Genomic DNA, 144,179 nt, shown 5'->3' on the forward strand with positions numbered 1-144,179 from the left:
ATGTAAATCACTTTATACATGTATTTTGTAAAAAGAAAAATGTCGAAGACTCCTAATGTCAATGGATTGCTGAAGAACTCCATGAACTATAAAAAGTAATTATTCATGCAATATTCATGCAATATTCATACAATATTCATATTCATTCATATTTATGACGTACCCCTAATGTCAATGGATTGCTGAAGAACTCTATAAACAATAAAAGGTTAATATCCATGCAAACCAAACAACTACATCTATTAAATTATCGATGACTTACCCAGCTGTTGATTAGGCTATTCTTCCTTCCTGTTTCACTCAAAGAATAATTGGCTGATAAACTAAAATAAAATGAGACATTTAACAATCACGTAACAACAAAATACTCGAAAACGCAGATAAAAATTCACAATATCCCTAGAATTTAAGTAGGAACCTGTCTCAAAATACAGTTCTGTGATATTTCCGTGTAAAGTTAAACAAATATACTAGCGTTTTTCACGGTAGCCGAGCACCAATTTGTTCATTATTCTGTTTCGGACCAAGCTCATTGTGAATTTTAAATTCTTGCAAAAGGAATATGAAAGTCAGGATAATTTAGTACCCAGAAATGAGTGCTATTTTGATTGAGGACTTCCATTGCATTTTTTTGCAAAAATTTATTTCATAGTGAGTTTTAAAAGCAAATAGTTTCTAACCATTTGAAGAAATTCAAATTTAGTCTAGCAAGAACAGTGCATAAAAGCTGCGGACTTTTGATTGGTTAACCATTAATAATTCGCGTACATCAAGGAAAAAGTTGACAATATGCCACTTAGTGCCGTCAGACGTTGTTACGTAAACGCCCACGGTTTTGCGCATGAGCTGTTTCCTCGTCACGAGACAACACTTCAGACCTTGCTTTCTGTCAAAACTAACCTTCTTAGACTATTTTTTATGGATAACATTTTAAATTTTGAACATTTTAGCCTTAAATTTTGTTTAGAATTCTCGTGTAAACTTTCCAATGGATCTCCAATATGGTTGCAGTATCCTCATTATAATTTTGCATTGTACATATAGATCTGAATTGGAATTGGTGTTCAACAGAGCTTCAAGCCGCTCAAGCTATTGTTTTAACAAAGGATCGTTTCGCTTTCTCTTTGGTAACAGAGCAGACTTTTATTCCTACTCCAAGTTTCCTCAGCATAAATTTCCTCGATCGATCCATCGATGCTTCGCGATCTTTTTAATTATAAGCTGCCTGTTTAATCTTTGAAATAACTAATTCTATAATTTTATGGCCACTAACGTAAGCAATCCAAATTCCGAGTAACAAAAACAGTTTAAAAAGCTGATGTCACCTAAAATTAGCTTTTCACTAAATTTACTAGTTATTACAACGATGATTAGTAAATTTTAAAACGTGAAATGTCCATTCGTGTTGCCGCCTTAATTCGCTTTTTCTTTCAATCGCCTTGGGTCAAAAATTCCACTTAGCCGATAGTTATTTGCAGTGAGCACAAAATAACAAGGAGATAAACATGTTAAAGATATCGACGAGTTCCACAAAATATATAAGCACGTTTAGCCAGGCAGACTCAGCAGTCCGGGATCGTTATCAGATTTGATAACCTCGACCAAAACAAACCATTAACCAATCGCTGCACAAGTTTTCGTTCACGTGACATTATTTGGTAGCAACAGTGTATAGTTCAATATGGCAGTCGACGGGGCGCTGCGATGAAAGGAGTTACTTTTTTCACAACATCACAATACAATTTCATTTAATTAATTGTATGTTTGCTTCACAATAGGTTACTGGATTATGGAATAGAAACAGAGATGTATGGAAGAAAACTGTCTTTGTCCAAAAGCTACTGCGAAAAGTTTCATTTTCAGATAGACACCGTATAATATTTGTTCCAAGTTAAAACACACGAAGGTAGACAACAGGTATTCTGTTCACAAAAGCGTTGTTTATTGATACTAATATGATAGCTTCTATTTTCACTCAGGCTTCATTTTCTTGGTAGTTGGTGAAGCTGGCTGTTCAACAGTCTGTATAAAATATAAACAAAACACTAACAGTAAATACATCTTGAGTTCACAAATTGACACTGAACAAGTTGCTTCTATATTCCAAGCGGAGAGCTGCAACTGAAGTTCGTTCAATTTGCATGAGCGAAGCGTGGTTAGGACCGAAACATCTCCTACTATGATTCATCACTAACAGTATCGAAACAGTTCGCGACCCTCCCTCTGTCGACTCTCTGTCCAGATGTCCTGAAGATAGAATAGCTTACCTCGATGGCCATATCCCATCCCTCGTCTAATTCCATTTCTGCGATTGCTAATTCAATCCCCTCCGCCGTGCTGTACATTTCGTTTCCATCTTTAATGCACCGGAGTTCTCTTTGTCGTTGTGGACTCGCCTGATATGGTTCTGGCACAACAACAAAAATATAGCAGGTATATTTACTTTAATTCGTAATACACCTCCGTTCAGTGGAATGGGTGGGTGCATGCAACACTTTATGTTGTGAGATGTGACAGTAAACTTGGAAGTCTTGGCATTTCCGGAAAAAAATTGTTTTAGTTGTAGATCAGTAGTCTATTGTTGTGCATTCGGTGATATGGAAAAACGCTTTTAATGACCGATTCATATAAAAGAAACTATGATTCAAGTAATATGTTTTCGTACCATAGTTCACTCGCTAAATCCAACAATAAGCTTCATTATATAACGACTGGTGTGCCAGAAAACTGACCTAGTTTAGCCGGCATTTCCGGAAAATATTTCAGGACCGCGAGTTGTTGAAATTGACTCTAAAATATAGGCAACTTACCCTTTAATGTGATTGCCGATTTTCCCGCAGTCCGAAAGGTGTCTTAGGTCCCTGTTTATGAAGTATTGCACCCGGCCTATCTGTCTTCCAGCAACTTCTCTCAAAGTGTAATTTTTCTTAGCGCTCTTGGATACCAGACTGTGGCACGTCTAGAAGTGTCTCGGGTATTTCTCTAATTTCTGGTAAAACACAACGAAGTGCGAATGGGTCTTTGTTTCCAATTTTCAGGAAGGACATGAAAAGGAGTTCCTTCTGGTCCCTTGATTTTGAACTCATGGTAACCCTTCAAAAGAAAATAAACAACTAATGTTAGATTCGCAAGTGGTTTCCCGACCACCTGGACTACCGTACCATGAATCGAGCGACTCACTAAGAGCTATAATTTGTTCTGAAGGGGCTTAGATGATTTATGTAAGTTACTTTTACGTACTCCTTGATTTTTCCACCAGTAATTCTTAAAGTTGAATGGTGCGTGTTTAAAAGGAACGAAAATTTTATGCTGCAAAACTCGACAACAATAAACCTACCCTACGTAATCACCAAGCTATATCCACAAAATCGACATAAATTTGCTATTTTGATTCTATGGGTACCAGCATCTGCCATCTCAATACCTAGGAACACATCAATTGCAGCTGTAAATATGGCCGCCGTTACGAACAACACATCGCAAATCAAAATACCCCCGTGCACTTTTTTCACAGATCGTGCACAACACTAAAAACACGTTAAATCCCAAGAATATGGCGTGAAGATTAACGACATATTTTTTGTGATTTCCGCAAAAATCTCCAAGTAACTTAAAGCTAATGACAAAATGAAAAACATACCTGGTTTGGATGCAAAATTGCAAGCGCTGTTTCACTTTACGAGTAGCATTTTACATTGTTTACGCTGGTCTTCAACCGCCATCTTCAAAACACGTGAGGCTCCTTCTTTTCTGGTAATTATCGAATAGAATTATGGGTAAATTACCTGAGTATAATCGAACAAATAACGAGCAAAGCGAAGTGAATACGAAAATTCCCGGTTTTTGAAATAGCCCCCATGTTGTGACGTCACATGGTTATCAAATCTGGTAACGATCCCGGACTACTCAGTGACCCGTTAATAACTGTGCCTTAAAAAGTACCAATACAAGATATAAGCTACAATATAAGCTTTTCTTAAGAGGAATTCGTCCATCATTTCTAAGTTTTAATTTAATGATTGGCGTATACTAAGGAAAAAGGTGACTACATGTCAATTGATGCCGTCAAACATTGTTAACTCCTTCGGCTTTGGGTATTAGCTGTATCCTCGACACGTTTGAAAATTGAAGGCATCGCACGATACAGTACTTACACCTTGCTTTCACATAACAAACGTTCTCAAAGTTGTAATTATTTTATTTTGTAATCTTTTTTTAATACTTTAGCGCTGTTAATTTTCACTTTCCCTACAAAACCCATACTTTTGTTCCAATTAAATTACCTTATAATTAGTTAAGTTAAAATTAACCTCTATCGATCGATCGGTCGATGCTGTGAATTATGTTTTACAATCAACTATCTGTTTAATGTTTGGAAAATTAATTATACAGATTTATTAAAGGGAACTATTTACACGCGTTTGAGATCACCCTCAGTTCTTTACAAACTTTTCGGTAAAACCACTATGGAGTATATGAATAACAAGCTTACTCATTCACTGTTTTAAGGAAATGAAACGAAGCAAAACATCCCAACCATCATTTGAAACCTTTACTTAAATGCAAGGGAAAAAAAAACAGTGCATGCTTCTGTGTTGATCACTGACTCGTCAAATTTGAGGAACATGACATAAGCATCGCAACGGATGACGCAACTTAGTCACGATTTATGGCAGTTATTGCAAAACTATTCTGAAAAATATTTTTCTTTCGCGTCTTTCAACCTAACAAGGTCACTCTTTTGTTTTGTTTTATTTTTGGAACGAAGAAACAAAACAACCGATCTTAAGCGTTTTAAGCTTTTCATAATGACGTTTGTCGCAAAAAAGTTAAAATGATGAAGTGGGGAAATAAGTAAGACTTTCATGGGCGCAATTTGAAGTCACGTACAGAAAAGAACCCTGCTGCTGCTGATTCTTTGTTCCTGTCACGTTTATCTGGCTGCGTTACAATCTACGCTCATTATTAGCGACCCAAATAATACAATTCTAACAAGCGATCAATAATATTTCGAATAACTATCAAGCCCAACATGCACGAATTGAGGACCTATCTTGAAGTCCCTGTGTCGTTTTCTTTTCGCATTAAGACCGTAGTGTCAACCTCATGTCCGTGTTGAAGCCGGTAAACATTGCAGTCATAACACGCTCGCAGACGTATTAAGTTGCACATGGGTGTCTATTAAGTCTTGACAAGTTGCGTCAGTGTAAAGTCAACTGAGACATGTCATGTGAAAGATTAGCCCACGGTGATTAGTCTTAAAACGGTAAAAAAACTACAAATTTGGTCATGATCTGTCACTCGCTCCTCTTTCTCATATATTGCGGTTTACAGAACTCCTGTTTTTCCCATCAAGTAACGATACGTTATTATCGGCAAAGTTTAATCGACGTTTCAATCGTTCAGTGAAGCTAAAATATGATGAGAACAGAAGCAGCTACAAATAGTTCAGAGAACGCCACTGGTTCATCAATAATTGTTCCTTCCAAGGCAGAGGGCATCGCATTGTGCGCCGCATTTATTTTGATATTTGTATTTATTGTTGTAGGAAACTTGCTCACCGTTGCTCTGTTTGCGGTAGACAGGAGACTTCGTAAGAGAAGTTTGTTTCTAGTCATCAATATGGCGTTTGCTGACCTGATGTTAGGAGTCCTGTCGCTACCTATCTACATTTACACTGTTGGGAGCAGGTTTCAACTTTGGAAAGGGGCTTCGCCGATGTCTTTGCCAATTTTCTACACGATCGTTGATATCTTTTTCTCGCAGGCGTCGTTAATTTCTGCAGCTTTCGTATCTGGCGAGAGATTTTACGCCATTTACTGGCCGTTTAAGCACCGAACACTGTCAATGCGAGCATACCGTATTATTGTTTTTACTGTGTGGGCACTGACTCTCTTTATCGCCGCCCTCTTCAGTGCAACACATCTCTTGTTTTCATTTAAACGTGCTATGCATTATTGGATGCCATACGTCATGATTATAACATTCATCATATGTGGCAGTAACATCGGCATTTGGAGAAAGTTTCGACGCGGAAATATCGCTTCACAACAGCAAAACAGAGACTCGCAAAACAAACGCGTAAGAGTGAATGCCTACAAAAATGGACCTAAATCGCCTATCAATGGCACAAGTCGAAAAATTGATTTCGCTTGTATTTTGTCCATAGATAGGACCTAGTAAGAATAGAAACGGACCATAGTTAGTTTCTGCTAATACAGCTTTCTTTGGTAGAAATACGCCATAAACGATTTCGACCCGATTGGGCTCAAAATCTACTTCCGGTTTTGCTGAATTTTCCGAATATTTGATTGCTTCGCGCTCCGCAGAACAGTTACTTGAGAATATTTCAATGGATTTTATATTCAGTTCAGGTCTTCGTGGTATGACTGAGCGAAAAATAAAATAAATCAAAGTTAGTTTTGAGCCCGAAAAGAGATCAAACTGACACGCAAAATTTCACAGTGTGTGGCAAGAGAATTATTGCTTAAAAACATCGCCATATTTTTCTATGGGCTATAACTTTAAATACCGTAAAAACACTTTCTACGGGTTAAATATACACCCAGCTGTTAGGCTATCAAAAAACATCTCTGGGCAAATGGTTTCAAGTCGCCCGTCTTGGCCTGTGTTTCTCATAGATTTTGCCCAAAATCCGCCGTTGGAATGTAAACAATTGCGTGACGCGGATAGCCAATCTCGAGTAAAATATTCGTTTCCAGCAATCCGATGAAAGCAATTTTTGAAACGTTGTGTGGATAAAATAATGGAAAATGTTTTTTTTTTGTTTAAGTTAGTATAAATATATATGTTTTTTCATTTGCATTGCAACACCCACGACATCCCTGATAAAGAACGTTGCTACAGTACTCCGGGAAATGATTTTAACACTTGTTTATTTTATTGCTTTCACCGATAACTTACAATATAGTGGCAGTTTTAGAGATACACTTAACCAATCCTCTATGGTTTATGGCAATTGAATCATTGACTGACAAATAAAGTCAAGTGGAGATACCATAATTTCTATAAACTACTAACTGCGTGATGGCATCTCAGCTCTTCTAGCTGTGTAGAAAATTTGTACCTACACAATATGCTCAAACTCAGCTAGAAAACCTGGAATTTCTTGAATTGAATTAGCCCAGGAAGAAATTGCGTTTAAGTTTCGATCATACTGGGAAGAACTCCATCTTTTCTACTTTGGTTGTTTGATCAATTAACTGAAATTTGCAGATCATAACACTGGTAGACAAATAAACATTACAGTGGTCGATCTAGGACTAGGTTTACACTAAAGGAGTTTTTTTTGGATTCTTAAAAGTTCCCGGATTCATCAATTTTAGAGTATTCGGATTAGTAGGGGTTTACAGTGAAAGGATATTCGGATTCTTAACCGTTTACACACGACGATAACTCCGGGCACATTCATGATGGAATGGTTAACAAGCAGTTTGTTGCCTCGACAACGAGAAACAAAATGCCTCCGAAAATAAGGCTAGGGGTAGGTTGAGACAGTCTGAAGTTTTCTTTCGACTCGCTGACCACGGTACTGTTGTCCATCATGTCAGGTCCCTCCAGGAAGTTATTCTGGTCTTTACTTAATATCTAGAACCGTCGAGGTTTTCGATCGTGCCATCGTCGTCATCTGCGCAGTATTATAAAAGTGATTATCTACACCTGAAACAGCACGAGGTAATCACCCAGCGACCGCCATCAAATGGCCATTAATGTGCCTACGACTCGACTACGTAGACGACTGGATCATGTAATCCGCCATTTTCGTTCCACCGCAAACTCAAAAGATCACAGGCGGAAAAATATGCGGATTCGAGAGAAAATTGTTTACACGACAAAACTCTCCAGATTCAAAAGTTTTCGGATTCAAAGTTCCCACTTTAAATTCCGGGGAGTTTTTTTTTCAGATTCGTCCACTTTTATGTAAACGGCAAAATCAATCCGGCACTGAAACGTTCCGAATTCATTACGAATCCGGAACAATTTCCTCTCGTGTTAACCTACAATCCTGGCCATAAGTTGTTGGGACACCTCCCCCTTTTACGCGCTAAAACCCTCGATTTCAACTACGTCCTTAAAGTTTTAGAACAAAAGATGAATAGAAGCAAGTACAATTGACCCCCCTCCCCCCTAGCAATGTTGCATGAAAACGAAGCTATTCTAAAGACTAGATCGGATGTGGGAAAAAAGGAAAAAGGGACAATAGAAAGTGGTTAGACAGTTGTGTTGGAACCAAACGCGATTGCTGAAAAATCGCTATTATTGGAATAAGACGTGAATATCTATCTTCTCGTCTCTTTAGTTCGAGAATACTGTTCTAGGAGGCGAACAATTCTTCAAACGTGGCTATTCTGAAGCTATTGTCAAGGATTTTTTTTCTTCAAGATTTTTATCAACATTGACAGGGGGAGGGGGGTAGGCGGGCTTGCGCGGTTTTGGTCTTAAGAGAGGCTGCCTGTGAAGTCATCTGCCGTAACTGTCCCAACACTTTTGACCAGGATTGTAGTCTTAAATGAACAGCGAACAGCCATCTTGTTTTGTTCGCGGAAGTCGGTCACGGAAGAGCGAATTTCAATGAAATATATATATATATATATATATAATTTGATTAAGCAATTAGCCAAAAATAGGTTGGCCACCAAAACAGTTTAGGGTTTAGCTTAACTCTAACCTTAAGTTTTAAGACTGAAGAAAAAAAGAAAAAAAGCATTGAGCATTTCAGTTGTTTGAAACAGAAACATTCGCGCACAATGAACTATATGTATAATACGTGCGTAACCTGGAAAGCAATCCGTCCAGCACAGTAATTGTTCAAATTAACAGCTTACCGAGACACTCGCAATGTCGATGCCTCTTATTTATGATTTAAACTTTTAGGATTTGTTTACTTTACTTTTTCCAACTTTTTAGAAGGAGAAAAGGCACTAAATGTGTTGGTACAAATAAAAAGGTTTAACTGACCGAAAATCGATCCGTCGAAATCAATCAACAAATACAAATTTAATCACTGTAGCGTTCCTTCAGATCACGTAAGGCTACAATACAAACCAACAATATCAACTTGTCATCACGCTTAACAAATGAACTTAGAACGATTTTCTTTCTAGAACTCGCTCTTGTAATTAAAATGATCAAAGAAAGAACGACAGCTTAAAACGACATAGCAGTAACACCCGAACTCCAAGTAAATTGCTTTTAATTGACGTTTTTAATTAACGAAATTTCCAAAGCGATGACTTTCAAAATATTAAAGTTAAAAGTGGTCCATTATGTGTTTCTTTTTTCACCTAAATGTTCTAATATAGCCATCTGCGGTTTGTTGGAAACGAATAATGTATTCACGGTGACCGCCCGCGTCACGCAATTGTTTACATTCTCACGGCGGTTCAGGTAAAAATCTATGAGAAGCACAGGCCAAGGCGGGCGACTTAAAACCATTTGCCCAGAGATATTTTTTGATTTTCAAACAGGTGGGTGTACAGTTAACCCGTAGAAAGTGTTTTTATGGCATTTAAAGTTATAGCCCATAGAAAAATATGGCGATTTTTTAGTGCTATAATTCGTTTGCAACACATCGTAATAGTTTGCGTTTCTGTTCGATCTCGTTTCGGGCTCAAAAGAAACCTCGATTTATTTTATTTTTCGCTCAGTCATACCATGAAGACCTGAGCTGAATGTAAAGACCATTGAAAGATTCTTAAGTAGCTGCTGTGCGACGCGCAAAGCAATCAAATTTTCAGAAAATTTAGTATAACAGGAAGTAGATTTTGAGCTCAATCGGGGCAAAATCGTTTTTCGCAAATTTCTCCCCAAAAAAGCTGCATTAGCAGAAACTAACTATGGTCCGTTTGTTTACTAGCTAGGGCCAATCTATGGGCCAAAAATGAGCAAAATCGATTTTTCGACTTGTGCCATTGTTTGGTCCATAGTTATGGGCACTGGCTCTTAACAAAGACCTTGCTATTTGTATCTATTCTTGCATTGCTGTGCTGGATCCCTTTAGTTATTTTGAACGGTTTAATTTTTGTGTATGATGTCCAAATACCGTGGAAATTTTATGACCTGGTGAACGTTATAAATTACTCCAATTCTTTTGCGAATCCAGTTGTGTACGCATTAAGAATACCTGAGCTTAGAGAAGCCCTGGTTTTGTGTTATTTAAGAAGACCAGCGGCGCCAAACATAGTAAATATTAATAGAAGAAGTAAGAAGACTCCGGCGACAGAGCTCAGAACTTTACGAACAGACAACAGTCTCCTACAGCTGAAGTTTAAACTGGAAGTTCTGGATACCAAAGTTTAGAAACTCTGAGTTGATGTTGTAGATTAGATGCTCTTGAATTGTAAAGCGAAACATATGTTCCGTGATCAGTGAAGCATTGCCAGTTGTGCATAAATTTGTTTACACGCATATTTTGTCTCTTAACTCCATTTGTGCACCGCCTCTAACCACAACTAAACTACAAGAAAATTTTAACTTGGTTCAGGATCATGTAACATATAAACTACTATTTAACAAATTTCCAACCAGTTTAGGACAATAATGCATGGCATGTTTAGTGTGCGATTTCTTAACCCATAATTATTCCACTGAATAATTTTAGACATCATTTTACGGTTGGTCAAAATTACATGTAAGTAAGACAATTTGGGCCGGAAACAAACATTGTGGTCTTCTGATGTCATCTTTCGGAAACATATGAATGACAATGCCTTACGTTTAAGTGGTGTTTTTACAGCTCATCAAACCAGGCCCTCCGATAAAGCAAACCTTCCCGGCATTCTTTCGCTGGTTTCTCTCAGCTGTCGTGATGGCTAAAAGGTTTTACACACATTATGACGTCAACGGTCCTTAATTTGCATATTTTGACCGCGCGCGGAATGTCGTACATTTTTTATTCGAATTGCCCAACTTCGAAGCAGAAAAAAAATTATTGTGCGCTTGTCCGAAGCCCAAAATCGAAATTTACGAATCAGAAAAAAAATAGACTTCAATATTTTGGGGTAAAAAAAAGTGGGCAAAAATCTCATTTCATAGGCACTTTAAGGACGTTCGCGCTAATTGTTTCTGCAAATCCTTACCACGCACGCAAATTCACAAGCCGCGTCATGCATCGAGTGCGCGCTCACTAATATCAAAGTGCTCTGTGAACAAACTCGTAAATTGAACAGATGAATTAAATTATTTTTTTTGGATTATCTGGTTAAGGGAATTTTGTGGTTGATTTTTATATTTAGAGTACGAGCAGTAGTTCAGTGTTCGCTGATATAGTACCAAAGAAACAAAGTAACATTTGGATAAGATGGTATTACAACAGACCTTTTTCGCTTGGGCAGTTTGTTGTCCCATTACAGACCACGTGATATTCTCTAGAGAATTGTTCTTTTATCCATCTAAAAATTATTTATTCATATGCACGCGACTATTTGAAAATTTGAAAGGAAGAATTCTCAAGAGTATCATCACATGGTCTGAAATGGGGCAACAAACCGCCCAGTCGAAAAAGGTCTATTGGCACGATCAAGTTATTACATGAAAAAATGAAGAAAATCTATCGATTAGAAGTTTGAATTTTTGCAAAATGCACCATCGAATTTCGTTTTTTTTTTTAGCTCTTCGTTTGTCTGTGCGGCAGTTCCAACTGCCTATTAAAGTGTTACGTTTTGTGAGAATTGTCAATGCAACGGATTCACTTGTACAAAATATTGCTAGGAAACTTTGTCTCCGTTGATTCATCTTTGATGTTTTAAGCTAAAAACCCTGGGGACCAGGCTGATTTACATGCGCCAATTTTTCAAAATCAGACTAGTTTTCCACATGCTTTATCTCTGAAACGAAGTCCGTGAACCCCAATGTTTCTTCATTTATGAAACAAGTAATTCATGATCTGTCCGCAGTAGAAGTTTGAAGAAAATCTTTCGAGTAGAACATTTTCGCGCGAACGTCCTTAATTTAGCGTTTAATGTTTCAGCATTTGGTTTTCGGATTTTGGAGGTAAGCAAAGCGTTCGTCCATTTCCTGGACCTCTTTATTTCACCTCGGTACTGATCCGTGCAAGTTTATGAGGTTTGTTATATAGATGCTTCAACCGAAAGCTGAAGGCTAGCTAGATTGGGCTTCAAACCTCTTCAGTTCGCTCTCTCAATAGCTAACTGTAAAGCGAACACGTTTTATTTGGGGGTTCGCGACTGGCTAATAACGGGGAAAACCGGGAATAATTGACTTGGGGGCTAGGAAGACAAACAGTCATTTGCTCTACATGAATTAGAAAACAAATTTTGATTTGCAGATTAGAATCATCTACTCTTTACCTCGAAGTGGAAGGAAATGTTAGTTTGCCTGCTCAAAACAATTAACAGGGTTTTGTTGAAGATAGGCATTTATAACCTTGAATTGCCTTTGTAGGGAAAAAAATCTCGCAGGCGAGAAGCATTAACACTAACCTAAAAAGGTATAGTAGGGCAATGATTTCAAATGAAAATGTCTTGATCCCTCAAAAAATGAAAAGTACACATCTTTCTTGCTGTATCAAGCTAACTGTATTCAAGTTTGTGAAATGTAGATTCGATCATTATGCTCGGCGGTTTGCTGGTTTTGAGTGACTTTTTTTTTAGCGGTTTTCAAGAAATTTTGAGAGGTTTCAGTCTGGTTTCTCGTAGGCCCAATGCCCCCTATATCGACGAGTTTTTTATTACTGAATTACACATGTCCGATTGTGTGTTACGTTTAATGCTAATTATAAAAGCACTCGTGCTAGTTAGGTATGAGATGGTTATAGCCAACTCAGATCCAAAACGCGCGCTGGTGAAAAAATTGTCTGATATAACACTAGGGTGATCTGCGACTAGACCTTGCATGAGTACATGTATTTTGACATCGTTTGTCTATATTTTCATTGAGTATTTGAATTTGTTTTCCTACATTTTGATTAGTTCGAAGAAGCGAATTTTTCATCAACAATTTTAGAAACCAGAAGAAACGTTTTGGCACAACCGTCGCTCAACTTTTTGTGGCGTGTTTTTAACCAGTCAAAAGGATCCTTTGTTTTGCATCGCCGTGCACTGTGAGAACTTTGTAGTCAATCAAAATAAAACATGTCTTAGTGCTCAAGTTGTTGTCGCTACGTTATAAATGAATTGGCTCATGCTTTTAGCTTTGCGAATATCGAGTTATGGATGCACTTTGGACGTTTGGAGAGCACTCAAGAAGCTACACTTCTCTCTTGCTCTCCAAACTTCCAAAGTGCATCCATAACTCGATATGCCCTGCACGCTAAGTATGAACCAATTCTTCAATACGTGGCAAAAAGTCTTTTTTTAACCAGACATGAAAACCGCAGAATTTAGCGTGGTCAATATGTAAGAAATAATTCATGATCTTAAAAAAAAAAGAAAGAAAAAGAAAAAAAAGAAAACCATCGCCTTTCGACGAGCAAATGTAAATTGGTAGAGACTCCTAGCATGAAGTCAACACACGCCATATCGCTGAATAGAAACAAACTTCCCTTTCAAAGTCTCGGCCTGTCTGAGCGAACGGAATTATGGTGTGCAAGTCTCCTACGACAATAAAAACAAACTCTAACCTACTAACGGAGCACAATGCAATGCCTTATGCCTTGAAAGGTACAATTCTTGATGAAACCGTTGCGTACTCGGAACTTTTGTTTGAAAGCCAATAATCTGAAGCATTTTGCATCTCAAATGGAACATATTGTTGAATTAATCAACGATGATTGTCCCAGAAAAAGCGAAAAACTACAAAGTCGACCGTGATGTGCCACTTGGTCACCCTTTAAATTTCTCCGGCTGCAATTGAACTTAGAAACCAATAAAAATTTAATCTTCGTAATTTATTCCTCCTCAAAGTTTCATTCCCCCGGCATGTCAAGTTATTTCATATCGCACGGTCCATTTCAAATACAATTATCAATCAAAAATGAAAAACACATTTACCGTTTTGTCAAGGTTGAACACACGTATACGTACATCTTGACAAAGTGCGTCAACTTTGAAAGTATGGTAGACCTAAAGCATAGCGTCTTAATGGAACATTATTCATTTAGTCCTCAGTGATCGGTCTTCAAAAATTGAAAAAGCTACACATTTAACACTTAATGACTGGTCCTGAGGGGAACAGTGCATTTTGTTTCCAGAGAATCTCAATGTGTCCCGAGACGAAGTCGAGGGAAACAAAATTCACTGTTCCCCAAGGGACCAGTCACTAAGTGATTTGTTGTATAGCAAAACCAAACAAAAGCAAATTTTGAAAAACGCGTTGAGATTCCAGCGACAATATCAGGCCACCTTCAACTGCACGCTCTGATCACGTGCAACAGAGGTCAACTTTTCGTGGGTAACAGTGAACTGTTTCTTGTTTGACGTCATCGTTTTTCTTGTTGCCCGCTCATGGCATTTGGCAGTAACCAGTTTCATTGTTAGATGTCATGTGACCATGAACTAGCCAATGAATGGGCGCGCTGTAGCAGGAAAAACGCCAGCTATATAACAACTGGCCTTGATGCCACTTGGTCTTCGATTCACTCGTATAAAGTGTGGATTATATAGCTCCTATTTCCTGGTCTCATCTACACGTAGTCATCGGCTAAGTTTATTCAGCGTTTCAATCGTTCTGTCAAAACTAAAAAAAAAAAAAAATTAATATTACAGCAGCAGCTAACACTTTCTCAGAGAACGCGACTGGTTCAACCAGAATTGTTCCTTCCGAAGGAATGGCATTGTGCACCGGTTTTATATTCGAGCTTGCCTTTATTATTGTGGGAAACTTGCTCACCATTGTTCTTTTTGCAGTAAACAGGAGACTTCGAAAGGGAAGTTTGTTTCTGGTAATCAATATGGCGTTTGCTGACCCGATGTTTACTTTAAATTGTCGGGGCTGTTTATCTGTTTTAGCCGACTGAATTCGAATGGATATCTTTGTATATTTTCTCCATAGTCGCTAATCCATTTTTTACATTTGCCTCGATAATTTCTGCGGCTTTTATTTCTGCCGAAAGACGTTACGCCACGTATCGGCCACTAAAACACCGAACACTGTCAACGCGAGCATACCACATTGTTATATTTATGATCTGGACACTTCGTGTCGTTTTTGCCGCTATCGGCACTGCTTTGAATCTCTTTATTTCAGCTAAACACTCTACATATCTTTGGACGCTATACATCCTGAGTCTAATATTCACCATGCGTGGCTCTAACATCGCCATTCGTAACACGTTTCAACAGAAAGCTGTAGCCACTCGATAGCCAAGAAGATCTTCATAAAACAAGCCCTTAACAAAGACCTTGCTGTTTGTATCTATTCTTGCTTTGCTGTCGTTTCTCACTGTAATTGTCATGCAATATATAATTATTGCCTACCAAGGCCAGATACCTTGGAAATTTTGCCTTGACGCCTGCGCTGCTCTCTTCCGCTCGTCCTGATCTCGAGCCAAATATCTCCCTATCCGGCCCTTCCACTCCGTCAATAAGCATTTTATCATATGACCATTTTGTGGCTTCTTCAATTGTGAGGAGTTTTGACTTTCCTTCTTCTCTCCAAGTAACGTGGCAACTGAAAACCTCCGTAGTTCTGCGTCGGACAGTTCTCCAGGACAGCATCGATTTTGCGGGGCGTACGTGTTCTACTAGGGCGTATGAGTTTTTCAGACCCTCTTACTTCGACGAGTACGGCCCTGACACGGGACCTTTCGTTATGGTTTTGCAAAGAAATAGCGTACGGGGCTGTACGGGTCATATGATAAAAACCTACCATTTAACATACGGTCGAACCTCCCGTAAGCGCTTACGGGAGGGAGTAGCTTACGAGGGAATATTGGGCGAAAATTTGGCCTCATTAACATATGGTAACTGCAGAAACTTACCCCATGTTTTAAATGTTTTTCAAAAGTCAATTTCGAGAAAAAAATACTCTACTTATCATTGAGAAATATCCGTCTCTTGTACTACCCAGTATTGCGCTAATGTTACAACAACTTATTATCCAATTTCTGCTCTATTATCTGTCAAGCTGTCGCTTACGGAAGGTCCAAAACAAAAGATAATTTCAAACTATTAGCTCTAAAAGTGGTCGCGGTCGCTTACGAGAGGTGGTCGCTTACAAGAGGTTCTAAATATAGTGATTTTTAAAAACTGTTGGTATTTTGGAAAACTGGTCGCTGAGGAGAGGTGGTCGCACGTTTGACTGTAATCCTAAAATGTTTCAAGGCAATAAGGCCTTCTTGGCATGTTTTCTAAGTTTTCGCAACAGAGACTTTTTTCTTTCCAGAAAAAAAAAAAAAAAACAAAAAACAGTAGCTTGAATAATGGGTGATTTCCAAAAACAGTAAAACTATAACTCGACACCTAAAACAAATATTCTGTAGTACGCTTTTAGTTTAATTGGAGGTAAGAGGTAATCCTAAGCTAAAAGGAATTTGAGAAAATTGCTTAGCAGCCACCTGCTTTTTCTAATACGCAAAATGACATTCATTATGTCGCGTGATGTTTAAAAGATATGTTATTACTGACATTAAGATTAGATGTTTTACGCACCATTTGTAAGCTTCTAACGTGAAACTAATTACATTTCGGTTCTATACGCTGAAAGAGAAACTTAAAAAGGTTTTGTTAAGAATGCCCTACATTTTCCGTGGCGGACCAAAGTCTTAACTGCGTTTTTGTTATCTTATGGCTGTGGGATTAGAGTTCATATTACAGCTCGTTTACTATGTTCTATGCAGGTTTGTGTCAGATGAATGCCTTTTAAAAGAGAAACACTCTGGAAATGCGGTTTGATATCAACCACCTGGAATAAACCGAGAATTAAGCCACGCATCGTTTAGCTTTACTGGAACACTTTGGCGATATCACGCTCTTCCGATTTTTCATTCAACCACAAAAAATCCTCATCATTTGATTTATAATGCTGAATTTAGAAAATTATTCATGCATTTTGATTACTTTTATCTATGGTCTATTAGAGGATAGACGCATAGATGACCTGATTGAATTTTTTTTTCGTTTCTTTGTTATATAAAAGAATTTAAAGAGACGATAGCGTCGTCATGTGATGTTCTTTTAAAAGATCAAATAACAGCGGCATCGAGAATCAGAATCCGATTTATGAACAATGGTCTAGTTGTACAATTCAATTTATATCCTTCAATGTAAATGCTACAGTTTGGTGTCCATCTCTTCCTGTTCAAACGACAATTGAAGGTGACTAGGATCTGTTCGCAATGTTCTTAGCTGTGTCTCCAAAGTCGAAGTGGGAGCCATCTTATTTCTTCTTTTAATGTCTCCGATGTTAACTGCTGCTTGCCTTGCAAAACAGCACGAAAGAAAGGCTTGTTTAAACTCAGGAATTTTAAATGCATACACAATTGGATTTACAAAAGAGTTCGAAAAATTTTGAATGTTGGCGATAGTAAAATATCTCAAAGGTATCGAGATAGTTAACGCGTGTAAACAGCTCAAAACAATTAACGGTGTCCATGACAGCAAAGCAAGAGTAGATACAAACATCAACGTCTTTGTTAAGCGTTTGTTTTGGAAGGCTTTGCTTTCCTGTTGCGAAGCAACCCTTCCATGTCGAAACTTTCTCCAGATGCCGATATGACAACCACATATGACAAGTATTAGAATCAAAGTGTATGGTGTCCAAACAAACACGGAATGTTTGAACGAAATTAAATTGAATAACGCGTTGAACACTGCGGAGATAAGGACGGCTAGTGCCCATACCATACCAAGAACAATGCGGTATTTTTGTACAGTTAGTGTTCGGTGCTTAAACGGCCAATATATAGCGTAAAATCTCTAGGCGGAGATGAAAACCGCAGAAATAAGCGCCACCTGTGAGAAAACGGTGTCGATGATTCTGTTGACAGTTAGAAACTCTGTACTAGCTTCTGTCCATAGTTGATAATCATTACCGATAACGAAAATGTAGCCTGGTAGAGAAAACGCTCCTAACATAAGGTCAGCAAACGCCATATTGATGACGAGAAATAAACTTTTCTTACGAAGATTCTTGTTCAGTACAAAGAGAACAATGGTGAGCAAGTTTCCTGCGACACTGAAGATGGATATCAAAATAAACGCGCTACACCATGCAATGCCTTCTGCTTTGGAAGGATCAAGCATTGATGAACTAGTCGCATTCTCCGGGCTCCTGTTAGCTGCCGATGTGCGGCTTATTTTTGGCGTTTTAGATGAACGATGAAAACGTTTCCATCTAGAAAAAGACCTGTGGCTTTACTAGTGAGGGTCTAAGGTCCCCTATTGAGTAGCCTGAAAGGCGACAGCTCGGAGTATTCTGTTTGTTCATTTTGGCCTGTATGGAGGCCGATCATCGGCAAATGTCCACAACGGAAACGTTTGGAGTTTCAATACTACATAGGGATAAGAAAACAGCTGTTCACTTGCGTTTTTCGCTCTTTCAAGGCCAATCATCGTGCCGGACTAATTCAACAATGATGCATCAGTGACACGCAATGCCGTAGTTGAATGTCTACCTTAATGTCGACGTTGATACAGTCTCTTAGGATATTAGCATACGCATCTACAACGTAAATAAAGCTGCAGGTCTAATGTCCAAACTTCTAAGAGTGGGCTGAAAGAATACATCCTGTTCGACCTACCCTTTTAAACTGTTTTTGCGTGGAAAACATTATTATAGACTAGAAAATGAGAAGAAAAATCAGGTAATCAATCTAAATAGGAAATAAAAGAAATGCCTACACTAACTATTTGTTTGTAATAAAACAACCCTGTAGTTATAGATAACAGTACGTGATATTTACATATAAAAATAAAAATATGGGAACAATCTACGATATTGAGTGTATCATGACAGGCAGAGGTCACCACGACCACTATTATTCTCTGACAGCATTCTTGAAGGATTTAAGGCTAGTGGGTTATTGCTTTACTTAATCCTTTATCCATACTTGTAGAACAGAAATGGCGTACAATAACTCCTGATAAAGTATTGTCCATTCTGTTCACCGTTTACTTTATGACAGTAAGTTTGGCTTTCATAATTTAAAAAAGGCTTTACACTTTCATTTAGCAATAATTGCGTTCGAGAGAACGCAGTTCTAATCGGGTAATGCGGAAAAATTCGAAATTTTGTGTATGTATCTTTCTATAGCCTCTTCCAGGCGTTCAGTTAGTTGGGGCGCACCGCGAAATTCAGCGCGCGAAAATAAAAAAACACAAGTGCGGTGAGATGAAGCTTTTTATATTTTTTCGCGCGCTGTTTTCTGCGCCGAGCCCCAACTAACTGAACGCCTGGAAGAGGCTAATCTTTACATGGACACCAATTTGGCAGCTCAGAAAAATTCTTTAGGGGCGAATGACGTCATCTCCATGTTTGTCCATATGCTTTCTGTGGAGTGTTGTACAATATTGCGGACTTTCGAGTGTCCAGACAGCTTATTGAAGACCGTAGCGGATAAGTTGTTTAAAGTTTGAAGTCAGTGTTAATGGCATTTGAAAACCTTGCAGACATGTCTTCATGAAATGTGTACGACTTTTCGTACGAACAGAAAGCTTGAGTTTGGCTGCGTGTTGTGTACCCTCTTCTCTTCGACCAAAACCAACGCTGCTTTCTGCTGAATAAACCAAAGGAGAAAATGTGTAGTTTCACTTCGCTGGCCTATATTTCTGTGCGCAAAATATGTAACATAACCCAACGAAAGTGTGTTCATAGGAAAAGAGTTCAACTCCCACAGGATTGCTTTGGTACACCAACATGTCCTCCGTTTCATTGTTACGGAAGTGAAAATGCCCTGTAGCTGTTCCCCCAATGCCAAGGCGATTCAAAGTCGTATTTGTAAACATAATATAATTGTCCTAGTTTTGGTAGTAAAAGCAGGTTGTCTCGCATACCGAAGGAACAGGCATCGTTTGTGTCGATTTACGCGGTCAGAATAAAACATAGACTACGGACTGCAGATTGCGGACTGCGGACTACGGGTTTGGGTATAAGACACAGAGTTAGGTATAAAACGCGGACTAAGCATTGCGAAATGGGCATAAAACACGGACTCAGGTATAAAACACGGAGTGCGGACTAAATGTGGCCTACCGACTGCAGTCCTTTTTTTATTGACCGGTCGTAACTAATACACAACACTTGTATAAACGAGAACAAACCCTATCGTATGCACGTTCTTTGCGATCAATTCATTTGTTTTCGCCACTACTAGAGGGAGGCCAATTTCAGGCCTACCTAACAGCTCAGGCACAAAATGCTGTTCCTAAAATTTTGCTTTTTTAACATACCAAACCTACCAAAACTCGAACGCACTCTTTAATCTGCTTTACTACTTAACAATTAGATTATGAGCTCGAGATTTCTATGAGGTGAAAGTTGATGAGACCGAAGGCCGAATCAACTATCGCCCCATAGAAATCGAGAGCGAATATCTGATTCTTTTAGTAGAATTTCGAAAAACGATTCCAATTATTTCTGGTCTGAGTATTAAACTTCACGCTTTAGACAATTCGAACGGACTGAATTAATTGTCAGTTTGACATTTGCAGTTGTATACGAGCGCTTATCAGTTTCTTTCAAAACGTTCGAGTTTTTTTTAATTCAAGAAACGGTAAAGTGATCAATAATATTTCTATCAAGTCCAACATGCACGAATTGAGGACCTATCTTGAAGTCCCTGTGTCGTTTTCTTTTTCCAGAAAGACCGTAGTGTCAACCTCATGTCCGTGTTGAAGCCGGTAAACATTGCAGCCATAACACGCTCGCAGACGTATTAAGTTGCACATGGGTGTCTATAAAGCCTTGACAAGTTGCGTCAGTGTAAAGTCAACTGAGACATGTCATGTGAAAGATTAGTCCACGATGATTGGTCTTAAGAGTCCCTGTCCATAAAAATGGAAAATAATTCGGCAAGGGTTGAAAATTCGATTTCGCTCATATTTTCATGGTAGATAGGCTAGGGCATGACAAAAACTACTGGATAGTTTTTTGGCAAAATATCCTTTTATTTCAAAGAAATATCCAAATTACCAGCTTCCGTTAAAATCGTCATTTGACGCACCGTTGTATTAAACAAGTTTGAGAGCCTCGCATGCAAAACCACATCATTTTTCCGTCTTTAAAACACGCAAATATTTCTGCGCAATGTTTAAATGTGTACTGGGTTGGTTTTAGGGAATGTTGCGTTGTCTTTTTGGGTGCAAAATAATTAAATTTCGAAGACATGTATTTCATTCACTTAAAAGTACTTCGTGAATATAATTGATTTTTACCATGTGCGAAACCTTCAAATGGATTAAGCCTCTGGTGGTTGAATTGCAGAAGGATGATCTACAGATTCCTGTAAAAATTTCTTTGGGCAAATGATTGTGAGCCACGCGAGAGCTTTTCAAAGTACGTTAAAAATGCAAGTATTTGACCATTCTCTCGTCAAATTTCAATTTACGGGTTAGACGTATATTTTAGCATGCGCCACATGACCTGACCAGTGTTAAGTTGAAATTGACACAGAGCTGATAATTTCGAAATGTTCTAACCTCATTTGCTGTAAAAGGCAGGTCCAAAGCCGATTTGACGTGTTTCTCTCACCATTCGTCGCACATAAAGCAGAAGTTTGCTTTTGTTTACATAACGTCCGATGTACATCGCCAACTGTCAACTTATTTAATGGTCGAATACCATGAATATGTGACCCTCTTTCGACACATATGATCACCACTGCATCTAAGTCAAAAACGGCTAAGTCATTTGTAGATAGTTGCTTGCTTTGCACTACACCAAAAATATTACGTTTGATCATCATGGTTTGATGGCTTGAATCCTTGCTTGCAGCGGTTCCCTGTTCGTCACGCAATGCTGTCATCCCAATTTAGGGGGTAGGGGTAGGACAATTTCTATCCTAACACATAAGGCTCCGTAAGGCTGGGAACCACTGGGAGTACACAATCGCGTTGAGTAGGAAGAGATACATTAAGAAGTGAGAAGAATGAATAGTTTACCATTGCCCCTGTTGTTATCTTTTACTCGACCACCGCTACCTACATGCCCTGCGTAATACTGTAACGCTAAACTCATACCTAGGTCTTTTCGCGCTGTGCAATTATTTTTGGTTTACATGTAATACAATGGGCTACCCTTGGGGAAATGGGTGGTGACCGCTTAATGGGGCTAGCCACTTAAATAGAGGTTGGTGTACCTTGAATATTTAATTTTTCACTATCGGGTTATAAATTTCTTGGTGAACATGGAGTCAATTCAAGACAATCATGATAGACATGTATTTGAATTATCACTCGTCATGCACCTTAAATTTCAGACTCTTATCTGCCATCGCCCTTTCCAAAACAAAGTTTTTAAATTTTAGGTGGCCGCTTAATAGGGGTAAAGACATCAATGAAATCCTTATCGGAACGACCAAATGGTGGCCGCGGAGGTAACCGGTCAATAAGTGTTTTATTTACAATATTTTACTGACAATAATTTTGGACTGTATTGACAAAAGTCCTCTATTTTCTGTTAGAAACATACCAATGCCTCACCACTAGGCAAACAAAATACGCCAAATAAAATGGCATGGCCAGGGCTATTTACTCACGTAATTACTGATTAAATTTAGTCTGTTTTTCTCACGAATTAGACACGTTGTGATTTCCTATTTTTATTTCAGCTAGTTCTTGCTTCATTGATCTATAATTTGTTCCATGGCGATTTTTTAAAAATTCTAGTGAGTACAGGCACTAGCTTAATCAGCTGTTGTCTGAAACATCAAAACGTACAACAAACGTGATTTGGACCGAGGCCAAGTACACTATAGAAAACGATTATATAAATATACACATATTATTATATATATAAACAAACAGATGAAGAATGATTAAATTGTTTCACTTATCCTGAGAGTGCTCTGTACAAAATAGATCAAAATGTGCAGCACATGCCGTGACAGCATTGCGTGACGAACAAATAACGGCTGTAAGATTGTGCTGCGCCGACACGCTTATCAGCAATGGTCAGCAATCGATCAAACGTATCATTTTGGCTCAGTGCAAAGCAAGCAACTATCTACAAATGACTCAGCCGTTTTTGACTTATATGCAGTGATGTTCATATGCGCAGAAAGATGGTCACAGATTCCTGGTATTCGACCAATAATAGGTTGACAGTTGACGATGTACACCGGGCGTTAACGTTGTGTAAACAAAAGCAAACTTCTGCTTTACGTGCGACGAATGGTCAGAGATCGACTAGAAACACGTCAAATCGGCTTTGAACCTGCCTTTTGCAACAAATAAGGTTAGAACATTTCGAAATTATCAGCTCTGTGTCTATTTCAACTTATTATAGGTCAAGTCATGTGGCGCATGCGAAAATATACGTCTAACCCGTAAATTGAAATTTGACGCCGGATGGTCAAATATTTGCATTTTTGACGTACTTTGAAAAGCTCTCGCGTCGCTCACAATCATTTGCCCAAAGAAATTTTTACAGGAATCTGTAGATCATCCTTCTGCGATTCAACCACCAGAGGCTTAATCCATTTGAAGGTTTAATTTCGCACAAGGTGAAAATCAATTATATTCACGAAGTACTTTTAAGTGAATGAAATACATGTCTTCGAAATTTAATTATTTTGCACCCAAAAAGACAACGCAACATTCCCTAAAACCAACCCAGTACACATTTAAACATTGCACAAAAATATTTGCGTGTTTTAAAGACGGAAGAATGATGTGGTTTTGCGTGCGAGGCTCTCAAACTTCCTTAATAAAACGGTGCGTCAAATGACGATTTTAACGGAAGTTGGTAATTTGCATATTTCATTGAAATAAAAGGATATTTTGCCAAAAAAAACTATCCAGTGGTTTTTGTCATGTCTTAGCTTATCTACCATAAGAATATGAGCGAAATCGAATTTTCGACCCTTGCCGCGAAATTATGATTTTGTCTGATTTTTACAGGCAGGCACTCTTAAAACGGTCAAAAAACTACTAATTTGGTCATGATCTGTCACTCGCTATTCTTTCTTAGCTATTGCAGTTTACAGAACTCCTATTTTTCCCATCAAGTAACGATACGTTATTATCGGCAAAGTTTAATCGACGTTTCAATCGTTCAGTGAAACTAAAATATGATGAGAACAGAAGCAGCTACGAATAGCTCAGAGAACGCCACTGGTTCATCATGATCAATCTGGCGTTTGCTGACCTGATGCTAGGAACTTTGGTTCCACCCATGTTCGTTTACGTTGTCGGATTTGAATATCACTTTTGGTCTGCCGGATTACCTATACTTTAAAGCTTTTTACTGAATCGTTGATACCTTTTTCTCGCAGCCCTCCTTAACTTCAGCAGCTTTCATATCTTGCGAGAGATTTTACGCCACTTATTGGCCCCACACAAGTATCGAAGATTGTCATTACGAGCATACCGCATTGTTATTTTTTTGGTCTGGGTAGTTTCTCTGGTTTTTGACGCCATCTTCACTGCATTGAAGCTCTTTATTTCAAGCAAACACGCTATATATCCTTGGATGGTATACGCACTGATTGTTATATTCATCATATGTGGTTGTAACATCGGTATTTGGAGAAAGTTTCAACACGGAGGGGTCGCAACACAGCAACCACCATTGGTTCCATCTTCTCTCTCTTGCATTACAAGCCTATAGATTTAAAAGAAATGTTAAAGGATCATTTTATTATCAAGACATATGATACCACACAAATCCATTAACAATAATATAGATATTATGTATATGAAATTATTTATGTGATTAAGTCTACAAAAAGATATGGCAGAATCATAAAGCCAACAATACACTATAATAGCAAATTAATAATTTACAAGGCTTACTAAGAACTATTGTTGTGTGTTGTTACTGAAGAGAAATATAACATTTGCATATAATCAATAAAAATTATTGATTTCTGATTCAAGTGCAATTTTCTAGTTAGAAAACTTCTGTTTTGGGTGGAGAAAAAAAAATTATTTTGATAAATAATTTGCTAGTGCATATATTACCCCAAGTCCTCGATATCTGAACTATCACTTCCACTGTCCTCTGGAGGATCTTCATTGAGCTCAATTAGAGCCTCTTGAAGAGGAAGTGCTCCTCTGCAATATAAAGTAACTATTAAAACAATGCTCTCAATTATTACACATATGCGTAATTATTATCATGCTACATTTCATGATAAAACCACCTCTAATTAAATTATTGTGGTCTATATTGCACACTGCCTTTTATAGCAATAGTGATCATTGGCAATCAGCAACTTTGAAAATAATTTTCCCATAGTGTTGATTGTCAAAGAAAGCTGACCAGATGTACATGTATCTAACTGTTGCCAAGTACAAACAATCATTTACCTCCAAGTCATTTCATCTGAATCACTTGAACAACTTGATTCACTGTCAGGCTCATCTGAATTACGATACTTGTCAGCATCTCCTTTCATAATGACCGAGTCATTCTTGACCTCACATATGACATCATTGACGCAAAAAGAAGAGGCGCCTGTTGAATCAAAATCAGCCGATATACCTGTAATAGCGACATCACCATCCTCACTGCAACAAAGAAGTTGAACACAAAACATATTTCGTAATACGTTCACTTCATACATGCATACCTGTATCATTATATATAGATATATATTATTGGCTCAACCACATACATGTGTAGTTGGTCAGACTCAATGTTTCATTGAGACAAACAAAACAGTAGCTGATATATAAAACTACTATGCAAGTCACAGGACATTACATTTTGAGCATCACTGACAAAGTCGCCAAGCAGAAAGGGAATTTTGTATATCTGGATAATAAAGGTAACATGTGGAGGGCAGCATGATTGAAAAGACATCAGTTACTTAACTGGACCTTTCTGATAAAAGCAGGCATGGATGACAGATCCACCCTTACAACAACATAGCCAATCAGCGAACGGCATTCGTGATAGAATGCTAGTAGATATATACTAAACCCAGTTAAAGTACATACAGCTGGATTGTACAGATCCAATATATTTCTGAATAGCAAGCTCTTTTGCAACAACATAAATAACAAACTAACCTGTCATGATAACCGCCTCCCAATGATAAATCTGGCAACTGCACCTGGATATCTTTCCCATTCATTGGAGTGGAGGTTACAAGAGGGACAGCTGTGTGACATGTAAATGAATGAATAGATACATAAATAAACAAATAAATAAATATATAAGGAAAAAAAAAAATAAACAGACTATAAAGGAAATATGTAAAAATAAAACTGACCAAATGAATTAAGAGTGCCTGCCCGTACAAATCAGACAAATTCTTAATTTCGCGGCAAGGGTCGAAAATTCGATTTCGCTCATATTCTTATGGTAGATGGGCTAGGGCATGACAAAAACTACTGGATAGTTTTTTTGGCAAAATATCCTTTTAATTCAAAGAAATATGCAAATTAACAAATTCCGTTAAAATCGTCATTTGACGCACCATTTTATTAAACAAGTTTGAGAGCCTCGCATGCAAAACCACATCATTCTTCCGTCTTTAAAACACTCAAATATTTTTGTGCAATGTTTAAATGTGTACTGGGTTGATTTTAGGGAATGCTGCGTTGTCTTTTTGGGTGCACAATAATTAAATTTCGAAGGACATGTATTTCATTCACTTAAAAGTACTTCGTGAATATAATTAATTTTCACCATGTGCGAAACCTTCAAATGGACCAAGCTTCTGGTGGTTGAATTGCAGAAGGATAGTCTACAGATTCCTGTAAAAATTTCTTTGGGCAAATGATTGTGAGCGACGCGAGAGCTTTTCAAAGTACGTCAAAAATGCAAATATTTGACCATCCGTCGTCAAATTTCAATTTACGGTTTAGACGCATATTTTAGCATGCGCCACATGACTTGACCAATGTTAAGTTGAAATAGACACAGAGCTGATAATTTCGAAATGTTCTAACCTGATTTGCTGTAAAAGGCAGGTCCAAAGCCGATCTGATGTGTTTCTCTCACCATTCGTCGCACATAAAGCAGAAGTTTGCTTTTGTTTACATAACGTCCGATGTACATCGCCAACTGTCAACTTATTTAACGGTCGAATACCATGAATCTGTGACCCTCGTTCGACACATATGATCACCACTGCATCTAAGTCATAAACGGCTAAGTCATTCGTAGATAGTTGCTTACTTTGTACTACACCAAAATATTACGTTTGATCATCATGGTTTGATGGCTTGAATCCTTGCTTCTAGCGGTTCCTTGTTCGTCACGCAATGCTGTCATCCCAATTTAGGGGGTAGGGGTGGGACAATTTCTATCCTAATACGTAAGGCTCCGTAAGGCTTGGAATCACTGGGAGCACACAATCGTGTTGAGTGGGAAGAGATTAAATTAAGAAATGAAAAGAATGAATAATTTACCATTGCCCCTGTTGTTATCTTTTACTCGACCACCGTTACCTACATGCCCCTGCGTAATACTGTAACGCTAAACTCATACCTAGGTCTTTTTCGCGCTATGCAATTATTTTTGGTTTACATGTAATACAGTGGGCTACCCTCGGGGAAATGGGTGGCGACCGCTTAATGGGGCTAGCCGCTTAAATAGAGGTTGGTGTACCTTGAATATTTAATTTTTCACTATCGGGCTATAAATTTCTTGGTGAACATGGAGTCAATTCAAGACAATCATGATAGACGTGTGTTTGAATTATCACTCGTCATGCACCTTCAATTTCAGACTCTTATCTGCCATCGCCCTTTCCAAAACAAAGTTCTTAAATTTCGGGTGGCCGCTTAATAGGGGTAAAGACAATAATGAAACCCTTATCGGAATGACCAAATGATGGCCGCGGAGGTAACCGGTCAATAGGTGTTTTATTTACAATATTTTACTGACGATAATTTTGGACTGTATTGACAACAGTCCTCTATTTTCTGTTACATACCAATGTCTCGCCACTAAGCAAACAAAATACGCCAAATAAAATGGCACGGCCAGGGCTATTTACTCACGTAATTACTAATTAAATTTAGTCTGTTGCACTAGCTTTATCAGCTGTTGTCTGAAACATCAGAACGTACAACAAACGTGATTTGGACCGAGGCCACGTACACCATAGAATATGATTATATAAATATACACATATATTATTATTATTATATATATGAAAAAACAGATGAACAATGATTAAATTGTTACACTTATCCTGAGAGTACTCTATACAAAATAGATCAAAATGTGCAGCATATGCCGTGACAGCATTGCGTGACGAACAATAACAGCTGTAAGATTGTGCTGCGCCGACACGCTTATCAGCAATGGTCAGCAATCGATCAAACGCAATATTTTGGCGCAGCGCAAAGCAAGGAACTATCTACAAATGACTCAGCCGTTTTAGACTTAGATGCAGCGATGTTCATATGCGCAGAAAGATGGTCACAGATTCATAGTATTCGACCAATAATAGGTTGACAGTAGGCGATCACTACATCGGACGTTAACCTTGTGTAAACAAAAGCAAACATCTGCTTTATGTGCGACGAATGGTGAGAGATCGACTAGAAACACGTCAAATCGGCTTTGGACCTGCCTTTTACAGCAAATCAGGTTAGAACATTTCGAAATTATCAGCTCTGTGCCTATTTCAGCTTAACATAGGTCAAGTCATGTGGCGCACGCTAAAATATACGTCTAAACCGTAAATTGAAATTTGACGACGGATGGTCAAATATTTGCATTTTTGACGTACTTTGAAAAGCTCTCGCGTCGCTCACAATCATTTGCCCAAAGAAATTTTTACAGGAATCTGTAGACCATCCTTCTGCGATTCAACCACCAGAAGCTTGATCTATTTGAAGGTTTCGCACATGGTGAAAATTAATTATATTCACGAAGTACTTTTAAGTGAATGAAATACATGTCTTCGAAATTTAATTATTTTGCACCCAAAAAGACAACGCAACATTCCCTAAAATCAACCCAGTACACATTTGAACATTGCACAAAAATATTTGAGTGTTTTAAAGACGGAAGAATGATGTGGTTTTGTATGCGAGGCTCTCAAACTTTTTTAATAAAATGGTGCGTCAAATGACGATTTTAACGGAATTTGGTAATTTGCATATTTCTTTCAAATAAAAGGATATTTTGCCAAAAAAACTATCCAGTAGTTTTTGTCATGCCCCAGCCTATCTACCATAAATATATGAGCGAAATCGAATTTTCGATCCTTGCCGAGTTATTTTCCATTCTTATGGACAGGGACTCTTAAATGTAACGACTTCACCTACTCTACTTATTCCTCATCTAAAAAAGGTCAAAGTTGCGAGTGAAAACTTGTTTACATAATGTATCACCTTCAACATGGCGCCGTCGTTTTGCGGAAGGGCCATCGTCTCGTTTCTTCTCTCGTCTTGAAATTTCCTCTGCTGTGTAAATTTCCCTTATTTGAGAATAAAAAGAATTAGAACACGGAAATAACCAGAGAAACGGCACAAGCAAAGGCACAAAGTGCTCGTGAAAAATAAACGAAAGATGCTTGCCTTCTTCGTCGTTCCAAGGAAAGAAGGTGGGCAGCAAACGCTGAATCGCTTCGATATCCGCAATAAATCTTCGCAAATACCCACGAAGAATAAATTTGGCAGTCTAACCAAATCCTTCTATGGCCTCGTTGCCAAAACTTTACAACCTCAGAAAATGAAGCGTGAATCTTCTTTCGGCCACTTCCAGTTCGCCGACCGCCTAGGGAAGACATTAAAACATCCACGAAAATTCACTCTCTAAACCTCAAACACCAACCAAAATCTACATCTACATACTCCAAAGCAATCAATTGAGCTATTACAACTATCAGAAATATAAATCCCTCTAGGATCGCAAAGATATTTTCGGATAAAGTTATGAAAGCGTCCTCCTCGACGATATTGAAAGTTTGAGGCTAAAACTTTCAAACTGTTTCGTGACCGGACACGCATGCGCGGTCGTGACCCAGCTTCTTTAACAAAGACCTTGATGTTTGTATCTACTCTTGCTTTGCTGTCGTGGCTCCCTTTAATCATTTCGATCAATCTAAATTTAGTCTATCATATCCAGATACCTAGCCTTTGGTATTACCTGGTGGTAGTTTTAAATATATCGAGCTCCTTTGTAAATCCAGTTTCGTACGCGTTAAGGATTCCTGAGTTCACAGAAGCCCTGGTTTTGTGCTGCTCTAAAAGGTCAGCGTCGCCGTTCATCACAGCAACTAAAAGACACAGGAAAATAAGAATAGAGCCCGGTCAACTACAACTGGCGTTTGAACAGGAAGTGATGGATACCAAACTGTAGTGAAACGAGACAATAGAACTTCTAGGTTGATACTACAGGTTTTACTCTCTAATATTTCATAACAAAACATTGTTTTGAACATTGTTAATCATTCATGCTAATATTTAATTCTACGGTATGCGATCTTAAAAATATTTTGTTTCGTCAGTGAACTCAACAACAGGTTGAATAAGTGAAACTTTGGATCTCAACTTTATTAGTACAGCATTAATGTACTCCCTATAAACACAGCACAAAATACAAGAAGTAATAATTATCTTCATGCAATATCTTGTTACGATAATAGCTGCGAATTAAAATAAACCTCAAAATTAACAAGGATCCCTTGGAAAAGTTTTGAGCTTGGCCAACGATTTTTAAATTCGCCTTAATACTAGGTGAACATAATTTTGTAGTTGATCAAAATATACAGTTAAGAAAGAGAATTAGCAGCAGCTATGAATATTATGATAAATAAGGACGAACTATCAAAAGATGTGTGTCCGTTTCTACATCTGTAATAGAAACCGTATTCCTTGAAGAAGTGTACTGAGTTTTCTTCAAATATAAATTTGTAGAGGTCTGAGTTGAAGTTTGGTGACTAATTTATGACCGTTGAAGCATGTAACTCCCAGAAGAAATTAATAGAAAAGAGAACTTTTAAATATTTTTGTCCACACTCGTCATGTGCAGACTTCTAGACTGTACTGATCATCCCACTTCCAAAACCATTTCACTTTTTACAAAATCTCATGCAGCTTTCTCAGTATGTTTTTTCCTTCGAGTGAAAATAATGCACTGTTCAATCAGCTCCTAGCAACTTGAAAGATTATTTATTTGTCCCTTTATAACTAATATAGGGTTGAGAGGATCAGTTTCCCCACATAACTCAGATTTTATTAGCATGCCACATTACCTTATATAAAGTCTTGTTTTATTGGGATCAACCGTTTCAACTGCAAACGATTTGGGTTGATACGGTTGACGTTTCTCAATAGATCACTTTTCTAACCATTTACGGTTGAAACGCGGTAACTCCTGGGAATAGTCCTCACGCGAGCTACAATCACGCGACATAATCACGAAAATGCTTTTTGAACTGTTTCAACCTGGTTTGAGGCCGGTTCAAAAAGCCTTGATCAAGCAAAGCAATAGGAAACGGTTTTCCCCCAATAGAACACGAAAAGACCCAACAGGCAGAAACGGTTGATCCCAATAGAACACGACCTAAATGTATTCTATATATTTTGTTTGTGTTTTTGCTTTTTTTTTTTTTTCGCTTGGCTAGAGAGGCTAAGAGAGTGTTCCTAAGTCGCTAAAAGGACAATTACTAGCTCAAGAACAAGTTCAGCACACTGTGTAACATTGAATTTTCATTCCAAGTGCATTTGTCTTACCGAAACTGAAATTTAAGACAAAAAGAGCGCCAATGGTTATTTGATGGTCATTATTCAAATTTGTGGGCCATAAAATGGACAAAGAAAACAGATGTCGCATCTTTATCACTTCATTAACACTGGGCCGCTAACAATGTGCACTCAATTGCCAATCTAACTCCAAGTGGCATGGCAAAACCAACTCCAAATCTCTAAGTTTACTTTCCCCGTCGGGAAGGCTTATAACCGTGTCTTATAAACTCGAGTTAAAAGAGAATTAAGCTGTAAGGTATGGTTCCTCAATGGTAAATACTTCTTGGAAATTCAAGATCAAACAAGACATTGAGTTAATATGATTCTGTTCGTTATTCTTTTGTAAAGTTAGAACGGCAAACATTTCCTTTTTAAATTAAAATGTTTAATTACGGGCCCCGCCAGAGACTAAATGTCGATGATTAGCTTGTGACAGATGGCAATTCACGAACGCAGCAAAATTAAAAAGCTAGCTACAGTAGGTCTGGTGAATATATCTGCTGTTTTCGCTTATAAATCGCTCTGCACATGTAAATCACTTTATAGATGTATTTTGGACAAAGAAAAATGTCGAAGACTCCTAATGTCAGTGGATTGCTGAAGAACTCCACGAACTATCAAAAGTACTTATTTATGCAACATTGATGCAATATTCATATTCTTTCATATTTATGACTTACCCCTAATGTCAATGGATTGCTGAAGAACTCTATAAGCAATAAAAAGTCAACATCCATGCAAACCAAGCAACTACATCTATTAAATTATCAATGAATTACCCAGTTGTTGATTAGGTTATTCTTCCTTCCTTTTTAACCCAAAGAATTGGCTAATAAACTAAAATAAAATCAGACATTTAACAATCACGTAACAGCAAAATACTCGAAAACGCAGATGAAAATTCACAATATCCCCAGAATTTAAGTACGAACCTGTCTCAAAATACAGTTCTGTGATATTTCCATGTAAATTTAAAGAAATATACAATCGTTTTTCACGGTAGCCGAGCACTAATTTGTTGATTATTTTGTTTCGGACCAGGCTCATTGTGAATTTTAAATTCTTGCAAAAGAATGTGAAAGTCAGGATAATTTAGTACTCAGGAATGAGTGCTATCTTGATTGAGGACTTCCATTGCATTTTTTTGCAAAAATTTATTTCATAGTGAGTTTTAAAAGGAAATAGTTTCTAACTATTTGTAGAAATTCAAATTTAGTCTAGTAAGAACAGTGCATAAAAGCTGCGGACTTTTGATTGGTTAACCTTTAATAATTCGCGTGCATCAAGGAAAAAGTTGACGATATGCCACTTGGTGCCATCAGACGTTGTTACGTAAACGCCCACGGTTTTGCGCATGAGCTGTTTCCTCGCCACGAGACAACACTTACACCTTGCTTTCTGTCAAAATTAACGTTCTCAAACTATTTTTTTATGGATAATTTTTTAAATTTTGAACATTTCAGCCTTTTAAATTTTGTTTAGAATTCTCGTGTAAACTTTCTAATGGATCTCTAATATGGTTGCACTATCCTCATTATAATTTGGCATTGTCCATATAGACCTGAATTGGAATTAGTGTTCAAGAAAGCTTCAAGCTGCTCAAGCTATTGTTTTAATAAAGGATCGTTTCGCTTTCTCTTTTGTAACTAGAAGAGCAGACTTTTATTCCTACTCCAAGTTTCCTCAGCATAAATTTCCTCGATCGATCCATCGATGCCTCGCGATCTTTTTAATTATAAGCTGCGTGTTAATCTTTGAAAAAACTAATTCTATAATTTTATGGCCACTAGCGTAAGCAACCCAAATTCCGCGTAACAAAAACAGTTTAAAAAGCTGATGTCACCTAAAATTGGAGGCAGCGTGGCCGAGTGGTTTAGGGCGCTTGATTTGAAATCTGGAGGTCCCTGGTTCAAATCCTCCGCCCTACCGCTATCTGGATTTGTTCTCGGTAGCCCCGAGTTCAGCCCCTCGACCGCGTTGTGTAAATAGCCAACTGGTCAGCCTCCCACCAGTTGGGATTCTTAATAGTTTATGTTATATTTGAAATATTTATTTATTTACAGTGTCCCCAATTAGCACATTAATGCTAAATACATCGACACTTAAATAAAGGGATTATTATTATTAGCTTTTCACTAAATTTACTAGTTATTACAACGATGATTAGTAAATTTTAAATTTTCACGTCAAGTCGCAAGAGCGTGGGAAAACGAGTCTGCAATGTCCTTTCGGCGGTCAGCGGCTAGGGATCTAGTCGTGACCCCATAACTCAGATAACGCTGCGGCCAAAACGGTGTGGCGGTTGGGGAAGTTTTTCCTTTTGAGTGACCATCATTTGTGAAAAATAACATAACATTGTTCCACTAAACGTTTTCTGGCCGGAGAAAAATTATTTCCCTATTTGTGCATTCGTTTGGATTCCGCCGCTATTTGTACAAATGACGTCAACAGCCGCTGTCACGCGACGACATTTTCCAGATTCAACTTTCGTTAGCAGATGGTAATTTCGAGTTATTTTCTTTTTCTGCTTATTTTTCATCTTCCTGTCTCTTTCAATTCTACGTCCTTCTACTCAGGATGGTCTTTGAATGCCTAGCAAGGTTCAAAGTGGTGTTTAACACGCTATCCACGGCCGTATTGACAAAAGAGAAGTGTTTCGCCGAAGTAGCAGGATAACGGTAAACACGGTAACTTTTGAACGCTTTGTACAAGGTCAATATACTTTGGCCGAAAAATGTTTTTCCATAGACGTGATGTGTATCCCTCCAATGTCTAATTCATCACTGTGATTGCTTTCAACAGCGTTGGACTTTTGAGAAATAATTATTTTAAAATCAGCTCCAACGCTCCATCTAATTTAGTATGCAACATTTGAAACTTTATTTTTTAATCGCTTCGGCAGTTTTTTGATGTTTATCGAATGATATTGCATTAAAAGGCCTTTTCTTCAACACTGTATAGTTTTCTCATTATTTTGCGTTGCGATAGTAATTTCTGACCAGTATTTTGCGGGGCCTTATTTTCGGCCTGATTTTGCTGCTATCAGACGGAAAAACTTTGCGGCTCGATATTTTTGGTTTAAAGCGAAACTGAAACAAAAGAAATTCATTTTTAAATAGTATTCGGTAACCTCTACTTGGGAGATAAAAATCGGCCGATTTTATTTTGTAGCCGCAAATCATCGGTCGTTTCTTAGGCGCAGGGCCTCTTAAGCTTTTCATAATGACATTTGTCGCAAAAAAGTTAAAATGATGAAGTGGGGAAATAAGTAAAGCTTTTATTTCATGGGCGCAATTTGAAGTCATGTACAGAAAAGAACCCTGCCGTTGCTGATTCTTTGTTCCTGTCACGTTTATCTGGCTGCGTTACAATCTACGCTCATTATTAGCGACCCAAATAATACAATTCCAACAAGCGATCAATAATATTTGGAATAACTATCAAGCCCAACACGCACGAATTGAGGACCTATCTTGAAGTCCCTGTGTAGTTTTCTTTTTTCAGAAAGACCGCAGTGTCAACCTCATGTCCGTGTTGAAGCCGGTAAACATTGCAGTCATAACACGCTCGCAGACGTATTAAGTTGCACATGGGTGTCTATAAAGTCTTGACAAGTTGCGTCAGTTTTAAGTCAACTGAGACATGTCATGTGAAAGATTAATCCACGATGATTGGTCTTAAAGCGGTCCAAAAACTACAAATTTGGTCATGATCTGTCACTCGCTACTCTTTCTCATACATTGCGGTTTACAGAACTCCTATTTTTCCCATCAAGTAACGATACGTTATTATCGGCAAAGTTTAATCGTCGTTTCAATCGTTCAGTGAAACTAAATTATGATGAGAACAGAAGCAGCTACGAATAGCTCAGAGAACGCCACTGGTTTATCAATAATTGTTCCTTCCAAGGCAGAAGGCATCGCATTGTGCGCCGCATTTGTTTTGACATTTGTATTTATTGTTGTAGGAAACTTGCTCACCATTGTTCTGTTGGCAGTAGACAAGAGCCTTCGTAAGAGAAGTTTGTTCCTAGTCATCAATATGGCGTTTGCTGACCTGATGCTAGGAACTTTGGTTCCACCCATGTTCGTTTACGTTGTCGGGTTTGAATATCAGTTTTGGTCTGCCGGATTGCCGATGTATTTTACAGCTTTGCGCCGAATCGTTTATACCTTTTTCTCGCAGGCCTCCTTAACTTCAGCAGCTTTCATATCTTGCGAGAGATTTTACGCCACTTATTGGCCACACAAGTATCGAAGACTATCATTACGAGCATACCGCATTGTTATTTGTTTGATCTGGGTAGTTTCTCTGGTTTTTGGCGCCATCTTCCCTGCATTGAAGCTCTTTATTTCAAGCAAATACGCCATATATCCTTGGATGGTATACGCACTGATTGTTATATTCATCATATGTGGTTGTAACATCGGCATTTGGAGAAAGTTTCAACACGGAGGGGTCGCAATACAGCAACCACGCAGAGCCTCGCAAAGCAAACGCTTAACAAAGACTTTGATGTTTGTATCTACTCTTTCTTTGCTCTCGTGGCTCCCTTTAATCATTTCGATCAATCTAAATTTAGTCTATCATGTCCAGATACCTAGCCTTTGGTATTACCTGGTGGTAGTTTTAAATATATCGAGCTCCTTTGTGAATCCAGTTTTGTACGCGTTAAGGATTCCTGAGTTCACAGAAGCCCTGGTTTTGTGCTGCTCTAAAAGGTCAGCGGCGCCGATCATTACAGCAACTAAAAGACACAGGAAAATAAGAATAGAGCCCGGTCAACTACAACTGGCGTTTGAACAGGAAGTGATGGATACCAAATTGTAGTGAAACGAGACAATAGAACGTCTAGGTTGATACTGCAGGTTTTACTTTCAAATATTTCATAACAAAACATTGTTAATCATTCATGCTAATATTAGATTCTACGGTAATCTATGCAATCTTAAAAATATTTTGTTTCGTCAGTGAACTCAACAACAGGTTGAATAAGTGAAACTTTGGATCTCAAATTTATTAGTACAGCATTAATGTACTCCCTATAAACACAGCACAAAAAACAAGAGGTAATAAATTATCTTCATGCAATATCTTGTTACGATAATAGCTGCGAATTAAAATAAACCTCAAAATTAACAAGGATCCCTTGGAAAAGTTTTGAGCTTGGCCAACGATTTTTAAATTCGCCTTGATACTAGGTGAACATAATTTTGTAGTTGATCAAAATATACAGTTAAGAAAGAGAATTAGCAGCACCTGTGGATACATTATGATAAATAAGCACGAACTATCAAAAGATGTGTGTCCGTTTCTACATCTGTAATAGGAACCGTATTCCTTGAAGAAGTGTACTGAGTTTTCTTTAAATATACATTTGTAGAGGTCTGAGTTGAAGTTTGGTGACTAATTTATGACCGTTGAAGCATGAAACTCCCAGAAGAAATTAAGTGAAAAGAGAACTTAATGTTTTTGTCCACACTTGTCACGTGCGGACTTTTAAACTGTGCTGGTCATCCCGCTTCCAAAACCATTTCACTTTTTACAAAATCTCATGCATCTTTCTAAGTTTTGTCCTTCGATTGAAAATAATGTACTTTTCTAACCATTTGCGGTTGAAGCGCGGTAACTCCTTGCAATAGTCCTCACGCGAGCTACAATCATGCTTTTTAAACTGTTTCCCCCAGGTTTGAGGCCGGTTAAAAAAACCTTGATCAAGCAAAGCAACAGAAAACAGTCTTCCCCCGATAGAACACGAAAAGACCCAACAGGCAGAAACGGTTGATTCCAATAGAACACGACCTAAATGTATTCTATATATTTTGTTTTGTTTTTTTTTTTTTTTTCGCTTGGCTAGTGAGGCTAAGAGAGTGTTCCTAGGTCGCTAAAAGGACAATTACTAGTTCAAGAACAAGTTCAGCGCACTGTGTAACATTGAATTTTCATTCCAAGTCCATTTGTTTTACCGAAACTGAAATTTAAGACAAAAAGAGCGCCAATGGTTATTTGATGGTCATTATTCAAATTTGTGGGCCATAAAATGGACAACGAAAACAGATGCCGCATCTTTATCATTTCATTAACACTGGGCCGCTAACAATGTGCACTCAATTGCCAATCTAACTCCAAGTGGCATGGCAAAACCAACTCCAAATCTCTAAGTTTACTTTCCCCGTCGGAAAGACTTATAACCTTGACTTATAAACTCCAGTTAATAGAGAATTAAGCTGTAAGGTATAGTTCCTTAAAGGTAAATACTTTTTCAAATTCAAGATCAAACAAGGCATTGAGTAAATATGATCCTGTTCCTTATTCTTTTGTAAAGTTAAAACGGCAAACATTTCCTTTTTAAATTAAAATGTTTAATTACGTGCGCCGCCAGAGACTAAATATCGATGATTAGTTTGTGACAGATGGCAATTTTACGAACGCAGCAAAATTAAAAAGCTACAGTAGGTCTGGTGGATATATCTGCTGTTTTCGCTTTTAAATCGCTCTGCACATGTAAATCACTTTATACATATATTTTTGAAAAAGAAAAATGTCGAAGACTCCTAATGTCAGTGGATTGCTGAAGAACTCCGTGGGCCATAAAAAGTAAATATTGATGCAATATTGATGCAATATTCATATTCATTTATATTTATGACGTACCCCTAATGTCAATGGATTGCTGAAGAACTCTATAAACAATAAAAAGTCAAAATCCACGCAAACCGAGCAACTACATCTATTAAATTATCAATGTCTTACCCAACTGTTGATTGGGCTATTCTTCCTTCCCTTTTAACTCAAAGAATAATTGACTGATAAACTAAAATAAAATGAGACATTTAACAATCACGAAAATGCAGATGAAAATTCACAATATCCCCAGAATTTAAGTAAGAACCTGTCTCAAAATACAGTTCTGTGATATTTCCACGTAAATTTAAACAAATATACTAGCGTTTTTTACGGTAGCCGAGCACTAATTTGTTGATTATTCGGTTTTGGACCAAGCTCATTGTGAATTTTAAATTCTTGCAAAAGGATATGAAAGTCAGGATAATTTAGTACTCAGGAATGAGTTCTATTTTGATTGAGGACTTCCATTGCATTTTTTTTGCAAAAATTTATTTCATAGTCAGTTTTTAAAGCAAATAGTTTCTAGGCATTTGAAGAAATTTAAATTCAGTCTAGCAAGAACACTACATAATAGCTGCGGACTTTTGATTGGTTAACCTTTAATAACTCGCGTACATCAAGGAAAAAGTTGACAATATGCCACTTGCTGCCGTCAGACGTTGTTACGTAAACGGCCACGGTTTCGCGCATGAGCTGTTTCCTCGTCACGATGCAGCACTTATACCTTGCTTTCTATCAAAATTAACCTTCTCAAACTATTTTTATGGATAATTTTTTAAATTTTGAACATTTTAGCGTTTTAAATTTTGTTTAGAATTCTCGTGTAAACTTTCCAATGGATCTCCAATATGGTTGCAGTATCCTCATTATAATTTTGCATTGTACATATAGATCTGAATTGGAATTAGTGATCAACAGAGCTTCAAGCTGCACAAGCTATTGTTTTAAGAAAGGATCGTTTCGCTTTCTCTTTTGTAACTAGTAGAGCAGACTTTTCTTGATTCTCCAAGTTTCCTCAGCATAAATTTCCTCGATCGATCCATCGATGCTTCGCGATCTTTTTAATTATAAGCTGCCTGTTTAATCTTTGAAATAACTAATTTTATAATTTTATGGCCACTAGCGTAAGCAACCCAAATTCAGAATAACAAAAACAGTTTACAAAGCTGCTGTCACCTAAAATTAGCTTTTCACTAAATTTCCTGGTTATCACAAGGATGATTAGTAAATTTTACAACGTGAAATGTCCATTCGTGTTGCCGCCTTAATTCGGTTTTTCTTTCAATCGCCTTGGGTCAAAAATTCCACTTAGCAGATTGTTATTTGCAGGGAGCACAAAATAACAAGGCGATAAAAATGTCAAAGATACGGACGAGTTCCACAAAATATATTAGCACGTTTAGCCAGGCAGGCTCAGTGACCTGTTAATAACTGTGGCTTCAAAAGTACAAATACAAGATATAAGCCACAATATAAGCTTTTCTTAAGAGGAATTCGTCCATCATTTCTAAGTTTATCTTTAATGATTGGCGTATATTAAAGAAAAAGGTGACTACATGTCAATTGATGCCCTCAAACATTGTTAACTCCTTCGGCTTTGGGTATTAGCTGTTTCCTCGACACGTTTGAAAATTAAAGGCATCCCACAACACAGTACTTACACCTTGCTTTCACATAACAAACGTTCTCAAAGTTGTAATTAGTTTTATTTTGTAATCTTTTTTTAATATTTTAGCGCTGTTAATTTTCACTTTCCCTACAAAACCCACACTTTTGTTCCGATTAAATTACCTTACAATTAGTTAAGTTAAAATTAACCTCTATCGATCGATCGGTCGATGCTGCGAATTCTTTTTTACAATCAACTTCCTGTTTAATGTTTTGGGAAATTAATTATACAGTTTTATTGAAGGGAACTATTTACACACGTTTGAGATAACCGTCAGTTCTTTACAAACTTTTCGGTAAAACTACTATGGAGTATATGAATAACAAGCTTACTCATTCACTGTTTTAAGGAAATAAAAAGAAGCAAAACATCCCAACCATCATTTGAAACCTTTACTTAAAAGCAAGGGAAAAAAAAAAAAAACAACAGATGCTTCTGTGTTGATCACTGACTCGTCAAATTTGAGGAATATGACATAAGCTTCGCGATGGATGACGCAACTTAGTCACGATTTATGGCAGTCATTGCAAAACTTTTCTGAAAAATATTTTTCTTTCGCGTCTTTCAAACTAACACGGCCACTCTTTTGTTTTGTTTTATTTTTGGAACGAAAAAACAAAACAAGCGATCTTAAGCGTTTTAAGCTTTTCATAATGACGTTTGTCGCAAAAAAGTTATAATGATGAAGTGGGGAAATAAGTAAGGCTTTTATTTCATGGGCGCAATTTGAAGTCATGTACAGAAAAGCACCCTGCCGTTGCTGATTCTTTGTTCCTGTCACGTTTATCTGGCTGCGTTACAATCTACGTTCATTATTAGCGAGCGAAATAATACAATTCTAACAAGCGATCAGTAACATTTGGAATAACTATCGAGCCCAACATGCACGTATTGAGGACCTATCTTGAAGTCCCTGTGTCGTTTTCTTTTCGCAGAAAGGCCGAAGTGTCAACCTCAGGTCCGTGTTGAAGCCGGTAAACATTGCAGTCATAACACGCTCGTAGACGTATTAAGTTGCACATGGGTGTCTATAAAGTCTTGACAAGTTGCGTCAGTGTAAAGTCAACTGAGACATGTCATGTGAAAGATTAGTCCACGATGATTGGTCTTAAAGCGGTCCAAAAACTACAAATTTGGTCATGATCTGTCACTCGCTCCTCTTTCTCATATATTGCGGTTTACAGAACTCTTATTTTTCCCATCAAGTAACGATAGGTTATTATCGGCAAAGTTTAATCGACATTTCAATTGTTCAGTGAAACCAAAATGTGATGAGAACAGAAGCAGCTAGCAATAGCTCAGAGAACGCGACTGCTTCATCAATGATTGTTCCTTCCATGGCAGAAGGCATCGCATTGTGCACCGCATTTATTTTGATATTTGTATTTATTGCTGTAGGAAACTTGCTCACCATTGTTCTGTTTGCAGTAAATAGGAGCTTTCGTAAGAGAAGTTTGTTTCTAGTCATCAATATGGCGTTTGCTGACCTGATGTTAGGAGTCCTGTCGCTACCTTTCTACATTTACATTGTTGGGAGCAGGTTTGAACTTTGGAAAGGTGGTTTGCCGAAGTCTTTGTCAATTTTCTACACGATCGTTGATATCTTTTTCTCGACGTTGTCGTTAATTTCTGCAGCTCTCATATCTGGTGAGAGATTTTATGCCATTTACAGGCCATTTAAGCACCGAACACTGTCGATGCGAACATACCGTATTGTTATTTTTGCTGTGTGGGCAGTGACTCTCCTTATCGCCGCCCTCGTCAGTGCAACAAATTTCTTGTTTTCATTTAAACGTTCTATGTATTCTTGGATGCCATACGTCTTGATTATGACATTCATCATATGTGGCTGTAACATCGGCATTTGGAGAAAGTTTCGACGTGGAAATATCGCTCCACAACAGCAAAACAGAGACTCGCGAAACAAACGCTTAACAAAGACCTTGCTATTTGTGTCTATTCTTGCTTTACTGTCCTGGATCCCTTTAGTTATTTTCAACTGTTTAATCTATGTCTTTGATGTCCAAATACCGTGGAAATTTTATGACCTGGTGAACGTTATAAATTACTCCAATTCGTTTGCAAATCCAGTTGTGTACGCATTAAGAATACCTGAGTTTAAAAAAGCCCTGGTTTTGTGCTGTTTAAGAAAACCAGCGGCGCCAAACATGCTAAATATTAATAGAAGAAGTACCAAGATTCCGGGGACAGAACTCAGAACTTTACGAACAGACAACAGTCTCCTACAGCTGAAATTTAATCAAGAAGTTCTGGATACCAAAGTTTAGAAACTCTGAGTTGATGTTGTAGATTAGACGATCTTGAATTGTAAAGCGAAACATATGTTTCGTGATCAGGGAAGCATTCTACATAAATTTGTTTACACGCATATTTTGTCTCTTAAGGTAATTCCATTGAAATAGAACTCGCAATAAATTTTCTTTCAAACTTTACCTGTTGGCTGCTTATTTCAAGAGCATTTAAATTTTGAACTAAAAAAGGAGGGTCCTGGTGTTCGTTTAGGAGCAGGAAGACCTTCAATAAACTCCATAATTCCTTAAATTATCTCCTTTCAGAAACGTGTACATTTGAACCATCCACTTAACGCTTTTTGAGAGCAGAAAAAAAGGGAGAAAGTTAAGTGAGAAAAACATCAATGAATGTACTCCAGCAATTGAAAGGAGTAATTTGATGGCGTTTCAATATGTTCCAAGCACGCAGCGTTCTTGAGAGCACATATTATCTTTTCCAAACACTAGTTATGCTCTCATTTTCAGTGATAGTTTAAAACTCTGCAATAGAAATTGGTCTATATTCACTGTCTAGAAAAAAGGTGATCCCTGCATTCAAACTGAAAAATCGTTTGGTTTAGCAATAGCCACCATTTTGTATATGTTGTGTATGTGCACCCGCTCGTGAGCGCACGCTAATTAGGCAAAAATCGTGCGTAGTAGGGAGGCGCAATGCAATTCTGAGGAATAACCTTAACTCCGTTTGTGCACCGCCTCTAACCACAACTAAACTACAAGAAATATTTAACCTGGTTCAGGACCATGTAACATGTAAACTTCTATTTAACAAATTTCCAACCAGTTTAAGGCAATAAGGCATGGCATGTTTATTATTCCACTGAATAATTTTAGGGTTGGTCAAAATTAGATGAGGAAGAGAATTTGGGCCAATGTCTTCGAAAAAATCAGAAACCTTGTGCCCTTTTACAGTTCACCAAAACAGGCCATTCGACAACATAAAACTTCCCATTCTTTCGCTTGCAATACTTCCCGGCATTCTTTCGCTTGTTTCTCTCAGCTGCTGTGATGGTTGGAAAGTTTTACACACCTTATGACGCCAACGGTCCTAATTTGCCTACTTTGACCGCGCGTGGAATGTCGCACACTTTTGATCGAATTACCTAACGTCGATGCAGAAAAAAAATTATTGCGCGCTTGTCCGAAGCCCAAAATCGAAAATTACCAAACAGAGAAATATAAACTTCAATATTTTAGGATGAAAAAAGTGGGGAAAATTTCACTTCACAGGCACTTTAAGGACGTTCGCGCTAATTGTTTCTGCGCATCCTTACCACGCACGCAAATTCTCAAGCCACGTCATGCATCGAGTGCGCGCTGAGTAATATCAAAGTGCTCTGTGAGCAAACTCGTGAATTGAACAGATGAATTAAATTATTTTTTGGATTATCTGGTGAAGGGAATTTTGTGGTTGATTTTCACATTTAGAGTACAAGCAGTAGTTCAGTATTCGCTAATAAAGCACCAAACAAACAAAGTTACATTTGGATAAGATGCATGGCATTACAATTAACACGATCATACTATTACCTGACAATATGAAGAAAATCTATCGCTTAGAAGTTTGAATTTTTTGCAAAATGCACGATCGAATTTCGTTCTTTTTAGCTCTTCGTTTATCTGTGTGGCGGTTTCAAATGCCTATTAAAGGGTTAAGTTTTGTGAAAACGTTGGCAAAATTTGAAATTATTAACGCAACGGATTCACTTATACAAAATATTACTAGGATAGCTTTTCTTCGTTGATTCATGTTTGGATATTTTAAACATCTTTGGAGAAGCTACACCCGTTAGTTCGCGTAAGTTTTAGCTTTGAAGATTTTATTTTGTAACCACTGAATACTGTTTACGTTTTAATGCCCTAACGGTAATACAGACTTCATTTTCCTGAGTCATTTCACGAGTGTGGTTTTGGCGCCTAGTTGGGAGATTATCGGACACCCTGCCGCAATGAAATATAGTTTGTTCCGAATATGAATATTACACAAAATTCAAAACAACAATATTAACAAAACTTGCTCAATTTTTTACAAAGTTGCTTAGCAATACAACTTCCGGCTGGTTGGTCAGGGTTTACGAGTTTTTTCGTTTTGGATGGGGGCAGGTGGGCGTGGTATGTAATCGTGTGATCTTCATGCCGCAGATTCTAGGTAATTTACAGACCTTTATGAGGAAGTTTATAAACATTTATTTTTGTAATACTAGCAATCTGCGCAACGAGTAGGAAGCAACACAGTGAAGACGTTGCTCAAAAAACAGACTGGCTGTACCCCAAGAAACCTGAAGACAAGACATCCCATCAAAGGTATGTAGCGAGTGCAACCCGTTTTGAAAAAGAAAGAGCGAAAAATCACTTTTACCGTCACCTTTGTTAATAGCGTGACTTGACTTGACAAATGTAGTTGCTTTTACATTTTCATAGACTTGCCAAACAGGCTGCCATGGAAACCATAGGCCTCCTCGTCACCTCGACCCGATTCCGAGAGCCTCCAACTCCTCAGAATATCGCCTCCACTCCATGCTGGACTCCGGGAACAGATGCCGCGTCTCCTCCAACACCCTTAGTTACAGATACCGTTCGTGTTTAAAACTCAGCTATGGACACGATTGCAAATCTCACTGCACAAGAAACAAAACGGGAGCCTCTTATCTCCCATTTGAAAACCCCCTTGACCAACTTGAGCAAAGCAGAACAGTTGAGTGTTGTACAAAAGGCTAGTGAAGACTGTTTGCTAGTGTGCAGTGCAATAGCACTTGGAGGTGCATAGTGGCGACGAGCTCTTCAATTCCATGGCTCAGTCTACACAAAGAAAAAGTTTGACGGTTCGCCACCTGGTGATCTAGTGGTACTTATGACTGCGTACAAGAACGCTAAGACTAAGAATTTAAAGAGACAGATACTAAGCCTTTACGCATATAGATATCCCATGAGCATGCATGCTGCAAAAAATTCACCAACCATACGGAAAACTATCCTCATGGGAAATAAAACAAGCACGCTCTCGTGCTAATCTAAGCGGCCCTGGTACAACCCCTGAAGTTACAACCAAGCCCCGCGTACGTCTTGACACGAGTAAGGTCGATCACTTTGTGGAATTTACAAATAGACTGTACTTCTATCAAGACGTTTCTTATGGTAGTAAAATACTAATCCTCGAAAGTGGCGACACAATAGAGATGCCTAATGTTGTGAGGACAGTGACCAGATCTACAATGATTGAAGAATACTTGGAGTATTGTAAAGAACAATGTCACGAACCACTGAGTAGGTCAACTTTGTTCAAAATCCTGGAGGTTCGAGACGCATCTCAGCGTAAGTCGCTCCAGGGCTTGCACAATACCTCAGCTGATGACGCGGCGGGATTTCAGACTCTTGAAACACTGGTTGAAACTCTTGAGAAAGGAGGAATGGAGAAACAGTGGTGTCTTCATGTTCATAGAAAGCTCAGAGATGCAAAACGCTATCTCAAGACTGACTTCCGCATACATTGCCAGCCATGTGCTTCTACTTGCGCTGACCACTGTCGACATTTTGCGCCCAGTGATCCTGTCGAAGCCGATTTCCGGCAACCCTGCTCTCATGAGCACGTATTGAGTTGCGATGACTGCCAAGGGATGAAGAATGTACTGCAGGATGTCAGACTGGAGTTCGAAGCGTCATCCTGGACACCTTACAGTTCAGAACAACGAGAGGATCTGCTATATGATTTTGACCGCGCAAAGTCAGACATCTTGCTGTGGAAAGCCCACGTTATTCGTTCGATAAACCAGGCAGAGGAAAAACAAGATGCACTTAGATCATGATCAGCCGACGACACGTCAGCTATCCTAATAATGGACGGGGCCATGAAATTTCTTCAAATTAGATATCGTGAGAAGCAGTCCGATTGGTATGGGAAACGAGGCCTTAACTGGCACATATCAACGGTAATAACTAAGAATGCTAGCAATGGGAAGGTTGAGCTGAAATCATATGCGCATATCTTTGATTCGTGCCAGCAGGACTGGTATGCAGTCTGTTCGATCAATCATTGAAAACAGACTGGAGGTTGTAAAAAAAGGATCACCCCCAGATTATCCTAGGGAGTCTTAGGAGTGACGAAGCAGGCTGTTACCACAACAACTTCCTCTTGGTGGCCGTAAGAGATGCTGGGAAACGAGTTGGTCTTACTGTCACGCAATATGACTTCCGAGCCACAGTACGGAAAGGATGTGTATGATAGAATCCTTTGTCCGATGAAATCAATATCCAGTTTAGTTAAAATTGGTATCTACAGGCAAATCGGAGTAATTGGTCTCGCAAAGTCCAAAAAAAATCATTAGTCAGAAATATTTCCCGCCAAATTTTTAGCGCAGAATATTACCTTATACCCAATTTCTGCGATTGTTATCCATGATTTACCAAAATATAAAAAATAGAATTTTCGCGGGAAAATTTAGCCTAAGTGATGGTAAGGATTTGGCAAGTTTGAAATGTTTACATAGGTTAATAACGATGTCAGAGCTTAAAAACTCTATTCTGCAGTCCAGCTAACTATTTTTTGCCTGTAGATACCAATTTTTAACTAAACTGTATACTGAGAACAGTGCAAAAGACCATCACAAAAATGTCTTTCTGTGGAAATAAACTGCTGCACTTTTGAAAAACGACTCGCTGAAAATGGTTAAAATTTGGGTCACGCTCATTAACGATTTGGCGGCGATATTTGGCACCTCGTGAAAAACCGTAGAATTAATGCGAAAGACCGCTAATATTTCTCAATCAACTAATAAGGAAACAAATATCATCTCATGAAAATAAGAGTTTCTGGAATTTGTAGGAAGTACCTTTTAGGCTCATCTAAAGTTGTCCGAAATTTCGATCATTTTAGACCGCTTGAGGACCAAAATCGCGATGTAGCGATATCTCGAAGAAAAACGAACGCCTACCTCGGAAAATGTCATGGTTGTTAATCTTTTCGGATAGCTTTTATGCTGTGAAAAGATGAATGTAAACGACCGACCTCGATCTTTTGGTACTGCCCGGTTTTCTCCGACAATGACACTTAAGAATTTATATGGGGAACTTAAGAACAATAATCGGTTCGAAATTGTGGCAGGCAAGCTTTCACGTCTGAAATTAGCTGTGTTGATCAAACTCCTGTAGTTCCAAAAGGTTAGTGCCCAAAGTGTTTTTTCCAGTTCTCGGTACACTAGCCCTAGTACTAGACATGGATATTGGTCAGGACTCCAGGTCACGTTATACTTTTGAGAAACACTCCTTCAACCAGCAACATGCCCGCTAAAATTTTGCGAAGGCCTTCTGTGGGGCATTTTCAAAAAATCATAATTAATTTTTCTTCTGCCCGATTTTAAATATTTTACCGTTAATCGAAAGAAAAAACATGAAATAAAATCATATGTAAGTTTTATTGTATTTCAGTAAAAGCGTAATTTTTCAGCTCCTTCCGCGCAACGCCTAAATTTGACTCGAAACAGAACGGTTTAACGGTTTTGGACCGTACTCGGAAATCGTCGCCAGAAATATTGAAAAATAGCACTTAAAGCCAAATTATTGTTATTTTTGTTTATCATATGGACTAACTGTTTCACACAGAAAATTCGCAGTAATTCTCTTTTCGGCCGAAAATCGAGTGGTCGGTTCTTACACGGACAGCCTCTTAAGCTGTAAGGTATGGTTGTCCAAGAAGATAAATACCTCTTGGAAATTCAATATCAAACGGGACATTGAGTAAATATGATTCTGTTCCTTATTCTTTTTTAAAGTTCGAAAGGCAAACATCTCCCTTTCAAATTGATATTTTTAATTTCGTGCGCCGTCAGAGACTAAATATCGATGATTACCTTGTCGCAGATGGCAATTTTCGAACAAAGTAAAATTAAAAAGCTACGGTAGGTCTGGTGGATATATCTGCTGATTTCACCTATAAATCTCTATACACATGTAAATCACTTTATACATGTATTTTTAAAAAAGAAAAACGTCGAAGACCCCTAATGTCAATGGATTACTGAAGAACTCCATGAACTATAAAAAGTAAGTATCCACGCAAACCAAGCAACTACATGTATTACATTATCAATGACTTACCCAGCTGTTTATTAGGCTATTCTGCCTTCCTTTTTACCTCAAAGAATAATTGGCTAATAAACTAAAATAGAATGAGACTTACAAATCCGCGGAAGTACAGATGAAAATTCACAATATCCCCAGAATTTAAGTAAGAACCTGTCTCAAAATACAGTTCTGTGACGTTTCCATGTAAATTTAAACAAATATACTAGCGTTTTTTACGGTAGCCGAGCACTAATTCCTTTAATGTTAAGTTGCGTACCAAACTCATTAGGAATTTTAAATTCTTGCAAAAGAACACGAAAGTCGGGATAATTTAGTCCTCAGAAATGAGGGCTATTTTGATTGAGGACTTCCATTGCATTTTTTTGCAAAAATTTATTCATAGTGGGTTTTTTAAGCCAATAGTTTCTAACCATTTGAAGAAATTCAAATTCAGTCTAGCAAGAACAGTTCATAAAAGCTGTGGACTTTTGATTGGTTAACCATTAATAATTGGCGTACATCAAGGAAAAAGTTGACAATGTGCCACTCGGTGCCGTCAAACGTTGTTAGGTAAACGCCCACGGTTTTGCGCATGAGCTGTTTCCTCGTCACGATACAGCACTTACACCTTGCTTTCTGTCAAAATTAACCTTCTCAAACTATTTTTTACAACCAACTTCGTGCTTAATGCTTGGGGAAATTAATTGTGCAGTTTTATTAAAGTGAACTATTTACAAACCTTTGAGCTAACCGTCAGATCTTTACAAACTTTTCCGTAAAACCACCATGGAGTATATGAACAACAAGCATACTCATTCACTGTTTTAAGGAAATAAATTGAAGCAAAACATACTAATCATCATTTGAAACCTTTACCTCAAAATCAAGAGAAAAAAAAACACAACAGATGTTTCCGTTGATCAACCCGTCAAATCTGAGGAACATGATGCAAACTTCTTGATGGATGACGCATCTTACTCACGAATTATGGCAATATAATCATTCTAAAACTCTTCTTTAAAATATGTCTTGAGAGGTTGCGTCAGTTTTAAGTCAACTGAGATATGTCATGTGAAAGATAAGTCCACGATGATTGGTCTTAAAACGGTCAAAAAGCTGCAAATTTGGTCTTGATCTGTCACTCGCTCCTCATTCTCATATATTGCGGTTTACAGAACTCCTGTTTCCCTCATCAAGTAACGATACGTTGTTATCGGCAAAGTTTAATCGACGTTTCAATCGTTCAGTGAAACTGAAATATGATGAGAACAGAAGCAGCTACAAATAGCTCAGAGAACGCGACTGGTTCATCAAGAATTTTTCCTTCCAAGGCAGAAGGCATCGCATTGTGCACCGCATTTATTTTGATATTTGTATTTATTGTTGTAGGAAACTTGCTCACCATTGTTCTGTTTGCAGTAGACAGGAGCCTTCGTAAGAGAAGTTTGTTTCTAGTCATCAATATGGCGTTTGCTGACCTGATGTTAGGAACTGTGTCCCTACCCCTCTACATTTACATCGTTGGTTACAGTTTTGAACTTTGGAAAGGTGGTTGGTCGATGTCTTTGTCAATTTTCTATGCAATCGTTGATACCTTTTTGTCGCAGGCGTCGTTAATTTCTGCAGCTTTCATATCTGGTGAGAGATTTTACGCCATTTACTGGCCGTTTAAGCACCGAACACTGTCAATGCAAGCATACCATATTATTATTTTTACTGTGTGGGCACTGACTGTCGTCGTCACCGCCCTCTTGTTTTCATTAAAACGTCAGTCTATGTATTATTGGATGCCATACGTCTTGATTATAATATTCATCATATGTGGTAGTAACATCGGCATTTGGAAAAAGTTTCGACGCGGAAATATCGCTTCACAACAGCAAAACAGAGACTCGCGAAACAAACGCTTAAAAAAGGCCTTGCTATTTGTGTCTATTCTTGCTTTGCTGTCCTGGATCCCTTTAGTTATTTTGAACGGTTTAATTTTTCTGGATGATGTCCAAATACCGTGGAAATTTTATGACCTGGTGAACGTTATAAATTACTCCAATTCGTTTGCAAATCCAGTTGTGTACGCATTAAGAATACCTGAGTTTAGAAAAGCCCTGGTTTTGTGCTGTTTAAGAAAACCAGCGGCGCCAAAGATGCTAAATATTAATAGAAGAAGTAACAAGACTCCGGGGACAGAGCTCAGAACTTTACGAACAGACAACAGTCCCCCGCAGCTGAAGTTTAATCAAGAAGTTCTGGATGCCAAAGTTTAGAAATTGTGAGTTGATGTTGTAGACGAGACGCTTTTGAATTGTAAAGCGAAACATGTTTTCCGTGATCAGGGAAGCATTCTACATAAATTTGTTTACACGCATATTTTGTCTCTTACGGTAATTTCATTGAAATAGAACTCGCAATAAATTTTCTTTCAAACTTCACCTGTTGGCTGCCTACTTCAAGAGTATTTACATTTTGAAATAAAAAAGGGGGGTTCCGGTATTCGTTTAGGAGCAGGAGGACCTTCAATAAACCCCAGAATTCCTTAAACTATCTCCTTTCAGAAACGTTTACATTTGAACCATCCACTTAACGCATTTTGAGAGCAGAAAAAAAGGGAGAAAGTTAAGTGAGAAAAACATCAATGAATGTACTCCAGCAATTGTAAGGAGTAATTTGATGGCGTTTCAATATGTTCCAAGCACGCAGCGTTCTTGAGAGCACATATTACCTTTTCCAAACGCTAGCTATGCTCTCATTTTCTATATTCACTGTCTAGAAAAAAGGTGATCCTTGCATTCAAACTAAATAAAAAAATCGTTTGGTTTAGCAATAGCCACCATTTTGCATATGTTATGTATGTGCACGCGCTAATGACGCAAAAATCGTGCGTAGTAGGGAGGCGCAATGGAATTCTGAGGAATAACCTGTAGTCCGTTTGTACACCGCCTCTAACCACAATTAAACTACAAGAAATATTTAATTTGGCTCGGGACCATGTACCATGTAAACTTCTATTTAACAAATTTCCAACCAGTTTAAGGCAATAAGGCATGGCATGTTTATTATTTCGCTGAATAATTTTACGGTTGGTCAAAATTACATGAGCAAGAGAATTTGGGCCAATGTCTCCGAAAAAATCAGAAACCTTGTGCCCTTTTGACGTCGTCTTTCGGAAACATATGTATGACAACGCCTTGCGTGTAAGTGGTGTTTTTACAGCTCACCAAAACAGGCCCTCCGATAACAGAAAACTTCCCGGCATTCTTTCGCTTGTTTCTCTCAGCTGCTGTGATGGCTGGAAAGTTTTACACACCTTATGACGTCAACGGTCCTAATTTGCATATTTTGACCGCGCGCGGAATGTCGCACATTTGTTAGTTGAATTGCCCAACTTCGAAGCAGGAAAAAAATTATTGCGCGCTTGTCCGAAGCCGAAAATCGAACATTACCAATCAGAGAAACATAGACTTCAATATTTTAGGGAAAAAAAAGAGGGGAAAATTTCACTTCATAGGCACTTTAAGGACGTTCTTGCTAATTGTTTCTGCGCATCCTTAACACGCACGCAAATTCTCAAGCGCGTCATGCATCGAGTGCGCGCTTAGTAATATCAAAGTGCTCTGTGAGCAAACTGGTGAATTGAACAGATGAATTAAATTATTTTTTGGATTATCTGGTGAAGGGAATTTTGTGGTTGATTTTCACATTTAGAGTACAAGCAGTAGTTTAGTATTCGCTAATAAGGTACCAAGGAAACAAAGTTACATTGGGATAAGATGCATGGCATTACAATTGACACGATCAAGCTATTGCCTAAAAATATGAGGAAAATCTATCCATTAGAAGTTTGAATTTTTTGCAAAATGCACGATCGAATTTCGTTCTTTTTAGCTCTTCGTTTATCTGTGTGGTGGTTTCAAATGCCTATTGAAGGGTTAGTTTTGTGAAAACGTTGGCAACATCTGAAATTATTAACATAACAGATTTACTTATACAAAATATTACTAGGATAGTTTTTCCTCGTTGATTCATGTTTGATATTTTAAGCTAAAAACCCTGGAGACCATGCTGATTTACGCGAACCAATATTTCAAAATCAGACTAGTTTTCCACATGCTTTATCTCTGAAACGAAGTCCGTGACCCTCCCATTTTTTTTTCTTTTCTTAAAACAAGTAATTCATTATCTGTCGGTAGTAGAAGTTCGAAGAAAATCTATCGAGCAGAACATTTTCGGGCGAACGTCCTTAATTTAGCGTTCAACGTTTCAGAATTCGGTTCTCGGATTTTGGAGGTAAGCAAAGCGTTCGTTTTGTTCCTAGACCTCTTCATTTCGCCTCATTAAATCCGTACAAGTTTATGAGGTTTGCTATATAGATGCTTCAAGCGAATGCTGAATGCCAGCTACATTGAACGTCAAACCTCTTCAGTTCGCTCTCTTAAAGGCTAACGGTAAAGCGAGCACGTTTTATTTGAGGGTTCGCGACCGGCTAATAACGGGGAAAGCCGGGAATAATCGACTTGGGGACCTACATCAATTAGAGAACAAGTTTAATTTGGGTATTAGAATCATCTACTCCATACCTGGAAGTGGAAGGAAATGTTAGTTTTCATGCTCAAAACAATTAACAGGGTTTTGCCTAAAGATAGGCATTTATAACATTGAATTGCCTTTTTAGGGAAAAAATCCAGCATGCGAGAGGTTAACAGTAACCCAAAACGTTATAGCAAGGGAATGATTTCAAATGAAAATGTCTTGATCCCTCAAAGAATTAAAAGTACGCATCTTTCTTGTTGTATCAAGCTAACTGTATTCAAGCTTGTGAAAGATAGTTTCAATCACTATGTTCGGTGGTTTGCCAGTTTTGAGTGATTTTTTGAGCGGTTTTTCACTCAAGAAATTTTGAGAGGTTTGAGTCTGGTTTCTTGTGGGCCCTAATGCCCCTCCATATCGACGAGTTTTTCATTAATTACACATGTCCGATTGTGTGTTGCGTTTAATGTTCATTATTAAAGCACTCGCGCTTGTTAGGTATGAGATGGTTGTAGCCAACTGAGATCGAAAACGCGCTAGTGAAATAACTGTTTGATATTACACTTGGGTGACGCGTGACTAAACCTTGCATGAGTACACGCATTTTACACTGTTTGTCTATATGTTCATTGAGTATGTAAATTTGTTCTCCTACATTTTTACTAATTCAAAGAAGCGAATTGTTCATTAACAATTTTAGAAACAAGATGAAGCGTTCTGGCACAACCGTCGCTCAACTTTTTGTGGCGTGTTTTTAGCCAGGCAATATTATCCTTTTGTTTTTCGTTAACCGTGCATTGTGAGAACTTTGCAGTCAATCAGAAATAAAACATGTCTTAGTGCTTAAGTTGTTGTCGCTACGTTATAAAAGAATTGGAGCTCGTGCTCTCCCGGCAAAATTCCCGCGTGCATCCATAACTCGATATACCCTGTGGCAAAAAGTCACAGAATTTAACGCGGTGAATGGGAAAGCAATAATTCATGATGTTAATGAAGAAAATCGAAAAAAACATCGGCGGTCTGATCTATCAGTCCAAAACGTGCAGTTAACACCGACTGAGCAAATGTCAATTGGTAGAGACTCTTAGCATGAAGTCAACGCACGCCATAAATAAATAAAAAAAAAAAAACAGACAAAAAAACAAACAAACAAAAAAACTTCTCTTTCAAAGTGTCCGCCTGTTTGCAGCCAACGGAATGTCTGCAAGTCTCTTGCAACAATAGAAACAAACTCCAACCTGACAACGGAGCACAATGCAATGCCTTATGCCTTGAAAGGCACAATTCTTGATGAACCCTTCGCGTTCTCGGAACTTTTGTCTGAAAGCCAATAATCTGAGGCATTCTACATCACTAATGAATCATATTGTTGAATTAGTCAACGATGATTGTCTCAGAAAAAGCGAAAACACTACAAATTTGACCGTGATGTGCCACTTGGTCACCATTTAAATTTCCCCGGCTCCAAATGAACTTAGAAACTTTATTTTTCGTGATTTATTCCTCCTCAAGGTTTCATTTCCCCGGCATGTCAAGTTATTAATCGCACGATCCATTTAAAATAAAATTTATCAACCAAAAATGAAAAAAACCTATACCGTTTTATCAAGGTTGAACACAGGTATACTTACGTCTTGACAAAGTGCGTCAACTTTGAAAGTATGGTAGATCTAAAGCATAGCGTCTTAATGGAACATTATTCACTTTATATAGTCCTCGGTGATCGGTCTTCAAAAATTGAAAAAGCTATACATTTGGCTGTGATTCCACATGGTCGTTAGTCTTATAAAGTGTGGATTATAAAACTCCTATTTCCTAGTCTCATCTAAACGTAGTCATCGGCTAAGGTTATTCGGCGTTTCAATTGTTCTGTCAAAACTAAAAAATAAAATGAATATCAAAGCAGCAGCTAACACTAACTCAGAGAACGCGACTGGTTCATCGAGAATTGTTCCTTACAAGGCAGAAGGCATGGCAGTGCGCACCGGTTTTATTTTCGAGCTTGCCTTTATCATTGTGGGGAAACTTACTCACCACTGTTCCGCCCCGTATTAACCACGTAAACACCGAACACTGTTAACGCGAGCATACCGCCTTGTTATATTTATGATCTGGACACTAGCTCTCGTTTTTGCCGCTATCGGCACAGCTTTGGATCTCTTTATTTCAGCCAAACATTCTACATACTTTTGGACGCTATGCATCCTGATTCTAATATTCATCATATGTGACTGTAACATCGCCATTCGTAAAAAGTTTCAACAGGGAGTTGTAGCCACACAACAGCCAAGAAGATCCTCATGAAACAAACCCTTAACAAAGACCTTGCTGTTTGTATCTATTTTTGCTTTGCTGTCGTTTCTCCCTGTAATTGTCATGCAATATACAATTTTTGCCTACCAAGGCCATATACCTTGGAAATTTTGCTTTGACGCCGGCGCTGCGCTCAGTCCGCTCGTCCTGATCTCGAGCCAAATATCTCCCTGTCCGGCCCTTCCACTCCGTCAATAAGCATTTTATCATATGACCATTTTGTGGCTTCTTCCATTGTGAGGTGTTTTAACTTTCTTTCTGCTCTCGAAGTAACCTGACAACTGAAAACCTCGGTAGTTCTGCGTCGGACAGTTCTCCAGGACAGCATCGATTTTGCGGGGCGTACGTGTTCTAATAGGGCGTGCGCGTTTTTCCGACCCCCTTACTTCGACGAGTACGGCCCTGGCAGGGGACCTTTCGTTATGGTTTTGCAAAGAAATAGCGCACGGGGCTGTACGGGTCATATGATAAAACCCTACTATTTAACATACACTCGAACCTCCCGTAAGCGACCAGCCAAAATGTCAAGCCTAGGTGGTCGCTTACTGGAGGGGGTCCCTTACGAGGGCTAAGACCATATTGGGCCAAAATTTTCTCTTATTAGTTTATGGTAACTGCAGAGACTTACCCCATGTTTTAAATGTTTTTTAAAGGCAATTTCGAGAAAAAAAAATACTGTTCTTATCATTGAGAAATATCCGTCTCTTGTACTACCCAGTATTGCGTTAATGTTACAACAACTTATAATCCAATTTCTGCTCTATTATCTGTCAAGTGGTTGCGTACTAGAGGTTAATTTCAAACTGTTAGCTCTAAAAGTTTTTGCATTCGCTTACGAGAGGTGGTCCGGCGTTTAAAAGAGGTTCTAAATATAGTGATTTGACTTGGAAACGTTTGGTATTTTGGAAAACTGGTCGCTGAGGAGAGGTGCTCGCGCGTTCGACTGCAATCCTAAAATGTTTCAAGGCAATAAGGCCTTCTTGGCATGTTTTCTAAGTTTTCCCAACAGATACTTTTTTCTTTCTAGAAAAAAAAACAAACAAAACAAAACAAAACAAAAAAAAAAACAACAAAAAAGAAAAAAACAGTAGCTTGAATAATGGGTGATTTCCAATAACAGTAAAACTATAACTCGACACCTAAAAGAATTGAAATATTCTGTAGTACGTTTTTAAATTTAATTTGAGGTAGGAGGTAATCCTAAGCTAAAAGGAATTTGAGAAAATTGCTTAGCAGCCACCTGCTTTTTCTAATAAGCAAAATGACATTCATTATGTCGCTTGATTTTTAAAAGATATGTTATTGCGGACATTGAGATTAGATGTTTTACGCACCATTTGTAAGCTTCTGACGCGAAACTAATTACATTTCAGTTCTATACGCAACTTAAAAAGGTTTTGTTAAGAATGCCCTACATTTTCCGTGGCGGACCAAAGTCTTAACTGCATTTTTGTTATCTTATGGCTACGGGATTAGAGCTCATATTACTGCTCGTTTACTATTTTTAATGCAAGTTTGTGTCAGATGAATGCCTTTTAAAAGAGAAACACTCTGGAAATGCGGTTCGATATCAACCACCTGGAATAAATCGAGAATTAAGCCACGCATCGTCTAGCTTTACTTGAACACTTCGGCGATATCACGTTCTTCCGATTTTTCATTCAACCTCAAAAAATCCTCATCATTTGATTTATAATGCTGAATTTAGAAAATTATTTATTCATTTTGATTACTTTTTATCTATGGTTTATTTAACAATTAGATTATGAGCTCGAGATTTCTATGAGATGATCGTTGATGAGGCCGAAGGCCGAATCAACTATCACCTCACAGAAATCGAGAGCGAATAATCTAATAGTTTTTGTAGAATTCTAACTGAAATTAACGTAAATAATGGTTTCTAATTATCTTTCTACGCATTATTGAACTTTACGCTTTAACAAAATCGCACGCATTGAATTGTCCTTGGTAAATTTGTTGTTGTGTACGCGCGCGCACCCGTTTTTTTCAATAATTTCAAGTTTTTAAAGTCAAGAAACCACTAATGTCCTGGTTTTAGTCTTCTCAGGAATTTAATTATCCATTTACATCTAAACTTTCTTCCAAAACTTCGGAAAAACGATAAAAACTTCGCATTTTCTGGACGGTTGACAGCCACTGCACTTTAATGGCTGATAGTATACCAGTAGCTCAACCAATCAGATTCCAGCATTTGGATTAGTATACTAGTAGAATTCTACTAATAGAGGATAGACGTATGGATGACCGGATTGAAAAGTTTTTTCGTTTCTTTGTTAGATAAAAGAATTTAAAGGGACGATAGCGTCGTCATATAATGTTCTCTTAAAAGATCAAATAACAGCAGCATCGAGAATCAGAATCCGATTTATGAACAATGTTCTAATTTTACAATTCAATTCATATCCTTCAACGTGAATGCTACAGTTTGGTGTCCATCTCTTCTTGTTCAAACGACAATTCAAGGTGACTAGGATCTGTTCGCAATGTTCTTAGCTGTGTCTCCAAAGTCGAAGTGGGAGCCACCTTATTTCTTCTTTTAATGTCTTCGATGTTAACTGCTGCTTGCCTTCCAAAACAGCACGAAAGAAAGGCTTGTTTAAACTCAGGAATTTTAAATGCATACACAATTGGATTTACAAAAGAGTTCGAAAAATTTTGAATGTTGGCGATAGTAAAATCTCAAAGGTATCGAGATAGTTAATGCGTGTAAACAGCTCAAAACAATTAAAGGTGTCCATGACAGCAAAGCAAGAGTAGATACAAACATCAAAGTCTTTGTTAAGCGTTTGTTTTGCAAGGCTTTGCTTTCCTGTTGCGAAGCGACCCTTCCATGTCGAAACTTTCTCCAGATGCCGATATGACAACCACATATGACAAGTATTAGAATCAAAGTGTATGGTGTCCAAACAAACACGGAATGTTTGAATGAAATTAAATTGAATAACGCGTTGAACACTGCGGAGATAAGGACGGCTAGTGCCCATACCATACCAAGAACAATGCGGTATTTTTGCACAGTTAGTGTTCGGTGCTTAAACGGCCAATATATGGCGTAAAATCTCTCGGCGGAGATGAAAACCGCAGAAATAAGCGCCACCTGTGAGAAAACGGTGTCGATGATTCTGTTGACAGTTAGAAACTCCGTACTAGCTTCTGTCCAGAGTTGATAATCATTACCGATAACGAAAATGTAGCCGGGTAGAGAAAACGCTCCTAACATAAGGTCAGCAAACGCCATATTGATGACGAGAAATAAACTTTTCTTACGAAGATTCTTGCTGAGTACAAAGAGAACAATGGTGAGCAAGTTTCTTGCGACACTGAAGATGGATATCAAATTAAACGCGCCATGCAATGCCTTCTGCTTTGAAGGATCAAGCATTGATGAACTATTCGCACTCTCCGGGCTCCTGTTAGCTGCCGATGTGCGGCTCATTTCCACTTAGAAAAAGACCTGTGGCTTTACTAATGAGGGTCTAGGATTCCCTATTGAGTAGCCTGAAAGGCGACAGCTCGGAGTACTCTGTTTGTTCTTTTTTGCCTGTATGGAGGCCGATCATCGGCAAATGTCCACAACGGAAACGTTTGGAGTTCCATTACCACATAGGGATACGAAAACAGCTGTTCACTTGCGTTTTTCGCTCTTTCAAGGCCAATCATCGTGCCGGACTAATTCAAAAATGATGCATCAGTGACACGCAATGGTGCAGTTGAATGTCCATCTTAATGTCAACGCTGGTACAGTCTCTTAGGATATTAGCATACGCATCTACAATATAAAGAAAACTGCAAGTCTAATGTCCACACTTCTAAGAGTGGGCGGAAAGAATACGTCCTGTTCGACCTACCCTTTTAAACTGTTTTTGCGTGGAAAACAAAATTATAGACTATAGAAAAGGAGAAGAAAAAAACACAGGTAATAAATCTAAATAGAAAAGAAAACAAATGCCTACACTAGCTATTTGTTTGTAATAAAACAACCATGTAGTTATAGATAACAGTACGTGATATTTACATATGAAAATAAAAATATGGAAGCAATCCACGATATTGAGTGTTGAAATCATGACAGGCAGAGGTCACCTCGACCACTATTATTCTCTGACAGCATTCTTGAAGGACTGAAGGCTAGTGGGTTATTGCTTTAACTTAATCCTTCATCCATACTTGTAGAACAGAAATAAAATGGCATGTAATAACTCCTGATAAAGTACTGTCCCTTCTGTTCACCGTTTACTTTATGACAGTAAGTTTGGCTTTCATAATTTAAAAAAAGGCTTTACACTTTCATTTAGCAATAATTGCGTTCGAGAGAATGCAGTTCTAATCGGGTAATGCGGAAAAATTCGACATTTTGTGTATGTATCTTTCTATAGCCTCTTCCAGGTGTTCAGTTAGTTGGAGCGCAGCACGAAATTCAGCGCGCGAAAAAAAAAAAAAAAAAAAAGTGCGGTGAGAGGAAGCGAAAGAACTTTCTTTCGTTTCCTCTCACCGCGCTTTTTATATTTTTTCGCGCACTGATTTTCGCGCGCTGTTTTCTGCGCCGAACCCTAATTAACTGAACGCCTGGAAGAGGCTAATCTTTACATGGACACCAATTTGGCAGCCCAGAAAAATTCTTTAGGGGCGAGTGACGTCATCTCCATGTTTGTCCATGTGCTTTCTTTCGAGTGTTGTGCAATATTGCGGACTTTGAGTGTCCAGGCAGCTTATTGAAGACTGTAGCGGATAAGTTGTTTATTTAAAGTTTGAAGTCAGTGTTAATGGCATTTAAAAACCTTGCAGACATGTCTTCATAAAATGTGTACGACTTTTCGTACGAACAGAAAGCTGTAGTTTGGTTGCGTGTTGTGTACCCTCCTCTCTTCGACCAAAACCAACACTGCTTTCTGCTGAATAAACCAAAGGAGAAAATGTGTAGTTCCACTTCACTGGCCTATATTTCTGTGTGCAAAATATGTAATATAAACCCAGCAAAAGTGTCTTCATAGGACAAGAGTTCAACGCCCACAGGATTGCTTTGGTGCACCAACATGTTCTCCGTCTCATTGTTTCGGAAGTGAAAATGCCCTGTAGCTATTCCCCCAATGCCAAGGCGATTCAAAGTTGTGTTCGTAAATAGAATATAATTGTCCTAGTTTTGGTAATAAAAGCACGTTGTCTCGCATACCGAAGGAACAGGCATCGTTGGTGTCGATTTACGCGGTCAGAATAAAACATGGACTACGGACTGCAGATTGCGGACTGCGGACTACAGTTTGGGTATAAGACACGGAGTTAGGTGTAAAACGCGGACTAAGCATTGCGGAATGGGTACAAAACACGGACTCAGGTATAAAACGCGCAGTGCGGACTAAATGTGGCCTACCGACTGCAGTCCGTGTTTTTTATTGACCGGTCGTAACTAATAATATGTAATACATGTATAAACGAGAACAAACCCTCTCGTATGCACTTGCTTTGCGATCAATGTATTTTTTTTTCACCACTACTGGAGGGAGGCCAATTTCACGCCTACCTAACAGCTCAGGCACAAAATGCTGTTCCCAAAATTTTTGCTTTTTTAACATACCAAACCTACCAAAACTCAAACGCACTCTTTAATCTACAATTACTACTTAACAATTAGACTATGAGCTCGAGATTTCTACGAGGTGAAAGTTGATTCGGCCTTCGGCCTCATCAACTATCGCCTCGATCATAGAAATCGAGAGCGAATAATCTACTTGTTTTCGTGGAATTCTAACTGAAATTTCCTTCGAAAAACGATTCCAATTATTTCTGGTCTGAGTATTAAACTTCACGCTTTAGACTATTCGCGCGGACTGAATTAATTGTCAATTTGACATTTGCAATTGTGTACGCGCGCTTATCAGTTTCTTTCAAAACTTTCGAACTTCTTTAATTCAAGGAATCGTAAATGCCCTCCTTTTAGTCTTCTCGGGAATTTTGTTTATTCATTTGTTTCTAATTTTTTTTTCAAAACGTCAGAGAAACGTGGAAACGTTACAATTTTGTCGACTACACCAAGCCACTGCACACAAATGGCTGATAGTGTGCAATGGCCCAAGCAATCAGCATTTGCATTAGTATACTAGTGGAATTCTACTAATAGTTATTAATATAAATCTGCTAGCGTTCTATCACGAATGCCGTTCTCTGATTGGCTACGCTACTCACTATCGATTCTGTGATAGATAGTGAGTAGCGTAGCAGCGTACCCTTGTTAGCAAAATGACGGACGTTTCTTGGCATTTTCGAAGTGTCTGTGAAAAGAATCTAGGTAAAGTTTTGAACGACTAGTAGATTTATACTAAAGCAATTAGATTATTCGCTCTCAATGTTTATGAAAAACGAGCTCCAACTAAAGTGAAGTAGTTATTACCCGTCTGCCAAATTGTATGGAATTTCACCGAAGGAAACGCGAGAAAATTCACTGTCAGTTTTGCTTTTTGTGCTCATGTTGACGTCATAAAATATCAAAGAACTCTGACGTTTTCCTTTGAGCGCGGGCAGATTACTTGAGCTTTCGTCCTAAGCGCGCGTGCGATCGTAAAAGTATAGGGAGTCACCTTAAGGTGATTCCCTAGTAAAAGAACCCGCCATAGATTTCCGATGAAACTTGGTATGCTGTTGTTACAGGACAAGGAGTTATTAAAAACGTAATAAAAGGAAGGATCACCGTGCTTGTTTTCATGCCACAATGCTGAAAAATATGGTTATTTAGATGACTTTTGGTAATCTCCGTGCGCAACAAATACGCTCGATTATTTTTCAATGCAGCGCATTATATCACACAGAGTTTGGCTTTCTTTGATTGTTCATTCATCTACGTCCCAGAAAAAATGTCTTCAAATACCCTGCATTTTTTATCCTTTATTGAAAACATAATTTGGACATGCGCTGTTGGGCCCGTTATGTGTCCCTCTGTAGAATTTATTTCATTTGCCAAAAAAGTAGCCATAGATTTCTGCTAATTTTTTAAAATGCGGGCGTATTGTGTTGCTGACCGTACATTCCTAATTGCACAATAATTCAACATGAAATTGGAATAGAGCATTACTGCAGTGCACAGGTCAGGTGTGCCTCTTCCTGCCCTGTTATTCTTATGATGGTATGCTTCAATGATTCCTGAAGGTCCATAATGGATTATGGCTTTAACCTCTCATTTCGGGGGCGGATCTAGGGGAAAGATGCAGGGAGTGCACACCCCCCCCCCCCCCCCCGCCCCTCCATCCCCTCCGAGATGAAGTCTTCTCAGGAGCTAGGGTTAGATCTTCCTGTATTATGTTTTATCTTACGGTAAATAATAAATACAAAATCAGAGTTAAGAAAAAGAGCAAAGGTCAGGTTTGCATCACCACTGACAACTTGAACAGAATACACAATGTTCTTTTTATTGGGAATATGATGAAGAATGACAGACTCTTCCATCTCCAGGGCTTAAATAATTTTGTTGTTGGCTTTCTCAGTTGCTTTTGCGGTGAGCAAAACAGCAACTGAAAAGCCCCTGTAAAAACTTAATCAGCTGTCAATTTTTTGATGGGAAGAATTATTTTTGAAGGGCCAGTTAATAGTTTGATATCTGTATTTAATAGAAATTACATAAAGCCATAAAGAATGTTGGAAGGACTGACTGATCGCAAAGAAAAAGAATTGTCACAACTAAATAAACTGTGTTGAACTAAATTGAGACATAATACAATAATAGTATTGGATAACTTTGATTGTATTGTTAAAGAAGTTATTAAAGGCCCAAAACTGATGTACATTTCTAACATATATTTGTCATTTATATAATTCTGCAATATCAAAAGACAATAAAAACATTAAAATCAATGAGCCGATATTTTCAACCAGCAGAAGGTGTTACACAATGATGTTAAGTGTTTTACATTGTGGCGGGCGGTCAGAACTTGCCTTGATAAAAACCACATTTCATATACTGTGTTTTCTTGAGATAAATTTTGAATAAACCACGAGAAATACATTTATTTCAAACAAATCATTCTAATTCTTACCAGTGTCGGATACAATGGGCGTCATTAATGGAACTCGGCCGAAGCCTTTTCCTGTAAGTTGCACTTGTAAACATGGATCGCCATCGGTTACATCCATAAACGACTCCGGGGTCCCTAGCGCGACATGAACTAAACCGCCCTCAACTCCTTTTTTGCGTGTAACGTTCATCCCCAATGAAAGCTGCTTGTACACCCAGTGAAGTAAGGACCCTGGCTCGGTCCTGCATAAGCGAGTTAAACAGAGAGGTAGCCAAAGCACAACTAGTAAGCTTAAATTGGACTCATCCACGCAACATCGACGATGCAAGATCGGGAAGGACTGAAAACTTACGGATTTTGCTGAGGCCATTTGCTGTGAAACTAAAACATCTTTCCCTTTTCACAAATTTAAAATAACTACCTGCTCTGTTTTCCTAAATTTGTCGATGTGAAAGAGCTCTCGAACACACTTTAAAGCAAACAAGAAAACCCATTAGAACTTCCATTAGAACTAACATCCACCATGTTGGATATACAAAACACTTCAACTGCTCACTCTCGGTTTCTATCGGCTTCAATGGCGAGTGTGAAGCCCCAAAGCAACCATCAGCTGGTAAATACCTATCGCAAGCACTCCCGCTGGCGAAAATAGCAGAATTATTAGCATAAATTAGCATTCGCGTTAATGTCTTTGTGTAAGCAATAAAGCCTACATCATCGGGAAGAAAGAAAATAATTTAGAAGAAGGAGTATTTGACACTTTATTTATGTTCTCTTTTTGGTTTTAGACGATGCTTCTTGCTTCGAGAAAACACATTCTTTGATACTGTTTCACCACAGTCTCAGCAAATCGAGTTGCACCTCATAATTACAAACCGACTATTCGATATGTGACCATTGTTCAATCGGGCTCGTTTTTTGGCTATAATGTGCCTAATTGGGCTAGGTTTTTAAGCCACCACTTTATAAAGCGCCTTGGAAAATTGAGTAGTTTCACTAAAATTTGAACTAATTAGCATGTTCCGGACACTTGACACTTTTAGCGCAAACGCGTAATTAAGCGGAAAACGCAGGTTTTGGATGAAATTACTGCGCTAAACTCTGCTGCACAGCTTAAAAAGGATGACTTACTTTTACATCCCGTCCAGCTATGCTCCATTTTATGTTGCGGTCCAGATTCTGAAAGGATCAGTTCATTCGGTCAAGGGTCACGACTTGAAGCACACAAAGTAACGTCAGTCCGTGACGCTCCTTTACAATTGGCTGTAACGCACAGCAATGGAAATGAAATTTTCAAGATCAGGAAATGCATTATTGTCCCACAACAAATATATTTCATCAATCCTTACAATTTGTGGCCTCTCGGGAAACTCGAATTTAATGTGCTTTTGCACTCTACTTGTTCGATGACGGCTATTTCTTCTATTTCAATGGCGGCTATTACAAGGTGTGGAAATACCGTAATGAATGATTCGATTTAGCGACCCGGGCGCTTATTTACTTTTGGTACCGTCAAGGGAGGGCGCTTATTTCCTTTTTGAGAAACAACGGAATGTTCAAAACGGATCGACTTGTTGTCCCTGGATCCCTCTTGGCCAGAACGACCAGCTGAGCAATCGCCGCAAACTTTGACGTAGAGATCATTCTTGTAAAGGAATTATGCACTCACATGGCCATAGTAGTTGAGGAACTCAGACGAAGACCAGCACCGTTTGTAATGCGGCATGGGAGGTGAATCTCCGTTGATACAAACTCTGACAGCGCTGTTTTTAATATTATCATCTTAGAAAAGGGGCGCTTATAAGAATGGAGGCAGGGGCGTTTATAAGAATGGGGCAGCTTATTGGAATGGAGGCGCTTATTGGAATAGGGGCGCTTATTAATAAAAACACATTCGAAGGGGAGGGACGCTTTTTCGAAAGGAGGTACTTGTTGGAAGGAGGCGTAATCTCTTGGTTTATGTCGTTAAGTTGCTAAGGAAAGGCTTTAACGTAACCGGAACATCATTTCGTTCGTGATCAATCAATCAATCAATCAATCAATCAATCAATCAGTCAATCAATCAATCAATCGATCGATCAATCGATCGATCGAAAGATTGATCAGTCAATCAATCAATCAATCAATCAATCGCTTTATTAACGTGGTATTAAAATGGGCCTTTACCCTGGAGCTTGTCAATGGCAGTTTATCGTACCCTTCCTATGTTATTTGTATTTTGCGGTCTCAGTGTGACCTCGCCATCTTTATGCTTAAATCCAAAAACTCTTGACATGATACGATGACCACATTACAAAGCGAGAAAGCATTTATGGTGGACAGCAGCTACACTTCTTCACAAAATCTTCAATTCGACTCAGGTAGACTTGTGTCTTGAAATATCTCGACACAGCTAAGCAAAGGAACCATTTTCACTAACTCCGGCAGTTCGTATCGGAACCGCAATGGCCGCCAACAATGGCACGAAACGAACATGTACTGCTCTCCATGACGCTCCTATTCCAAGACGGACGATTAAATTACGCCAAAAATAGATCTATTGATCAAGAGTTGCTGATTATACCTTTTTTTTTCCATGGAAGGAGCCGGTCACGCATTGTAATGACAGCACGTGACCAACTCACTAAATTAGAAACTCTGGAAATAGTATTCTTTTGAGATTCAGGAAATGGGTGGTTAAATATTTAGGAAAATATTCAGCACATAGTTATTATGAGCTGTTACATTTCTGTGCAAGATTGCCATTAGACACGGCGAACGTGGGGCAAGGACGATCCAGTCCTCCAATCCCCCCCCCCCCATCCCCTTTAATTACGCCTTTTTTTCGTTCCTTCTAAAACATCTGTTCCTTGCTAAACATCAGACATTGTAGTGATTATTGTATATAGGCCAAACTCTTTTCTGGCACTTCTCTTCGTGATATTTTCCGTGAAAACTAAAGCTAATTCGATTTTGTATTTCAATTTGAATGTTTACACAGGTGTAGTGATGCACTGATTTTCTGACATGAAAGTGTATTTGGGCTGCGAATTTCCTGCCTGATGCCTTTTTCAACCCGGATTCAAAGGTCAGTAATCGGCTAGTTTGATATTTCTTTTAATGCATAAAAGTGCACCCATGTCTGTATAGTGCTAACGGGCTTATAGACATATTTCGGGAAACCTGGTCACAGACTAAGGCCATCGCCAAATTGTTTCGCTTCCCATCGCCCAAGCGAAAGGCTATTTTTTGGATAAATTTAGAATAAAAAACTTTTTAGGCGCATTGCCTTCTGCTTTTTTCTGGTGTTGCTATGTTTAGTACCTTTCATAAACATCTTCAAGTGACTCTGACATCTAAATCAGATCTCATAACGACGTCTCCGAACACCTGTGAGAGTGAGAGTGGCAAAATGGAACTCATGGCCGTGAAAATATAATCACGGTTCGCTTGAAATAATTTATTTGCTAATTTTTCAAATTTTTCTTAGGAATTGCATGTCATTTCGTGCATCAGCTAACAAACACTTTACGCGTGGAAAAATCATTGATCCCGACATGCGTTAAAGGGTGAATAAAAAGGTCGTGATACTGGCTCTATAGTTATTTCTGAAAGGCTTACGGATATATTCAGGAACTTTACACAGTTAATGTTTTCATAAGAGAGCATTCATGTCAGGTTCAAGGGATCCAAGATTCTGTTTTAAGATTCAAGATTCTGTTTATTTGCCATTTTACCTAATATATGAAGAGGTTTTTACCGAATGGGCAAAATGGGTATGGTAATTTTTATCAGTCGAACTTAAAATCAAACATTGTTTTAAACAAAATAACGAGTAACATACTGTTGCACAGTAGGCTGTGTTCAGCCGTCCGCTCTCCTGAAGAAGAACTAATACTGCAGAGGGGCGTCTGTGGGTTACTGTTCATAATAGGTTCTCTCGTGTAATTAACATTGCTCATCCATAAAAACATTTCAGTTTCACAACATCTGACGTGCCAAGTGAAAACAAAAACGAAATTCTTGTGTTCACGTGGTTTTGTCAAAAGGCCGTTTATGACATTTGAGTGTGTTCACAGATATTCACGCAATAATTGCTCAACTAGAAACTGAAATAATAGTGAGTTACCTCCCTTGCGACTAGAGTAAAAAATCTTTTACGACGTCTTACATCTTTTCCTATCTGACATGCTTTAAAGACAGACAGGGCAACTTTAGAAGAACTTAGCCTGCGAGCAGGCTCACCTTTGAATCACGTGCACGAGCGGCGAAGAACAACGCGATACGGCGGGAAGGAGTCTGGTGAAGAGGCGCAAAGAACGTGAACTCACTTTCTTGTCCCGGGGCTACGCCGCGCGCGCTTGTGCTCCAACCACGTGAGCCTGCTCGCAGGTTAAGAAGAACTTAGCTGATGTCGCTCGATCTTTTGTAATTGTTCATGCACATTATCAAGACACGAGAGAATGTGAATTTATTATTCATGTCAGTCACTTCAGAATAAACTTTCCACGATGCGATCGATGACATTCTTCCTCATTTCCATTGTAAAACACCATGACATCACAGAATCGAACAGCTTCGAGTTTACCATTAATCATCGTTTTCGGTTTTTATGAATGTCACAGCTCTACATTATTCTCAACTGAGAGGGTAAACAATACCAGTTAGCTACTTACTACAGTAGGTTCCCTTTGAAAAGTGAAAAGTAAGAATTGCAAATTCGGGTGTTTCAAGAAATTCCAAGAAAACAGACAATCATAAAATGCGCTCCAAGAAATTAGTTTAGAAATACTATGAAGTTCCCAGAGGAAGCATCCCGCCATTACCTGTTTTAAAATCTCCCGCATCCCGCCTCCCGAGGATGCTTAGGGTATTTTCACGCATGCTTGATGGGTACGCCTTGAAATGCCCTACAAACTAAAGCAATTTCGATTTCATTCGTCGTTATCCTCAGTGCCTCCCTCCCCTAGTATGGCAACTTGGTAAACGCGACTGTAAATTATTTGATGCGCCTTTCGAAATTGGAACGAAGTTTTACTGGAGCTACTGTCAATCAAGCTATATCAGAACGATTGAATTTGAGTTTGATGGGTATGTAATGCTACTTCTACAAATATCCTCCAATTGTTGTTGTTTTTCCTTGTACAATAAGGCTAGTAAAATATAAACATTTGTTTGTGGTAGAGAGTTGTTTTCGTTACGGGATAGAGTGAAGTTCTACTGACACAATTTTCTTCCACCATCACTATGATGTGTGCGATTCATTGCAGTCCATTCTCACACAAAGTTTCGGCAGGAAAATAAAGCATGTGCTAGAGCAGGTCAGTAATAGATTTCTACCAGATTACCGGCCTATTATAGGAGGTTTTTGTAATATCCGGAATATTAATGGCAAATGTTATCATTAAAAGCCCGTATTTTATGGCTAGGTACTCATTAGGCAAATCCCAGCATTCTGATTGGTTCTTTCTGGGTCGGGATTTTGCCAAAAGAAACTTTTCCATGGAAACGGTCATAAGCCGTGTATATCCTATTAATTACCGTTGTGGAAAATACAATATAGAAAACTTTTTTTATTTTTCTGTGTACAAATATACAAGATGCTCAGACACCGCGCGTCAACTCCCGAAAATCATGCACTTGATCCCGGCATGCATTTACTTAGCTGCTGCAGATTAGTGACGACAAACCAGGAATGCATGGTTTTCAGTGTGGACTACAGCTCTGAACCGGTAAGAAATGGGATAGTGAGTAAACTGTGTGATGATAAAAATGATCTCACTTTATTTACAAGAGGTGCTAGAACACACATCAAAAACTATCTAGTGCTAAATTTAAATTGAATTATATTTCAAACGCAATATAACTATAGAGACAGTAACTACTGGAAAATAATACGTTATTTTTCAAATTAAATTAAATGGTATTATAAGGTGATCAATTTACCAAGTATTCAAACACTTTCTTAACTGGACTACCCAAACTCAGTGATTGATGCGTATTGGAAATGAACAGAATCTGCAAACAATCTAACACCCTTCGGCAAAGTACTTTCCCTGCTTATGTTTTTGTTTGTAGAGTTTCTGGACATTGGTACAAGTAAAAAAGCTGGGTGACAAAAATACATAGAAAAAACTCATCCCTACTAACAATTTAAAAAATGGAACTTTTAATATGATACCATAAACGACACTTTTCAAAAGTAATGGCACTGTGTTTAAATCGCAAGCCAGGAGTTGTGTCGTGCGCGAAGTGACTCCTGGGTGGAAAATAACAGGAATCAAGCAAACGCTTATCCTGAACGCGAAGGCAAATTCTTGGCTTGGTAAGGAAGAAATTTTAATTTTTCATACATTATAAACGCTCGGTAATAGTGGCTCGCGGGAGGGGTGAGTGGGAAACATTCTCAACAAGGACAACTTTTTACCATGTAAGTAGGCCCTTAATTTGCGACCGACACTGAACCAACAGTCGCTTACCGACGATTGTGGGTTAAATCGAACAGATTTAGGCTTAATAAGCACTCAGAGAAAAGCGTTAATTCTCTCTACTTAATTACCATATATTTTTGTTAACGTAAGTTCTGAGAATTTAGTGTTGCATCAGGACAATAGCTGTTACTGTAGTTGTCAGCGACTTGACACAAACAAGGCGAAAGGCTCAATTCTGCATTGTATTGACCCTTTCGCCTCTTTTGCATGCCTTTTAAAACAGCAGAATATTTGACCGCAGACTCAACTGCAATAACAGCTATTTATCTCTACTCATCACCTGTGTTGATGATCTTTAACTAATAGCTACTCACTTTCTGATCTCTAGCTATCACTTTCCTTTCTCGTTCATAAGACTTCTCACACGGAGAAAAAGTGGTAACGAATTTAAACAGTGTTCATTTGATGCATGTAACCGCAATCTTGTATTACAACGCTTGAAAGCCTTGGGACGTGGCTGTTACCATGCGTCTCTGCAAGAACAGAAAAATAACCAATGCCTGTGATTGTTTACCATTTACTCGAAAATTGCGCTAATTTCGGTCAGAATGTAAATGTAAGACAATTTTGGCTCGACCGATCGGAAAATTTTCGAAATTCTCACTGTTGGCAAGGATTGGCAAGGATAGCGCATTGTTCTTTGTAACGAAACTCTGAGGTAGGTTAGAAATTAATTCTCGGTGACAGGCCAATACGTCTTACATTGCAAAGCTAGCTTTCGCTCTGTTCGACTTAGGGGAATAAGATCACTGCTTTTTAAGCCATGTTAAGCAAAATATCCTGACTTGTTTTTAGCGACCTGCCAGTGAGAGGTTGCTATCGAATGTTAGTATAAATATACTAGCGGTCTATCACAAATGCCCGGTAGTGTGTGCTGGGAGCCGCTTCTTTCCGTCTTCGAAGGGTCTTTGAAGACAATTTAGATTAAAGTTTTGAACAACTACTAGATTTGCACTAAACAATTAGACTATTCGCTCTTAATTTCTAACTGTGATGATTGACTCCGACTGCGCCCTCCTAAAAAATCACGCGATCGAAATCTGGAGTTCATAATCGAGTTGTTAATCAGAGTACTAAAGTGTCTGACTACTGCGTAACTTTGCAATCTTATTGGCTACACAGATACTCAGAGTGCGCATTCAGTTACTAGAGGTTATTGCCGAAAAACAAAAAACGTCTAGAAAACACATTGTTTGTCGAGTTGATGATTTACATGGTTAACATAAAAACTCACGCTTCATTGGCGAGGGCGAGGGCGAGACTTCGAGAGAACTATCAACTAATAAAAACCCTCCGCGAGTATTCTAAATGCATAAGATTTGAAGACCCGTTGCTGACATGTCTAGCATGATTTGCATCTCGTGACCTCTGACATGAAATGGCTACAGTTTTGTTAACGTTTATTAGCTGGCCCTTCTCCAACCCCCCCCCCCCCCTCGCGCCCCCCGCCAAAAAAATGTTTTCTTTCCAAAAAATACTTACCTTTATAAGCCAAAGTCAAATGTCACGTTGTCTCCAATCAGCATAAACGGCGCCCACTCGGAAACCATGTCAAAGCCGTTACCTCTCATCCACTTCATGGCCTGGTGAAGGGATTCACTTGCACTCTCCCCACGAACAAGATGCTCGTAGAAACGACGCATCAGCTGCTCTGTTGCTTCGTCGCTTATGGCCCATAGAGCCACCAAAACAGATCGTGCACCGGATCCTAAGAACGCTCGGGCAATCCCAACGACTCCTTCAGCTCTAATCTGCCCACATGCACTATGACAGCAGCTAAGTACCACCAGTTTAGCTCGCAATTGAACTTGTGCAATATCAGACATCGTCAATAGGTAATCGTCCTCTTCTGGAATCCTGTTAGGAGTGGCTACTGGAGAAAGGGCAATTTCCCCTCTTTCGGCATTACCATGGGCTGCAAAATGTATCAGACTCACTGAATCTAACCTTTCAATTATTGCCTGCTTTGTTGCGTGCTGTCCTAACAAAGGTTTAACACCTAGAAGTCGTCCAATCATGACTGCTTCATTTCCTGCACAGGGTAATCTAGAAAAGGGCATTTCCTTTCCTTTGTAACGCACCGTACCGACAACTGGATCCCCCACTATCAGAGCACCAGTCTGACTATGATAGTATGCAGGACTGTCCTGAATGAGCTTGAGAGTCGTCAAAGAAGGAACGATGCGGATTCTGAATTTCCCTGATAAATACCTCCTGCCTTCATCCGTTAACGCTGGAAATGGAACTTGGTTTAAGAAGCGATCAGGAGCAACAATGAGCTCGGGCTCCTCAAGTAGTTCAGCTATCGGACTGATTAGCATTCTGTAGTGCAAAGAAGCGCTCGATTCGGAGTTTTGACTTTCTTCATCTTCTTCCTCTATAAGTCTTAATGCTGCGAGGTTCTTAACATCATTTAAAGATCGATCTTCGCAATTCTCCTCGGATAAAACACCAAAGCTTCGAAAGCTCTTCGCGAAGAAATCATCTAACTTGCCAACTAGTCCGGCAGCAACTAGTTTCTCATCCACTGTTATTCTTCGGAAATGAATGATTCCACTTGTCTTAAGAACCCAGATAAACAGATCATAACCACGATAAGAAATGTACAGACAAGAAGAGTTAATTTCTTTTTTCATAATATTTTCAATACCAATCCACGATTGCGGATCAGCTGAGATCTGGCTTTCAAGAGAATGCTCAGTTACCATCAAGTCTGCTAACGCTCTAGCCCGTGCCAGCTCTAAAACATAAAGCGCATGGTTCGGATTTCCCTCAAAACAATAAAATGCACTAAGATTCCGGTAAGGAAAGGAACGAACGTCTGAGGACGATACCTTAAAATCGTCGTTGTCCCTTAAGAAAGTTCGTAAAGTTTCGCTTCTGTTCATACTCAGAAACAGACAGGCCAACGCTTCCTGGATCTTTTCTTGGCAAAATTTCACCAGTGAAAGATTACAAAGAAATTTGAACTCGCTGTCTAAGTCTTCAATATCTCGACTAATTGACAGTGCCTTTTCAAGATAACCTTCAGCCATGACATATTCACCGAGAGATTGATACAATGCTCCTAAGTTTCCGTAATCTCCTGCTTCTCCTTTTTTGTCACCAATTTGTATTGTAATGGCAAGTGCTTTCTCAAGATATTCTTTAGCTTTGTCATATTCACCAAGAGAGTAAAACACAGTTCTTAGGTTTCCGTTTGAAGTGGCTTCTCCCCGTTTGTCACCAATTTGTATTGCGATGGCAAGTGCTTTTTCAAGATATTCTTTAGCTTTGTCATATTCACCAAGAGATTGAAACACAGTTCCTAAGTTTCCGTAATTTACTGCTTCTCCTTTTTTGTCACCAATTTGTATTCTAATGGCAGGTGCCTTCTCAAGATATTTTTTAGCTTTTTCATATTCACCAAGAGATTGAGACACATTTCCTAAGTTTCCGTAATCTGTTGCTTCTCCTTCTTTGTCACCAATTTGTATTCTAATGGCCAGTGCCTTCTCAAGATATTCTTTAGCTTTGTCATATTCACCAAGAGACTGAAACACAACTCCTAAGTTTCCGTTTGAAGTGGCTTCTTCCCGTTTGTCACCAATTTGTATTGCGATGGCAAGTGCTTTCTCAAGATATTCTTTAGCTTTCTCATATTCACCACGAGATTCAAACATAGTTCCCAAGTTTCCGTAAGCAGTGACCTCTCCTTTTTTGTCACCCATTTCCTTCATGGTTTTTATGGCTTTCTCATAAAGTTCCTCTCCTTCTTCGTATCTATATTGCTGTTTACATATTTGAGCCATTGCTATTGTAAGATTGCTAACCTTGTCTTTTTTACCACACTTGCGGTAAATTTCAACAAGTTCCCTTCCGTAGGTTAAGTCTTTTGTACAATCAGGGATACTACAATAACAATCGAAAATAGTTTGATAGATGCAAATGTTGACTAAATTGAAAAGTTCTCCTTCCGCTTTTAGTACTCCATTATTTAGGAAGATCAAACATTCTTGGCAGACCTCAATGGCTTTTAGACCACGACCAGTGTTGAGAAGGAAAGTAGCAACAACCAAGCCAATATATATGGCTTGTAAAATGTCTGTTATGATGCCCATAGCGTACTTTTCTATAAGCCCTGTCAAACGGATAACACGAATCAAGATTTGTAGCTATTTCGAGTACCAATATACTTTTGTACGCCTTTCTGTCTGGTTGTCTAAGTGTGTAAAGGCGAATTCAATGCTGGGGGTAGCCCTGTTATGGACTTTCATTTCGTCATAGGGGAGCAGAAACAGTCCCAATCTAAACAAAAGGAAACTGATGAAAATACGAGGCCGTTGGTTGAATGCAGTTAGTTGTCTTTGCGTGTGTGAAAACCGTCGTGTTGATCATTTCAGGGCAATAGGTTTTTTTCTTAGACCTGCATTTTTGTCTTTCTTTTTTTCCAGCAAAAATCACCGTTAAAGTTTAGGCTGCTTACAAGTCTTTTTTTAGCTTTACATTATTTTTTGAGTCCAATTTTTCAGGCAGAGGAATGTTTTGAAGTTGCAGTATCTAAGCAAGGACAAGTTCCACTAAAAAAATTTAACCACGTATCGCGCCTGGATTGATTGATCTTTTCTAAAGCTGATACTACCAAATTTAGAGAAACAGAGACTTATATTTGAAATTGACAGTTTGAATTAACTTATTACGGAAAAAGGGATGTAGAGAAAACAGCATTACTATTTAGTTAAGAGACACCTCAACAAAAGCAAATAAATTAAAGACAACTAAAACCAAATGAAGGCGAATACCAAAATTAAAAAATGTGTATTAACAGCGAGGTCTTAGATTCAACTGATATATTTACGAGTCTCATTTTATAGAATATGGACATCAAAGCCTGTTTTCTCTTTTCTTTTGCGTTAACTCATTTCTCACAAGTATCGTAATGACTTTTTATCGATCCCAAAATTACTTTATCAGTGTTGTGTCCTTCAAAATTTCTACTCTGGCCTATTAATAAAAATGTGGCCGAGCAGATTGCGTCCGATTTGTCAAAGAAAAATACACTGAATATAGCCGAGCTCAGTAACATTCATATTTTTTAAAAAAATATATAATAAAACTATGTATCTGGTGCGACTGCTATTTCCAGTTCTGGCTACTCTGCTCAAATGACCGTGATAATTTAACTGTTTAATGTTTCCTGTTTTCTCCAGTGATTGAGCTCGCGAAAGTCTCCTTTTTTTCATGGAAAAGGTAGGACTGAACAGTTAACATGATAATTTCAGTCCTACATGAATACCAAAACTAAATCTGATTTGCACTCACCACTTTTGCTGAGTCACTAGAATGAAACAAAACCAATATGCGCCGACAACGATTATATTTCCTGTAAAAATTGTTAAGAGGGAAAAGTTAAGCAGATTTTTACTGGACAACGGTACCTCCAAACAATAATTCGTTTGATTTATTTCTTGGCGTGACTGACAGCACTCAAAAACTGAAGAAAATCAGTCACGCGATTCATGAAAAATCTCTTTCAGTGTAAATTGAAACTAGTAAACATCGCTTTCAATACACGTTATATGTGTGTGAAACGGTATCAATCACGAACAGCTTAAAGTTTACAAACTTACCGTGTTCAGTCTCTCGATCCTCGGACGAAATTAAATCAAAAGTGATAGAGACTGAAGAACAAAAGAAATGCAAATTAAATAGTGGAATTAATTACTGGTAGCAAACTCCAATGCCTTTTGAAGCATATTGCGCTGTTGACTATAGTTAATGGACTGAAATGATTGTTAAGACCAACAAAGTTCTTTGTTGTATGTTTTTGTTTTCATTTCGGTCTTGATCGTGCTTTAAACACAGACTATATAACTTAACTGAAACGTTTCGGTTATGTGGTTTATGCCTATTATATACAACCGCAAAACGAAACACCGTTTACTGTGTGGACCTTCCAACATAAATCGTGGCATCTTTGTTTGCTCTTTTGAAGTTTGTCAAGTTTCGAAACTATATACCCCTCTACTAACTATGAGTTTATTAATGAATAAAGTTTACATTCCTCGCCTTCCTTTCATAAAAACTAACTGACTTGCTCACAAGACAAATACAACAACTAAAGACGAATGGCTGTTGCCATCGTTCTGTTGTAATTCTTCATATTTGTTATATGCGAGTGCTCATTTCATAATTTACTTTGCACGATCTCATTGAGTTCCTTCTGCCGCCGTCTCATGGTAACAATATCAATTGACAGAACTAAAAACTTTCTCTTTTTCACAGCAAACAATTGAGTTTGGGATTTATTATCAGGGCATGATTGGGTGAAGGTCTTGGTTATCATATATGAGCTCTATAGTGTTCTAACTGGTTAAGATAGAAACCAGATGATGCAAAGTGAAACTACGAAAACCACTTGAGGGGTACTCGATATTTCGAGAAAACACTGATTGTCATAATATGTCATGCATGGAAGATCTATTCGAAGTTTCTGGAGTGTCAAAACGTAAACTTGGCGGGATATGCGAGATAAGCTGAAAATCATGGCGGGATGTGGAATGCGGGATGTAGGATTCGGAATACAAATATCTTGGCCTGAGCTGCATGTGCTCATTTCAACCAGGAAATGCGGGATAAATTTGATATTGAAAGGCGGGATGTGGGATAAAAAACACCAAATCACAGTTACTCAATGCCTGGAGAAATGGATTTACCTTTCAAAAGTGTTTGGAAACACTAATGAGTTTGTAAAACAGTTTTCCAATCGCGTTTCGGTCACACCAGCGTCATTAACTATAACTGGTTCAAATTAGTCTTTAATGACATGACGTTAAAGTTAAAAGTAGTTCTTGATTACGGTCGATGCTACGGCAACAAATTCTCCCAAGTTCTTTCTTTGCATTCAAAAATTAGATCGACTGCAGACAGTTTACTTAATGATTTCAGTCTACTATGGATAACAAAGCTATTAAAATAGTGATTTATACTCACTGGTTTTGGTGAGTCGACCACAGTGAAACCAAAATGACAATGCGTCAATAACAAGACCTTTTTCTCTGAAAAGTAGAAGAGAAGGAAAGTTCAGCAAATTATTACTGCGCAAACGATGCTTCCAAAAAATTATTCGCGTGACTCACTAATAGCTCTTACAAGAAAAAGACAATCAGCCACGCGATTCATGGAAACCTCTCCAAGTGCAAATTTAACGTATTAAAAATTGGCTATACTTGTTATATTTGCATCCAAGCAACGTTATCAGTCATGGACAGCTTACAGTATATAAACTTACCGTGTTCCGTTTCTTAATCTTCTAATGAAAGTGAAACCAAAAGTGATAGAAACTGAAAGAAAACTAAGAGAGTTTCCTTGCAAGACAATGGGAGTTCAAATGGGAAGTCAACACAAAATAAAATTGAAATAAATTTCAAACATCGAGCGAAACAATCAAATAAAAGCACTCGAATGCAAGTTGCATGTTTCTATTCCCATTCTTTGTTAAATACTGACAGTAAAGTCCAATAGCTTTGAAAGTATACTGGGTTTCTGACCATTGGTACTAAATGGAAATAGTTATTAAGCAAGGCAAAGTTCTTCGTTGTATGTTGTTGTTCGCTCTTTGGAAGAGAAACTAAAATTAAACCAATTAGCACTGCGCAGACGATTCTTGCAAACAATTATTCGCTGACTCACTAATACTTCTTACAACATGAAGAAAATCAGTCACGTGATTCCTTAGTTGCTCTATGTACACCCAACTCTATTAGTCATAGACAGCGTGCTGTTTATAAACTTACCGTACTCAGTTTCTCGATCTTGTGATGAAAGTGAAGCCAGAAGTGAAAGAAACTGAAAAAAACACTGTAAGAGTTTCCCTGCAAAGCAAGTGGAAGTCAAGGAAAAATGCAAATTAAATTTTGTATAATTTTCAAACGCGGCTCAAACCAATTGAAATTAAACACTTCTTCTAAAGTGTGTAATTACATTCTTTGCTATCTCCATTTCTTATCAACATACTTATGGGAAAGTCCAATATCTTTAAAGGCATATTGAACGTCCATCACTTCGTCTACAGGGGGATGAATGTTTCTGCCAAAATTGTTTCCAGTACAGTGGAATCCCGCCTTACGGTCACTTCATTATTACGACCACCCTTTTTGTCTCAAGACTATAAATTAATTTCTACTCACCAGTCTTTTCAGATCAACAAGATGAATCCAAAATTAAATCGCGTCAACAACAGCAACTGTTTCAATAATAAAATAATAATAATAATAATAATGGAAAAGCGTTACTTCTAGCCAGCATTCATTCGAGCGACTATATTTTCTTGCGTGACTGATTGTTAGAGCTCGCAACCCAAGTAACATTTGTCACGCTATGCATGCAAATTTCTTGCAGGGGAAATTATTTAATAGTATTTAATATTGACTTTTGTAGCAGTGTTATAGGCTCATGTTTTGAAGCACGATGTAAATTTACAGTGTTTAGTTACACTATATTGACATCAAAGTGAAACCAAGAAACTGAAATCACATTGAGGAAATTCCCCTGCAAGATAAAGGCAGACAATGACAAATACAAATAGAATAGCTGGAAGACAGCTAAATAAAAGAGTAATTCTAATGAGTGTCACATTCTTTGCTATCTTTCATTTTCATATACAGACGAGACAAGGAAACAGATGATTGTATCACGCATGCGTTTGTCGGTATTTGGGATTGTGGGTTTAAAACAGGGTACCGGAAAAATATGCCTTGTTTTTGGTGGAAAGATCATTAGCAGTCTTCGGCGAGCGGGAGGCGCGACTCTTTTAGAGTTAATGGCGGGATACAGAATTATAATATAGAAAACAGGAAATCGCATTTTCATTGTAAACTCTACAGTTTCACTGAACTGATTTCTAAGGAGCGCGCATTAGCTCAATGACCACCAAATACCCCTCTAGAGGCCACAAGAAAAAACACAACGATACAAAGAAACAAACAAACAAACAAACAACAAAACAAAACAAAATTACTACTGCTACTGTTTAGAGTTCATTCGTTATCCTCGTTTCCTCCCTCGGTCCTCCCTCCCTCAGTAGGGTGACGTGATAGGCGCGGGTATAAATTGTTGTTTGATTTGTTGTGGGCACCCAAATTATCAATCGAAGAAAATCGAACTTATTTTTGCCGACCTCATTCAAGATATATGCGAACGATATTATTCGAGTTTGACTGGTTCTTAATGTTCGTAGAACAAAACATGCCAAATTTGTGTTAGTTATCGTTCTTACAGTGAGGCCAGTATGTGTACAGCATTTCGTAACTGAAAGAGACCCGTTCTGCGATAGAGTTCTACTTCAGGGGTGTAGCTAGGAGGACCCTGGGGTGCCCATGACCCCTCTTTTATAAGCCTTTTTAAAGCAAACAACCTACAAAAGTTGCGAAAACAACATGACAATCTGGTGAGTACTCTCACTTTGACACATTGTGACCCCCCCCCCCCCCCCATTTGAAAAATCCTGGTTACGCCCCTTTTAGCTTAGGGTGGGCAGATGATCAATGTCTCAGTGAATATAATAGAGGTGTGTTCATGATCCATTAAAGTCTTATCTCAACCCTGAATGTATTCGCTCATAACCGGTTGGTAGGGACATGAGGCATCAGCTAAAGCAGGTCACTAATAGAGTACTAGCAGTGCTGGCAAAAGCATTTGATTCGGGATATCGAGACCATAAACACTAGGCCATGCAATGATATGGGGAGGTTTTCGGGATATCCCGAATAAGCGAGATGAATATGGTAACTGTTGACAGTGGAAGCCGAAATTATACAATGTTAGAAACAAAATATAATTACGACTAACTTACCGTTACGCAGCAGACTGTGTACAGCCGTTTGCTCTCCTCAAGAAAAACTGCAGAGGGGGGTCTATGTGACATTGTTAATATAGCGTGTTGTTCGCATAAATTATGGCTCCACAAAATTATTTCAGTTTCAAAGCATCTGACGCCACAAGCGGAAAGAGAAAAAATAGAAAAAAGACATTGCCGTATGCACGTGGACTTTGCACTGATAAAGCCATTTATGACTTCTGCTAAGCAAATCACAGAACAAACAAGCTTCGAGTTCGAATTCAACCTTCCCTATGTTTCTTTTTTATGAATATAGTAACGAGTTATCATTCTCAACTGAGAGGACAAACAATACAAGATTAGCTGCTTACCATAGTAGAGCTTCCTTTGAAAACTGAAAACTACGAAGCGTTCCCGTGAGAAACGTATTTTGTACTTTTATTCAAGCGGAACTGCTTTCTTAGGGAATACATTATTAGCTCAAGAAACACAAAATACACCTAAAGAACTGATCCAAACAAAATAAAACTGACTGGTCAGATTTTATTCCTCGTTGTTCTAAGTGCCTCCCCCACCCCCTCCAGGAGGGTATCGGGTGTAAATTGTCTAGTTTGATGCGCCACCCGAGTAATCAAACGTAGAAAGTCGAACGAAGTTTTGCTGAAGGTAAATCAAGCCATTTGTGTACTACTAAAGTGGAGTTAGTACTGTTGCTTATACAAAACAATCCCATACCAAAACCTTTTTTTGTTAGCACAGTAAGGCTCAGTTGTGCGTGAAGCATTTTGTTCCAGCGGAAGGAGAACTCAGGGTATTGCTCTTCTTGAGTCGGTGTGAGAAATGGACAATTTCTTCCTTACCGAACTATAATAAAAGGTGTGTTATCGATTATTGCAGTCTATCGGCTCAAGCCTGAAGTCGGGAAGGATGTGTAGTAATAACTTAAGCTAGCTAAAACAAAACATGCCAAATTTGTGTTAGTTTTTATCTTTACGGTGAGGTACTTTATGTGTACAGCATTTCGTAACTGAAAGAGACCCGTTCAACGATAGAGTTAGCTTCTTGTTACGGGTAGGAAATGATCAACGTCTTTGTAAAGTGACTATCATAGAGGTGTGTTCTTGATCCACTACAGTCTTATCCCAACCCTGAACGTATTCGCTGGTAACTGGTTAGTAGAGACATGAGGCATTAGCTAAAACAGGTCACTAATAGAGTGCTAGCAGACTAGTGCTGGCAAAAGCATTTTTTTTCGGGATATCGAGACAATTTCTTCCTTAGCGAACTATATGCTGGTTTTCAGTGTCACGTAATTCAAAATAGATTAAAATAAAAGTCAAAACCGGTCAATAGATAAAGTCCAGAATCTGGGATATGAAAGAAGGTAAATATACAAAGACTCTCGCCAAAATTCTGGTCACAGCAATTTTTCTCATGCGAGATATGCGGAAAATTTTTTTACCCAAATTTATAGAGATTTGTATGTAGACGCCATGCTGGTGCCCGTCGGTATGGGCACCAACATGGCGGCCGGAAACCAAGAGAAACATCTGTCACTGAGTTTTGCTACAAAAGCGTGAATTTATCCCTCGAGGAACTCTAAAACATTAAAATAATACTTTTTCTAAGACATGAACTGTTCAGATAGCCAAGTTTCCCGAAATAAGTGACTTTTTTAACCATCATGACAGCTCTCTAGACCCTCATGTAAATGCCGCGTCACGCAAAAGCTTAGAAATTCAAGCGTAGTGTATCACAAACCCAAGAACCCATTCGAAGCGAAAATTTATATGAATATTAGCTTTCAGCTGCTCTTATACATCATTTAAGTAAAATCTCAGGAAGATCAATAGTTTTGTAGTTCGAATTTTGGTGACGTCATCTGAAAACCAGCTATAATAAAAGGTGTGTTATCGATTTATTGCAGTCTATTGGCTCAAGCCTGAAGTCGGGAAGGATGTGTAGTAATAACTTAAGCTAGCGAAGGCAGGTCACATATCTTCTCCTGACAGATTACTCCTAGCAAAGGTTTAAATTCGAGACCTTCGTGCTTTAACCAAAGCGCAATAAAATCGACTGGGACGTTTTTCTGGTATCCCGAATAAACAAGATGGATATGGTAAAATTTCATTAGCAGAAGCCGACAACAGCGACTAACTTACCGTTGCGCAGTAGTTTGTTTACAGCCGTCCGATCTCCTCAAGAAAAACTGCAGAAGGGTGTTTGAGTGTTACTGTTGATAATTCTGTTGCTCACATAAATTATTCATCCGTAAAACTATTTCAGTTTCCCAGCATCTGACGTCATAAGCGGAAACAACAAGATAAATTGCTGTCTGCACCTGAATTTTGCATTAGGCCGTTTATGAGCTTTTCTATGTTCATCGATAAAAAACCAGACCGCTCGGAATAATTTCGTCATGTCCAATGTTGTTTGATACTTTAGTTCATCGATCTTGTGAATGTCAAAGTATTAAATGACAATTTCACATACAGGGACAACGTAAATTTACTATTTGTGTCAGTCTGTTGATGACATTCGTCCTAATTCTCGTTGCCGACAGGCCGTGAAGTCACAGAACCAAACAGCTTCGACTTTGCTATTAGTCTCGACTACATTTAATTGTTAATTGGTTAAGAAAAGACCAAAAAATAAAGGACAACTTTTACCTACCACAGGGCATTCCACATTGGAAAGGGTCGAAAGTGAATTCTATGAAACATTCAGAAAAAAGGATGATATATATTACGCAGGGGTTTGGCAGAATGCGCGATGGGTTTGAACAAGAGGCGGGATATGGGATATGACACTTGTTCGCAGAAGCATAATATGCGCTCTTTAAAAATTAATGGCGGGATACGCATTGACAAACAGCAAATTGCGAATCGTTTGTTAACTCCACGGTGTCACTAAAATGAGCTGTGAGGAGTGGATTTTATCTCAAGCAGTAAGAAATACGCCTCGAGAGGCCGTCTAAAGAAATTGTCCTGATATATTTTTTCTCGTTATACTTAGTATTTTCGTCCCTCCGGCAGGTTAATGTAATACGCGGTTTTAAAGTTATCAAGATCGAGTAACATCGGAGGAAGTTTTAATGGAGCTAAATCTTGTTCTTTTTTTGTTGTTGTTCTTTCGTAGAGTAAAGGCGGTATTTATAGAACGTCTGTTTGTGGCGAAAAGAAATCTCTGTTCAGGATCAACCTGTCATGATTAAGGTGTTCACTTCTACTTGGGGTAGATTGATTCATTGCAGTCTACTCTCAACTCTGAATGTGGTAAATTCGAAAAACTGGTTAAGAGGGACTTAAAGCACTTGCTTATAAAGGTCACTAACAAACAGCTAGCAGATTATTTCTGCCAAGAGCATTTGATTTGGAACCTCAAGATAATAGCCACTAGGCCATACAACTATACGAGGAGGCTTTTTTCGATATCCCGAATGAGCAAAATGGGTATGGTAATTTTTATCAGTCGAACTTAAAATCAAATATTGTTCTAAACAAAATAATGAGTAACTTACCGTTACACAGTAGGTTGTGTTCAGCCGTACGCTTTCCTCAAGAAAAATTGCACAGAGACTTCCATGTGTCACTGTTCATAATAGGGTCGCTCGTGTAATTGACATTCCTGATTCATAAAAACATTTCAGTTTCACAGCATCTGACGTGCCAAGTGGAAACAAAAACGAAATTGTTGGGTTCACGTGATTTTGTCATAAGGCCGTTTATGACATTTGAGCATGTTCATAGATATTCACGCAATAATTGCTCAACAAGAAACTGAAATTATATTGAGTTACTTCCCCTGCGACTAGAGGAAAAAAACTATGTAGAGTGTGTTACATCTTTTCCTATCTGACATGTTTTAAAGATAAAGGGCGACTTTAGAAGAACTTAGCTTGCGAGCAGGCTCACCTTTGAGTCACGTGCGCGAGCGACGAAGAGGAATGCAATCCGGCGGGAAGGAATCTGGTGAAGAGGCGCAAAGTTTACTTTCTCGTGTCGCGCCTTCGCTTCCCGATTTCTCGCTTGCTGCTATGCCACGCGTCCTTGTGCTCCAACGTGAGCCCGCCCGCAGGCTTAGAAGAATTTAGCTGATGTCGCTGGAACTTTTTTAATTCTTCATGCGCATTATCAAGACACGAGAGAATATGAATTTATCACTTAAGTCAATCACTTCATAATAAACTTTCCAAGATGCGATCGATGACATTCTTCCTCATTTCCATTGAAACAGACCACGACATCACAGAATTGCAGATTCAGGTGTTTCACGAAATTCCAAAAAAAAACAAATGATCATAAAGTGCGCTCCAAGAAATTAGTTTAGAAAGACTGTGAAGTTTACAGAGGAGGTACGTTTTTTACTTTTCCCTTCCGCATTCCGCCATTAACTTATTTAAAATCTCCCACATCCCGCCTGCCGAGGATGCGCGATGTATTTTCACGCATGCTTGATGGGTACGCCTGGAAATGCCCTACAAAATAAAGCAATTCCGATTTCATTCGTTGCTATCCTCAGAGGCTTCCTCCCTTAGTAGGGTAACTTGGTACTCGCGAGTGTAAATTATTTTATGCACCTTGGACAACCAAATTATCAATCGAAGAAATTCGAACGAAGTTTTACCGGAGCTACTGTCAATCAAACTATATCAGAACGATTGAATTTGAGTTTGATCGGTACGTAAAGCTACTTCTACAAAACATCTCCCAGCTGTTGTTGTTTTTCTTTGTACGATAAGGCTAGTATAAATATAAAGATTTGTTTGTAGTAGAGAGTTGTTTTCGTTATGGGATAGAAGAGAGTTCTACGTACACAATTTTTTCCCCCCATCACCATGGCGTGTGCGATTCATTGCAGTCTATTCTTACACAAAGTTTCGGCAGGAATATGCAGGATGTGTTAAAGCAGGTCAGTATTAGATTTCTACCTGATTACTCTTGGCAGGAGTTTTGATTTTTGGACCTACCGGCCTATTAAAGGAGGTTTTTGTAGTATCCGAAATATTTAATGACAAGTGTTATCGGTAAAAGTCTGTATTTTATGGCGAGGTAGTTCTTAAGCAGATCTCAGCGTTCTGTTGCGTTCTTTCTGGGTCAGAGTTTTGCCATAAGAACCGTTTCCATGGAAACGGTCATTATACGTGTATGTTTTGTTTTCGAACGCACGTCCGGAGGGTCATATGATAAACTACTTACTAACCTAGCTTGCTCGAGCCGTACTGGGGAAAGTTGGCCTTCGCGTGGTCATTTTTGTACGGACCTCGCTGCGCTCTGTGCGTAATGCACCGACCTTGGGCCATTATTCCCCAGTACGGCTGAAGTAAGCTAGGTTAGTAACAGGTTAATATTTTACACTGTTTCAAAGAACATATCCTCTTATTTACCGTTGCGGAAAATACAATATAGGAAAATTTTTATTTTTCTGTGTGCAACTATACAAGATGCTCAGATACCGCGCGTCAACTCCCGGAAATCATGCACTTGATCCCGGCATGCATTTACTTAGCTGCTGCAGATTAGTGACGACAAACCAGGAATGCAAGGTTTCCAGTCTGGACAACAGCTCTGAACCGATAACAAAGGGGATAGCGAGTAAACTGTGTGATGATAAAAATGATCTCATTTTATTTACAAGAGGCACTAGAACACACATCAAAAACTATCTAGTGCTAAATTTAGATTGAATTAAATTTCAAATGCATTAATATAACTATAGAGACAGCAACTACCCTAAAGTCATCATCAGTTCTCGAGGCGCCAGTAGGCGCATAGTCTAAAGTAATACAAGATATCTGCCTGAGGCAAATTAAATTAAATGGTATTATAAGGAGATTAATATTATTTATCAAACATTCAAACACAGCTTTCTTAACTGGACTACCTAAACTCAGTGATTGATGCGTTTTGCAAATGAACAGAATCTGCAAACAATCCAATACGCTTCAGCAAAGTACTTTTCCTGCTCAGTTGTGTTTTTGTTTGTTGAGTTCCTGGACATTAGTAAAAGTCAAAAAACTGAGTGACGAAAACACAAAGAGAAAACTCATCCCCACTAACAATCTAAAAAATGGAACTTTTTATATGATACCATAAACGACACTTTTTAAAAGTAATGGCGCACTGTTTAAATCGCTAGTCAGAAGTTGTGTCGTGCGCGAGGTGACTCCTGGGTGAAAAACAACCGGAATCAAGCAAACACTTATCCTGAAGGACAAGGCCAATTCTAGGCTTGGTAAGAAGGAAATTTTAATTTTTCATACAGTATAATCGTTCGGTAACAGTGGGTCGCGGGAGGGGTGAGTGGGAAACATTCTCTACAGGGACAACTTTTCACCATGTAAGTAGGCCCTTAACTTGCAACCGACACTGAACCACCAGTAGCTTGGCGGCGACAGTGGGTTAAATCGAAGAGATTTAGGTTTAAAAAAACACTCAGAGAAAATTAATTCTCTCTACTCAATTACCATATAGTTTTGTTAACGTAAGTTCTGAGAATTTAGTGTCACATCAAGACGATTGGTCTATACTCATCACCTGTCTCCCGGACAATGTGTTGATGATCTTTAACTAATGGCTACTCACTTTCTGATCTTTAGCTATTACTTTCCTTTCTCGTTCATAATACTTGCCACGGACTTATCTCTTGAAAAACCTAACTCGTCCATTTGATTCAAAATTGTCTGTGTTCGAAGGACATCTCACACGGAGAAAAAGTGGCAACGAATTTAAACGGTGTTTATTTGATGCATGTGATCGAAATCTTAAATTACAACGCTTAAAAGCCTGGAAACGTAGCTGTTACCATGCGTTTCTGTAAGAACAGGAAAATAACCATTGGCTCCACAGACACTCATGATCAGAGTGCGCACTCAGTTGTTAGAGGTTATTGCTGAAAGGTATCAAACAAAAACGTCTATAAATCACATTGTTTGTCCAGTTGATGATTTACATGGTTAGTATAAACACTCACGCTTCATTGGCGAGGGCGAGGCTGTGAGAGAACTACCAACATATGAAATCGTTGCGCGAGTGTTCTAAATGCAAACGATTTCAAGAACCGTTGTTGACATGTCTAGCAGGATTTGGATCTCGTAACTTATGACATGAAATGGCGACAGTTTCGTTAACGTTTGTTAGCTTGCCCGTCCCCTCCCTCCACCAAAAAAGCGTTTTGTTTCCAAAAAATACTTACCGTTATATCCCAAAGTCAAATGTCACGTTGTCTCCAATCAGCATAAACGGCGCCCAATCGCGAACGTTGTTAAAGCCGTTACCTCTCATCCATTTCATGGCCTGGTGAAGAGATTCACTGGCACTCTCCCCACAAACAAGATGCTCGTAGAAACGACACATTAGCTGCTCTGTTGCTTCGTCACTTATGGCCCACAGAGCCACCAAAACGGACCGTGCACCGGATCCTAAGAACGCTCGAGCGATCCCAACGACTCCTTCGGCTCTAATCTGCCCACGTGCACTATGACAGCAGCTAAGTACCACCAGTTTAGCTCGCAGTTGAACTTTTGCAATGTCAGACATCGTCAATAGGTAATCTTCTTCTTCTGGAACCCTGTTAGGAGGTCCTACTGGAGAAAGGGCAATTTCTCCTCTTTCGGCATTACCATGGGCTGCAAAATGTATAAGACTCACTGAGTGTAGCCCGTCAAGTACCTGCCGTCCCAACAAAGGTTGAACACCTAGCAGTCGTCCAATCCTGGCTGCTTCATTTCCTGCACAGGGTAACCTCGAAACCCACATCTTCGTTCCTTTGTAACGCACCGTGCCGACAACTGGATCCCCCACTATCAGAGCACCAGTCTGACTGTGATAGTATACAGGACTGTCCTGAATGAGCTTGAGAGTCGTCAAAGAAGGAACGATGCGGATTCTGAATTTCTCTGATAAATACCTCCCGCCTTCATCTGTTAACGCTGGAAATGGAACTTGGTTTAAGAAGGGATCAGGAACAACAATGAGCTCGGGCTCCTCAAGTAGATCAGCTACCGGACGGATTAACGCTCTGTAGTACAAAGAAACGCTTGATTCGGAGTTTTGACTTTCTTCATCTTCTTCCTCTATAAGTCTCACTGCTGCGAGGTTCTCAACGTCACTTAAAGATCGATCTTCGCAATCTTCCTCGGATAAAATAGCAAAGTTCCGAAAGCTTTTTGCGAAGAAATCATGTAACTTACCAACTGATGTGGCACCAACTAGTTTCTCATCCACTGTTATTCTTCGGAACTGAATGATTTCTCTTGTTTTGAGAATCCAGAACGACAGATCACTATTATAATAAGAAATGTACAGACAAGAGGAGTTACTTTCTTTTTTCATAATATTTTCAATACCAATCCACGATTGCGGATCAGCTGAGATTTGGCTTTTAAGAGAATACTGAGTTGCCATCAAGTCTGCTAATGCTCTAGCCCGAGCCAGCTCTAAAACATAAAGTGCATGGTTCGGATTTCCCGAAAAACAAAGGGATGCACTAAGACTCCGGTAGAGAAAATCGCGACCATCTGAAGACGATACCTTAAAATCGTCGTTGTCCCCTAACAAACTTCGTAAAGTTTCGCTTCTGTTCATACTCAAAAACAGACAGTCAAACGCTTCCTGGATCTTATATCGGCATGACTTCACCAATGAAAGAAGACAAAGACATTTGAACTCTTTGTCTAAGTCTTCAATGTCTCGACTAATTGACAATGCCCTCTCAGTATAATCTTCAGCCATGACATATTCACCAAGAGATTGATACAATGCTCCTAAGTTTCCGTAATCTGCTGCTTCTCCTGCTTTGTCACCAATTTGTATTCTAATGGCAAGTGCTTTCTCAAGATATTCTTTGGCTTTGTGATATTCACCAAGAGATTTAAACACAGCTCCTAAGTTTCCGTAATCTGCTGCTTCTCCTTCTTTGTCACCAATTTGTATTCTAATGGCAAGTGCTTTCTCAAGATATTCTTTGGCTTTGTGATATTGACCAAGAGATTTAAACACAGTTGCTAAGTTTCCGTTTGAAGTGGCTTCTCCCCGTTTGTCACCAATTTGTATTTTGATGGCAAGTGCTTTCTCAAGATATTCTTTGGCTTTGTGATATTCACCAAGAGATTGAAACACAGTTCCTAAGTTTCCGTAATCTGCTGCTTCTCCTTCTTTGTTACCAATTTGTATTCTAATGGCAAGTGCTTTCTCAAGATATTCTTTGGCTTTGTGATATTGACCAAGAGATGAAAACACAGTTGCTAAGTTTCCGTTTGAAGTGGCTTCTCCCCGTTTGTCACCAATTTGTATTTTGATGGCAAGTGCTTTCTCAAGATATTCTTTGGCTTTTTGATATTCACCAAGAGAGTGAAACACAGTTCCTAAGTTTCCGTAATCTGCTGCTTCTCCTTCTTTGTCACCAATTTGTATTCTAATGGCAAGTGCTTTCTCAAGATATTCTTTGGCTTTGTGATATTGACCAAGAGATGAAAACACAGTTGCTAAGTTTCCGTTTGAAGTGGCTTCTCCCCGTTTGTCACCAATTTGTATTTTGATGGCAAGTGCTTTCTCAAGATATTCTTTGGCTTTTTGATATTCACCAAGAGAGTGAAACACAGTTCCTAAGTTTCCGTAATCTGCTGCTTCTCCTTCTTTGTTACCAATTTGTATTCTAATGGCAAGTGCTTTCTCAAGATATTCTTTGGCTTTGTGATATTGACCAAGAGATTTAAACACAGTTCCTAAGTTTCCGTTTGAAGTGGCTTCTCCCCGTTTGTCACCAATTTGTATTTTGATGGCAAGTGCTTTCTCAAGATATTCTTTGGCTTTTTGATATTCACCAAGAGATTGATACAATGCTCCTAAGTTTCCGTAATCTGCTGCTTCTCCTTCTTTGTCACCAATTTGTATTCTAATGGCAAGTGCTTTCTCAAGATATTCTTTGGCTTTGTGATATTCACCAAGAGAGTGAAACACAGTTCCTAAGTTTCCGTAATCTGCTGCTTCTCCTTCTTTGTCGCCAATTTGTATTCTGATGGCAAGTGCTTTCTCAAGATAGTCTTTAGCTTTGTCATATTTACAAAGAGATAAGAACAGAGTTCCCAAGTTTCCGTACGAAGTGGCTTCTCCCTTTTTGTCACCCATTTCCTTCATGATTTTTATGGCTTTCTCATAAAGTTCCTTTGCTTCTTTGTATCGATATTGCTGTTTACATATTTTAGCCATTGCTATTGTTAGATTCCTTTCCTCGTCTTTTTTACTACACTTGCGGTAAATTTCAAGAAGTTCCCTGCCGTAGATTAAGGCTTTTGTATAATCAGGGATATGACAATACGCATTGAAAAACGTTTGATAAATGCAAATGTTGAATAAATTGAAAAGTTCTCCCGCTTTTAGTACTTCGTTATTTAGACAGATCAAACATTCTTGGCAGACCTCAATGGCTTTTAGACCACGACCAGTGTTGAGAAGGAAAGTAGCAACAACCAAGCCAATAGAGACGGCTTGTAAAATGTCTGTTATATTGTTCATAGCGTCCACTTCTATGAGTCCTGTTAAAGGGATAACACGAATCAAGATTTGTAGCTAATTCGAGTAATAATATACTTTTGTACGTCTTTCAACCTGGTTGTCTAAGTGGGTAATGGCGAATTCAAAGCTGGGGGTAGTCCTGTTATGGACTTGCATTTTGTCATAGGGAAGCAGAAATAGTCCCAATCTAAACAAAAGAAAACTGTTGAAAATACGAGGCCGTTGGTTGCATGCAGTTAGTTGTCTTGGCGTGTGTGAAAACCGTCGTGTTGATCATTTCAGGGCAATGCGTTTTTTTCTTAGAGTTGCATTTGCCTTTTCGTTTTTCTTTTTTTTCCAGCAAAAATCACCGTTAAAGTTCAGGCTGCGTACTAGTCTTTTTTTGGCTAAGTATTGTTGTGACTTTTTATCGATCCCAAAATTATTTTATCAGTGTTGAGTCCTTTTAAAATCTCTACTCTAGCCTATTAATAAAAATGTCGCCGAGCAGATTGCGTCCGATCAGTAAAAGAAAAACACACTGAACATAGCCGAGCTCAATCACATTTTTTTTTAAATAGACAATAAAACTATGTATATGGTGTGCGACTGCTAATTCCAGTTCTGGCTACTCTACTCAAACGACGGTGATAATTTAACTGTTTAATGTTTCCCGTTTTCTCCAATCATTGAGCTCGCGAAAGTCCCCCTTTTTTTCCTCGAAAGTGCAGAGCGACTGTGAACAGTTAACGTGATGATTTCAGTCCAATATGTATAACAACGCTGAATCTGATTTGCACTCACCACTTTTGCACTAGAATGGAACAAAAACCAATATGCGCCGACAACGATGATATTTCCTGTAAAAATTGTTAACAGGGAAAAGTTAAGCAGATTTTTACTCTACAACGGTACCTCCAAACAAGAATTCGTTTGATTTATTTCTTCGCGTGACTGACAGCACTCAAAAACTGAAGAAAATCAGTCACGCGATTCATGAAAAATCTCTTTCATTGTAAATTGAAACTATTAAACATCGCTTTCAAATACACGTTATATGTGTATGAAATGGTATCAATCACGAACAGCTTAAAGTTTACAAACTTCCTGTGTTCAGTCTCTCGACCCTTGGACGAAATTAAATCAAAAGTGATAGAGACTGAAGAGCAAAAACAAATGCCAATTAAATAGTGGAATTAATTACTGATGGCAAAATCCAATGCCTTTTAAAGCATATTGCGTTGTTGACTATAGTTAATAGATTGAAATGATTATTAAGCCCAACAAAGTCCTTTGTTGTATGTTTTTGTTTTCATTTCGGTCTTGACCGTGCTTTAAACACAATAGGTAATTATTTCTGTTTCACAGACTATATAATTCAACTGAAAAGTTTCGGTTACGTAGTTTATGCTTATTATATATAGTCTCAAAACGAAAGACTGTTTACTGTGTGGACCTTCCAACATAAATCGTGGCATCTTTGTTTGCTCTTTTGAAGTTTGTCAAGTTTTAAAACTATATGCCCCTCTACTAACTATGAGTTGATTAGTGAATAAAGTTTACATTCCTCGCCTTCCTTTCATAGAAACTAACTGACTTGCTCACAAGACAAATACGACAACTAAAGACGACGGGCTTTTGCCATCGTTCTGTTGTAATTCTTCATATTTGTTATATGCGAGTGCTCATTTCATAAGTTACTTTGCACGATCTCATTGAGTTCCTTCTGCCGCCGTCTCATGGTAACAATATCAATTGACAGAACTAAAAACTTTCTCTTTCTCACAGCAATCAGTTGAGTTTGGGGTTTATTATCACTGCATGATTGTCTGAAGGTCGTGGCTATCATAATTGAGCTCTATATTATTCTAACTGGTTAAGACACCAGACGATGCAAAGTGAAACTAAGAAAACCACTTGATGGGTTCTCGATATCTCGAGAAAACACTGATTATCCTAATACGTCATGCATGGAAGATCTATTTTGAAGTTGGCGGAATATGCCATTTTGAAGTTGGCGTAAACTTGGCGGAATATGCAAGATAAGCTGAAAATCATGGCGGGATGTGGAATGCGGAATGTAGGATTCGGGATAAGAATATCTTGGCCTGAGCAGCATGTGCTCATTTCAACCAGGAAATGTGGGATAAATTTGATATTGAGGGGTGGGATGTGGGATAAAAAACAGCAAATCACAGTTACTCAATGCCTGGAGAAGTAAATTTACCTTTTGGGAGTGTTTGGAAACACTAATGAGTTTGTAAAACAGTTTCCCTATCGCGTTTCGGTCACACCAGCGTCATTAACTATAACTGGTTCAAACATGACGTTAAAGTTAAAAGTAGTTCCTTATTACGGTCTATGCTACGGCAACAAATTCTCTCAGGTTCTTTCTTTGCATTCAAAAATTAGATCGACTGCAAACAGTTTACTTAATGATTTCAGTCTACAATGGATAACAAAGCTATTAAAATAGTGATTTATACTCACTGGTTTTGGTGAGTCGACCACAATGAAACCAGAATGACTACGCGTCAATAACAGGACCTTTTCCTCTGAAAAGTAGAAGAGGAGGAAAAGTTTAGCAAATTTTTACTGCGCAAACGATGCTTCCAAACAATTATTCGCGTGACGTAATTTTCGCGTGACTCACTAATAGCTCTTACAAGAAAAAGAAAATCAGCCACGCGATTCATGCAAACCTCTCCCAGTGTAAATTTAAAGTATTAAAAATCAGCTGTACTTATTATATGCGCGCTCAACGCTATCAGTCATGCACAGACAGCTTACAGTTTATAAACTTACCGTAATTGAAAGTGAAACAAGAGTGATAGAAACTGAAACAACACTGGGGGGTGTTCCTGCAAGACAATAAGAGGTCCAATAGGAAATCAAAACAATTTAAAATTGAAGTATGTTTTAAACGTTGAGCAAAACAATTAAATAAAAACATTCGAAAGTATGTTACATTTTGTCTTTCCTATGTGCATTATTTGTCAAATACTGACCGTTAAGTCTAATAGCTTTCAAAGTACATTGAGTGTTTGACCATATCTAATAATCAGTATAATGGTTATCAAGCAAGACAAATTTCTTTGTTGTCTGTTGTTCTTCGCTCTTTGGTTTAACCGTGCATAAAACACTATAGGTGTTAACTTAGTTCTGACTTATTGGTTAACCAACTTAACTGTTTCGCTTAAGTAATTTTTAATGAATTGTTCATGATCGCAAAGCGAAAGACTTTTCACAGTCCTAGACCATCCAGCATAAATCGCATGAATCTCTCGTGAAAGCTGCTTTTGCCATCGATCTGTTGTAAATTATGGAAGACCGTGAATTAACTTTTCGTCAGTTTGCACTTTATAATATACTTTTTGCGATTTGGGCGAATTCATACTTTCGTTTTCCCATGGTAACAGACATTAGATCTGACAGAGCCAAAAACTTTGTTATCTACTAGAAAGCGGTAGAGCTTGCAGTTAATCTCCTCTTCATGATTGTCGGAATATGGTCGCTATCGTAATCGAGCTATATATTATTCTAACTGTTTAAGATAGAAACCAGACGATGCAAAGTTAGCACTGAAGAGCTGTACTAACCACGGCGAAACTTAGCTTTTTAAAGTGAAACTACGAAAACCGCTTGAGGGAGTTCTAGATATTTCGATGAAACACTGATTATCATACTACATCATGCATGGACGGATGTATGTCGAAGGTTTTAGAGTGTCAAAACATAAGCTTTGCGGGAGGCGAGAAAAGCTGAAAATAAGCAGGCGGGATGTGGCCTGAGCAGCAGGTGATCATTTCAACTAGGAAATTCGAGATAAATTTGATATCGAGGGACTGTGAATGACAAAGCTGAACTTTTTTTGCGTTCACAGGACGCAGTTCATAATCTTGGGTATACTGTGGTTTCAAGGTGACCTATTTAGACATTTTTTCTTCGAACGTCTGCATTTTCTACGCCATTTTGAATGACGTCACACACCATATGCGCAAAGACTATCACACACCTCAAGGTTTTCGTTGTGGTGTGAGTAAGTCTGAGCATCTAAAGACTACCTCGTGGTTTATAGTTTATTTTTTATGTTCATGAACACGACTTTGAATCGCCGTGGGTTTGGGATGTTTACCGTGGGAACAGCTGTGTTTCATTGGCTGTAGTTTGATGTGGTTAGTGCAGGTTGCACAGGGGCTGGTACCCTTTCGCGAGCTAAAATTTATCGGCCTGAATGTTCGGCGCGGGTTGCCCAATAGAGCGAAGGGAGTCATTGCAATTTCGCTAGCCAACATTTATATGGGCTTGAACTGATTGATGTAGGAAGCATCTCAAAGTTAAGCATATTGTCAGGGATTGTCAGAAACTAAAAACGACTATATTGCACTTGCATTGTACTTGAATTGTTAGAAATACACTTGAGTAGGGTTAACAGACACCCTGTTGTTGCTTTTTCAAGACCAAAAGTTAGTATACGAACAATACCGGTCAAGAATCGGCTTTCATAACCATTTCGTGAATGCACAGGAGGTCTTATCACAGTTTAAGGATCAGTTATGAAATATGATGTGCGTGGCCTCAATTACGGACAACGATGTCATATTGTGGAGAATTTGCGACAATTCTCTGAGCCAAGACGTTAATTCTCATGCCAAAATTGAAACATGTTACCCAATAAAAAATGTGGAATTATGAGGTGATGCTTTGGTTGACACAAATGATGTGCTGCAAAGTGTATATAGGGCAAACGACTGATGTGGAGGAAAATCTAGACCCTAAAATTTTTGATGTCATTGATTCGATCGTCATTTTCTGGGAATTAGAGCATGCACGAAACGATACAACGTGACGTGATAGTGGCGCTAACGGTCTAACGTAAGTAGACTAGCTATTATCTAAACATACCAACAAATATACCCCATGTTGCGGGCGTAAACGGGGACGTGGTAGGGATCGGGAGGCAAAAAAAAAACCCGTGAAAGAAAGGGAACAGCACCCTATCCCGATGAAGACGCTCGTTTCCAAGAAGCATCCCAGTTTAATTTCCTCAACCCGTAAAATTCAAAAAAAAAAGGACGTTACACACACACAAGTACGCAGTGTGGACCTATTTTTTTCTTAGACGCGATAATCGCTCCTTCGAATGTTTACGATAAACCAGTTCGCGATTGCAAATGTTTGCTTACATTTGTGCTTCAAGCTTAAAATAATGTACGATAAAAAAACACTTTTACAAATTAGCTTTGACGCTGAAACCGATTACCAGTTAATGTGAAAATCTTTAGCGCGAAATTAGAAGGCTTATGTAAATATTTTTGTGAGTCTACGGAAACAGGCGCCGTAACGCAACGTATCAACAAATCGTATTTTATACGGCGGACCTCAAAATAAAAATATATCTGTCTGTAAAACCTCGATTGATTTTAGTAATAGCCAGAGGTTGAAAGCCAGCAAGTGAAATCATTTAAAGTATATATATTAGTGACGGCGTCGAACGCATTTATAATCTTTGATTACTACTACCTTACTCACTAGTTTCCGTGAGTCAACAGAGTGAAACCAAAACTAACACGTCAGTAACAGGACCTGCTCCTCTGAAAATAAGCAAAAGGGAGATATTTTAGCGAATTATTACTACACAAAACGTGCTCCCACGCAGTCATTCGTGCTACTTAATAATTCGCGTGACTCACTATTGGCTATTCACTATTAGTCTCTTCCAGTGTAAACTCTAGATCTTGGGTATGTGCACGCTACTAGTCACAAATAGCTTACAGTTTATAAACTTACCGTGTTCAGTTTGTCAGTCTTCTGATAAAAGTGGAACCTAAAGTAATAGAAACTGAAACAGAACTGAGGGAGTTTCCCTGCAAGACAACAGGAGGCCAAAACAAATTAAAATTGAAATAAGTTTCAAACGTTCGGCAAAACAATCAAATGAAATATTCGAAAGCAAGTTGCCTTTTTTCTATTCCCATTCCTTGCTAAACACTGACGGTAAAGTCTAATAGCTTTTAGAGCATATTGGGTCTTTGACCATGGCTAATAATCAGCGAAATGGTTATCAAGCTAGACAAAGTTCTTTGTTGTTCGCTCTTTGGCTCAACTGTGCATAAAACACAATAGGTTTTAACTCAGTTCTGTCTTATAGATTAACGATGCTTTGCTATGTAAAGGCAAACGATGCAGCTTGCAATTAATCATCACTTTATGACTGTCTGAATGTCGTGGCCATCATAATCGAGCTATACATTAATCTAACTGGTTAAGATAAAAACCAGACGATACAAAGTTAAGGTTACAGTATACCTTCAGGGGTGTCTCGCGTGTAAGCGATGTAGCGAGTGCAGTTTAAGCAGTAGATACCGAAACCTCTATGTCAAATTAAAGCTCATAGAGCTGGCTATCAAACTATACCAAGAATTTTGAAATAAAATGAATTGTCGAATTTTTCACGACCACTAAATGCGAGCGCCCGACTCACCTTTCGAAAGCTACAAGTCAAAGCGAATTTTGTTTTTCGCCAATTTTATTTTTTCCTCGGTTTTAGGGCCCAATGCGCTAAAAAACCGTGTCTGAGTTTTGCCATATTCAATCGCAGTAAAAAGTTACAGAACATTTTCGAAATAGGATTAAAAAAATGTGGAGTGATCGTACAAAAATCGCTCTTGAAGAAAAAATATTTCGAAATTAAAAATTCGCAGACACGTTTTGGTAGTTTATATGTTAAACTAGCTACTGTCCAAATTTGAGGGCAATTGAACAAATTCCCTTTGAGTTAGAACTCTTTAAAGTGTCTGCTTCAAGCGAAAAAATTTATTCGAGAAAACAGCGTAAAAAAAATCTTCCACTTCGCAAACAAACTCCGCCCACAAACGCCTTCAACTGGGTTCTCAGATAACTGAGCCAATCAGGGCAGGGAAAGTTTACTACCATTAACCTCCTGGTGAAATTTACGGGTGAAGCTCCAAAAACCCGTGTGTTTTGCAATGCGCTCAAGGCGCCGAAGACGGAGAGATCATTTCTCTGTAGCTCGGTTTTTCTCCAAGCTGGTCACTCTGGCAAAATGGGGAAGACGAAAAAGGAGACGAACGCTAGAGTGGCTGAGCGAAGAAAACAAATAAGAGAATGTGCGGCGGAGCAGCTGTGTATGGATAATATTTTAATTGATTTCAACGAGTCCAACGATTCATCGATATCTGACTCATCAGAAGAGTCTCTGTCAAGTTCCCAAATTTTTACAGAACCTTTCTTTTCTCTTACCTCGAATTTTTTGCCCACCTTATACGATAGCTATAGCTTCATTTGCGTGGCAATCTTTTGGTTTTTCACTCATTGATGTATTCTCATTCGTTCTTCGCTGTTTTCGCTTTTACGAACTGGTCCATGTTTTTAACGTGGTCTACGTTTACTTATAACTTAATAGAATTACACCAAATACTAAAAATACTTGGTAGTCAGAGCAACAATGCTGATCAACCGAGTAGTCAATTTGTGACACCCGTACAGGTAATTCCCGCGAAAATCGTCTCGGTTGATTGCATACGTGCCATAGGGCTGTCAATCAAGAGGTAAACTATCACTTCCGGTGAAAACGTAAAACCGCCATTTCTCTGCCAATATTTAGTCTTTTTCAATTTTTTTTTTTCAGAAATTAGAGATGATTCTTCGACCACTACTTTGACCCAAAAATCCAAATTTGAAGAAAATTGCCGACTTGAAGGTATACTGTAACCTTAACTAGAGCTGTACTTACCAAGGCGGAACTTGCTTTGGAAAGTGACACTACGAAAATCGCTTGAGGGGTTCTAGATATTTGAAGGAAACACGGATCATCATAATACGTCATGCATGGAGGATGTATTTTTAAAGTTTCTGGAGTCTGAAAACATAACCTTGGCGGGATGCGGGAAAAGCTGAAAATCCAGGCAGGATGCGGGATGTGGGATTCGGGATGAAAATATCTCGGCCTGAGAAGCATGTTCTCATTTCAACCGGGAAATGCGGGATAAATTTGATATTGAGGGACGGGATGTGGGGTGAAAAACAGCAATTCACGGTTACTTAGTGACTGAAGAAATACATTTAAATTTTTGTCCTATCTGCATTCTTTGTTAAATAGAGACAGTAAAGTCTAATAGCTTTCAAAGTATACTGGGTTTTTAATAATCAGTGACCTGATTATCAAGCTAAACAAAGTTTTTTGTTGTATGTTGCTCGCTCTTCGGCTTAACCATGCATAAAACACAATAAGCCAATGTTAACTCCGTTCTGTCTTATTGATTAACCAACAGAAATGTTATGCTCATGTAATTAACGCACTGTGTATGATCGAAAAACGAAAGATTGTTCACAGTCCTGGACCTTTCAGTATAAATCTTGGCATCTTTGTTTGCTCTTTTGAAGCTTCTCGGTCTTAAAAACCACTCCAGTTTAATATTAAACTCTGTGTTGGCTGATTTATAATATTTACATTCCACGCTGGTTCCTGTCACAGACAGAATGACTTGCTCTGAAGAGAGATAAGAAAACTGAAAAAAGCTACTTTTGACATCATTCTGTCGCAAAATATGGAAGATCGTGAATTAACTTTTCGTCAGTTTTCACTCTATAAAGTACTAAAGCACTTTGTACGATTTGATCAATTTCAAACTCTCGTTTTCCCATGGTAACAGACATTAGAAATAACAGAGCCAAAAGCTTTGTTGTTTACTAGCAAGCGACGGAGCTTGGAATTGATCATCATTTTATGATTGTCTGAATGTCATGGCTATTATAGTCGAGCTATATATTATTCTAACCGGTTAACATAGAAACCAGACGATGCAAAGTTAGCTTGAGCTGTACTTACCACGACGGAACTTGCTTTGGAAAGTGAAACTACGAAAACCGCTTGAGGGGTTCTCGATCAGTTTCGAGAAAACACTGATTATCATAACTCGTCATGCATGGAAGATTCATTTCAACGCGGAATGTCAACATATTAGTTTGTTGGGAGGCGAGATAAGTCAGGCGGGAAGCGGAATGCGGGATTCAGGATAAAATATCCTGTCGTGGCCTGAGAAGACATGATGTGCTCATTTTAACCAGAAAATGCGGGATAAATTTGATATTAGGCACCTTAGGCATATACGACGGCGACGGCGAGGACGACGCCTGGTAACAAAAAATGTGTTTCTATTTTACTTTGGAATTAATTTTCTCGTTTATTTATTAGATTTTTTTTTTCTTATTATTACTATTTTTAAGTTTTATTGTAGATTTTTAACACTTGTATAGTTTTAGGTTATTTATTGTTGTAATGCGCTTTTGATCACCTGGTATGTTAAAAAGCGCACTATAAATCAATAAATTATTATTATTAAATTATTATTATCTATCCAGTGTGTCTGTCGGTATTAAAACTTGCCCCTACTGAATATGCTACAAACGTGTTCAGTTCCAAATAGAAATACGAAAAATTAGCGGTTGTGGTTCGCGTTCTCCAGACAACCCAGAATTTGGTCATTTCACGATGTTGACTTGCAGAGGACGGCAAAGAAATGTATCAAGAATTATAACGCGCGAGCACAGCCATTCAGCCAGGTTTGCTGATTAAACCTTTTGTTTGGTGACGTTCTCGTTGCCGTTGCCGTCGTGTTTTGCGTAAGATCCCTATTGAGGGACGGGATGCATGATAAATACCAGCAAATCACTCTGAACACATAAATATAACTGAACACATTAATATACCTTAATTGTAATCTCGGATGAGACACGAAGGACGCGTTTTCGACTTCTCAATCGCGCTTTATCTATGGTCACAACAGCGTCATACAGTAAATATGATTAGAAACTGGGTCTGATTGTTAACATAAAGTTTCCAAAGCAGGATCAAAATTTTGGTCTGAGTTCTTTCTTCGTGTTGAAAAAGTAGATCGAATGAAAACAGTTTACTAGATGATTATAAGCCTACTATGAATAACAAAGCTATACTCGTTTTATACTCACTAGTTTGGGTGAGTCAAAAGAGTGAAACCAAAACTAACACGCGTCAGTAACAGGACCTTTTCCTCTGAAAACTAGAGGCTCTAAGAGCGTTTACTCGGGCTTCGTACCACAGTATCAAATTGTACTTTACGAAAACGCGTAATTGACACAATAAAAGCAAATTAAAGAATCAGGATATTTTAGCACAAGAGTTCCGCTTAGATATCTACTATTCAAGTTGCTTCGTTGAGTATCCTCCTCATCCTATCGCAAGTTGTGAGTTTAAACCATTTTGGTTCAAGAATGAAGTACAACTGCCTTCGCATTGATGGAGAAGTTGTTTGCATAGAATTTTCGAGGTCTTTTTACAACTTATGGTTATTACTTTGTACATGCTGGCAGAAATTGTCCGAAGTTTGTTTGCTGGTCGGGGCGATCCGTGTAAATTGTGTAGCTGAACTGACATCTTTGCCGTGTTTCGATCTTAAACCCTTTTCAAGAGTCATATCTACTTTGGAGAGCGAATAATCTTTTCGAGAGAGCCAAAATGAATCATGACAAGCTCCTTCGCGAAAACAACAGTCCTGTGACTAAGCTCAAGTTGCATTGCACATAATTTGCATAAACTTTCAAGTTGTGTATTTTGCGGATAACTTCCAAGAATTTGCGACCCTTAACGCAGTTTATGAAGAAATATTCAAGCTACATATCTTTCTTAAATCAAGGCAGGAGTATTTTTAAAAAGGACTCTCATTTATAAGGGAAGATGCGGCATTTTGCTTTGCTATTTATTTTAGTTTCATGCTCGTCTAGTTCATGTCGTCTAGTTCTCGCAACATGATTTTCTTTTGCAGTCAGACACAGTTTTCTAAAAGAATGGATGTTACTAAAACTGGTAACGGGGAACGGGAAACGAGAGTCTGGGAACGAGTGTACAGCGGTAACCCGCGTGAAACCTCGACATGGCGGACAAACGAAAAGAAAAGGGAACAGTTTGGGGAAATGTGAGTGAGTGTTACGGTTGTTAACGTGAGTTTCTACCGGCTGTGCCACCAGATCATGGCCCGGTACATGCTTGCTAGAGCAGAGTCCGATTGGTACTGGGATAAACAAAGCATGAAATGGCGCCTGGGGTGAAAATCGAGTCGGTATTATCCTGTATTATCACAAGCTACGTCCGCCAATCAGTCAGGCCACAGTCTTTCTTACATAGAATTTCAAGCCTTCATAGTCTACTCATATCTTCTCACTTTGTGCGCAAGCTGTCATATCAATATTTAAAAATAGCAACACGCAATATGATATCGAGGACAAGTGACATAACACACGAGCATCATTGATTGTGGCTCGTCCGCTGTCTTCGCATTCGGAAGCTAGAAAGGCGGCCTTTCGGAGATCGGCAAGTCAGCTGGCAAATCAGATGAGCAGCAGATAAATAACCTGTGGCCTGGCCGCTTTGTTAAAGACAAAATATATGAAGAAATGAGCAAGGAATATTCCAAAATAATGCTAACGTTGGTGACAGATGACCGCGGAAAAGCGACTGCGTGACACTCGGTATGTTTTTAGATGACATGTTGTCACGTATCAGACGGAAAACAGTCTTTATTCTCTGTCTGCGTTTTGTACCCAGTCTGCAGTCTGCATTTTGTACCTAGTCTTCATTTTGTACCCGGTCTGCAGTCTGCATTTTGTACTGACCGATTGGGGTAGCATGTGATAATACCGATACGATTTTCTCCCCAGGCGCTATTTCATGCTTTGTTTTACTCAGTACCATTTTGGACTTGGAGGCACAGCCGGCAGAAAGTAAAGTTTACAACCGTAACACTTCCTTACATTTCCCCAAAGTGTTCCCTTTTCTTTTCCTTTGTCCGCCATGTTGAATTCTTAGGGCTTAGGTGGGTTACCGCTGTACACTCGTTCTTAGACTCCCGTTCCCGGTTCCCCGTTCCCCGTTCTCCGTCCTCCGTTCCCCGTTCCCCGTTCCCCGTTCCCCGTTCCCCGTTCCCCGTTCCCCGTTCCCCGTTCCCCGTTCCCCGTTCTCCGTTCCCCGTTCCCCGTTCCCCGTTCCCCGTTCTCCGTTCCCCGTTCCCCGTTCCCCGTTCTCCGTTCTCCGTTCCCCGTTCCCCGTTCCCCGTTCCCCGTTCCCCGTTCCCCGTTCCCCGTTCCCCGTTCCCCGTTCTCCGTTCTCCGTTCCCCGTTCCCCGTTCCCCGTTCCCCGTTCCCCGTTCCCCGTTCCCCGTTCCCCGTTCCCCGTTCCCCGTTCCCCGTTCCCCGTTCCCCGTTCCCAGTTTTAGTAACATCGTAAAAGAATTGGCGATTGCTGAGACTGCTAAATATATTTGAACTACTAGTGAAATAACTGGCTAAACTATCTTCAATGCAGATTTTCGTTAGGACTTGGCAAGAACATTGGTTCGTCAATAATCCCAAACAATTCCCCGCACAATCGAAGGTTTAATTCTCCCGCACAGTGTGCCTCCAAATTCGCACGTTATTTTTTTTTTCCTGCACCCTAATAGAAAGCCAACTAACTTGAAGGTAGGATATTTTATTCAGTTACCGAAAGTCTCATCTTTACAACTTTGGAGATCGACATATTTTACGCGGTGAAAGAAACAAGTCGGCATGTTTTTAATGAGCTACGAGTCCAAAAACGTTTTCGTATTTAGCTCGTTTTATTGCAATATGATTTGTTTTACTGCAATGTTTTAAATAATAACAGCAGTAGCCACACACCATCATTGACTGCCTGTTTTTTGCCAGTGTTTTCGTAGACTGAACTCATACCGCAATCGGCTCAGTTGTTATCTCACGAGAACGTTTCGAGCGTGAACTTTGCTTACCTGGCTGGCTTTCAAGCAATATAATTCGTGGACCGACCCTTTCTGAAAACGATCGACATCTTTGTATGTGAGATGAAAGTATAAGGCGCGATTCTTGCCAAACCTTTCTTCCCAAAACACCGCATTCTGTCACGAAGAGCGAGCAATGTCGGGTTTCTCGTCCCCAGTTTTTATGGTCTACGCATGGAACGCCTGGGACCATTACCCCCCTTTTGGCGACCAAAACGCTAGCATTTTAAGACTCGGGCTCTCCTACGGAAGCCCGGGTAATAAGCAAAAGGGAAGAAGTTAAGCGAATTATTACTGCACAGAACGGTGCTTCGAAGCAATCATTCGTGTTACTTTTAATAATAATTCGCGTGACTCACTATTGGCGCTTACAGCAGGAAGAAAATCAGTCACGCGATTCACGAAGTCTCTTCTAGTGTAAACTCTCGATCTCGTGTATAAGCATGCTTTTAGTCACAAATAGCTTGCAGTTTATAAACTTACCGTGTATAGTTTTTCAGTCTTCTTATAAAGTGGAACCCAGAGTGGTAAAAACTGAAACAGCTCTTAGGGAGTTTCCTTGCAAGACAATAGGAGGTCCAATAGGAATTCTAAACAAATCAAAATTGAAACAAGTTTCAAACATTGTGCAAAACAATCAAATAAAATCATTCGAAAGTAGGTTACATTTTTTCCATTCCCATTCTTTGTTAAACACTGACGGTAAAGTCCAATAGATTTCAAAATATATTGGGTTTTTGAGCATAGCTAATAATCAGTGAAATGGTTATCAAGCTAGACAAAGTTCTTTGTTGCATATTGTTGTTCGCTCTTTGGCTTAACCGTGCATAAAACACAGTACGTGTTAACTCAGTTCTGATTTATAGATTTACCAACAGAAACGTTTCGGTTATGTAACTAATGCATAGTGCATGATCGCAAAGCGATGTTGGCCCTTTCAACAAAAATCTTGGCATCTTTGTTTGCTATTTTGAAGTTTCTCGGGCTAAAGAACCGCTCCAGTCTACTATTTAATTATTTGTTGGCTGATAAATACAATTTACATTCCAAGCCTTCCTATCATAGACAGACTGACTTGCTCTAAAGAGAAATAAAGCAACTAATGAAAGCTACTTTTGCCATCGTTATGTTGTAAAATATGGAAGACCGTGAATTAAGTTTTCCTCAGTTTTCGCTTTATAATGCACTTTGCGCGATTTGGTCGATTTGAAACTCTCGTTTTTCTCATGACAGAGCCAAAAACTTTGTTATGTAACAGCAAACGATGGAGCTTGTAATTAATCATCACTTTGTGATTTTACGAATGCACTGGCTATCAGAATCCAGCTATATATTATTCTAACTGATCGATGGAAGCCAGAGGATGCAAAGTTAATTAGAGTTGTACTTAACACGGCCGGCAGAACTTGCTTTGAAAGTGAAACTGCGAAAAACCGATTGAGGGGTTCTAAATATTTCGAGAAAACACTTATTATCATACTACGTCATGCATGGAAGCTTTATTTCGAAGTTTTTGGAGTATCATAACATAAGCTTGGTGGGAAGCGAGATAAACTGAAAATCAAGGTTGGATGTGCAATGCGGAATGCGGGGTGCGACATTCAGGATAACATATCTTGGCTTGAGCAGCATGTGTTCATTTCAACCAGGGAATGCGGGATGAATTTGATATTAGGGGACGGGATGCGAGATGAAAAACAGAAATTCACGTTATACAGTGACTAAGGAAATTAATTTATCTTTCGGGAATGTTTGGAAACACTAATGAGTTAAAGAGTAGGGGTTTATAAAACATGCCAATCGCATCATATATTAACACCGATTCAAATCAGTCTTTAACTACATGACGTCAGAGTTGAAAGTAGTTGGTGATTACAGTCGACATTACGGCTACAAAATCTGCCAGTTTTTTCTTTTTGTTCAAAAAGTAGATCAACTGTGAACAGTTTACTTAATGATTTCAGTCTACTATGAATAACAAAACTATAAAAAATATTGATTTATACTCACTGGTTTTGGTGGGTCGACCACAATGAAACCAAAATGAATACGCGTCAATAACAGGACCTTTTCGTCTGAAAAGTAAAAGAGAAGGAAAAGTTAAGCCAATTATTGCTGGGCAAACGATGCTTCCAAACAATTATTCACGTGACTTTATTTTTCGCGTGACTCAATAACAACTCTTACAACAAGAAGAATAACAGTCACGCAATTCATGCAAACCTCTCCCAGTGTAAATTTAAAGTATTAAGAAATCGGCCATGCTTGTTAAATGCGCAGACAACGCTTTCAGTCATGCACAGACAGTTTACAGTTTATAAACTTACCGTGTCTAGTTTCTCAGTCTTCTGACGAAAATGAAACCAAAATTGATAGAAACTGAAACAACACTGGGGGTTTTCCCTGCAGGACAATAGGAGGTCCAATAGAAAGTTAAAACAATTTGAAATTGAAATATGTTTCAAACGTTCTGCAAAATAATCAAATAAAAAAAAAATTGAAAGCAAACTGTATCTTTTTAGTCCCCATTTTTCGTTATAGCTTTCAAAGCAGATTGGGTTTTTGACCATAACTAATAATCAGTGAAATATTTATCAAGGTACTGAGACTAAGTTCTTTCTCGTATGTTGTTCGTTCTTTGTCTTAACCATGGATAAAACACAATAGGTGTTATGTCAGTTTTGTCTTATAGATTAACCAACAGAAACGTTTCGGTTATCTAATTAATACACTATTGAAGGATTGTTCACAGTCCTGGACCTTTCAACATAAATCTTGGCATCATTGTTTGCTCTTTTGAAGTTTCTCAGGCTTAGAAACCACTCCAGTTTACTATTAATTTAACTCCGTGTGGGCTGATTAATAGAATTTACATTCCACGCCGGTTCCTGTCATAGACAGACTGACTTGCTCTGAAGAGAAATAAGACAACTAATGAAAGCTACTTTTGCCATCGTTTTGTTGTAAAATATGGAAGGCCTTGAATAAACTTTTCGTCAGTAATTACTTTATAATGTACTTTGTACGATTTGATTGATTTCCAACTCCTTTTTTCGGTGATAACAGACAGCAGAACTGGCAGAGCCACAAACGTTTTTGTTTACCAGCAAACAATGGAGTTTGCAATTGATCATCACTTTATGATTGCTTGAATTTCGTGACTATCATAATAAAGCTTATAATAGTATTCCAACTGGTAAAGATAGAAACTAGATGATGCAAAGTTAGCTAGAATTGTACTTACCACGTCGGAACTTGCTTTGGAAAGTGAAACTGCGAAAACCGCTCGAGGCGTTCTAGAAATTTCGAGAAAACACTGATTATCATAGTACGCCAAGCATGGAAGATGTATTTTGAAGTTTCTGGAGTGTCAAAACGTAAGCTTGACAGGATGCGAGGTAAGCTGAAAATCCTAGCGGGATGTGGAAAGCGGGATGCGGGATGAGAGCAGCATGTGTTGAATTCAACCAGGAAATGAGGGATAAATTTGAAATTGATGGACGGGATGCGGGATGAAATAAAAGTTACGGTTACAAAGTGACTGGAGGAATTAATTTACCTTTTGTGAGTGCTCCGAAACACTAATGAGTTGAAAAGGAAGAGTTTTTTTTAAACAGATTGCCAATCGTGTTTCGGTCACACGAACGTCGCTACTTATAAGTCGATTCGATTAGTCTTTAAATACATGACTCAGAGTTAAAAGTAGTTAGTGATTAGCTTCGACGTTGCGGTCACTAATTCTCTCAGGTTCTGACTTTGCATTGAAAAATGAAATTGACTGTGAACAGTTTACATCACTATTTCAGTCTGCTGTGAATATGTTATAACTAAGCTAAAATCATCATTTATACTCACTAGCTTTGGTGAGTCACCAGAGTGAAAGCAAAACCAATACGCGTCAATAACAGGACCTTTTCCCCTGAAAAGTAAGCAAAGAGGGAAAGTTGAGCAAATTGTTACTACTGAAAAACGGTGATTCCAAACAATCATTTCTGTGACTAAATTTTTCGCGTGACTCACTTTTGGCGCTTACAGCAGGAAGAAAATCAGTCACGCGATTCGTGACGTCTCTTCCAGTGTAAACTCTAGATCTTGTATATGTGCACGCAGCTAGTCACAAATAGCTTACAGTTTATAAACTTACTGTGTTCGGTTTGTCAGTCTTCTCCTAAAAGCGGAGCGACTGTGAACAGTTAACGTGATGATTTCAGTCCAATATGTATAACAAAGCTAAATCTGATTTGCACTCACCACTTTTGTTGAGTCACTAGAATGAAACTACAACCAATATGCGCCGACAACGATAATATTTCCTGTAAAAATTGTTAAGAAGGAAAAGTTAAGCAGATTTTTACTCCACAACGGTACCTCCAAACAATAATTCGTTTGATTTGTTTGTCCGCGTGACTTACAGCGCTCAAAAACTGAAAAAACTCAGTCACGCGCGCGATTCATGAAAAATCTCTTTCAGTGTAAACTGAAACTATTAAACATCGCTTTGAAATACACGTTGTATGTGTATGAAACGGTATCAATCACGAACAGCTTAAAGTTTACAAACATACCGTGTTCAGTCTCTCGATCCTCGGACGAAATTAAATGAAAAGTGATAGAGACTGAAGAACAAAAACAAATGCAAATTATTAACAGTGGAATTAATTACTGACGGCAAAATCCAATTTTTATTAAAACATATTGCGTTGTTGACTATAGTTAATAGATTGAAATGATTATTAAGCCCGACAAAGTTCTTTGTTGTATGTTTTTGTTTTCATTTCGGTCTTGACCGTGCATTAAACACAATAAGTGATTATTTCTGTTTCACAGACTATATAACTCGAGTAAAAAGTTTCGGTTATGTGATTTATGCCTACTTAGTGTCGTTGTTCCTAGCGAAAGTAAGTTAACCGTGGCGACTTGCAATTGAACCGGAACTATTACTCAAATACAAACAACTTGTGATGGCGTTAATGGGGGAACACTGCCTTGCGTTTGATTAGCCCATACGACTTCCGGCGATAGCGTGACAAAACAACCTCACTTATCTCCCCAGCACCACGAGCTGAATGACAGACAGCATGTGCTGGATCGGACAAGAGTATCGGTTAGCAAGCGATGTTCAAAGGCGATGAAAAAAACAACAAGCTTGGGGGAAGTCGCTGCGCAGACTTAACCGCACCACACAGGAGTGACCCTTTGTTTATTATGCAGGAATACATGACCAACCTCTTCTCCAAAGGGAGGGAGGGAAAATTAAACGATAGATTTACAATAAGTAATAGCTACGTTGCTTAGACGAACTCAGAATGGACTCTGAACAATTTTCCGAGCTTTTATATGGAGACGCTCGTCTGCTTGTAAGCCAGTAGGAAAGGCGGTACTACCGAACAGCTTACCCTAACACGTGTAACATCTTAAACATGAATAGTGCTTTAATGCTTTGTGCCAATGCTATGGTACGTTATAACGTTCAGAAGGTAACGAAACTACAATGTTTTAGGTTTAGCTACAATAAGGCTCACAGTTTGCTGACCTTTGAAATATAACTGCTCAATAGCTCTATAGAAAGTGATGCCGCCATGAACGGCTCATTGAGAACGTACGTCACGATCCATTAACTATATTTTACTGGCGTGACAGTAAAATCTCATTATATATGATCGCAAAACGAAAGACTGTTGTGGACCTTCCAACATAAATCGTGGCATCTTTGTTTGCTCTTTAGAAGTTTGGCAAGTTTCTCCTCTTCTAACTATGAGTTGATTAATGAATAAAGTTTACATTCCTCGCCTTCTTTTCATAGAAACTAACTGACTTGCTCACAAGACAAATACGACAACTAAAGACGAATGGCTTTTGCCATCGTTCTGTTGTAATTCCTCATATTTGTTATCCGCGAGCACTCATTTCATAATTTAGTTTGCACAATCTCATTGATTTCCTTCTGCCGCCATCTCCTGGCAACAATATCAATTCACAGAACTAAAAACTTTCCGTTTCTTACAGCAAACAATTGACTTTGGGGTTAATTATCACTGCATGATTGTTTGAAGGTCGTGGATATCATAATCGAGCTCTATATTATTCTAACTGGTTAAGATAGAAACCAGACGATGCAAAATGAAACCCCGAAAACCACTTGAAGAGTTCTCGATGTTTCGAGAAAACACTGATTGTCATAATACGTCATCCACGGAAGATCTATTTCGAAGTTTCTGGAGTGTCAAATCATAAACTTGGCGGAATATGCGAGATAAGCTGAAAATCATGGCGGGATGTGGGATTCGGGACAAAAATATTCAGTTTTGGCTTGAGCAGCATGTGCCCATTTCAACTAGGAAGTGCGTTTAAATTTGATATTGAGGGACGGGATGCGGGATGAAAAACGGCAAATCACAGTTACTCAATGCCTGGAGAAATAAATTTACCTTTCGGGAGTGTTTGGAACACTAATGTTTCTAAAACATTTTTTCAATCGTGTTTCAGTCACACCAGCGTCATTAACTATAGCTGGTTCAAATTAGCCTTTAATAACATGACGTTAGAGTTAAGAGTAGTCAGTGATTATGGTCGACGCCACGGCAACAAATTCTCTCAGGTTCTTTCTTTACATTCAAAAATTAGATCGACTGCAAACAGCTTACTTAATGTTTCAGTCTAGTATGAATAACAAAGCTATTAAAATAATGATATCTACTCACTAGTTTTGGTGAGTCGACCACAATGAAACCAAAATGACTATGCGTCAATAACAGGACCTTTTCCTCTGAAAAGTAGAAGAGAGAGAAAAGTTAATCGAATTATTACTGCGCAAACGATGCTTCCAAACAACAAACAATTATTCGCGTGACTCAGTAATTGCTCTTACAAGAAAAAGAAATCAGCCACGCGATTCATGCAAACCTCTCCAAGTGTAAATTTAAAGTATTAAAAATCAGCTCTACTTATTATATGTGCTCACAACGCTATCGGTCATAGACAGTTTACAGTTTACAAACTTACCGTGTTCAGTTTCTTAATCTTCTGGTGAAAAGAAAACCAAAAGTGATACAAACTGAAATAAAACTAAGGGAGTTTCCTTGCAAGACAATAGGAGTTCAAACATTGATCATAACAATCAAATAAAATCACTCGAAAACAAGTTGCATGTTTCTATTCCCATTCTTTGTTAAATACTGACAGTAAAGTCCAATAGCTTTGAAAGTGTACTGGGTTTCTGAGCATTGATAATAAATGGAAATGGTTATTAAGCAAGACAAAGTTCTTTGTTGTATGTTGTTGTTCGCTCTTTGGAAGAGAAAGTAAAGTTAAACCAATTAGCACTGCGCAGACGATTCTTGCAAACAATTATTCGCTGACTCACTAATACTTCTTACAATATGAAGAAAATCAGTCACGTGATTCATAATTTGTTCTATGTACATCTAACTCTATCAGTCACAGACAGCTTGCTGTTTATAAACTTACCGTATTCAGTTTCTCGATCTTGTGATGAAAGTGAAAGCAAAAGTGAAAGAAACTGAAAAGACACTGTAAGAGTTTCCCTGCAAAGCAAGTGGAAGTCAAGGAAAAATGCAAATTAAATTTTGTATTATTTTCAAACGCGGCTCAAACCAGTTGAACTAAAACACTTCTTCTAAAGTGTGTTATTAATTTTTTTGCTATCTCCATTTTTTGTCAACATACTAATGGGAAAGTCCAATAGCTTTAAAGGCAAATTGAACGTGCATCACTTCGTTTACAGAGGGATAAATGTTTCTGCCAAAATTGTTTCCAGTACATGGGAACCCCGCATTACGATCGCCTCTTTATGACGGCCACCTTTTTTGTCTCGGTGAAACGCCCATACTTTTCTTTATAAGAAAACCCCGTTAATGCGGCCACCCCGTTAATACGGCCAACGACCACATTCTGATATTCCAATCGGTATAATCCTTGATAATTTTATCCCGTTTATACTGCCACTCAAACCAGTTATGTTCATCTTTCCATTGTTAATATGGTATGTAATGATTAAAGAACAGTTCTTTTTACAAGTGCAATTGTGATACATATGTTAAGACCTCACTCAATTTAGACCAGCCATGAAATTTGACCCTACCCGTTAATACAGCCAAATTTCCATGGACCGTTGATGACCGTATTAACAGAGTTCCACTGTAAAATAGCAAGAAATAAAAGAAATTCCGTAGTGTCTTCGGAATTTCTTTTCTTTCTCGTGATTACGATAACTAAGCTCACCTGAACGTGTCACCCATTACAAAAAGAGGAACAGTGGAAAGCTTTAATTTAATAATGTTGACAGTCTCATGGCTAACAATGTTGTTTTGGAAGACCTGAACCATACTGCTAATCTGTGCCTAATCTGTGTCTAATCTGTGCAGTGGCTGTCGAATCGACTTTGTAGAAAGTTCGCTTGTCTTATTCTACGAAACAGCATTTACAGTGAAACCTGTATTAAGCGGACCCCATATCAAGTGGAAACCCTCTATTAAGTCGACAGCGGCTGAAGTCCCAAAATTTTCATCCCACATTCACTGCAAAAAAACCCTGCATTCAGCGGACACTTCTGTTAAGCGGACGCGGACACCAAGTTGTACAAAACCAGCAATAAGCGGACACTTCAAGAGCTATTTACTTCTAAAGGTCTAGCTGAGACTCCTTTAACATTGTTCAGCGATGTCGTTTTAAAGCTAAGCGATTATTCCAGATTAATGCATTTACTGACTGAACATTGTTCTATGAGCAATGTTTGATCTTACACTGTGGTACACTGTGCTATAAAAGAGTTACTAGTTAACTATTATCGCACGACATATTAGACCCTGTTTTGAACGGACACCCTGTATTAAGCGGACACTAATGAGGGTCCTAACGGTGTCCACTAAATACAGGTTTCACTGCAGTTAATTTCACTTCCAAAAAAATTGTAAATCGTAAACCGTTTTAATTCGTACAGAAGTACGGTAAATTAATTAAGCCCAGGTTAGGGAATGCAGCACCTTCCACAATAAACAAAGTTTTGCTTCTTGCACACAAGTTATGAAGAACTTTTAAATGATATCCTCCTACTGTAAAGTAATTTGTACTCACCAGTCTGTTCAGAACAACAGGATGAATCGAAAATCAAACCGCGTCAACAACAGTAACTGTTTCAATAATAAAAAAGAAGAAGTTAAGCAGATTGTATATCGAAAAGCGTTACTTCTAGCGAGCATTCATTCGCGCGACTATATTTTCTTGCGTGACTCATTGTTAGAGCTCGCAACCCAAATAACATTTGTCACGCTATACATGCAGATTTCTTCCAGAGGAAATGATTTAATAGTATTTAATATTGACTTTTCTGGCAGAGTTAAAGCTCATGTTTTGAAGGACGATGTAAATTTACGGTTTTCAGTTACACTATCTTGACATCAAAGGGAAACCACCACTAAGAAACTGAAATAAGAGTGAGGGAATTCCCCTGCAAGATAAAGGCAGACAATGACCAACACAAATAAAATAGCTGGAAGACAGCTAAATAAAAGAGTAATTCTAATAAGTATTACATTCTTTGCTCTCTTTAGTTTTCATATGCAGACGAGATAGCCCAAATTTCAAGGAAACAGATGATCGTATCACGCATGCGTTTGTGGGTATCCGGGATGTGAGTTTAAAAAAGGGTACGGGGTAAAAATACCTTGGTGGAAAGATAATATCCTCTTTTCGGCGAGCTGGAGGCGCGACTCTTTTAGAGTTCATGGTAAGATACAGAAGAATAATATAGAAAACAGAAAATCGCATTTTCTCTGTTAACTCTAAAGTTTCAGTGAAGTGATTTCCAAGGAGCGCGCATTAGCTCAATGACCACGAAATACCCCTCTAGAGGCCACAAAAAAACAAAGATACAAACAATCAAACAAACAAAACAAAACAAAACAAAAATATTACTACTACTACTACTACTGTTCAGAGTTCATTCGTTATCCTACATTGCCTCGTTTGATTTGTTGCGACACCCAAATTATCAATCGAAGAAAATCCAACTTATATTTGTCGAGCTCATTCAAGATATATGCGAACGATTTAATTCGAGTTTGATTGGTTCGTGATGTTGCTAGAGCAAAACATGCCAAATTTGTATTAGTTATCGTCCTTTCACTGAGGCCAGTATGTGTACAGCATTTCGTAACTGAAAGAAGCCCGTTCTGTGACAGAGTTAGGTTCTACTTTAAGGGCGTAGCTTAGGGAGGGGGGTTCTAAGGTACCCGTGACTCCCCCTTTTGTAAGCCTTTTTTAAGGAAACAACCTACAACAGGTGGCAAAAACAACATGCCAATCTGTTGAGTACTCCCACTTTGACACAGTGTGACCTCCCCCCACCCCCCATTTGAAAAATCCTGGTGGAGATGATCAACGTCTTTGTAAAGTGACTACCATAGAGGTGTGTTCTTGATCCATTGCAGTCTTATCTCAACCCTAAATGTATTCCATAACAGATTGGTAGGGACATGAGGCATTAGCTAAAACAGGTCACTAACAGAGCACTAGCAGTGCTGGCAAAAGCATTTGATTCGGGATATCGAGACCATAAACACTAGGCCATACAATTATATGAGGAGGTTTTCGGGATATCCCGAAAAAGCGATATCGATATGGTAACTGTTAACAGTGGAAGCCGAAATTATACAATGTTAGAAACAAAATATAATTACGACTAACTTACCGTTGCGCAGCAGACTGTGTACAGCCGTTTGCTCTCCTTAAGAAAGATTGCAGAGGGGCGTCTAGGTGATATTGTTACAGTATAGCGTGCTGTTCGCATAAATTATGGTTCCACAAAAATATTTCAGTTTCAAATTATCTGACATCACAAGAGGAAAGAGAAACAAAATACGAAAAAGATATTGCCGTATGCTCGTGCACTTTGACTGATAAAGCCATTTATGACCTCTGCTAAGGAAATCACAGAACAAACAAGCTTCGACTTCGAATTCAGCCTTCCCTATGTTTTTTTTTTTTTTTTTTATGAATGTGGTAACGACTTATTATTGTCCACTGAGAGGACAAACAATACAAGATTAGCTGCTTACCATAGTGGAGCTTCCTTTGAAAACTGAAAACTAGGAAGCATTCCCGTGAGAAACGTATTTTGTACTTTTGTGCGAGCGAAACTGATCTCTTAGGGAATACGTTATTAGCTCACGAAACACAAAATGCACCTAAAGAGCCCAAACAAAATAAAACTGACTGGTCAGATTTTATTCCTCGTAGTTCTAAGTGCCTCCCCCACCCCCTCCAGGAAGGTATCGGAAGGAGAACTCAGTGTATTGTCCTCTTGGGTCGGGAAATGGACAATTTCTTCCTTACCTAACTATAATAATAGGTGTGTTATCGATTTATTGCAGTCTATTGGCTCAAGCCTGAAGTCGGGAAGGATGTGTAGTAATAACTTAAGCTAGCGAAGGCAGCTCAAATATCCTCTTCTGGCAGATTACTGCTAGGAAAGGTTTTCGTTCGAGACCTTCCTGCTTTAACCAAGACGCAATAAAATTAATTGGGACGTTTTCGTGATATCCCGAATAAACAAGATGGATATGGTAAAATGTCATTAGCAGAAGCCGACAACAACGACTTACTTACCGTTGCGCAGTAGTTTGTATAGAGCCGTCCGTTCTCCTCAAGAAAACTGCAGAAGCGTGTTTGTGTGTTACTGTTAATAATTCTGTTGCTCACTCAAATTATTCATCCGTAAAACCATTTCAGTTTGCCAGCATCTGACGTCATAAGCGGAACAACAAAATAAATGATATTGCTGTCTGCACGTGATTTTTGCATTCGGCCGTTTATGACCTTTTCTATGTTCACCGATATAAAAAACCAGACCGCTCGGAATAATTTCGTCATGACCAATATGGTTTGATACTTCAGTTAATCAATCTTTTAAATGCCAAAGTATTAAAAGACAATCTCACATACAGGGTCACCGCCAGTAAATTTACTATTTGTGTCAGTCTGTTGATGATATTCGTCGTCATTCCTGTTGTAACAGGCCTTGAAGTCACAGAACCAAACAGCTTGGAGTTTGCTATTAGTCTCGAGTACATTCAATTGTTAATTGGTTAAGAAAAGACCAAAAAATAAAGGATAACTTTTACCTACCACAGGGAATTTCACATTGGAAAGGGTCGAAAGTGAATTCTATGAAACACTCAGGAAAAAGGATGATATATATTTCGCAGGGGCTTGGTGGAATGCGCGATGGGTTTGAACAGGAGGCGAGATCCGAAATATGACACTTCTTCGTAAAAACATAATATGCACTCTTTAATAATTAATGGCGGGATACGCATTGACAAACAGCAAATTGCGAATCGTTTCTTAACTCCACGGTGTTACTAAAATGAACTGTGAGGAGTGGATTTTGTCTAAAGCGGCAGGAAATACGCCTCGAGAGGCCGTCTAAAGAAATTGTCCTGATATTTTTTCTTCTCGTTATATTTAGTATTTTCGTCCTTCCGGCAGCTTAATGTAATACGCGGTTTTGAAGTTATCAAGATCGAACAAAATCGAAAGAAGTTTTAATGGAGCTAAATCAAACTATATAAGAACGATTCAATTCGTGTTTGCGGTACGTAATATTGTTTTTGTTTTTTTTTTGTTTTTTTTTTGTTCTTCCGTACAGGAAGGACAGTATTTATAGAACATCTGTTTGTGGCGAAAAGAAACCTCTGTTCAGGATCAACCTGTCATGATTAAGGTGTTCACTTCTACTTGGGGTGGATTGATTCATTGCAGTCTACTCCCAACTCTGAATGTGGTAAATTCGAAAAACTGGTTAAGAGGGACATAAAGCATTTGCTTATGTGGGTCACCGGAACAATCTGCTAGCAAATTATTGGTGCCAAGAGCATTTGATTTAGGACCTCAAGATAATAGCCACTAGGCCATACAACTATACGAGGAGGCTTTTTTCGATATCCCGAATGAGCAAAATTGGTATGGTAATTTTTATCAGTCGAACTTGTAATCAAATATTGTTTTAAACAAAATAATGAGTAACTTACCGTTGCACAGTGGTCTGTGTTCAGCCGTCCGCTTTCCTCAAGAAAAATTGCACAGAGACTTCCGCGTGTCACTGTTCATAATAGGGTCGCTCGTGTAATTAACATTCATAAAAAAAATTTCAGTTTCACAGCATCTGACGTGCCAAGTGGAGACAAAAACGAGATTGTTGGGTTCACGTGATTTTGTCATAAGGCCGTTTGTGACATTTGAGCATGTTCACAGATATTCACGCAATGATTGCTCAACAAGAAACTGAAATGATATTGAGGTACTTCCCCTGCGACTAGAGGAAAAAAAACTATCTAGAGTGTGTTACATCTTTTCCTATCTGACATGCTTTAAAGACAGAGGGCGACCTTAGAAGAACTTAGCCTGCGAGCAATGCGAGCAATGCGATCCGGCTGGTGAAGAGGCGCAAAGTTTACTTTCTCGTGTCGCGGCTTCGCTTCCGGATTTCTCGCTCGCTGCTATGCCACGCGCCCTTGTGCTCCAACGTGAGCTCGCTCGCAGGCTAAGAAGAATTTAGCTGATGTCGCTCGATCTTTTTTAATTCTTCATGCGCATGATTAAGACGCGAGAGAATGTGAATTTACCACTTATGTCAGTCACTTTATAATAAACTTTCCACGATCGATGCGATCGATGCATTCTTCCTAATTCCATTGTAACAGACCACGACATCACAGACTCAAACAGCTTCGAGTTAGCCATAAGTCTTCGTTTTCGGTTTTTATGAATGTCACAGCTCTACATTATTGTCAACTGAGAGGGTAAACAATACCATTTTAGCTACTTACTACAGTAGGTTCCCTTTGAAAAGTGAAAAGTACGAATTGCAGGTTCGGGTGTTTCCAGAAATTCCAAGAAAACAGCTGATCATAAAGTGCGGTTTAAGAAATTTGTTTAGAAAGTTTGTGAAGTTTACAGAGGAAGAACGTTTTTCAGTTTTCTCTTCCGCATTCCGCCATTAACTTATTTAAAATCTCCCGCATCCCGCCTGCGTAATGTATTTTCACGCATGCTTGATGGGTACGCCTGGAAATGCCCTACAAAATAAAGCAATTCCGATTTCATTCGTCGCTATCCTCAGTGTCTCCCTCCCCTGGTAGGGTAACTTGGTACTCGCGAGTGTAAATTATTTGATGCACTTTGGAAAACCAAGTTATCAATCGAGGAAATTCGAACGAAGTTTTACTGGAGCTACTGTCAATCAAGCTATATCAGAACGATTGAATTTGACTTTGATCGGTACGTAATGCTACTCCTACAAAACATCCCACCAACTGTTGTTGTTTTTCTTTGTACAATAAGGCTAGTGTAAATATATACATTTGTTTGTATTAGAGAGTTGTTTTCGTTATGGGATAGCGTAAAGTCCTACTTAGACAATTTCGGCAGGAGTATGACGCACGTGCTAAAGCAGGTCAGTAATAGAATTTTAGCAGATTACTCCTGGCAGGAGTTCTGATTCTTGGACTTACCGGCCTATTAGAGGAGGTTTTTGTAGTATCCGGAATATTTAATGACAAATGTTATCAGTAGCAGCCTGTATTTTATGGCAAGGTAGTTATTAAGCAGATCTCAGCGTTCTGTTTCGTTCTTTCTGGGTCGGGATTTTGCCATAAGAACCGTTTCCATGGAAACGGTCATAACACGTGTATTTTTTGTTTTTTGAAAGCACGTCCCGGTGGTCATATAATAAACTACTTACTAACCTAGCTTGCTCGAGCCGTACTGGGGAATATTGGCCTTCGCGCGGTCGTTATATACAAGATGCTCAGACACCGCGCGTTAACTCCCGGAAATCATGCACTTGATCCCGGCATGCATTTACTTAGCTGCTGCATATTAGTGAAGGCAAACCAGGAATGCATGGTTTCCAGTCTGGACTACAGCTCTGAACCGATAAGAAAGGGGATAGCGAGTAAACTGTGTGATGTTAAAAATGATCTCACTTTATTTACAAGAGGCACTAGAACACACATCAAAAACTATCTAGCGCTAAATTTAGATTGAATTAAATTTCAAACGCGTTAATATAACTATAGAGACAGTAACTACCCTAAAGTCATCATCAGTTCTCGAGGCGCCAGTAGGCGCATAGTCTAAAGTAATACAAGATATTTGCCTGAGGCAAATTAAATTAAATGGTATTATAAGGAGATCAATATCATTTATCAAGCATTCAAACACAGCTTTCTTAACTGGACCACCTAAACTCAGTGATTGATGCGTTTTGCAAATGAACAGAATCTGCAAACAATCCAGTACGCTTCAGCAAAGTACTTTTCCTGCTCAGTTGTGTTTTTGTTTGTTGAGTTCCTGGACATTAGTAAAAGTCAAAAACTGAGTGACGAAAACACAAAGAGAAAACTCATCCCCACTAACAATTTAAAAAATGGAACTTTTAATATGATACCATAAACGACGCTTTTTAAAAGTAATGGCGCACTGTTTAAATCGCTAGTCAGAAGTTGTGTCGTGCGCGAGGTGACTCCTAGGTGAAAAACAACTGGAATCAAGCAAACACTTATCTGAAGAAGAAGGCAAATTCTAGGCTTGGTAAGAAGGAAATTTTAATTTTTCATACATTATAATCGCTCGGTAACAGTGGGTCGCGGGAGGGGTGAGTGGGAAACATTCTCAGCAGGGACAACTTTTCACCATGTAAGTAGGCCCTAAACTTGCAACCGACACTGAACCACCAGTCGCTTAGCGGCGATAGTGAGTTAAATCGAAGAGATTTAGGCTTAAACAACACTCAGACAAAATTAATTCTCTGTACTCAATTACCATATAGTTTTGTTAACGTAAGTTCTGAGAATTTAGTGTCACATCAAGACGATTGGTCTATACTCATCACCTGTCTCCCGGACAATGGGTTGATGATCTTTAACTAATGACTACTCACTTTCTGATCTCTAGCTATTACTTTCCTTTCTCGTTCATAAGACTTGCCACGGAGTTATTTCGAGAAAAACCTAACTCGTCCATTTGATTCAAAATTGTCTGTATTCGAAGGACATCTCACACGGAGAAAAAGTGGCAACGAATTTAAACACTGTTTATTTGATGCATGTGAGCGCAATCTTAAATTACAACGCTTAAAAGCCTGGAAACGTAGCTGTTACCATGCGTCTCGGTAAGAACAGGAAAATAACCCTTGGCTACACAGACACTCATGATCAGAGTGCGCACTCAGTTGTTAGAGGTTATTGCTGAAAAGTATCAAACAAAAGCGTCTATAAATCACATTGTTTGTCCAGTTGATAATTTACATGGTTAGCATAAACACTCACGCTTCACTGGCGAGGGCGAGGCTTCGAGAGAACTACCAACAGATCAAATCGTTGCGCGAGTGTTCTAAATGCAAACGATTTCAAGAACCGTTGTTGCCATGTCTAGCAGGATTTGGATCTCGTAACTTATGACATGCAATGGCGACAGTTTCGTTAACGTTTATTAGCTTGCCCCTCCCCTCCCTCCGCCAAAAAAGCGTTCTGTTTCCAAAAAATACTTACCGTTATATCCCAAAGTCAAATGTCACGTTGTCTCCAATCAGCATAAACGGCGCCCAATCGCGAACGTTGTTAAAGCCGTTACCTCTCATCCATTTCATGGCCTGGTGAAGAGATTCACTGGCACTCTCCCCACGAACAAGATGCTCGTAGAAACGACACATTAGCTGCTCTGTTGCTTCGTCACTTATGGCCCATAGAGCCACCAAAACGGACCGTGCACCGGATCCTAAGAACGCTCGAGCGATCCCAACGACTCCTTCGGCTCTAATCTGCCCACGTGCACTATGACAGCAGCTAAGTACCACCAGTTTAGCTCGTAGTTGAACTTTTGCAATGTCAGACATCGTCAATAGGTAATCTTCTTCTTCTGGAAGCCTGTTAGGAGGTCCTACTGGAGAAAGGGCAATTTCTCCTCTTTCGGCATTACCATGGGCTGCAAAATGATTGATCCAGTTGATTAAAACATCCTGAACTCTTACTTAACCATTGCGGATTAAACTCGTCCCGAGTCTCTGGTTCATTATTTCCTTCCAGCCTCCCCGCCTTACCAGCTTGTATGTTGGCCTTAAGACGTGCGCATGATCTGAGAATCCTGGCTTCTTTAGGTTATTCACGGATTAATAAAGAACAACTCCTATCAGACGGACTCATGCCACATATGTCTAGTTACGACGTAAGGAAAAACTATGTTGGAAACAGTGGGGTGGGGGAGAGGGTGGGGGGGGGGGGAAAGAGGGGTGTTGAACATAACTCGCGCGAATAAAAATTGTTGGTCACAGATGCAAGATGATTTAGCCTGTGAAGTTGCGTTAATTCACCAAGCCGTGAGAGCACGCGCGATCAGAATAGTGCAAATACACTCGGTAAATCGAGATCAAAATTTCGAATCTACGGAAACACGAAGTGAGATATAAAACGTAAAAAAAGTATAAAGATAACTTCAACGTCCAAATATGTCAGTAGATAATCCCTTGTCTTATTTTTCTTTCAGCTGTAATAACAGCGATGCTACTAAGTCGGTCTTGTCCTATTGGATCTTAAAAATGTCTTAATGCGCGGAAGGGCGCTGAAAGACCTTACAGCAGAGCACGAGGTTGCAGGAACTGTGGCCAGGATGTAGGTAACTCTAACTTAAATGGAGACCCTTTTGATGCATGGTTTTTACCAACACGGCTGTTCTTTTTTTCCTCTGGCATTGGTCCCCGCAGTTGTAGTTTTCAAAGATTGACTTCTCAAGCGATAGCATTTCACTATCCACGCCGTATAAATGTGATACAATTTGCGTGTTGCGGCGGCTTGGAGAACAGATGTCTTCAACATTGCGCAAAACAATTTTAACGCGCGGAACAATTACGACTTGTCTTAGCTATCTGCAACATCCTGTGCAATAAAGGTAACATAAAAGTAACGTGTTTTTACTATCTACAACATTGTGCGACACATTTTTAACTTGCGTCAACTGTTTAAATTACATTGCAGGACACATCCTCGGCGTGTACTCTATCTTCAATATTGCATACGATACTTTAAGCTTGTCTTGATTATGTGCAACTTCTCAAGCGCCTTTTCATCTGTTTTCTTTTATCTGTACCATTGCGCGAAGTGGCCTTCCACAATTATCAGCTATTTCATTTTTCCTTGTTAAAACGCAGTTTAATCCTAAACGAAACTCGCCAGTTATTTCTTAGTATAGAGCAGTTATTTCTTAGTATAGAAGTTAAGAGTGACTTCCTGGAATTACTACGGATAGGTGTGCAAAATGCAAAAATCGAATTCCCTCAAACTTTTTCACAAGAAAGCCCTCTGGAAACTATTTAGGAAAATACAACTTTTAGTTCGTTTGGATGTATGTTTTCAAGTAAAGCGATTTTTTAATTTTCACCCTTGGAGAAGCCCTCAAACCACTGAAAAATGTGCTTCGTATTTGCGACTCGTGTAAGAAAACTAAAACAATTATCAAATCTATTTCGATATTACACAATTCAATGACCCTTCCTTTACAAAGTACAGTTATTATAATTGGAAAAGATTCAAACCTGAATTTTTAAAAAAAATTCAAATTTACCCTCCTAAACAGCATTATCAGAAAGCTCGATTTTGGGAAATTTTAACAGCAAAACACCCTACCTGGTACATGGATTCCGCTGTAAAGATGGTATTCTATAGAAAGAGTACGGCTTCCTCTATCGTTCTGTGAAATAAAATTTTGGGGCAAATTCAAACTACGAATTTAGACGACGGAAAATATTTACGGTACTCGCTTGAAGTTTATGACCTTTGAACTTACAGTTGTCTTCATGAATACAAGAGATAACCTAAACAACAGTTGGAGTTTTAGCCTGAATGCGACCCTTTCTCCCATTTAAATGATTTATAGTTATTTTTTATCTTCTGTGGGCAATTTTATCGAAAGTAATATTTTTTACGCCGAAAAGGAGTTCTAACTTGTTTATGAGTACGTGCGTATTTGTTTACTGTGGCGGAAATTTGTGAATATTAAATTTATTCCATCTAAGTTCTATTTCGTGTGCTGCAAGGCATTTCGTGTTCTCATTAAAACAAAATGATATTGCCAAGTAAAAGGTTTTCTTCTCAGATTTTAAAACAACTTATAACTTTTGACTTACCGTCCACCTGCATGGCTTGATTTACTCAGCAGCGTTACACCGGGTGTGATTCGCGAATCGAATTCATCAAAAAATATGTATATATAGTATCTTTCTTTGAGACTACTTGATAAAGACTCTTGTGAAATAAGTCTGCAAATTTTGAAACTCTTATTGTTGTGAAATAAAAAACCTGGATCTACTATTTTTATGCCACAGTCGTCTGATCCTCCAGTGTGGTATCACATGACAGCAACAACTAAGAAATGGCCACCTGCAGTTATTCTCAAATCGTTGGGGGCACGTGCGGTCCTAGTGTTACGAATCTCGCACATGTTCAATGTGTTTTAATTCGAAAATGTGACAAAGACATTCAAGGTGATTTGAAGGCTATTGATGTGAGCGATTCTTCTCTGGACGAAGCAAGGCTACTGTTGGTTAGAGCAGGTCAGTGTATTCGTAATTCAATTTTCTCTTTAGATCGAAAATATTGCGAAAGATTATCGAGAAAATACTGAATGCTACGGTAACAGACAATCACTATGAGGCCCAATAAAGCGTGATTTCATGATACGCGAAATCAAAATCTAATGGCACTCTTTCAATGTAGCTGACCGTGCAAAAGCGTAATAGTCTCTTGAGACTATAGTTTCTTGAGTTATATTGCGGCCCGGCTATTTACAAGTTTCTCCCACAAAAATAATCCCAATACTAACCACGTGGAGAAGTGGGACTACAAATTAAAGGTGGGGCAGGGGAGGAATACTTGTCGGCTTGCCTCACTACAAGAGATAAGTCAAGAGAAACTTTAAAGTAGTAACATATAAGGGAATTACAGAGATGACTGAAAAAATAATAATAATTTTTAGTATCACCCAACTAGTGGACTAATGCAAATCCTGCATTTTGATTGGCTACGCTACTAGGGGACTATTAGTAATAGCCATCGAGTAGCGAAATTGGCGCCGTCGAGCGTGACGCTTTCTTTTGTTTTATTCCCAAATAAATATTTCTTCAACTTGCATTTGCTAACTTTATTATACTAAAACAATTAGACCCTTCGCCCTCAAGGGCCACGGGTCAATAGCCCATGAGGCGAAGCCGAATGGGCTATTGACCCGTAGCCCTTGCGGGCTACGGGTCTAATTGTTAAGTAGACCCCGCTTGTTATTATGAAAATCCGCGAATCTGATGACTTATCGCATTGTTGTCCTCTTGCTTGTTAAATAAGGTATAAAGGCACCTACCAGCATTGAATCCCATTCACTGAACAAAACCGCGGATGGCTCCTCTGCTTTCTTCTGTCGCCGAAATATTCTCACGTATCATTTAAATTGCGTAAGAAAGCGGAGTCCTATAAAACTGCGTGACATTTTCTGTGATGCCTTTCTCAATGTTATCCAAGGACTTACATCCCCAGGGTTAGGTTGCTGTCGCATGGTTTTCCGAAACCCTTACCATTAAACTAAACTTCCAGTAAACGTATATCACACATTTTGTTTCCGAGGTTATTTTGACGTGGATGAAGGTATTTTGAACACAACAGTATGCCCTCGTCATCGGGACCTATGGGGGATAAGGTGGCGTAACACCAAAAAGAACTGTTCCTGTCCAGAGCAATGGATACAACATAAGAAGAACCAGAAAGGGGATCGTGGGATAAATCTGGTTCAGTCGAGTAGACTCCACCCTCAAATGTTGTTGCCCGCAGGCTCTCATAATAAAGTGTATTATCAATCGTTTGTCTTAGCATGTAGTCACTTGAGATGTAGATCGCGACGTTTCGACTGCTTACTGCTAGTCTTCTTCAGGCGATAAGGTCGACTGATTGCACGGTATCATTTATATCACAAAGGTCGGCTGTAATTAGTGCATTTCGATCCTCCTATTGTTTCATTGTTCCGACGAGTAGCTGTTCCCTCAAGGCTGGTTTTCACTAGAACATAAGCACAAGCACAAGCATAAGCATAAGCACAAGTGAAAACAGGCGCGACATAAACATAAGCATAAGCTTAAACATAAGAAGAACGAACCCACTTCTTTGGCTTGTGCAGTTTTCACAAGTAACGTGCTCGACATAAGCATAAGTATAAGCACAAGAAAAACGGAGCTGTTCGTTTTTCTTCTGCTTATGCTTATACTTATGTCGAGCGCGTTACTAGTGAAAACTGCACAAGGCAAAGAAGTGGGTTCGTTCTTCTTATGTTTCAGCTTATGCTTATGCTTATGTCGTGGCTGTTTTCACTTGTGCTCATTCTTATGCTTATGCTTGTGCTTATGCTTATGCTCTAGTGAAAATCAGCCCTCAGTGGTCCGCTGTTGCACTGTTCTCCTGTTGTTGTGTTTCTTGATCTTGGGCATCCATGCTTCAGGAATTGCAATTCCACTATCCCTGTTGATGTTATTAGGGTGACGTCTTATGTGAATAGCTTCCTTGACCCTACGTGTGTACCAGTGAGGATCTCGATCAATAAACTTGACCACATTCCAGATAGGATAGTGGCCAGTCTCGTGGGTGTGTTCAGAAATGGCGGAGGTCTGGGTACGGGCGAGTCGTATATCCCTGTCGTGTTCTTTGATCCTCTCCTGCATAGATCTCCCTGTTTCCCCGATGTAGACTTTGTCGCACTCACAGGGAATCCTGTAGACAACACCATCTTGTTTAGCCGGGTTGACGGTGTCCTTTGGTCGCACTAAGTGTGACCGAAGTGTCGTGTCGGACTTGAGGACGGTGAGAATGCCTTGTTGTTCTAGGCAGCGGCGAAGAGACTCCGAAACTCCTTGGACATAAGGTAAAACGGCAGTGGATTTAAATTCCGCGTCGGGCTCTCTTCTTGGGGTTTTTCGTGCCTTTGTGATCTTCTGCACAAACGAGGAGGGATATCCGTTAGAAACAAGGACAGATACCCAGACCTCCGCCGTTTCTGAACACACCTCGAATATCTTTGCCACATTATCAATTTTAACAAATTGAACATGTGCGGGATTTGAAACCCTAGGACCACACGTGATGCACATGCCACCGACGGTTTGAGAATAACTGCAGGTGGCCATTTTTTAGTCGTTATTGTCATGTGATACCATACTCGAGGATCACACGACCGCGGCATAAAAATAGTAGATCCAGGTTCTTCATTTCACCGTAATGAGAGTTTGAGAGTTTGTAGACTTATTTCACTAGAGTCTTTATCAAGTAGTCTCGAAGCATTATGATGTCAAAAGATATAATAAATATATTTTGATGAATTCGATTCGCGAAAAGTGATTTGTCAATTATCGTCACGCCATCTCACCGCTATCACACCCGGTGTAACGCTGCTGAGTAAATCAAGCCATGCAGGTGGACGGTAAGTCAAAAGTTATATGTTGTTTTAAAGTCTGAGAAGAAAACCTTCTACTTGGCAATATCATTTTGTTTTAATGAGAACACGAAATGCCTTGCAGCACACGAAATAGAACTTAGATGGAATAAATTTAATATCCACAAATTTCCGCCTCAGTAAACAAATACGCACGTAGTCATAAACAAGTTAGAACTCCTTTTTCAGCGTAAAAAATATTACTTTCGATAAAATTGCCCACAGAAGATAAAGAATAACTACAAATCATTTAAATAGGGGAAAGGGTCGCATTCAGGCTAAAACTCCAACTGTTGTTTAGGTTATCTCTTGTATTCATGAAGACAACTGTAAGTTCAGAGGTCATAAACTTCAAGCGAGTACGGTAAATATTTTAGGTCGTCTAAATTCGCAGTTTAAGTTGCCCCAAAATTTTATTTCACAGAACGATAGAGGAAGCCGTACTCTTTCTATAGAATACCATCTTTACAGCGGAATCCATGTACCAGGTAGAGAGTTTTGCCGTTGAAATTTCCCAAAATCAAGCTTTCTGATAATGCTGTTTAGGAGGGTAAATTTGAATTTTTAAAAAAAATTTAGGTTTGAATCTTTTCCAATTCTAATAACGGTACTTTGTAAAGGAAGGGTCATTGAATTGTGTAATATCGAAATAGATTTGATAATTGTTTTAGTTTTCTTACACGAGTCGCAAATACGAAGTACATTTTTCAGTGGTTCGAGGGCTTCTCCAAGGGTGAAAATTAAAAAATCGCTTTACTTGAAAAATATAAATCCAAACGAACTAAAAGTTGTATTTTCTTAAATAGTTTCCAGAGGGCTTTCTTGTGAAAAAGTTTGAGGGAATTCAATTTTTGCATTTTGCATACCTATCCGTAGTATTTACAGGAAGTCACTCTTAAGGCAACATTTTGATACGCGTGTTGAAAACAAAACTTGTCTTTACCCCTGTCCCTCCCCGTTTCTCCAGCTAAGTTTTTGTGGGCATAAGTCCCGCTAAGTCAGAGCAAATATGCAAGTATACGGGACGACAAGTAACAGACCTCCGGAGCATATTTTGCCCTATAGGTAGACTGGGTATTAGCATTCGCCGGGTCCTTTGAGGGCGGCCATTGCCAGCGTTCTGCAGCCTTCCTTGGGTGTACTGTTTCATATCGTGTTGTCTGCGTCCTTATTTTGTGTTTTGTAATTCTTGTAGAGGTTACATTTATCTTTCTAGTAGTTGCCTACTCGTAAGACTAGAGTACGTTAACCCAATGCAGCGCTTGAAATAATTTTTCCTCTTTAACGGGTCATGTGTCCTTTTCAAATCTTCATTTGGTCGGACACGCTAAATGCCGGACTTGGTCGGTCCTTGGTCTTGTGCTCAAGATCTCGAGCACAGTTTTTCCCAATACGGACCGACCAAGGCTGGCAAATGACATATATATGGTTAGCTATGATTCATTGCTAAAATGAACGTGATTTCGCGTTAGCTCCCGCGTGAAACAGTGTTCCCGCGAATTTTTTCCGTGACGCGTCCGTGTCGACCCAAAGAAACTGAAAGGAAAGAGAATCTAACATGGCGGGATACATGGCAGTGGATAATTCTGGGCAGATTTTGATAATATGAACATATTTTGACGCTGAAGCTGCAAGGAAGTGGCCTTTTATGATATCAGTTAAGTTTTGGAAGGTATTTCCCTTCGTCTGGTTGGATTTGGGTGCAAAGAAAAATAGCTGCAGTGGCTGCAAAACTGAAATAGCCTGGCAATTCCTAACTAATGAAAAGCTCCTACCCGAGGTAAACTAAAACTTAATAGGGTACTGTTTAAGAAAGTTTTTCTACGGGTCTTTTCTCACTTGCTATTGCGTGGGTGAGCAATTTAACTTGGCTGTATAACATACTCCTTGGAAATGCTTTTCTCCATACCAGGACGTAACATGTCGATCAAAATCGATCATGGAAAACGTAGCCGATAAGTCGATAGTACTCGATATTGGTCGATAATTGTCAATCGACAAGTTAAATTTGTCAATAAAAGTCGATAATCAAAAGATTTTCAACTGATTATCGATTTTATCGACAAAAATGCAGACAAATGTTTCAATGAGCTACGAAATTCAAGTACCCAAACCAATAATACCTCCAATGACTTTTTTTATGGAAGTGTAAACAGCTCTAAAGTAAATCTGTATGGCAATAAAGTTAAATAAAAACCTGAACAACCACGTGGTCTGTTATTCATTACAGAATAGAATGTTTAAATTACCTCGAGAAATGATCGATTAACAGTTTCAGCTGAACTAAATCGCGATCTGTAACATAACTCGAACCAACCTAGTTCCCAGGGTCTTTCTAGGCGGGAAAGATGAGAGATCCTGGGAACTCGAAGTTGTGTTTCTTCGGGGGCACAGAATGGGCTAAAGTTTAGACTAGATGCGGGAAAAAATCGAGGCCAGCAAAGTAATTAAAAAGTAAAGTAAATTTGACAATTTATTTTCTTCAGTGTTTTTACTCAGTTCAACATTTGACAAATACAAGCTGCTTGACTCTCCTCCCTCACCGCTAGGTTGGCTAAATTCGCCAAACATCGTGTTTTGTATTTCCGATACTTGTTGATTAAAATCGATCAAAATCGATCAAAATCAATTATAATCACAATAAATTGTGTGATCGACTTTTATCGTTTTCTGATATTTGTCGATTGATTAGTATCAACAACGATCGACAATGATCGATTTTTATCGACTATCGAAATTATCGACATGTTAAGTCCTGTCCATACCCGCAGGAAATTTAAATTTCTAACGTTTAGCACGGACGCTAGTTGCTTTGAACAGGAATATCGGAGAGTAGGCTTAATGTCTGCATGAGTCTTAATTGCACAAAAATAATTCCTAAAAGATGCCTGAAGGTGCTAAAATTATTGGGACAGCGTGCAATTTGCATGATATTATAGATGACAAAAAAAAGTTCTTATTTTGGTGCGAAATTTTATATGGCATCAATTTATAATTTCACATGTGAAATTCAAATTTGCCATGGCAATGTTTGGCACAAAAGTTCTCAATACAATAAACAAGAAAAAACCCAGAATTGTAAGCGTAATTAATTATTTAATTAATTATCATTAATTATTTGTCACCCATGATATTAATACATAATCAAATGGTATACTCATAAAATTAAGAATATTAGTATCGGTAATCAAATGATCTGACAAGTGAGATTAGGAAATAATTTCATGTGTCTTTTTTCAAAATTATTCTTACAATTTCCCTTGCTTGAAGGCTCGCAAAATTATTAGGATTTTGCCAAAACACGTGTGAAATTAGTTCTTAATCTCTCTTATCATCATCGGTGCAATAGATATTTTTTTTTGTAAAAAAAGCTCATTATAGGGTCAGTGGGTTTTGTGCAGAAAGAAGTTGACTGACGTGTCCCTTCTGTTAAAACTGCTCTGTTTCAAGTTTTGCAAAGTCTTTAATTTTTGTGAAAAATAAAATGCTTGGGGTATCTGGCGTTTAAAAAGGTTGTTTCTATTGTTTTGATGTAGAACGTGAGTAATGCAATTTCATTTCTAAATGCAGGATACCTCAATTGTTGTATTTCTCACACAGTGAACAGTGTTCTGGAAGATTCACCCAACGATGACAAGTGTAAGAAGACTTTCTTCAAATTTTCTTACTGTAGCAAAAATGAAAGACTTTGCAAAACCTTTATCTCCAAGCTGAACAATTTCTTTTTTCACGGGATTCAAATAGAATTTCATTGTCCATTCTGATTGGTAAACAAGACAAATAAAAAGTCTTTTCTGTAGTGTTTCTGTTGTGACGTGTCAGTCACATGATCACTGGTCTATTATGGGATGCGGTTAAACCGAAGCATGTGGTCGGAGAAATGAGAGCAGAAATAAATCTTGTTGTTGTCATTGTATAAGCTCTTTTGGTCTACTTGCGCCCGAACCACCACATTTGGCGACGAGGAAAACCGGATAAAAAGTGGATAACGAGTTTAAACAGTGGAAAACTCGCACAGATGGCCGTATCCTTGAGCGGACTGCCAGGTTTACAAACATTGAACGCTGTGGGCGAGCCAGCTACACTCGCACAACGATGGCTAACTTGGAAAGACGAATTCGAATTGTACGTGACTGCCTCGGGAATCAGCGACCCAACACAGAAGAAGGCGCTTCTACTTCACCTCGCCGGGCCCCAAGTCAGAGACGTTTTTAATAACTCAATTCCTGCCGACAAACGAGGCGAAGCGAAGGATTACAAGAAAGCTATGGACAGCCTATCCGAACATTTCAAACCGAGAAAAAACGCGCCGATGGCAAGACAGGCGTTTCTCGCAGCTCAACAAACCGCTGGAGAAACCATTAACAATTTCATCACACGCCTGCAGAAATTAGCCGAACATTGTGAATACGAAGGTGAAAGGGACAACCAGGTGAGAGATCGTGCGATTTCTTTCATTCAAGACAAAAACCTCAAGGCCAAGTTGTATCGCGAAGAAGCATTAACATTGAGCAAACTATTGGAAATCGTTAGTCAATACCATGACAAAGAAGCCCTCGTTCTTATCCGTGATGGCCGAGTGAATAACATATCTCCAGACGCCAAACAAGGGGGAAAATGTTGGCGGTGCGATAAAGCGGGACACTTCGCGAAGGAATGTCTTCGTTCGCGTGACCACAAATGCGGGAAATGCGGCAACGTGGGTCATTTCGAAGTGTGCTGTCACTCCAAACAGAGTAAAGGGCGAGATTCTAGTCGCAGTTCGAGTCGTGGTCGTGGAAACGAATACCGTGGAAACTCTGGAAGAAAGCAAAGCCGTGGACGAAGAGGAGGAAGTTCACAGGGCCAACGTGATGTACGTCAAGTAACCGAAGACGTGACTACTGGAAACTCCGCAAGGAAGGATGATTTCTACGTGTTCTACACTGGGGAGACAGATGACGGGAACACTCTGAAGCTGGAGATTGCAGATAAGACTATGAACGTTATTATAGACTCTGGTGCTAGTTGTAATTTAATGTCCGAAGAAGTATTTAACCTTGTAACGGGGGGTAATGTTAAATTGTTGGAGTGCAACAAAAGAGTTTTTGCTTATGCATCTGAAGAGCCACTCCAAATCAAAGGAAAATGTAATCTTGATGTACGTGTGCCACAAACCCAAAAGTCCCTGAATGTTGAGTTTTACGTTATGCTTGGCAAAGCTGCGACGCTATTAGGCCGCGATGCATCTGAGTTGCTTGGTGTTTTAAGGGTTGGTATCCCTGTTAACAGCTGTGATGTTGAATCTGATGGTGCTAGTAACAATCCAAAACAAGCAGATAGAAAGGCCTCCCTAAGGGCAAAGTTTCCCAAAGTTTTCCAGGGCCTGGGGAAGCTCAAAGGGTACCAGCTCAAGTTACACATTGATGAAAAAGTACAACCAGTTGCTCAACCCCCACGCAGAATTCCTTTTAGTAGACGAGAAAAAGTCACGGAGAAATTGGAAGAGTTACTGAAGCTTGATGTTATCGAAAAAGTAGAGGGACCTACCAGCTGGGTCAACCCCTTAGTAGTGGTCGAGAAGCCTAACGGTGACATTAGAATCTGTCTAGACATGAGACAAGCGAACCAAGCCATTGTGCGGGAGAAACACCCAGTCCCCACCGTAGAGGAAACACTCCAAGAAGTCTCGAATGCCAAAGTTTTCTCTAAATTAGATTTAAATATGGCTTTTCACCAAATTGAGTTACACCCAGACTCAAGAGACATTACAACCTTTGCTGCGCCTGATGGCCTTTACAGATACAAGCGCCTGCTTTTTGGTGTAAACATGGCCACGGAAAAATTCCAGCAAATTGTTTGGCAGATCATCCAAGACTGCCCAGGGGCATACAACCTGCACGATGACCTACGAGTTGTTGGCACAAATGATGAAGAGCATGACGAAAACTTAGAGAGGGTCATGCGCAAGCTTGAAGAAAATGGGCTTACGCTTAACTATGATAAATGTGAAATTGGTGTTGGCAGCATGATCTACATGGGTGATGTACTCTCTGGGGAAGGGCTGAAAGTGTCTAGTCAACGTGTGAAAGCTATTGTTGAGGCACCAGCACCCCAAAACCCATCAGAAGTAAGAAGTTTTCTTGGCTCCGTGCAGTTCTGTTCAAAGTTCATCCCCAACTTTGCATCAATATCGAGTCCATTGTGGGACCTCACCGCAAAAGACATCAAGTGGAAGTGGGGAGTAAAGGAAGCAAAGTCATTCCAAGAGATAAAAGACCGGCTGACTCGTGCACCAGTGATGGCATATTTCAGACAGGACGCAGAAACTCGTCTGACAACCGATGCATCACCAGTGGGAGTTGGGGCGATTCTGGAACAGAAGCAAAAAGATGGGAGCTACAGGCCAATATATTATGCCAGCAGAAAGCTGAGTAAGATTGAAATGAGGTACTCCCAATTTGAAAGAGAAGCTCTGGCTGTAAGGTGGGCTTGTGAAAAGTTCTACTTGTACCTCTATGGCATTAGCTTTGAAATCTGCACTGATCACAAGCCTCTTCTCATCGTACTCGGAGCAAAGTCAAAGCCCCCATCAGCACGAATAGAGAGATGGCTTCTCTACTTACAGCAGTTCCAATACAAGTTGACACATATACGGGGCAAGGACAATGCTGCAGACGTCCTGAGCCGCCTACCGGTGGGTACTACCCATGATCACGAAACTCAAGCTACAGAAGAGTTTGCGTACAGCGTAGTAAGTGAGGCTGTACCAGCTGCGTTGGTGCCAAAGGAAGTTGAAATCGCTTCTGAAAAAGACCCAACGCTAAAGATGTTACGGCAGGCTGTAATGACAGATGATTGGAGCCAGTTACAAGGCACAATTTACAAAGCAGTTAAAGATGAACTGTGGGTGATAGGACAGGTGGTGATGAGAGGAAGCCGCATCCTCATTCCAGAGAGCCTTCAAAAGCGCACCATAATGTTGGCTCACGAAGGACACCAAGGTATGGTCCGAACTAAAGCCAGGTTGCGAGAGAAAGTATGGTGGCCACGAATGGACAAGCAAGTAGAGCAAGCAATACGAACATGTCACCCCTGCCAGCTTGTCGGACCCCGATCCAAACCAGAGCCGGTGAGATCAACCAGACTACCAGACTCCCCGTGGCAAGAAATCTCAGTTGACCTTCTCGAGATTACAAGTGGAGCTCACCTCCTGGTAGTTTTAGACTACTATTCTCGCTGGATCGAAGCTGTCCTTCTCAAGAAAACAGATGCACAAAATGTAATCAAGTCCATGGAGGCTATTTTTAGAACACATGGTCTACCAGAGACTGTCCGTAGTGATAACGGACCTCCATTTGCATCCAAGGAATTCGAGGGATTCCTAGAGTATCTAGCAATTGAACACAAAAAGGGCGTGCCCTATTGGCCCCAAAGCAATGGAGAGGTGGAGCGTTGCAATGAGACCTTACTGAAAATCGTGAGAATCGCGCGCCTAGAGGGTAAAGATTGGCGAAAAGCACTCGCAGACTTTCTATTCCAGTACAGAGTTACCCCTCATACTGTTACTGGGATATCACCAGCAGAACTACTGATGGGGAGGAAGCTACGTGATAAACTTCCAAAAGTCCAAATCCCCAAGGATCGAGCCACTGAAGCACAGTGGCAGCTGCTCTTAAAAGAGAGGGATGCTCATGCTAAACTTAGACAGAAGGAGTATGCAGACAGAACACGCGCTGCCAAATTCAGTGACATTGAAGAGGGTGATCAAGTCCTACTGAAACAGGTTCGAGAGAACAAACTCTCACCCAATTATGAACCTGAGCCATACAAGGTCGTTCACAAAGATGGAAATGCCGTCATACTGGAAGACACCAATGGGAACAATAAAATGCGAAACATAGCCCACATGAAGAAATTTGTTGCACCTGAAACCACTGAAAAGGAAGACCAGGTACAGCCAGCACAACTACCCCAAGAGCCAGACCAGGTGGAACAAACGCATCCAATGACAATTGCAAGCCAGCCAGCAGAGGTGCAAGAGACTCCACCCAACCCTTTGCCGGGCGATTCAGTTGTTTTGCGACCTGCGCGCTCTAGACAACCACCCCCCTATTTAAAAGACTACGTATGCACTTAGTTTTAGAATGTGCAAGAGACATAAAGAGAGAGACTGTTTGTTTAAAGGACTATTAATTAGATTTGTAATACTGTTCATTTAGTTTTTCTCTAGTGCTGACATTTGTAATAACTTAGGGGGAGATGTAGTGTTTCTGTTGTGACGTGTCAGTCACATGATCACTGGTCTATTATGGGATGCGGTTAAACCGAAGCATGTGGTCGGAGAAATGAGAGCAGAAATAAATCTTGTTGTTGTCATTGTATAAGCTCTTTTGGTCTACTTGCGCCCGAACCACCACATTTTCAACCTCAAGAACAAAAAACATTCACAGGTCGTACATGATCTATACAGGGGACTGCTCTTATGGTGTTGATTACATCGGTGAAGCCATGAGAAATGTAGAGATGTGAAATGAGGAACATTCAAGCCCTTGTAAAAGTTAATGTAATCACTCTGAACCTGCCAATCACATGCACGAGAACCTGTCCCATTTTTCTGGTTGGCGAATACTTGGTAAGGCCCAATCTTTTCCTGAGTGCAGAATCACTGAGGAACTAAATTGTAATGATCCAATAATGGAGCCCCAGCTTGAACATTCTTTTGGAGCAAAACTGCTCCCATTGAAATCACCGAAACATATAAAATATACCTGTAACAGATGACCTTTTTACCCCGAAGATGACCTAATCAGTCTCAAACCTTTGGCTTTTTGGTTTTTGGAGATAATTTTGTCTGGTGAATCAAAGTGACAACTTTACTCACAGCATGAGCATGTGTTATTGGGTTACGATGCATGCTAAAGAATACTGAGATTGATAGGGGAGCTTTGCTACAATCATATGACTGCATTTTTTTAAGCAAAATATGACAACATAGAAATTACAGCGCTCCTGTAAGCAGCTGTTTAACTATTCTTTACGTTTAAATTACCTTTCCAGGCTGAAATCAATGTCAACTGCAATGACTGAAAATGACAGACCACGAGTTTGGCCTCTAAAAACATCTGTGTCTCATACTTGTTGCCCTGAGGTTGTCTGGTAAAAGGTTGGCCAGCTTGATGAACTTTCTGTTGGTGATTAAAATGAGCACCAACTTGTGCTGGATGGGAGAGTACTGTAGCTTGGGCCAGGTACAAAATCTTTTCTGATCACACACGTAGCTAAAGCTGAAATCGCTGGAGTCAAGGACACGACACTGCCCCCAGCACTCGATGAATGCGAGCCTGCCTATAGCAGCATAAGAAGGCAAAGAAAGAGTACAGAAAGTAGGCATGAATGAAGGAACTGTGATGTTACATGTACCTGACGCAATGGCCTGCAGTGACTAGTGTTTGTGAAGGCAGTGTCAACGTTGAGATGGGGCTAGTGTTTGATGGGGTGTTCTGCATGGGATCGAGTCATGTTTGTGGATTGTGGCAAGAAATTCAAGTAAGCAACATTGCCTGGACCTTTCCTTGGTACTGTGGGCTGTCCTGCAGTGGAAATGACGCTGGCTACGCTTGATAGCACAGCAATTCACTTTCTGTGAAATTTTGAACTGACTCGGGAATCTTGAATGGTGTAAGACTATGGTTCATTGAACACCTGGCTTTAAAAAGTCAATGCCTTTGGAGAAAAGCAAAAAGCACTTTGTTGATGCCAAGTGATGGAAAATTTCACCTTGAAGACCCAGAAAAAACCAGGTGACAATAGCAGAAAAAGATGAAGCAAAATAGGTAGCTACACTAAAAAATCACTGAACTGCATGCACATGTACATGGCGCTTGAACATGCTTTTATGATGGGGTACACTGCGCCTGTGCTAACATCCAAGAACCCCTAACCAGAACTGCTTAAAAAGAGAATCTCAATACTGCAGTGGCAAGTGGGGGGGAGGGAAAAAATGTGTAGGGGGGTGGTGAGATTGGAGGGTTGCTTGCTACAGTAGATCTGCTACTATATACATGTAGCTCGGTAGAAGTAATCTCAGCTGGTAACTACTGTAACTTAAAATTATAATGAAAGAATGAGAGATGCGAATGCAGCCATAACACTACTGGAAAAATGACCTGAAAAAATTTAAGAATTATGGTTTTAAATAGTAATTTAATGTCATTCCTCATGAGGTAAAGATTAAATGATCTTTTTGCATCTTAAAGGTCCTGATGGAGAGATAAGATTGAAATATAAACTCACCCAAAATTAATGGAGGATGTGTCCAAATGAGGCTCAGATTTAGCCAGTCAAGAATGTGAATGAGATAAAGGAGAGTTAAAAGTCATGGTAAGTGTGTTTGGCAACAAGATCATTCTTGGAGATCCTAAGCTCATCTGAAGTGTGCTAGTCATAGAATCTAAGTAGCCTTCCTCGCTTTTTTTCTTGCTTCATCTACGTGTAGCGTAACACAAAAAATGCAGGAGCGTAAGAGAGCACCTAAGAAGAAGGATGACCAACTAATTGCGAGTATGACCTTCCACAACCAAGTGATTTTGCAGTGTGAATTTCACAAAATAATTTGTTTTATGGCCTTAATTGTTACTGTATCCAGTGACATTGTGCAACTGTATGAGGCATTGAGAAAACAATGTTATTAACTTGTCACGTCAATACAACAAGATGAAATAAAGTGATAAGGTCCAGGAGATCTGCTCTTCTAAAGGCTTGCCTAAATCTATATAATGATATTTATTTACGTCTTCTAGAGCAGAACGTAATATGATTCCTGTCATTCTCAGCAAGGGGAGCACTGTTCAGGGGGAGAGGGCGGAGAGGGATGGAGGGATTTCTGCTGTAGATCCAGTTCTGTAGGTACTATCAGTAACTGCTGGACTTGTTGTTTTAAATACATGCAAGCTCTTGTGCCCTTTGATACTGAGAGGATAACTGGCTTGTTTATTTTTATTAATGTCTTTTATAAAGGAACTCACCAAGACATTAAAAATCCAAACCAAATAGAAGGTTAGAAGGTCTAAGACCAGACTCAAGTCAGATGGAATGTGAATGAGAGACAGAAAAGCTGAGTTATGGTGAGTGATATCAATTAATGTTCTTCTTTGAATGTTTGAATGGTACCTAATAGGTTACTTAATTAATTAGTGACTTGCGGTAATTGTTCTGATACCTGGATGCTTCATAGCAACATTGTTTGCCCGCTACTTGTAGATGGCAAGCTATCCACCATCACTTAATCAAAAAAGGAAACGCTATTCTTAAAGAGATATACTCCCTGATGTTTGACCTGATGTTTGAGTTTGAAAATACAAATGTACAGTATGTACAATGTATTTAAACACGTATGAGAGTTTGCGAAGGTAACTTGAAAATCTTGGGTGACACAGTCTAACTTTCGATTTGATCTCAAAATCTTGGAATCCTCATTTCAGTGTGAATCTTCTCGTCTCAGTGCCAGCTTTTAGCCAGATTAGTCCAGATTAGTCTAGACGTCCTGTGGATGCCAACTTTTTCTTGAAAGCAATATAATATCTTCAATTTTAAAATTGTTATTTTTCACATGTTGCATTATGAATTATTGCCCATTTGAGCAGACCCTATAGCACTTACCTTGCATCAATTTTTTAAACAATGCTTGAGTTTTAGTATTGTTTTTAATAGGCCTGCCTTGTAGCGATGGTCAACATGACTATCATAATTCAGGTAAAGCCCAGTGTTTGTTGGCTTTCTGTATACACTTGTGTTGAGTATAGTGCAGTTCTTTGCAATGTTCATTCCTAGAAAGGAAGGGTGTTGTCCATAGCAGTTTCCATGGTGAAATTTAAGGAGGGGTGTTTTGAGTTCAAAACATCAAGGAAGGAGGCATCCGCTTGGGGGATAGGCATGATTGTAAATGTGTCGTCAACATATCGTTTGTAGTAGTTAGGCATTTGGCCGTCGTCTTGTAAGAGTTTTAGTGTCTGGACGAATTGCGGTTATTTTGCCAACGAGTTGTTTAGCCAACGACTCGTTCGCCAACGTCTTAGGTCCATTCGCCAATGTTCTACAATGTAAGTCGCTTTGCCAACGTCCTATTGGTCAATTCGCCAACGTCAGATATCCAGTACTAATGAAAAAAAAAAAAAAAACGCTGCTTATTGATGTTTGGAATGCAATCCTGATCCTTGGGTGATCCTTGGATCAAGAAATTTTAAGTCACTGCCAGTTTCGCTTGACTGACTTTAGATCAATTTGCATGTTTTTGATAGTTTCACAAGCCAGCTCGTGAGCACTACATCACTGTAATTTTCACGGTAATTTTCACGGTAGGGCCATTATCTTTCTGATATTTTTACTGGTACACCGCATCGTCACCAGAGTAAGCCGTCTGAAGGCCAACCTCTTGTACCTTAAAAAAAATCTTAGTGGGAGGGGTAGCGTAGCAGATTCGCACTTACGATTATGACGGCTGAGGATATTCACACATTATCCAGCTTTGGTTTGTTTTGAGTTTGATGAGACATCAAACAATTAGACGATTAAGAAAAGAGGTCAAGGCAGCACTGTTTTTGATTAAGAATCCACTTGCAGACAAATCAGCTAAGCACACAATATTGCAAGAGAACTGCCGTCAACACACACAAGTGAAGGTAAACTTTTATTTAGAGGCTCGCAAATTGACTAGTAGGACGTTGGCGAATCAAACTAAAACGTTGGTGAACGAGACATTGGCTAAACAACTCATTGGCAAAACAGCCAGATACCGTCTGGACAAGTCTTGGATTTTAGCATTTTTTACACCTTGTACAATGCACATGACTGTGCATTATTTTGTTAGAAATAAGTATTCTTTAGAGTGTTGACAGTTATAGCATGGAGGCATCACACCCTGTGCAACATGTATCTGGTGGTTATACTTCTTGTATATATTCACCAGGGCTCCTTACACTGCGTGCACTGGACAATACATATCTTTGCAAGTTAGCAGCGTAGGTAATTCCCTATAGCCATACATGTACATCAACACAAGCAGGATCAGTGGTTTCAATAATTTGTAAGGAGGAGTGTTTCTTATAGTATGTGATAATTGTGATAAATTTGCTAGTGAACTAAAATGTGTCTTTTATCTTTAAGGATCGCTAATCCTGCAACATGCCTGGACATGAACATGCACACCAGAAAGTGAACAGACCAAATGTTATTCAGGCAGACTGAACCAATTAGAGGATAAGGTTCACACTCTAGATGCACAAGGTTAGTATATTTCTCCCCCAAGCCTCCCTTCTGTGTGGGAGGCTGCCAGTTCATGATTGTATGAAATCCATTCAAGGTTACTCCCTAGATTCCCTAGGTAGTCTAACCACTAGGTTTAACCTGTCTATACACCTGGGTGGAAAGAGTTACTGTGAGTCAAAGTAAACTTTCCAGCCCAGGATCATGTCATTTGGGCAATGACATTGAGGAGTAAAGTCCTTAGCATCGAGATACAGAGTCTAATGCACATACCATTCTAAGGCCACTGCTTAATGTTATGTGTAAGCTGCATTGCACATTGTAACAACTGTGGTTAATTGACTAGTGAACTAAAACACATTAATAACATGCATGTTTTTTATCTTTTAGAATCTGTATCCTGGCAAGATGAGAACACACAAATCCACACCAGCAGACTGGACCATATGGAAAATTTAGTTTGCATTTTATGCCACCATGGTTAGTATGATTACAATTATTTCCTTTTTCATCAGAATCATCCACAGGCATCCCAAACTCGCGATTCGAGGAATTAATCAAATATTAATGATTTATGTACGCGTATTGAGTAAATAAATTATTAATATTTGATCGATTCCTCGAATTGTGAGTTTGGGACGCCTATGAATCACGACTAGCTGACAATGTTTTGCTGTTTCAAATGTCATTCCAAGAAAGCGGATTTGTTGAGTTTTTCAGTAATATTGAAGTTTGGATATTAAACAGACACTGTACTGTAACTCATCCCTATGAGGTGTCAGCCATTATTTTGAAAATTATATGCAAGTTACAGTGAATGAGATATGTTTTTGATAAGCATTAATTTTGTTTTGATATTTGTCAAAGGTACTGTATTACTTGCACAAAAAATTTGGACGTTAACATTATTTTCAGACATTTTATTTTGGGACACTCGGCTGGAACATAGCTTAATAGGCAAATTTTTGCCTTCAAAACTTGAATCAGACTGGAAATTTTATGGAATTGATCTGTATTATGTTCTCATAAAAGAAACAAAAATTTTCCTCTCCAGTGATATTAAGAACAGGCAAATCCTAATCCAAGTTCTAGCTTTATCATGCAAGAAGAAAGTATATACTTTATACTGTAACGTAAATATTTTGGATGCTTAAAATTTCAGGTGCTCACAAATTTCGGACGATTATATTTCTGGACACTTTTTTTGTCCGAAATTAATGTTGTTTGAATTTTTTGCAAGTAATGTATATGTAAACTATTTAAATTTTATGTTGTTATAATAAGGAGAGTAATGAGAAGAGCGGAGTCATTTCATTGCGATTCTCTTCCCCCCTCCCCCCCCTCCCCCCCCCCCCCCAGTTCAGAGCATCTTAAGTTGCTCATTTTAAGCTTATTTATTCCTGGGTCAATAGTGTTCCTTGGAATGATTCAGAATTTGTTTCCTCTGGCTTCAGAGTTAATGTCTGGTTTATCATTTATCGCAACAACGAACACCATTACGTGGCTCAAAGCTAACATTCTGCTGCAAAAACATTGATCTATTACTTAAATAAGGAATTAGTTTTTTTGGTGGGGTAGAAATGTTTGGGTAATCCTTTAGGAGGTTGTGAAATTCTTAAGGCTCTAAAGCAAAATTTTAGGAGAAAAGAATTATTTGCACATTGTTTTTATGCAAGTTTAGGAAAAGTCATATACAAAATACTTACTAGTTACATATTGGATTTGTAGGCAAGTTGTTAGAGACGAGACATAGATCACAGGATCAAGGACCTGGGACCCAGGACAGAGCGGGACAGAGGACAGAGGACCCAGGAGAGAGGACCCAGGACTCAGAACAGAGGATGAAGGAGCAAGGATAGGACTGAAGAAATCATTGTTTTAATGTACTAATTACTAAATATCTGCTTATTGTAACCATTTCAGGGTTCAAAATAGCGATTCTGTGGTCATCAATGACATCCAAAATCGAGTTTTTGCGACCAGATATTATACCTATGCAGGATAGAAAAGAAATGATTTTTCTCAAACTTTGTCAGGAAGAATGTTTTCAGTAACTTGTTTCAAAACTGTAACTTTGAGGTTGTTTGAATATTATTTTCTTGTTGAGACAGCCTTACATTTACATATTTTAACCTGCAAAAAGCAAAACACAACCCTAAAATTACACTTTCTGAGTTATTTTTTTGTGAAAGAAAAATACCTCTTAGTCGGCGCGTCGGGGTATGTCATGGACGGGTCAATGGATGAGTGAGTCAGTGAGTGAGTGAGTCAGTGAGAGAGTGGGTGAGTGAGTGAGTGAGTGAGTGAGTGAGTAAGTGAGTGAGTGAGAGATGTATGTATGTATGTCACACCAATCAGATTGGATCTACTATAAACAGCCAATAAAATTTCTTGTTGTAAAGGTAAATGGTTTGTGAGAGATCCCGATACAGTTCAGAACGGCCATATTTATTCTCCGGCTTCTATAAAAGAGGAGGAAGTATTCATACATTGGGCGTCCTTCGACATTTTCTGTGGGTTAGACTGAGGATTATGTGGGTGGGTTTGATTATCATTTGCAACTGGACAATCAGTCAAAGAAACATAGTGTTTGGCATATAACTACGACTATGCGATGAAGGGTGAGCTTTTCCCACTTGATAAGTTTTTAAATTGAGTTTTAGCCGCTCTATTACTAGGTTTAAGATGTGAATGAAAAACAAGTTGATGTGGTTTATATGATAGGATCTATTGTATTTTAGGGGGGTGGAATGCACTACTGGGAATATGAAGAGAATGTGACCAGGTTCAAATCGTTTACGTGTTGTATATTGAAACCTAAGTATTGCTGCAGAGTTCGTAATGAGTGTTCCGGGCGTGTCGTTATTTTCAGCATCCATTGATAAGTTTCAATGTGAAAAACGAAGAGAGTACGATTAATTTGGTCAACAGAACAAAAAGATGTTATTCTGTGACGATTTTACAATTTTAATGAGTCTTGTTTACTACTGGAATTAGAAGATACGTTTTAATGAAACTAAATCTTTTCTCTTCAATGTTATCATGGTTTTCGCTTATTCTCATTAATATTAAACCAACACGAATTGTAATTAAAGAAAGAGGAAATTATTTTTGTTCAAGATAACTTAAGTGTATGAAGTCTTTAGCGTTTTATTGCATTAAACACAAGGACTTTGGTAATTGAAAAATAAAGACCGATGTGTATGTTGCCGGTTTGTGATTTTTAGTCCGGTTTGAAGCGGAGTGTGACAGTTACATTCATACATTGAGTTGTTTTAGAGTGCATAATGTTCAGTGTAATGGTGGCTGGTTATGAACGAGATGAGCCTTGAGGTTTGAAACAGTTCATGAGTAAGTAGTATGCAAATGGCACGACATATTTTTATTTTTAGTTACAAAGGTAACTTGATACTTTTGTTTTTCACAAGAAGTAAATTCAATTAGAGGTCACGAATCGTCGCTTCTAGTTCTTAGTACATGTTTTAGAGGAGACGAGGCTATTTAGATTTGAAACAGTTCTAACTTTTACCATAGTAAGTGCAGGTAATGATTGTTTCGTTCTTGTTGCATGCAAATATAACGAGATATTTTTATTTTTTAGTTACAAAGGGTAATTTGACACTCTTGTGTTTCACAAGGGAGTAAATTCAGTTCGAGCTGACCAATCGTCACCACTTGTTCCCACGAGATGTTTGCTATATTTAGTTGCAAATGGTAACTTAACACCTTTGTTTTTACATGGGGTAAATTCAATTAGAGCTGACAAGTTATCGGCTATTGTTCCCAGGATGTTAAACAAAAAAGAAGCTTTCATTTCTGGACGGTTTTTACGTCTCTGCAGTAACAGTTTAATATTTTTATTTGATGGGCATTTTATGACATTCTTTTCAGTCGGATATTTTTAAAGGTAAAAAGTATGAAAACTGTTCAAATGTTCTTTGAAGACTGTGTGGCACCAAGTTAAAGTGCAATTTAATTAAAGCAGACTTTCAACGTGTCAGAGAGGTTTTTTCTCTTTCTTTCAATTTTCGGTGAAGTGGTGTTGCTGTGTTGTGTAAAAAGGGTAAACTTACGACTCGTATAAAATGCGAAAAGTTCTCTTAACTTGAGTATTTATGAGCAAAACTTCCTGTTGGGGTTTGGAAGGGCTCCCGAGGGGGTACTCCCAGAAAAATTGGGTGGGGGTGTGCGGCCCGCTTCCCAAACCCCTAACCCTATTTATGACCAAAATCTGCGATATTCCTACCCTATTTATGACCTGACCAAAAATTTGAAACCCTGTTTACGACCTGACCCTTAAATTAAAACCCTGTTTCAGACCTGCGTTATAATTAGCTCCCTACTTCAAACCAACGTTAAATAGCCGTAGACATATAAATTTGTGAAGGGCTTATATTGATTTTCTTTTCGATAATGATGAAAAAGTGGCTTCTTAAAGCATACCCATATCAAGGCTAGAGTGCAAACGGCCATACTCTATTTATGACCAAAATGGCCAAAATCAGCTAAAATCGATACCCTATTTATGACCAAAACGGCTGAAAAACCATACCCTTCGGGGCCGCACGTACCTATATAGCCCATATAAGGGAGTACCCCCCCCCCCCCGGGGAAGGGCTACATGATCGGTGAGTGAGGGAGTTATGCATGTGTGCGTGTCACACCAATCACAGTGTGGGTTGTATCAAAGAACGAATCAAATTGCCTGTTAGAAAATAAGATGATATCTTCATTGATCTGGAGACGTGTCAGATTACTGTAGTTTGTTCAGTTAAACATTTTATGGCTTACTATTTAGTTATCTTACCATTACCGATGCAACATCGTATGTACATCATAAATTCCCAGTTTCTTTCTTGCTGTACATCACAACCAAAAAATCTTGTCAAATCAACCAAATCATTACTGTAAACAGTTCCATAAATGCTCCAATCTCCGAGACTTATAGTTCACAAAAAAACTCTTGCACGCCTTGCGTGCCTATGTTAACCTGTGTGTTCTCTCTGATATATGCGCGCAACAATTTTTACGTTGTCCACAATGTCCAATATTGCGCTCAGTAATTTCAACTTGTGTCTGCTATCCAGAGCATCGCGCTCAATAATTTCTAAAACTTTGCGCCAGACAATGTCAAAGTGTGTCCACTCTAAAAATATGCGCACAAGAATTTGTATTTTTTCCATCATGTACAACGTGCTCAACAATTTTTGTGTCTTCTGTCCAAAACATTGCGCGCAAATATATCTCTGAAACATTGCACCAAACAATGTCAAAGTGCGTCTACTCTTTGAAATATTGCACGCAAAAATTTCAAGGTATGGTCAGTGACCGTAGTATCGTGGATGGATAAAGCTTCCTAATTTTTGCAGTCATTTTGATTTCATAGTTAAACAGTCACAACGCAGTCAATAGGGCATTTCCGAATAACCTTTAGCCTCTTCCCCAAAGCGAGTCTTGGTGCCCATCCTTTCATATGAAAATGACTTCATTCTCATGCAAGTCAAACTCAGTTTCATTTGAATGGTTGAGCACCAGTCCTCA

The 144,179-nt window shown here is 38.9% G+C and overlaps 8 protein-coding genes, 1 long non-coding RNA gene and 2 pseudogenes across 10 annotated transcripts; 5 read left to right on the forward strand and 6 right to left on the reverse strand.

Moving 5' to 3' along the window:
* Positions 1 to 1,920: 1,920 nt before the first annotated feature.
* LOC149107824 (uncharacterized) lies at positions 1,921 to 3,801 on the reverse strand. Of its 2 annotated transcripts, none has more exons than XR_016209140.1 (4): positions 3,641 to 3,801; positions 2,811 to 3,093; positions 2,268 to 2,407; positions 1,921 to 2,022 (listed from the first exon to the last, which is right to left on the reverse strand). It is a non-coding gene; the product is annotated as an uncharacterized LOC149107824 (long non-coding RNA). The 2 variants fall into 2 exon arrangements; XR_016209139.1 differs by lacking the exon at positions 3,641 to 3,801 and adding an exon at positions 3,338 to 3,604.
* A 1,579-nt stretch (positions 3,802 to 5,380) lies between these two features.
* LOC149107825 (adenosine receptor A3-like) lies at positions 5,381 to 10,428 on the forward strand. Its single transcript, XM_089295990.1, has 2 exons — positions 5,381 to 6,080; positions 9,963 to 10,428. The coding sequence occupies exons 1-2, from the start codon at positions 5,419 to 5,421 to the stop codon at positions 10,318 to 10,320; spliced, it is 1,020 nt and encodes a 339-aa protein (XP_089152116.1). The 5' UTR covers positions 5,381 to 5,418; the 3' UTR covers positions 10,321 to 10,428.
* Positions 10,429 to 17,117: 6,689 nt separating this feature from the next.
* On the reverse strand, positions 17,118 to 24,251 carry LOC149107827 (adenosine receptor A3-like; annotated as a pseudogene).
* On the reverse strand, positions 17,118 to 29,456 carry LOC149107826 (uncharacterized). Its single transcript, XM_089295984.1, has 6 exons — positions 29,376 to 29,456; positions 26,091 to 26,181; positions 25,386 to 25,586; positions 25,038 to 25,130; positions 24,337 to 24,678; positions 17,118 to 19,633 (listed from the first exon to the last, which is right to left on the reverse strand). The coding sequence occupies exons 2-5, from the start codon at positions 26,153 to 26,155 to the stop codon at positions 24,612 to 24,614; spliced, it is 426 nt and encodes a 141-aa protein (XP_089152110.1). The 5' UTR covers positions 26,156 to 26,181; positions 29,376 to 29,456; the 3' UTR covers positions 17,118 to 19,633; positions 24,337 to 24,611.
* Positions 29,457 to 41,244: 11,788 nt separating this feature from the next.
* On the forward strand, positions 41,245 to 42,482 carry LOC149107828 (adenosine receptor A3-like). The gene has a single exon (XM_089295972.1). It carries the CDS (start codon positions 41,301 to 41,303, stop codon positions 42,315 to 42,317), a length of 1,017 nt encoding a protein of 338 aa, XP_089152098.1. The 5' UTR covers positions 41,245 to 41,300; the 3' UTR covers positions 42,318 to 42,482.
* A 1,768-nt stretch (positions 42,483 to 44,250) lies between these two features.
* LOC149107829 (uncharacterized) lies at positions 44,251 to 46,492 on the forward strand (annotated as a pseudogene).
* Positions 46,493 to 49,654: 3,162 nt separating this feature from the next.
* Positions 49,655 to 50,659, forward strand: LOC149107830 (adenosine receptor A3-like). The gene has a single exon (XM_089295974.1). It carries the CDS (start codon positions 49,655 to 49,657, stop codon positions 50,657 to 50,659), a length of 1,005 nt encoding a protein of 334 aa, XP_089152100.1.
* An 18,131-nt stretch (positions 50,660 to 68,790) lies between these two features.
* LOC149107831 (tetratricopeptide repeat protein 28-like) lies at positions 68,791 to 75,128 on the reverse strand. The gene is made up of 3 exons (XM_089295948.1): positions 75,025 to 75,128; positions 71,206 to 73,843; positions 68,791 to 70,196 (listed from the first exon to the last, which is right to left on the reverse strand). Exon 2 carries the CDS (start codon positions 73,821 to 73,823, stop codon positions 71,208 to 71,210), a length of 2,616 nt encoding a protein of 871 aa, XP_089152074.1. The 5' UTR covers positions 73,824 to 73,843; positions 75,025 to 75,128; the 3' UTR covers positions 68,791 to 70,196; positions 71,206 to 71,207.
* Positions 75,129 to 85,144: 10,016 nt separating this feature from the next.
* On the reverse strand, positions 85,145 to 92,489 carry LOC149107832 (uncharacterized). The gene is made up of 3 exons (XM_089295935.1): positions 90,838 to 92,489; positions 86,735 to 90,074; positions 85,145 to 86,431 (listed from the first exon to the last, which is right to left on the reverse strand). Exon 2 carries the CDS (start codon positions 90,052 to 90,054, stop codon positions 86,737 to 86,739), a length of 3,318 nt encoding a protein of 1,105 aa, XP_089152061.1. The 5' UTR covers positions 90,055 to 90,074; positions 90,838 to 92,489; the 3' UTR covers positions 85,145 to 86,431; positions 86,735 to 86,736.
* LOC149107833 (uncharacterized) lies at positions 90,837 to 111,205 on the reverse strand. The gene is made up of 14 exons (XM_089296138.1): positions 111,102 to 111,205; positions 107,426 to 107,444; positions 107,112 to 107,173; positions 106,716 to 106,779; positions 106,105 to 106,156; positions 105,188 to 105,263; positions 104,871 to 104,935; positions 103,344 to 103,450; positions 97,790 to 97,841; positions 95,824 to 95,900; positions 95,566 to 95,627; positions 92,839 to 92,894; positions 92,524 to 92,588; positions 90,837 to 90,893 (listed from the first exon to the last, which is right to left on the reverse strand). The coding sequence occupies exons 1-6, from the start codon at positions 111,203 to 111,205 to the stop codon at positions 105,193 to 105,195; spliced, it is 372 nt and encodes a 123-aa protein (XP_089152264.1). The 3' UTR covers positions 90,837 to 90,893; positions 92,524 to 92,588; positions 92,839 to 92,894; positions 95,566 to 95,627; positions 95,824 to 95,900; positions 97,790 to 97,841; positions 103,344 to 103,450; positions 104,871 to 104,935; positions 105,188 to 105,192.
* An 18,209-nt stretch (positions 111,206 to 129,414) lies between these two features.
* Positions 129,415 to 131,203, forward strand: LOC149107834 (uncharacterized). Its single transcript, XM_089296139.1, has 2 exons — positions 129,415 to 131,040; positions 131,132 to 131,203. Exons 1-2 carry the CDS (start codon positions 129,415 to 129,417, stop codon positions 131,201 to 131,203), a joined length of 1,698 nt encoding a protein of 565 aa, XP_089152265.1.
* Positions 131,204 to 144,179: the final 12,976 nt, after the last annotated feature.

The sequence above is a fragment of the Orbicella faveolata genome, unplaced genomic scaffold (genome assembly GCF_042242905.1).
Source record: "Orbicella faveolata isolate gen_17 unplaced genomic scaffold, um_ofav_v1 contig_26, whole genome shotgun sequence".
NCBI lineage: Eukaryota > Metazoa > Cnidaria > Anthozoa > Scleractinia > Merulinidae > Orbicella > Orbicella faveolata.

Bases quoted from the DNA above. Each gene is read 5' to 3' on its own strand.
- LOC149107834 (XM_089296139.1), top strand. From the start codon at position 129,415: ATGGCCGTATCCTTGAGCGGACTGCCAGGTTTACAAACATTGAACGCT. The intron at 131,041-131,131 runs GTAGAGGAAACA...AGTTACACCCAG, and splicing joins AGAAACACCCAGTCCCCACC to ACTCAAGAGACATTACAACC.
- LOC149107828 (XM_089295972.1), top strand. From the start codon at position 41,301: ATGAGAACAGAAGCAGCTAGCAATAGCTCAGAGAACGCGACTGCTTCA.
- LOC149107831 (XM_089295948.1), bottom strand. From the start codon at position 73,823: ATGGGCATCATAACAGACATTTTACAAGCCATATATATTGGCTTGGTT.
- LOC149107833 (XM_089296138.1), bottom strand. From the start codon at position 111,205: ATGGTTCAGGTCTTCCAAAACAACATTGTTAGCCATGAGACTGTCAAC. The intron at 106,780-107,111 runs GTGAGTGCAAAT...CTTACTTTTCAG, and splicing joins CTAGTGACTCAACAAAAGTG to GGGAAAAGGTCCTGTTATTG. The intron at 105,264-106,104 runs GTAAGTACAATT...ATTGTCCTGCAG, and splicing joins CCAAAGCAAGTTCCGACGTG to GGAAAACCCCCAGTGTTGTT.
- LOC149107825 (XM_089295990.1), top strand. From the start codon at position 5,419: ATGATGAGAACAGAAGCAGCTACAAATAGTTCAGAGAACGCCACTGGT. The intron at 6,081-9,962 runs CGTAAGAGTGAA...TGGGCACTGGCT, and splicing joins AGAGACTCGCAAAACAAACG to CTTAACAAAGACCTTGCTAT.
- LOC149107826 (XM_089295984.1), bottom strand. From the start codon at position 26,155: ATGAATGGGAAAGATATCCAGGTGCAGTTGCCAGATTTATCATTGGGA. The intron at 25,587-26,090 runs GTTAGTTTGTTA...TCTTTGTTGCAG, and splicing joins GGAGGCGGTTATCATGACAG to TGAGGATGGTGATGTCGCTA. The intron at 25,131-25,385 runs GTAAATGATTGT...TTTATATTGCAG, and splicing joins TCAGATGAAATGACTTGGAG to AGGAGCACTTCCTCTTCAAG.
- LOC149107830 (XM_089295974.1), top strand. From the start codon at position 49,655: ATGATGAGAACAGAAGCAGCTACAAATAGCTCAGAGAACGCGACTGGT.
- LOC149107832 (XM_089295935.1), bottom strand. From the start codon at position 90,054: ATGAACAATATAACAGACATTTTACAAGCCGTCTCTATTGGCTTGGTT.